Source organism: Nomascus leucogenys, chromosome 16 (genome assembly GCF_006542625.1).
Source record: "Nomascus leucogenys isolate Asia chromosome 16, Asia_NLE_v1, whole genome shotgun sequence".
NCBI classification, from domain to species: domain Eukaryota; kingdom Metazoa; phylum Chordata; class Mammalia; order Primates; family Hylobatidae; genus Nomascus; species Nomascus leucogenys.
Window position 1 is genome coordinate 34222320 of NC_044396.1, and position 144179 is coordinate 34366498.

At 40.9% G+C, this 144179-nt stretch overlaps 3 protein-coding genes and 2 pseudogenes across 3 annotated transcripts; 4 read left to right on the top strand and 1 right to left on the bottom strand.

The window, feature by feature from the left end:
• Positions 1 to 3060: 3060 nt before the first annotated feature.
• RDH10 (retinol dehydrogenase 10) lies at positions 3061 to 33023 on the bottom strand. Its single transcript, XM_003269424.4, has 6 exons — positions 32047 to 33023; positions 30177 to 30412; positions 9154 to 9252; positions 7278 to 7423; positions 5543 to 5674; positions 3061 to 5440 (listed from the first exon to the last, which is right to left on the bottom strand). Exons 1-6 carry the CDS (start codon positions 32333 to 32335, stop codon positions 5317 to 5319), a joined length of 1026 nt encoding a protein of 341 aa, XP_003269472.1. The 5' UTR covers positions 32336 to 33023; the 3' UTR covers positions 3061 to 5316.
• Positions 33024 to 34003: 980 nt separating this feature from the next.
• Positions 34004 to 37005, top strand: RPL7 (ribosomal protein L7). Its single transcript, XM_003269425.4, has 7 exons — positions 34004 to 34032; positions 34828 to 34936; positions 35220 to 35386; positions 35739 to 35876; positions 35988 to 36097; positions 36392 to 36601; positions 36939 to 37005. The coding sequence occupies exons 1-6, from the start codon at positions 34019 to 34021 to the stop codon at positions 36598 to 36600; spliced, it is 747 nt and encodes a 248-aa protein (XP_003269473.2). The 5' UTR covers positions 34004 to 34018; the 3' UTR covers position 36601; positions 36939 to 37005.
• An 18675-nt stretch (positions 37006 to 55680) lies between these two features.
• Positions 55681 to 56379, top strand: LOC100594382 (annotated as a pseudogene).
• Positions 56380 to 74029: 17650 nt separating this feature from the next.
• Positions 74030 to 89571, top strand: C16H8orf89 (chromosome 16 C8orf89 homolog). The gene is made up of 4 exons (XM_030795173.1): positions 74030 to 74194; positions 76375 to 76528; positions 80321 to 80376; positions 89390 to 89571. Exons 1-4 carry the CDS (start codon positions 74068 to 74070, stop codon positions 89536 to 89538), a joined length of 486 nt encoding a protein of 161 aa, XP_030651033.1. The 5' UTR covers positions 74030 to 74067; the 3' UTR covers positions 89539 to 89571.
• A 26268-nt stretch (positions 89572 to 115839) lies between these two features.
• On the top strand, positions 115840 to 116542 carry LOC100599594 (annotated as a pseudogene).
• Positions 116543 to 144179: the final 27637 nt, after the last annotated feature.

A 144179-nucleotide genomic window follows, 5' to 3' on the forward strand; every position in this document is an offset into this window, starting at 1 on the left:
GCTAGCAGAGGGCTGGGGTGGAGGAGCCGGGCTCGGGTTCCTCCCTAGGGGGAGGGGATGCCTGCTGAGTGGCATTCAGGTGGACCACCCATGAGGGATGGACAAGGAGAGGGGCATTCTTCATGGCTGCTATGCACACACATTTCTCCCTGCAGCATGGTTTCAATCACCTTGACAGGAAAACCTCAAACTTAGAATCTGGGCTGAAGATGCTTTGTTTTTCTTGCTAATCAATTCTCTTATGTTTTGCTAGTGGTAAAAATGTTTCAACAGTCACAGCTCAAAAGACTGTGAGGAGCTCCTGGAAGACATTAAGTTCTCTACACCAGCGGAGCAAGTTAAATGAGAAATAATTACTCAATGAGAAGGATTTTCTGGCCTGTGTGGCTGTGTGTTGTCAATGCTTTCCCCCAAATAATCGATGAGTTGTGAAATGTGTAAGTGCTTTGGTATAGCTATTGTAATGTAGGAACTGCAATCCCCAGAAAGCATCATAATAAACAGTAGCAAGACTGTGGTTCCACACTGCTCTGCTGTGACATTTCCTGGGAAAGCTCGGGGTCACTGCATGTCCACCTTGACCTAGGACCTGCCTGAGAGGTTCTTGGCCCACCGTGAGTTTAGTGCTTCAAGGACCAGATAGGAACCCGTCTTTCTGAGCACCCTGATAGAAGCTGGTCCTGTCTCATCTTTTTGGCACATAAAAATAGTTCATTTGCACTAACATGTATCCATTTGGTGATACTCGAAGTGCATTTTGTTTATCCCCAGGGTTCTGATGAAACATTGCCTGCGCATTTAAGCAAGTCATACTTCTGAGGCCAAGCAAAGAAAATCGCCAAAGAACAACAGTTTCCAGGGTTCACTCAGGAATTTTCCTTTGGTCCTTTTAACAATGGATTCAGTTACTAGAAACCCGAGTGCACGGTCGAAGCCTCCATGTGCTATCTGTTAACACTGCCCTTCACCTTTTGGGCCTCTGCCCCAGGGCTGCCCACACAGACTCTTTTTCTTGGGCCAGACTGAAGTTTCTCAAGTGTGACTCAGCCTGGGGTCTAGGTCCAAGCAGAGGAGATAATTGTTTCTAGTCTGGTTTCTCCTTGGGAGGAGGAAGTTCCCTTCTTAACTTTACTCCATCACCTTTTACACCTTCTGCTGCTGTTCCCCCACATTCCCCAAGCTGGGTCCTTGGATCTTCACTCATTCTGTGCTTTCCCCCTCCCAGGTTTGTTCACTTCACAGCCTCTATGTGGATGACTTCAGGATCCCAGCACCAACCTGTTTCCAGAGGACCAGAGTTAACATCCACCTGTCTGCCAGCTATTGTCACCCGGCATCTCAAATGCAACATTTCTAAATCCGATTCACTGTTGGTGAATTCTGTTCTTCCCACTTAAAACCACTTGGCTCATCTCGAGTGATAAGCTATCTTCAGTCACCTGGGCTTGCAAGTTCAGCCTCCTGTGGTATCAGTTGCTCAGCCTGGGCTCCTCCCTCCATTCCCTGTCCCCCTCTCCTGCCGGCGCATTCTTACCACCTCCCCGTGGACTACTGCAATAACTTCCTTCCTCACTGCTCCCTGCTTCTTGTGCCTTGAAATTCTTCACAGTGGCTTCATTGATCCTATTAACTCACAACTCTGCTCCTGTTACTTTCCTGCTAAAAAAAACTTTCTAGGGCTTCTCTCTTCTGTATCAAATGAAGGGCCCATTCCCCAGCCTGGAATGAAGGCCATTCTCAAGATGGGATCTCCTTAGGGAACGCATGTCATTCTCTTCCCATGTTCTATGCTTCAGTCATAATGAGTATAATCTACCTTTTTTGATCTCTGGGCCTTTCCTGAGAATCTGTTCCCTGGAATCTGCAAACTCCCATTCCCAAATCCATCCATTGCATCACCAACCTTCCAGGCCACCTTTCCCTCCCTTACTGAGATGTCATCATACTCTGAGGCTTCATTTGTGACATGTGCACATAGATACTTATATGTGTACTTGTGAGTTACCTGCAGGCTCCTTGAGTCCCTGGGATGGGCGCTTCGGCAGATACCTGGTGTGCAAATGCTGACTATGTGCGCCCAGGGCCCACATCTCACCACTTCGGAACTATTACATCCTTGCTTTCCCTACTCTTCTGATTCAGGCACAGGCAATACATTTGGCATAGAAAGAACGACCCTGTTCTCCCAACCCCTACTGAGTTCATATTTTGTTGGAGGCAAAAGCAAATTTCCAAGATTCAGGTCAACGTCCATTTAGAATTATTTCTGCCAGTTGGAAAAGAAAACATTTTCTTTTAACTTGAGAAAATTTGAAAGCTACAGCCTTCTAAGGAAACAGGATACCTAACACACACACACGCGCACACACACACACCACACACACACACACACACCCAGCCTGGCTTTACATAGCTCAATCCTGTCAGGCTAATCTAATCTTTTGTGACAGAGCAGCAGACCTGGTAGATCAAGGGGGAAAACAATAGTTGGAATTTATCTTTGCTGGCTTCAAAACTTTTGATTCCTGGGTCCCACTCAATATAATTATCATTAAATTGGTTGAAAGGTTAGAGAAAGGGAGAGTGCCAGTATGAGCTGGGGGTGGTGCTCACAGAGGTGGTGCTCCTTAGGGGATCAGCCTTGAGTCCAGTGGCCCTGAACGTTCACATGAATGGGCCAGATGACAAAAAAGAGAACATATTCAAAGTCAGCATTCATGTTAAGGGGTGGGGGCAGGTGTAGATAAATAACCAGCCAGAAAAGCAAACTTGGCAATTACATAAGTGATCAACACAAACAGGCAGACTTGTCTAGAAGAGATTTCATGTTTAGAAACAATAACACACACAATCAGCAATGTAGCATTAATAAGAACGTGATATTGGGATGAAGAAATGCAACTTGTAGGAATTCCATAGTTCTAAACCTGCATTAACTGTATCCCTTTCCAAACTCCACAGCTAAAGATGGGAGGGAGAATTTGGACAACATTCAAGGAAGAGCCACAGAAGTGATTGAACTGGGCTGGGACATGGGAATGAAAGACTTCTACAAAAAAGTTAAATGAATTAGGTTTATTGAACTTGGAGATGGACATCCTTATTAGGGCAATAACAAACAAAAATAGAAATAGGTTTAAGTTACAACACACAAGAATAAAATTAGATGTAAAGAAGACTTTCCTCAGTTTTAAGGTGGATAAATGGGCTGTTAAATTATAACAGATTTCTCTAGGAGGGTCTGGTGTTCTCCAGGTTCGCTGGGAGGCAGACCTGGGTAACCTCTGAGTATATCTGTTGGCACCTGGCATTGTTGAGACTCCTTCAGAGCACTTCTTTAGGTCCATGATTGAAAATTAAGAGGCAGCCAGTACCTCCATTGTTATAAGGGCCACAAGGTTTGGTTATCTTTTATAAAGAGAAATGGAAACATGTAACAGAGCTCTTCCTCAAGTCCTGCATTGGGAACATTACACACACCAGGAACTTTCCTATATGTAGACACAGTGCAGTTTTGATCTGTGGTGCAGCCAAACTAAAACACAGGTCATGGCATTGTTTCCCCGCTTTTGGTACAAACAAACCCTTAATCAAGTATCTAATCTAGGGACAGTAACATTGGCTATTTGAGTGCAGGCACCCTAGGTTGTTAATGTCTGTTTCCCAACACTATTCCATTCCAGCATTTTTCTTTACCTAAAGTGGGATAATGATCCTAAAAAAGAACACAATAATTTTCCTTACAACACTGCTGATAACTAATAATCACACAATTGCATGTAAGTTAATTCTTTAAATTTAATCAGTCATTTATAAAACTCCCCAATTAGTAAAAGTTGGCTTAACAGCCTTAAACATTGGCCACTATTTAAACAAGACATTCTAAAAAAAGAAGCAATCACATAATAGTTCATAGTAATTTACAAGTGGATGGTATACATTTAGATACAGAGGTAGAAGTTCACTTTTACAATGTTTCACTAATACACATATACCAAATTCAAGGCACAAAATAGTTTGCTTTACAAAAAAATACTGTAAAAATGTTATTTGCTGTTCTACAATGTGAATAAACCTTTCAAAAGAATCTTTACACCCTTCCATACATATGCCATAGAATAAGATTTCTCCCTCTCACTATTCATAGTTGACACAAAAATGGGGACTTTTCAATGTAGAAGCCCCCATTTTTAAAAACTGTTTCTTTGCAGAGCTGCTATGTATTCTAGATAAGAGTCCATCCAAAGAAATGAAACACAGCAACTTCCTGAGGAAAGGGCACTTTCTGTATGCAGCAAAATTCATAGGTAGAAAATGTATGATCTTTTAGGATAATTAGGTCTCCAGACACTTAATGAAGTATTTCAGAGATAAAATTAAAAATTCAAGGCTGGGCGCAGTGGCTCATGCCTGTAATCCCAGCACTCTTGGAGGCCGAGGCAGGTGGATCACGATGTCAAGAGATGGAGACCATCCTGACCAACATGGTGAAACCCCATCTCTACTAAAAATACAAAAATTAGCTGGGCGTGGTGGTGCATGCCTGTAGTCCCAGCTACTTGGGAGGCTGAGGCAGAAGAATCACTTGAACCTGGGAGGCAGAGATTGCAGTGAGCCGAGACTGTGCTGCTGCACTCCAGCCTGGTGACAGAGCGAGACTCCGTCAAAAAAAAAAAAAAAAAAAAAAAGATTCAGCTAATACTTTAGTCATTGTGACTTTAAGAAAGAGACTTGGTCACCTTTACTGTAACACTCAGACATCATTTACTTCAGTTGATGGAGATTTCAAAATTCCTTTTCAAAAGAGCTAAACATACAAACACCATGAAAAAGCCACCTAGGCCTTGCAAAACGGAAACTTAGAAAACATGAGAAAATACAGCACTATCAGTCCTTGAAATTGCGAAGATGTCAACCGGCTAGAGTTTAATAACAACAATGAGTAAACTCTATGGGAATTCTGAAAAATCACACGCATGAAACATACAGTCTAGTTATCATTTCTAGACTTCCTGCTCATTAAAAAAAATAATAATGGTAACCTGAAGATGTCACACAGTGCTTCTCTACAGATTTGACTGGTTTTTGGGTTCTGCCTAAAAGGACCCTGTTGGCAACAACCTAAGTTCACTTGTACTGATCACATTTTCCAAGTACTCTAGTCGGTTAATTTACACTTTATTTTTTTAAAAAGTTGATTAAAAAAAGAAACAACACAAGTTTAGAATCCATAAAATGTCAGCAATGCTGATGTGCATTGGACTGAAACATCTTGATCATCTTCTGATAGAAGTAATATTCCATACAAAAAGATTCTTAGATTCCATTTTTTGCTTCATTATTGTTTGTGGCTTGCTTTCTTTGAGCAATAAAGGGGTACATACACTTGTCTGCTCCTAGGAACCGATACATGCACACAACTGCTTCAAATGGTAGGATGCTGAAAAAGGGAAGTCACAGCTGTTAGCAAATTTGAAGTTTCAATTAAGACATCGGGCAGACATGGAGAGACCCAGTCAGTGAGGGAACCCCTCCCAGTTACCTCTTCATGAAGGTCACGATGTACATGAGGCGGGGGGTGCAGATCATGGGCTGGTCAGTGAGGATGGCCTTCATGGCCTGCTTCACACAGTAATCAGGCTTCAGAGGTGGCAGAAAAGGCTCAATTTCTTTCCTGAAAGTTATTTATTCAAAAACAAAATGAAGAATTAACACAATAGAAAAGACTAGAAAACATATCAAAACATTAACAGTGACGTTATCTGAGTGATGGGATTTTGGGTACATTTTGTTTTCTTCATAGTGCTTTTCTGTATTTTCCAAATTTTCCTACTATGAACACATTTTATTGGCACAGTCTGGAAAACAAGTTGGGAAAAAAAAGCAAAATTGGTCTGCTTCTCCATAAGATGAAAAAGTCATGTTTTAAAGATGCCTTAAAATGTATTTCAAATTATTTTCCTATGTTTTGCTTTCAACAGAAAGAGGAGAGGGTGTTTGGCATAGCAAACACTAATCTCAAGCAAGATGCCAAGCTTTTAGTATTAGTTGTAGTCAAAATGAGGGTGTAAGCTTTCAAAGTGAAAGGAAGGCCAGGTATCCACTTTCCAGGATGCTGGAAGAGGGAAAGCTAAGGTATATTCTCTAGGGGCCCCTGAAATGAAGGGCATATAGACATCCTACCTTCAGTCTGATTCACTGGGTTACATGTTGAAATGATGGTGTGCAATTTATTCCTTTCATTCTTCATTTTGCCACCATAGCTTTGGACCCCTGCACCTGCTGCTATGCTACACTGGAGGAAACAGAGCTCCGCAAGACCCTCAGCAACTGCTTCCCAAGTACATAAGAGGAAAACAAAACAAACCAAACCACCAACACACACACATGTTCACACAGACACACACACGTGTGGGATAAGAGGCAGAGCTAGAGTCCATTTTCCAGTTCAGACTTGGAGTCAGCCTGACTTTGGAGTGATTCAAATCACTTTCCACCTATTTTGCTGCTTGTTCAATTCAGTACACGTTAAGAATGGCCCCCAACCAACAGGGAACTGGTTTGGTTATCTTCCTTTGCCTTTCAAATTCACCCAAGCAAAAATTTCAAAGTAAACATGTCTTCACAAGCATCCTCTTAATGATTCACGGTTTTGTTTATTCTGCTGAGCTCAAGTCAGATGTAACTTGACATTTATATTCCCACATACCTCCTTTCTATGTGTGTGGGTATTTTATTTCATTTTTCAGTATATCTAAATGGTTCTTCTCATTCTGCCAGAGTGAATCTAGTTACATATGCTTGCTGCAAAAAGGAAGTTTCCAAATCTGGAGTGTAATATTCAATGGTCTTTTCAGAAGAAAGGCACATTACTCTCTGTGACAGTAACATTGCTTCATATCCAGACCCAAGTCACATGAAGGAATTTTCTTCTGGAATCCTTATTTACCAATACCAATTTTAAAGAAACAAAATAACTCCAAAAGATGAGCTTCTAAGGAAAGGACTGGATACTTATGTTTTCTCTTTACAGAGAAGCCATTTCCTATCTAATGATTCTGGATTTATTTCTGCAAATTAGTATCAGTGTGTAGCACCAGTCTCTCCTTTGCAAATCTTATACACCAATTTTACAAACTTTACAAATCTTGACCAATAAAAGCCATAGATTAGTTGTCAAATGATAGTTAAAATACAAGGTTATGTTTGAAAGTCCAATTCCACATATTCTCCCAATATTATTCTTTTTATCAGTAATAATATAGGTTCTCACTGACCTGATTCGGCAGCCTCTGAACATGCCAGTGTCTACAAGATAAGGGCAAACCAAGGTTGTTTTAATTCCATCCTTTTCAGCAGCCTTTAGTTCATGGCTCAGGGATTCATGAAAACCCACAACTCCAAATTTACTGGCACAGTAATCCTGAGTTAAAGAGGGGAGAAAGCAGAAATACTAAGCATATGCCCCTATCCCCCACCAAACTGAAGCTTCCCTGGTCCTATTACTATGGTTAGATGTCTAATATATAAGGTTACTACACATAAGGTGACTACACAAAGAAAAGGAAATCATTTTAAAAGACAGATACCTGGCTTGGCGCAGTGGCTCACACCTGTAATCCCAGCACTTTGGGAGGCCGAGGTGGCTGGATCACTTAAGGTCAGGAGTTTGAGACCAGCCTGGCCAAAATGGTGAAACCCCGCCTCTGCTAAAAATACAAAAATTAGCTGGGCACGGTGGGCCCGTGCCTGTAGTCCCAGCTACTCAGGAGGGTGAGGCAGGAGAATTGCTTGAACCTGGGAGGTAGAGGTTGCAGTGAGCCGAGATCACGCCACTGCACTGCAGCCTGGGTGATAGAGTGAGACTCCGTCTCAAAAAAAAAAAAAAAAAAAAAACCAAAAAAAAAAACAAAAGACAGATACCTGATGTGGTTCAGTGCAGAAATAGTATTTTCAAAGCAACAGCAGAAACAGATGAATACATTTTGTCACATCAACTAAGTATCATATTACTTTGGGAAAGTTACCATAAAGGATTCTATGAAAGCTAACAAGCTGAAGTTAAAATGGAGAGAGGTTCACTTTGAAGTGTCTGGAAAATTTACAAATGGTCTCTTGTTCAGTAAAGGAGAAAGAAAAACCAGCTTGTCTAAATTAATGCAAGAAGAATAAAGGCAAATCTAGCTTAGGCTATAAATTGTTATGATTTGACTTTCTTTGTACGGTGAAGTTAAAATGAAAATGATAACCACGCCTTGTAATCTTAAACTAGAACTTAACCTAAAGGCACAGAATATAGAAAAAAAGTTATTGTCCATGGCCCAACTTCAGAAATGGAATCCCTTGATATAGGAGCTATTTAAATAATGTGTCCTTTTGCATATTTGCATGGAGTGATGTTTTCAGTTTTACAGGCATGCAGAGGACAAACAGGATAGAACAATATACATACTCATACTTTATAATCTGAGTATCGTGAAGAAGAGGGTTTGATGAAATCCAGTTCTACAATTCTACAAACTTACAATGCAGGATACCTGACCACCTCATTGATGGGCTAATTAATACAAGATAGCTCAGTTTTGGCAAGGTGACCACAACTGAATGTGAACCTCTGGCCTCATTCTTCTGTTCCCTGCAGGCTTCCATGGTTCCATTCTTGGCCCTGTGCCTCCTGCCATCGTCAAGTGAAGCTGCTAATGAAAATGAGCATACTGAGGGCTGGCCCATCTACTTTTCTTGTCGCTGCTGCTTTGTCAAACTAGTGTGAGAGATTTTATGGCAGAAGAGGCAGAAGTCCATTCCCTTTTTTTGTTTTGTTTTAGAGACAGGGTCTTGCTCTGTCTCCCAGGCTGAAGTGCAGTGGTGCCATCATAGCTCACTGCGGTCTTGAACACCTGGGCTCAAGCGATTCTCCCACCTCAGCCTCCCAAGTAGCTAGGACTACAGGTGTGCGCCACCACACCTGACTTAGAATTCCATTCCAGTGGCTGGCCCTGGGTTCCTGTGGACATCCTACACGCAGCACACATGCTGAGTGCCTTCATGCAGCTTTCATGAATGGAGGGACAGCAGGTGCTCTCCTGGAGGTTCTGATGTACTTGTCACAGGATAAACAGATTGAACGAAAGAAATGCTACATATCTGACAAACCTCAACTCCGGCAGTACTGAACAATCCCAAGGAACTTGCAACTGTCACAATATGACCATGATTAATCTCCAGCATCGTAGGAAGAAAAGCCTTAGTGGTCTGAAACAAAGTAAAATTCAAGTTTTAGAACTGATGTCATGAATTTCATCTAAAACCCAATCCAGGATCACAAAACAAATTTTTATTCACATGATGTTACGTTTCCCAATTCCTTTAAAAATATTTTATATTTATCAAAAAGATCTTTTAAGTGTCTGGCTAACTTGGCACTGTATCATCGGCATGGCAGGCCTATTATAAGTTGTGACCAACAAGACTGTAACTTAAGAGCTTTTGGGGACAGTGTCTAGAGATAAAAAGAGAGCCATTGGCAGAAGATTCTTAATCACCTTTCAAGTGACAGTTATCTGCTAATTTAAAGTACTCCCAAGCCAGGGATTTGTTTCTGCTCATGACACTTCAATGCAGCTATCTCATGGTTTGGGAGGGACCACAGCCTACTACAAACATTGCCTTGTATTAATGTGTGCCTTATGGCCATGTCTACATAGTAATAGACCCATCAATGAAGAGACACTCCAGCAGCGTGCTCTGGGATCCCAAGGCTTATTACCAAAATGTACTAGCAGGAGACAAAGTATTTTAGGATGTAAAAAACAGGGTAGATTATAGAACTATTTTTGTGAAAAACATATCATAATGCCAACTGTGCACTGACAAGAATGTGTATCATTCTGAACAGTCACATTCCAACACAGGTTTCACTGCAGGGACTCTGCCACAGATGCAGGTGACTGGCTACACAGTGAGGCAGAGAGTGTGGCACAAGTTCCAGGGTGGGGGACCCAGAGGCCCTGGAACTTGTGCCAGAGGTGGCACAAAATCAGAGGTGGTGCTGATTTCTTACTCACTAAACTCTTTTCTCTCTAGCTCGCTTGCCTTCAAAATGCAAGGCTGTATCAAAAAAGAAAAAATTACTTCAAATTGCTTACGATGATCTATTAACTACTCTACCAGGCTCCCAACAGTTTTATAACCTGCTTCTTAAAAGAAAGCAGTGAAGAGCAATCTGTCTACTGCTGAGTTATCTCCTACTGCCAGCACAGCTTCTCATGATTTATGAAGTTAAAAAAACCCACACAACCAAACACTACAGAGCAGACTTAAGGAAGAGCTGCAGTCCCTTCTCAGATGATTTGCCGGCTAAGGTAGCACTGAGTTTTTGCATGAATACCTAATATGGGTTTGTGGTTTTTTTTTTTTTTTTTTTTGGGTGGGGAACAGGGTTTTGTGGTGTTGCCCAGGTTGGAGTGCAATGGCATAATCATAGCTTACTGCAGCCTCGAACTCCTGGGCTCAAGTGATCCTTCTGCCTCAGCCTCCCGAGTAGCTGGGACTAGAGGTGCACGTCACCATGCCCAGCTAGTTTTAAATTTTTTGTAGAGAACGGGTCTCACTATGTTGCCTAGGCCAGTCTTGAACTCCTGGGCTCAAGTGATCCTCCCATCTCGGCCTCCTAAAGTGCTGGGATTACAGGCGTGAGCCACTGCCCTTGGCCCTATCTAATTTGTTATAATTTTTGTGTGTAAAGATTGAAAACAGCAATTCCATTAATTCTGATGTTTTTCTGTGCTCCCATCAATTATTCATACAGGTGCCACATGAATTTTTGTGAAGTATCCCAAGGTCTTCCCCAGCCATCATGTAGTACCCCACCCCCAACTCACATCCTGTTTGAGTTTCCTCATCAGTACCCATGAAATGCTTATTCTCACCTGTGTCATTTGACCCATGAACTCTTCTGATAATCCCAGATCCTTCCTATGTAAATCAAAGTGTAATATTCATCACGTATTTATATAGTCTCTCATACTTTTCAAAGTGCTTTATGTCACTGGAGCCCCCTAATAATTCTTTATTGAAGGTAGTTAGGGTGTTAAACCTTTATCTATTATTCTAGGCCAGCCTGACTTTGTCTATATTTCTCTAAGATGTATAGTCAGTACCATTCACCTTAATGCGATTATGTGTTGTATAGTGTTTTGATTTTGATTATCTTATACTTATTTGTCTGACTGTCCCAGACCAAGCTGGAAGACCCAGATCAATCTTCCAAATATTAAGGGAGAATTACTTTGCTACACTGAGACAGGCACTGTGGAGGAGAGCTAGTGATACGGTTTGGATCTGTGCCCCCACCCAAATCTCATGTCAACTATAATCCTCAATGTCAGAGGTATGGCCTGGTGGGAGGTGACTGGATCATGGGAGTGATCTTTCATGTATGGTTCAGCACCATCTCCTGGTGCTGCTCTAGTGATGAGTGAGTTCCTGCGAGATCGGGTTGTTTAAATGTGTGCAGCCCCCATCCCCACCCACCCCCTCACTTCCTCCTGCTTCTGCTGTGTTTATTGCTGCACCCACTTTGCCTTCTACCGTGATTGAAAGCTCCCCGAGTCTTCCCCAGAAATGGAGCAGAAGCCTCTATGCTTCCTGTACAGCCTGCAGAACCGTGAGCCAATTAGACTTCTTTTCTTTGTAAATTACCCAGTCTCACGTATTTCTGTATGGCAGTATGAGAACAGACTAATACAGCAAGTGAACACACTTCTCATTACTGCACTGCCCAAGTACACTGCTGAGGAAGAGAGACACATGTTTCAGCTTGACTGTATTTCTTTGTAGTAGTAAAAACAGAAAGAGTAATTATGACAGTAATTATTATTTTGATCTGTTACCAGAAAAAGTCAAAAACTGGTACTTCAGGTTATTACGGGTTCAACTTTAGACTCTATAATTTATACATGGACATTATATCACAGAATTGAAATAAAGTAACATCACAATGGAGTTTATATATTCCAATCTAAACTAGAAAACAGCTGGGCACAGTGGCTCACACTTATAATCCCCAAGCTTTGGGGGAGGTTAAGGCGGGAGGATCACTTGAGCCCAGGAGTTCAAGACCACCCTAGGAAACATTGTGAAACCCTGCCTCTACAAAAAATACAAAAAATTAGCTGGGCATGGTGATGTGTGCCTGTAGTCTCAGCTACTTGGGAGGCTGGGGTAGACAGATCGCTTGAGCCCAGGAGGTCGAGGCTACAGTGAGCCGTGATTGTGTTACTGCCCCTCAGCCTAGGCGACAGAGCGAGACCCTGCCTCAAACAACTAGAAAACATATCCTTAAGTAATCAAGCCTATATGTCTTTTAAAAGTATCTAGTTATGATTAATTGTTCCCAGATTAGCCAAAAAGTATAAAACATATTATTGATATTAACCAGAGATCATTTTTAAGTTTTGAAAATTTGCCTAGTCTTGGAAGACAGCAATAAACTTAACATAAAGGGTCTTAGTTATCTTTCTGTTTAAAAGTTAAAGTATAAGGACTCAATATTAAATCCTAAGAAATTATATCCAATATCAAATTCCTATCAGAACCTGCTATTTGGTTACCTGACAAATCTGAATCACTCAACTCACATGTCCACTCTAACTCCAGCCAGCGGCTGGCTCTGACTAGAAACTCTGACACCATAGCAGATTGGCTCTAATGACTTCCCTGTATTCACATGCTCTGGTCTTGCCTGCAGGTGTTAAATGACTAATCCAGATCCCCAGCACCACATCAAGGTAGGTGACAGAAGATTAACAAGTTCCTAACTGTTCTTTAAGTGTAATTTGTTGCAAGGTTCTGAAATTGATTAATGTCCCCTCCCCTTCTTGCCCCGAAATGAATCTGGTGGTATTAAGTTATATAAAATAGTTCCAGTTTGTCCATAAAGAGGGTAGTATGGCTGCATATTCTAAAAAATGTGAGGTGGGGACACACTTCCCTCTGTGGGACCCTCCCCCCACCCCCAAATTATCTGAAGAGGAGTTAAGCTACTGGTTTAAAGGAAAAGGAAGCAAAAAAGGGCGGGGGGGGGGGGAAGAGAGAGAGAGAGAGAAGGCCGGTGGGGAGAGGAAGGCAGAGAGACAGAGAAACCAAACAATCCAGATATGGCTATGTGAAAAAAATCTTTTCCAACTACGGGCTATACACATTTGGAGAAATACATTCCAATTTTAAAGAGTAAAGTATGACACATGTTGGCTGGTTGTAATATGAAGCTTTCTTTTGAGAGGGAGATTGTTTTGTTCTGTAAAGCACAGGTGGGTCAATGTTCAGTTTAAAATATGTGATTTCTTTGCCTAATCAAGGACAAATCTGGCCTTCTGTATAAATTAAATCCAATGTATCTTTGCATTTTCTATATTTTTAAGACAAAGGTCCATATTTTTTATTTGAAAGGCTCATTCATTACAGACAACACTGCAATTACTATAACAACCACTCACAGTGTCAACAACCACCAAAGAGCTGCGCGGAGGGAACTGAGAGGTGAAGAAAGCTATCCAGGGCCGCTAATCAGCCTGAGATCCCAGACGGCTTGTTTCTAAAGCTGGTGTCAAACATTTACTGAGCTCTGCTCTGTGTCGGGCAAAGGCAGGCTTGGGGTAGGAGCACCCACATCAGGACCACTCGGGTTTCTTTTAAGCCTGTGCTCAGGTTCCCGCTGGAGCCCAGTACACGTGACTGAGCACGAAGGCTGTTAATCATTTCCTTTGCTGCCTGAATAGAGGCGAGCAATTACTCCAAACTCCTGCCTTATGTCTGGGGCGCATTATTAAATAAACTTTGATCAACATAAATTCTATTCCATACTTTGCAAGAACAATGCTATAGTTGGGTGACTAGAAAGCATCACATTTTCAGGAATTTTCCCAAGTAACCTGACTAGTTTTCTTTTCTAATTACTCTTGCCCTCAACAGTCTGGTAGATGACATTTGAGATAGCACAGCATATTCTGTCCTTGACACTGCTTGACAGCACAAAGAAATCTGGCACTTTGCAATGAATTATTAATGTGCACAAATATTGTAGCATGTATGAGGTAGAGACCAGCAAAAGGTGAAGTGCTAGTTGCCATGACACCAGTCAGTTCAAGCTAAGGTTCATAATCTTTAACTTTGTCTCAAAGAGTCGTCAGAAGAACATAAAGGGCAAATCTGAAACACACAGCCAAATGGCTTCGGTATAGATTAATGCCTGTGAGCCATGGGTGGATCTGAGAGGGCAGCACAGATAATTTGCTGACCAATAGGACTGCTGTGTTACATCAAGTATAATGACGGATAGATCAGGAGTTATCATCTAATAAAGGGGTCTCTAAATGCAGTACATGTGATCAGTCTCCAGAGTGAGCTCGTGGCCATGCTGGTTGGCAAGCTTTGCTTGATGCTAAATATAAGTCAGAGAATTGCACTCTATTGCAGTGTCCTCTTGACTGTCCAAAAAACAGAAGAGGACATCAAGTTCTTTGGCAGGAAAATATGGTTGATTCTTGACCTAGGGGATCTCAAAGTCAATAACCAATATATGAACCAGGAAGTTTACAGAATTTAGAGTTGGAAGGGGCCTAGGGATTTTCTTATTTGCAAAAGAGAAAACTTTAATAACTGACTTTGGCTATTAAATGTAGAGCTAGAACTTTGATTACCGTGATTAATTTGATCACAAGATTCCAATACCATAATCTGCTACAAGCTGACCAGGTTGCTGTGTGATTAAAAAAAAAAAAAAGGGAAGGACATTCAAATGGACACTACATTCCTATGAAACATGCTTAACAAGTCTAATATCTCCTTAGCTCCTCAGGGTTCCTCTTCAAAGCACTGGGCACTTTGAAAGATAACTGTAAAGGTCACATTTGTAATATAAGCAAGAACTTCTTAAACAGACGTGTAAGTAACTGCACATAGACATGACATGTCATAGCTCGAGAAATCTTTTAAAGTAAAGTTTACGCCAAATTAACTTCCAACAGCTCCGACTCTCCAGACCATTCTTGGTACTCTTAATGACAGACTGTGCAGCCCAAAGCCTGCAGCTGCAGTGTCAGGACAAATTAGCCTAAAGTGGAACAAAAGTCAATGTGAAGAAATGTGGTATCCGGCAAGGTCTGACTTTTGAAATTCTGAGATTGATGACATTTTAAAGGTGTAGGTACAACAGAATGTGTTTTCCATATTCGTAAGCAATTCTAGGTTCCTGAGCACTAAGAGAAAAGCAAAGTTAATTTCTCACCGTAGGAGAAGGCCTCATTATTTTTGTGGACATATACGACTGTCCTGTGATCAAGAAAAGGCATCTTTTAAAAGAATCATTTTGAAATGTTTATCCCTTATTTGAAATCCAAGAAAGAGAGTAGACATTCATTTCCAAAGAGGACCATAAATCATATAATGCTGGGAGAAAGGTCAACACCACCAGCACAATACAGTTTTCTCACGTATGCTTAAGGATTTTCAGAATCTCCAAATAATAGCATGATGTAAACTTTGAATAAGAAAGAACACCATCAAGACTCCAGTGAACAAAGAACATCTGACCGGAAATGCTTACGGCACCCTTCACATGGTTGGGCAACTTTCCTCTACTGTTCCACCCCTTCTGCCTGTGCAGCTGCCAGAGTTAACTTATCTTTATCAGAATCACAAAGGAACACTCTCCTGCTTATTTACAAGGCTAAAATGACATCTGGTGGCGCTCTTCTCTGAGAACTCAGTCACTGTTCCTGGAAAATGATTCAAAAGCACAAACTTTTGCAGGGCAACTGTAGGAGTATTCTTGTGCATGTGTGTTAAGTACTAACTGCTGAGGTTGCTCAAATGTTCCACTAGTCCCTGTGGCCTCATGATGTTTTATTCATTGTTCTGTGATCAATTCAAAAAAGCCATCTTTTAAAAGAATCATTTTGAAGTGTTTATCTTTTATTTGAACATCCAAGAAAGAGTAGACATTCACTTCCAAAGGGGACCATACATCCTATAACGCCTGAAGGTGCTTAAAATATAGTGAACTGTGTTAAAATTAATAGGATACATCATTAGTGTGTTCAAAAATGTAAAATGGTGACATACTATCAGCTCACCTGGGTAAGGAAAATATGGCTAAAGTACCTCTAAAGGTTATCTACTTATTAAGTATGCTGACCAAACTTCAGACATTTTACTTTGACCATATTATTTGAAAAAAACAATCTTCATTACAAAATTATATATTTAATTAGGAAGTAAAACCTAAATCTGTATTTACTAGCAATACCAACTTTAAATATTCTAGTTGCAGCTGACAACAGAAATTCTAACATGCAAATGTTGTTGCGTAATAGCCTCTTTTTCCTAGTTGGGTATGTTTGTAGAGACCGAAAGGTCCCCTGACCAATTGTGCAATAGAGCCCCAAGATGCTTAAGCCTGGAACTACTCTCTCAGACTTAACAAAATGTTGATCTTAATTTCTATCATACTGAGAAAAAACATTCACTCTTCAGATAATAGAGGAGAGACTAAAGAACATGTCATAATAGTCAAATTTGTGCCAATGTTAAATCTATCCCTTTAAAAACATGTATTATTGTGAGGCCACAGGGATTAGTGTAACATTTGAACAGCATCAGCAGTTAGTACTTAACACACATGCACAAGAATACTCCTACAGTTGCCCTGCAACCAAGAAGCTAATAAAAGAGCCAGGCTTTTCAAATGAACACCTCGATGATGACACCATTAGTTATTCAGCAAAAATAAATGCTTCATTAACTTGTCTTCCCACTGTTAAAGGATAGGATGAATTTACCTCAAGGCAGTAACTCAGATATTAACATTCCCTTACATTTTAGGGCTCACTATGCAGAAATACAAGAAATAAGGTGACTTAAAACTCAATTTGTCTGTAAAATACACTGGCCTTTGGAATCCAGAAACCCACTTGGTCCTGACTGCCAATTACTTGACCTTCCTTTTGTTACTTGACCTCTCTGGATCTTGACTGAACTCATTTGTGAGACAAAAGAGATCTCCAAAGTTTTTTCATCTCAAATATGTTACGATTTATATTCAACAATTATTTTTCCAATTCCTACCACACACCCCAAATACTGAGGTCGCACTGAGGTATTATTTGCCTAAGACTCTCGTAAATGACTCAATAAGGGATCAACTCCATTAGTGCAGTGGCCAGCATTGAGTGATCGGCAAAAATATCTCATTGAGTATTTCTATGATGTCACGGCTGTGCCTTTTAACATAATATAACTTGAATGTATGCCTATTTAAAAAATTACAAATTATTTGTTTGAAACAATCATCCTTTTTCTTTGTTTTACTTGAGTCCATGGAGGCTCAATGTGTTAAACAATGAATGCTGAACAGTGTTTCTGAAATGCTGTCTTCCCTGATCTTTCCCCTGCCGGGCCCTCGATGATCAAATGAGTGTTCAATGATCTCCTTCAGCCTCAGGCCCCTCCCCCTATTTAATAACTCTTTATGGAATAATGAAAATAACCCACAAAATTGCAGCCAAATAGCTTGCCAAACAACAGGCTGTCATTAATCTCTTTCCTTTGCCCCAAACTCAAATTGCATCTCAGAAATTGTAATAAAGACAGATCTTCCAAAGGGCAGAGGCTTCGGTTCTGCTCTAGTGACCAGTAACTACTTCCATGACGCATAAACACATGCATGTGAGCTTAGCCACTGCTCAGGCCATCTGCAGTGGCAAACTTCTTAGCCCCTGTTCCAACAGCACAGCTCTCAATGTCCCCATCATCAACAACCCCTGTAATTCCTAAGTGTAAATAGTTCAAATTCTTCCCTGCTTTCTAGTTTGCTTACTGTGAAATCTTTGAAAAGTTAAAATCTTTACCTAAATGAAGGGTAAATATATTCAAGAGATTACACCTGAAAACTTATTGTTTTTAAACATGCACTGTTAGAACTTAGAATTCACTCAACATATATGAGGGTATATGAGGTACCTACATTGGGATAGGCATTGTTAAAAAACAAAAATAAATATTTGTGAACCTCTTAAAGGATTTTAAAGATTGCAGATGGCAACTTTCCTATAAATCAGTGGTTTGCTACATTAGAATCACCTGGGGAGCTTTTCCTCCTTGTGTTCAGGACACATCTCAGACCAATTATACCAGAATCTCCAATGGGAGAATCAGGCATCGGGAGGCAACGTCCCTCAGGTGGTTCCCATTTGTAGCTGAGTTTGGGAACCAGTGCTCTAGAACAGCGTTTCTCAATCTCAGCACCATTACATTTGGGGCTGGGTAATTTTAAGCCATAGGATTGCCCTATGCTTAAAATTTAAGCAGCATCCCTGACCTCTCTCCACTAGATGCCAGCAGCAGCTCCACCAGTCTGACAAGAAAAATGTCTCCAGATGTTACCAACGTCCCCTGGGGGCAAAATCACCCACATGAGAACTACTCATTAGAAAGAACATGTACATTAGGAAAGGAAGTCCCATATACTCCAGTGATGATTTTCCCTTTTCATTCTCATATTGTAATGACATTTTCCAGGTTTGGAATATATTTGGGGCTGGAAATTGATTAAAAAAAAAAAAGCCAACAAACTTAAATATGGACTCAAAACTTCATCACTTTTAGTTTCTATACTTCAAACCACCACTCCACCATGAAATTAAGAAGTACCTTGAAGGACAATAATACTGATCCAATAAGTCTGATATATTCTAGCTACCTCACAGAGGAACAATATTGAAATGTAATAGAAGATCACACCAATCACTTACCAATCACAACTCTGGTTAAATCACCGAAAATATTATTACTAAATTATGAGAACTGAAAAAAGAAAACTTCCTTTTAAGGACAACAAATATAAGTGAGACACCATTCCTTCCATTATCCAGCAATGCCACACAGTTCTTCACTGGCTGGCCCTGACTTTCTGCTGTGGTGCTTAGGGCTGCGAAAACTCCACCCTGGGCAGAGCAACCATTCAGACACTGGACCTGAATCAAAATTTAAAAAATAAACCTAGATCAGAGTGGGCCCCAGAGTGTGCGGTCTGACATCTTCCTAGGTACAAGATTCCTAAAGGGCTGGTTAGCTCAGGAAAAAAAAGTGTGTGTATATGGGTAAGGGGGAGATGGAATATTGAAAAAGTGGGAAGAGTAGTTCCTCTTCAAACTTTGATGCACATGCACGTAGGAATCACCTGGGCTCTGAATCAAATGCAGACTCGGATTCAGTAGTTGGTGGTGCTGCTGTGGCTGCTCAGGACCACAAGCCGAGAAAAAGGTTCTAGAGTGAGCCTGAGCAATCTGTCTACTCCCAACCTCATGTGACTTCAGATCAACTCTCCTAAGAGTTCAGCGAAACAGGCAATATAATTGATCCTCTTTCTGTTCCCAGTTCCTCCTACCCCTAGCATTTATCAGGTAAAGCCTGCTTCAAATCAATGCCAAGAGCCCCTAGTGCAAGAGCCCCTAGTATGAATGACCATGGGACTTTGTGGACTGACTCTGTGTCTATTTGCCTTGGATCCATTTTTAGCACTAGGAAGCCACCCAATCCCATTAGAACAAAGTTCGTAAAGAAGAAACCTAAAAGACTTCAAATCCTTCCCCCCACATCCACCGAGGCTTTGAAGGCTTAGCTTTCAAGACAGGGACCGTAGACTCCAACAGTGTTGGCACTTACCTCATTGGCTTTCCAACTTTACCTTGGACAAGTGACCCACAGAGGCTTTTATACTCTGGTAAGCCTGTGAGAAAACCTCATTTAGGGAATAATTACCCCTTTATAGATCACATGCTTGGACTATAAGTTTGGACACTACCAGTGGCCCAAAGTGCACAATTTTGAAAATCCATGATTAACATTTCAAAGGCAAAGCTTATGAAGCTATCTGGAATTCTGATCCCATAAGAATATTATATAACAGAATAAAGGTTTTACATTTTGTTAGGAGATAAGCTAACAAAATGAACTAAACTAAAACCACACTTAACTGATATTTTGGTACCAATTATTCATAGAACTTTGTTCAGCCAGTCCTTGTAGAACAGCCCTTTCCATTCGTGACTTTTTTTGTGTCTAATTTGTCAATGCTGATATGCAAACTAGGAAGAGAAAGGAGGAAGCTGGGTGACCAAGGATGCACTACACTATTCTCAAGGAAATAATAACTGTCTCCAATACAAGCTATGGAAAAGTACAGAAAAGGCCCAGAAACACACAAGTTGGGCTTTGGTAATAAAATTCTAGTATAGTATTGGTTCTTCAGGCTTGAATGTTACATGCTTGTCTAATCTACAGGGCAAGCTTCCTGGGGATATTAAGCTAGGGTTAATCAGTTATTGCTAAACTAACCATGCTAATAAAAAATCAACATTTGAAGATTAATTCTTACATTATACCACAGGGCAAAACTCCTAAGTGACTCATAGGAAAATCTACCTACTGTACCAGGAGTTTGAACTTGTAGCCCACAGCTAAGTATTTGTACAGGCTCTAACCTGGAAGCCTAGGCTGAGGGTTTGGGTCCTAGTTTCTTCCTTCCCTGGCAGTGACCTTAGGGAAGTCCCTTCACCTCTCTGGGTTTGTTTCCTCATCCATAAACATGAGGATAGCGGCTCTACTTAATTCAGAGTTGCTGTGAGGCTCAAATGAGAGAAGTGTTTATGAAAAGGCTTTGTAAATTTAAGTGCTATATAAAAATTCAGTAAATGTACACAAGGCTCATTAACCATGTATTTATAGACTATTTTTGTTATAAGTACTATCTATTTTTAGTTAGGTTGTTTCCTCAAGTTCCTGCAAGTCCTGGTTCTTACTATGTATGGCTCCCAGTCCTCCCTGCCCTCCACGCAGACCATACTTCCGTTTAAAACACAGTATCTGACCTAAGAAAAGAAGTCGCAGAAACATTGCTAAGCAGTTGCTTCAGCTGCCTAGTCTCTTTCATCTCGAGTCCTAGATGACGCTGGAAAACAACGAAACTTTCCAACACCACCTCTTTTCTAATCCTTCTTATATCAGTCCCGTTTTACTATAGGTAAAAAACGACTGTTGTAAGTAAAAATTGCAACACTTGAAGAGTCCAGCAAACATAATAAAAATACAATACGAAATCATTTAAAAGTAATTCATTACACCTTATGCTTCTCTTTCCCAAGAGACTGTAGGACTAGCCCATGTAAAAAACCCTTAAGAAATCAGTAGGGGGCAGTATGTTAATTACAACTTACAGGTGGGAAAATTCAGGCTTTGAATTTTAAGTTTCACTTGTCCTCAAAATACCCATGTGTTTTCATAAGTAACACTTACGTTATTTTGAGCCCTATTGTTTAGGATAACACTAAGAAGCTGCACCATGTTAATATTCAAAAATTCCAGTACTAAACTATTTGAAGGAAAGGCAAGAAATTCACATTTTATGCAAGCAGCGTATAAGAAACAATTGTGGTTTTTTCCAAACCAAAAAATACAATGCTAACACCACTGCCACTTTCACACATCTTTGTGTGATCTTTGAAAGTTTCACAGACCAAGTAATGTTTTGTTTCCAAATGTGAATTCATCGTAAGTGGCTTGTCATTGTAAGGGGCTAATTTGACAGCACTCAAGGTTGCGGCAGTAATTGCCCTTACTTGTTAAATATTCTAGCAGCATTTGCTGCAGTGTTGAAAGTTTTATGAAGATTATAAGAGGATATTCCTTTTTTCCCCCTGTGGCTCACTTCATTTTAGTTTCAGAGCATTTAGGAAAATGGTCCCTGACAGGTGTGAACCTGAGTTTTAAGAGAATTGACAAATAAAGTAAAAAAGAAGAAAAAAAATTCAAGAATGAAATACACTTGGGAAGCTCTTCAAGTAAAAAATGTTAGCATTCCTTCAGACCACATGAAAAGGTGTGCGTCCACTCGCATCCACTCCAGTGTGGGGATGGCATAGGCCTGCATAAACCCAGGGATGCAGGTGACTGAAACTGGCCAGCCAGGTATGTCAAGGCAAATGTGACCGAATCCCAAGGCCATGCTCTGTCAGCCTAGGCTCTGAACAATGGTATCTTAACAGAATGATAATTCACAATACAGGGAACCTTCTGGAGGCTACCTATTATGGGGACCAGCTGTATGCTTTAGAAAGAATCAGAAACCCCCATCTTCTGAGTTATTTTCCAATTATGTCTATATGGGGTCTCAGCCTAAAGGAGCTTCTAGGTGAGTTGATAGAATCTAGAAGCGTTAGTTCTTTGAATAGCTAACTACTATACCAACTTCTGATAAGAAAGGTTAACATATTTTAATCTGATCTCTGGAGTTACAGGCTCAAAACATTGAACTTAACCCATTCAGCTGAGGCAGGAAATAGTTCTCTGTTTCTTAAGGACTATTAAATTTTGTCATACTCCAAACATTAGCTACAAAAGACCCTTTCTCTCAGGAAAATACTAGTTCTATGTGCAGGAAATAAGATACAAATCCACCCTGCCAGTACACCCCCTAGTGGAACTTCAGCATAGTACAGTTTGGGGGTCCAAAAACATCCTAGGTATTTAGGACTTTCCCAGGTCCAGTGGCTGTAACTGCGCCATAATCATGTCTTCTACTTATGACTGAGCATAGGAAAACAAGCAAGCAAACAAACATACCATGTCATCTGCACATTTATCCATATAGGCAGACATGTGGATTAGACACATGCAAATAGACTACTTATCATAATTGAAAGAGGCTTAATTTTAGTTTCTGAAAGAACTAAAGCAGAAATTTTAGATGAATTTGCTATTAATATTTCTCAACTCAAGACAAAACTTAAATGTAAAGGGGTTTCCTACTTAAAATTCTTCTAACTCTCAAGTGAGGCTATTAAATTTTCTCAGATTGTCATGGGTTAGATATATTCAAGTTACTAAAACCGATTCACTAGAATTTGCCAAAGATCTCGAAAATCTGAAGCATGATCAGAGTAAAAACAAATGTAGGAGAAGAGAATAAGCGGAGTGTGAGCAGTTAAGTATTAAACTATAGGGTTTGTGCAATGAATGGCTAAGGACTCTGCCGGGGCACTCTGCATTCAATCTTTTTGAGAAAGCTATTCAGTCAGTGTTAGCATTAGCACAGGCTACACAATGCTTCCACTTTGACATATCCTATAGATTAATTTCTATTTGGGCAGAAAATGGATAAAGCCTGGGATGTAGAAATAATGAGGCAGAAAAGAACAAATACCAAGTGTGCTTCCTTCCAGGAATTGAGATAAACAGCACAACTCACTCCATGATCAAACAAGAAAGGGCCATTCCTTGAGCCAAGAATTTCATGACTATTTTATAGGGACTGCCATCTTAATATATAAACATATTATTAAGTGAACATGAAAATATTTTGAATTTGTTTTTCTTTCTCGGGAATAGGGACAGATTTTTTTCTGAACTATTCAACTTCTGTTGTCTTCAAGTAAAACAGGACTCAAATGGCAGAACAGCTAAGCAGAGGCTCTTGTGTGAAGCATTAAGTGTGTGCAAGGCTCTCTCCAGGCACAGTGAGGAGTCCAGCTCGTCTGAAGTTTACAGTAGAGGAGGGGATAAAATAGGTGCTGACCTGGAAAAGCAGGTGGAAATCAGCTTTGGAAGGCCCAGGATGCCATGCTAATGAGCCTGGACTTCACGCTGTGAGCAATATGGTCATATAAGCGTTTTAAGCAGGCAGATAACAAACTCAGGGCTGCTTAGATGACCCTAGGTTGGAAAGCCAAAAGCAAATACAGGAAAAGAAGATCAGAGGCACTTTCAAGAGTCCAGGCAAGAGGTGATGGAGGCACACAGGATGAAGTAGGAAAGGAAAGGGGCAATCAATCAAAGCACAGGGGCACAAGAGAATAGTCAGGATTTGGGGACCCATGAATGTGTGCAGGCTGGAGAGGTGAAGATAATGCTGATGTTTCTAAGCCTGGTGACCAGGGAATGCAAGGAGCAAAGAGGAGTTTGTTCAGTTTTGTGACATGCTGCTTTAAGAGAATGTGTGGCGCAGTCAAGGTAGTTGAAGGCAGACAGAGAAGCATGACAAAGTGGGCTTATCATGGAAGCTAAAGCACTTGAGTTTCAAGGAGACGGTCAAGAGGGTCACATTCTGTAGAAAGATGAAGCTGCACACTGGATTTGGCAATGAGGGGAGCATTGCTGTTTTTTTCATTTAGGTTAGAAATTATGACATTGGTTATTTAGCAGTATTTTTAAAACAACTGAGAAAAACAGACACAGATTAGAACATATTGAAGATGTTGGAGAACTTTTTATCTGATGTAGTATCTGGTTCCCTATTCACACCGGCTACGTAAAGTGATATTTTATCATGTCATAGATTTTGATTTCTAGTAGCAACAGATTTGGGCCCAGCATGTAATGTATCAAATACAGAAACTCAAAGTTCAATGAGCATGTGATCCTATTTGGTGTATATAGGTATACAGTCCCAGGTACCAACCAGTTCCTATCAAAAGAGATGTTTTACTCAGTTTTCAACTGTGACTATGAGAATAAGATAAAATTGACCCCAGGTCAATTTACAACTCTAAGACATTGAAAGTACTTCTAAAGTTCAAATATTTTTATACATATGACATATATTTAATAACAGAAACCAGTTCTAGTGGAGACTTAAAAATAGGCCATGAATTCCAAGTGTTTAGTAGCTATCTTAAGATAGGAAATCAATACTCTCTATAAACTAATTAGTCTTACAGTTATTATGGTAAGGAGAAAGAAATACTGGCCAAATATTTTTATGAATACTTTAGAAATGATTTTTAAAATTCTAAATGTAAGAAGCCTTGAACAAAACTAGTTTCTGTAACCAGAGAACAGAGGAATGCAGTATGTGAGATTAAAAACCAGTAAATCACATAAGAACCTAAACATTAATGATTAGGGACCATTCATGAGATATTAGGTACAACCGCAGCACTAATGTCTTTAAGTGCTACATTACTCAGATCTAGCTGGTGGGCTTTTACTTTTCCTGGATAGATTTTAACTAAATAGACTTTAGACATTTGGATATAGATAAACGCTTAATTCAGTAATTAGTATTTTAAAACTGTGAAACCTTTTAAGTTAAGTGGTCTATTAATTAACTACCAATTATCTTGTCTGACTACCATATCAATAGAAGTAAATTACCTACTAGCTATTTGACAGATTTAGTCCTTTACCATGCAAAAATTCTTCAGAATATAAAAGGCCTGGAGTTAAATGCTTTTGCTTCCCCCTTTTGGTTAATCAGGGATCAATTTGCTGTTCACGTATAAAGGCCAAATGCAGCTCTTTGGTTAAAAAGAATCTACAGATAAACTTTGGCTTTTAGAAATAGCAAGCTAAGATTCTACTTCTCTTAAAAAATAACAAGTAAAGCAATGTTAGTATTTTGAGGGAAACATGGGTTTGCATGGAGACCAACTTTCCATATTTCAAAGTAGAATACAGAGAGGTATTTTTCTTTTCCTTTTTTTGAGACAGAGTCTGGCTCTCGTCACCCAAGCTGGAGTGCAGTGTTGTGATCTCAGCTCACTGCAGTCTACAACCCCTGGGCTCAAGCCATCCTCCTGCCTCAGCCTCCTGAGGAGCTGGGACTACAGGCACGTGCCACCACGCCCAGCTAATTTTTGTATTTTGGCAGAGACAGGGTTTTGCCATGTTGCCAACGCTGGTCTTGAACTCCTGGGTTCAAGCAATCCACCCTCCTTGGCCTCCCAAAGTGTTGGGATTACAGGCTTGAGTCACTGCACCCTGCCCAAGACAGGTATCTTTCAAGTTTTTACATCTCACCCAGATACAAACATCCCACATGAATAATTTCTATGCTAGTGTTAAAGTGCATGATAGTGCATTCATTTTCCATGGTCTTGTACTGGGTGTTTCACAGTAGATTATGCTGACTAGAATCTACCCCGAATCTATCACTAAGTCTTGACTGGTGACCAGGAGAAGGTTCCTAGGAGAACTACTGGTGATGGAACAACATTGGAAGATGAAGTGTCATAGCAGCCTGGAAGGCTGTACAGAATTATGCCAGGCTGAGGAAAGGCTTCCAAAGGGTACAGAAATGGTACATGGTTAAGAGGGAAGGAAAGAATTGCTACGGGGGTCCTCTTTTTGAGGACTGATCATTGGTAAATATGAATGGCTGTTACACATTCAATGTGAGCTTCATTCAAATTGGCACACCATCACCAGCATTATCAAGTCACTAGCCTCACACCAATGAGCAGAGTTCTAACACAAAATAGTAAAAATCAGAACACATGTGGGACAGGGAGAATGGAAAGTTATGTAGGAAAGCAAAAGAAAATATAAGTGATAACAAGGGTGAGACAGCCCTGGTTTGCAATAATGGTCTTACACAGCTTTAGTCCAACATAATGCTCACCTTTTTCTTTCTTGAGATGGAGTATTGTTCTGTCACCCAGGCTGGAGTGCAGCGGCGCCATGTCTGCTCACTGCAACCTCGGCCTCCCGAGTTCAAACAATTCTCCTGCCTCAGCCTCCTGAGTAGCTGGGATTACAGGCTAGCACCACCATGGCTGGCTAATTTTTTTGTATTTTTAGTAGAGACAGGGTTTCTCCATGTTGACCAGGCTGGTCTCGAACTCCTGACATCAACTGATCCGCCTGCCTTGGCCTTCCAAAGTGCTGGGATTACAGGTGTGAGCCACCGTGCCTGGCGCATAATGCTTACCTTTTAAAACTTCAGAACATAGACCCATGTGAGTATCCTCTGAATAGGTTATCTTCTAAATATTTAAGTCTTATTATTATCAAATATTTATTGAGTGACTTAAGAATAGAGTTTTGTTCCAGGCAAAGGAAAATGAAAGATGTATATAACAAACTGTCTTCAGACAGCTTACCATCTACTTTGGGAGAATGATAACAAATGCTGTGAGAGATTAATGGAAAGAAAAGAAAAACCTTAGATCAGTCATTTAACCCCTACTTCACTGGAAAACAAAGGGTTGTACAAGAAGGTCTCTGGATTCTTGCAACTCTAATATCCAAAAAGGCCAGAAGTGCTGCAGTGGGGAGGAAAGGTTATATTGAGACTTGAGCTATGCCTTAAAAGACACGTGGAATGGAGGAAGAGGGTGTTTCAGGTAGGGGGAATAGTATGCGGACTGGTTTGGGAGCGCCCACAGCTTTTCAGTGAAAAAGTCCACATGGTTTTCTATTTCACTCACTTTTGCTCTGAGTCAGGATCAACATACTATTTGTTAGTTATGAAAACAGATATTAACTGTTACTTAAATGTCTGGCTCAGGATGATCTGTTCAAATGACTGAACAGTTCTTTGCTCAGCTGATGGACTTTTAAAAATGTATGGGGTAACTTATTTTCCATACCCAGATACAGTAAAAAGACACACTCATTATTTTTTCTGGAAGGAAAACAGCACATGCCAACGTCAACATATCTTTGAAAAGTTGCCACCAACGCTTCGCCTAAGAGGACTACTGGAAGGGAAGCTGAATTCAGGTGGCTCTTGAGACACTCCTTGACCCCTGTTAAAAAATTCACTGTAAAAATTATACTGAATTTTCCTTTAAATTTTGGTTGCTGAATCAAAACTTCTCAAAAGATTTGTAAATTTCAGCAAGAAGTCAGAAATTCCAACTCTAAAATGAATTTTCTGACTCAATATTGAAAATAAATTCTTAAGTTTAGATGCTTAGGGGAAAAACAGCTGGAGAACTCAGGAGCCTCCCATATTTTAATACAAAGTGACGTCATTACCATCAAGGCTTCCAAGAACTCCTTAAATTGTGTGGTTAAGCAACATCTCAAAGCACAGTGATGACTCTAGGAAGGTGCTATGCTCCTCCTTGGTATACAGATTCAGGTCCAGAATAATTTTTCTATTTAGAGATTTGATTTGACTTCCTCCTTATGTTAAAAAGTAGCCTAATATTAGAAAGACGGTATATCAATTTATGTGCATTTTCAAAGCTAAGGCTATGAATTTTCTGTGCTTTACACACACTAAATTAGCACTCATTTTATCAGATGGCTTCCTGGAGCTGGTTTCTTGTTTTAAGTATTTAACTACAGATTGTATGGGGTTTCTTAAAAACCTGATTACACTTGAAATTTTACAATTAAGCAAAATAATCATGCAGAGAAAGTAGGCAAGATGGCTAAACTTTAGAATACCTGGTGTAGGTAAAAGTTTACAGTTATGTAATCTTGCATCATCTTAGTCAAAGGTTACTGGAGAAAACAATCCCAGTCAGTGTATGCGGTTCATAATGAACCTACTGATAGTGCTGTAACTGTTTAGGCCTGACTTAAATCAACTGCAGTTTTTACGGCAGCTTCATCTTTACCATTCTTCAGATATGAAAATGACACTCCGCCTCCCACTTATGTATGTCTTTTATTTCAAATGGTAGTTGTTTTACTCAGGATTAGTCATAAACACACAAGATTCTTGATAAATTCTATGTCAAGTTTATTTGGTTGGACTGCCTTTTATTCATCTAACCATCCCTTTGACACCTGCTGGCTGTTCCTGGGGACCCAGCCACAGCAAGGACTTTAATTCAGTTCCCCACCCCCACTGAACACAACACACACCTACAGGCAAGCTGAAGTTCCCCAAACTGTATTTGGTGATTTCCTTACTTGTTTAAAACATATATAAGCTCAGGTCATTTATATATTCATTTCTAGAGGTTTGTAAATGAATTAAATAAAGATCATGTTGGCTGGGTGCAGTGGCTTACACCTGTAATCCCAGCACTTTGGGAGGCTGAGGTGGATGGATTGCCCAAGCTCAGGAGTTCGCGACCAGCCTGGGCAACACCATGAAACCCCGTCTCTACTAATATACAAAAAATTAGCCAGGTGTGGCGGCATGTGCCAGCTACTCGAGAGGCTGAGGCAGGAGAATTGCTTGAACTTGGGAGGCAGAGGTTGCAGTAAGCCAAGATCACGCCACTGCATTCAGCCTGGGTGACAAAGTAAGACTCCATCTCAAAAAATAAATAAATAAATAAATAAATAAATAAAGTTCATGTTTAAAAATAAAACATTAAAATAAGCTTCCTCCAAGAGCAGAGAAAAGGTTTGATGCTTGAGGTGCAACATTTGAATAAGTACTTTTAAAGCCAGATTAAGTTTTTAAGCAGTTGCTAAAAAATTAATGAGGTTTAATGTGACCTATTTAGGAGAAACAGTTCTTTGTTGTGTTCTATTAGAAGGCTAATCTGCCTATGGAAAAAAAAAAGTAGAATCCTATTTCTTTACTCCTTCTTTATTGAATCTTACCTGTCTACAAAAGTAAAGGGAAAATACTGTGAGGAAAAACAGCATAAAGTGGGTCAGCAGTGTGCAGTTATAGGGGAGAGAGTCACACCTACTTTTACTGAAGACAAGTTGAGATGAAAAACTGGGGTTACTTTTGCCCCTAGAGCAGCAGAAGGCCCTGCTCCCCTCCGTAGATCGTGACATTGTTTAATGGTTAGAAGCGGACATTGTTTACATCCCCAGCTTACCAGGTTTCACCACCTCGCTTCCCTCTCTAGGGTCCTATTAGGGTGCTATTTGCGAGGCACTGTCTAACCCAAGAGAGTCCCGAGGCGTCCTGCAACAGGAAGATGCCCTGGACCCTGTGGATGGTCAGGGGATGTGAAGTGACTGCCAGGGTGGCCTGGCCACTCCCAACAGACCACAAATGTTGATTTCAGAATCTTTGGCACTTTCCAAAATGTGGCTGAGCAGTAATTTGGAAGCCTAAATCCTGACTTTAAGAATTCATAAGAACAACCAATGTTTTATAAACTCAACAGAAAGTAAAATAAACAAACCCAGGGTTTTACGCTCCTTCTTGTTATTTTTATGGCAATCTTTCAAACTAGTTCAAAATGTTCAATCCTCTGCCCTCTCAAAAATACTGAGTTAGGGGCAGCGGGGGGGTGGGCGAGGACAAAACGACTAATAGTAACCAGCATACACTGCAGTTTACCACAGGGAAGAGCTGAGGAGACCTCGTGTCGAAAGAGTACAGGTTGCTTTCAGGCTGGTACTGAAGTCTCTCTCCTTCCCAACCTTCTCATTGAGGAGGGCCCAGCAAAGAAAACAAGGATGTTTATATTTACCCAGAAGTGCGCATGGCAATTGACCATCATGGTTCTCTCAATGAGCTCATCAGGACATTCCAGAAGGTGATGCCCAGAGACCACACCAGCATTATTGACCAGGACTGAGACTTCGCCAACCTCCTTGCGGACTCTTTCAGCCGTCAGGTAGACATTCTCCCTCTTCCCTACATCACAGGTGTAGGTAAAAACCTGCAAGTTACAGTGGGGCAGAATTTCTTCCTCACCATTCCCAGCTGTCCTCAGAAGTCCAGATGAGGAGAAAACATGCAAAAGAGAAGGAAGTGCAGAAAGTGAGTCACATGGCGATCAGTAGGACAAAGATCACACAAAACAAAAATACTACAGTGAGCTTCAAATTTCTAACGCTGTAAGGCTTGCCAACGACTGAGCTTTACAGCTGCCTTCCTCCCATGAAGTCTTTGGGAATTACAACAATTTACTGGATAACTTTGCTTAGGGGAAAGTCATGTAATTGTGACAAGCCCAATACAAGTAGACCACATGGGATCAGCTTGCTGGAGCTAGACACCTGCAAAGAACTGATCTCAGCCCAGAGCTCAGAGAACAACACACACACACTACACACTCCTCTTTTTTTGGGGAAACAGTGGCCCAAGAGAAACAGCTCTTAGTCTTTAGTATGAGAACCCTCAAAATGGAAACTCACTTCAAGGCTCACAAATCAAAACTGCAATTAATAATCTGAATTCATCCAAAGCCAAGAAATGAATCCACAATTTTTAATGAAGAAGTAGGGATCACTGGCTTGTTCTAACTAGGCTAGCTGACTCCTCTAAGAAGTACTCTCACAAATCAAGTTACAGGTAAATATGCAATTTTACCACATAAGAACTTGACAATTTAAAAACCAAAATCGGTATCCTGGAAAATGAATACCCTTATCTTTTAGGTTTTGGCAGGGAGCACAACAATCTATATTTGCTACACCTCCATACCACCAATGGAAATGGTACATTTTCACCCTTAAATTAAAAACGCAATATCAATAAGTTTGATGATAAATTATCCATACAGGGGAGAAGTGCCCAAGTCAATTTTCTCCGTACAGGTAAATGTTTTCCCTAAAAATGAAAAATTTTGTTAAAAAGCAACAGCCATTATCAAATTTCCTGGACCAATATTTATGGTTGATTAAGGACTTTGCTTTGGCTTAAAAAAAAACCTCAGATTCAGGTTAGTTAATAAGTATTCAGAAAGGCAGATTTCCTGGGGTGACCAAAAACATGGAAGAAATTTACAACGAAGCCTAAATCCTCCAAGAGCTTTCTCTTAGGAAGCAAGGCGTCTTTCAATCACGCTTAGGGAATGTAACTAAAGCACTTATCGCTGGCGAAACAATGTAATTATGTTCCTCAGGCTAAACTTACAGTGAAACCGTCAATACTGCCCTCGTCTAAGGGGTTCAGACCACAGTAACACAGACACTTCTTCAGACTAGTCAGAACAACTTCCCAAAGACGCTTTAGTTTCCCATCGCGCCGCTTGTAAGTCGGAGCGAGACATTTCTTTGGGATCCAAACCTGTGGTAACAAGTTTCCTCCGCCTTCCCTACCCCAGAGGGCTTAGGAAACACTGCCCCCCCCCCGCCCCCACCGTGGTCCCCAGAGACCGAACCTCCCCGAGGACTGGGCACCTTCTCCCTGGTAATACAGAAGTGATCGGGTTCCTTTATCAGGGAGCGAATTCCACTCGTCTCCCAAAAGACCGGTGGGGTGTTCCTTTCCTCCACAGCGGGGCTGACCAGGCAGCGGGGCTGATCAGGCAGCGGGGTTTGGGGCCTGCTGTGGTAGGGCGCGGGGTGGAAAGAGGCTTGACCCAACAATGCTCCCGCGCGGGTCCAGGTTACCTTGCAGCGCGGCGGCGTCGGCCGCCTCCAGGTCGCGGTAGATGTGGCGCACCATGCCAGCCGTCTCCTCGTTGCTCTGCGTGTTGATGTCCCACAGCACCAGCAGCGCCCGGCGCCGGGCGAACTCCAGCGCGAAGAGGCGGCCCAGGCCGCTGCCGGCGCCGGTGATGAGGCACACCTGGCCCGCCACGCTCTTCTCCTTGGGCCGCACCAGCCAGCGCGCCGCGGCCAGCACGAACGCCCAGAGCACTTTGAAAGTGACCACGAAGAACTCCACCACGATGTTCATCGCGACGCCCGGGGTCCCGCACGAGCCCAGTGCTTGCGTCCGCGCCCACCCCGAACCCGGCAGTCGGGCTCCCGGCCCCGGGGCGCTTGTCACAGAGGCCGGGACGAGAAGGCTGCGCCCCGCGCCCGCCCCCGAGGTGCCCGCCGGGTTGGAGTGCGCGGCGCCACTCCCTGCCTGCGCGGGGCCACTCCCGCCCGGGATCGGCGCTGTGAACCCGGACTGTGCCCGCCGCGGCAGTCACCCGGCTCGGCGCCTCCTGCCGGCAGCCGCCCGCCCGTCCCGCAGCGCCCGGCCGGCCGGCTCCGCTGCAGTGGCGGTGACAGCCGCGAGTTAGACGACTCGCACTGCCCTCATGGCCAAGCTGTTGCCGCCCGAGCGTCCCCGGAACCGGCGCGCCGGCTCCCTCTCACCCCGGGGGAGGAGTGCGCAGCGGAGGCGGCACGGGCCAGCGGGCCGCCGCGGGAGTTGTCAACTCGACCCAAGTTGCCAGAAGGTGGGAGAGTGGGGTGCGGGGCGGCGGAGCGCCGGGAAGGGGAGACTCGCTCGGCGCAGGCAAGCGCTGCCCAACGCCTTGCAGCTGCCCCCGAGGGCTCACGTCCCCCGACCCTGCACTCCCCGCGGCTGTCACTCGGGCACCGGGCTCCGCAGCGCAGCCCGCTTGCAAGTCGGAGCGCTCCGGGCCGGCTCTGAGCCGGCTCCACGCTCCGCGCTATATAACCCCGCGACCGGGAAGAGCCCGCGCCAGCCTCGGCATCGGCCCTCCCTCCGCCCGGCCTCTCCGCCCCCGGGCGCACCCCGCCCCCGGCCCAGCCCCCAGCCCGCCAGCCGTCCGCGGAGACGAGCGGGGTAGCCCCTCTCACACGGCCGTGGCCGCAACCTCAGCCCTCCTCGCACCTCCCTTTGCAGCTCACGCCCCCTCCTGTGGGGTGTCCTGGCCTCCGCCTGCCGATCTCGGCAGTCAGCAGAGCCCTGGCCATCCTCCTCCGGCCGTCCGGTCCCGGCTGGTCCCTGGCTAGCCACTTTTCGTAAACCAGGGCACTCCGGACCGCCCCGCCTGCGATCAGGCGCTGCGGAAGACAGCCCTGTGGGCTGGAGCGACGACAAGGACCTCGCGGCGCGGCGAAAGGGGTGTATTCTGCGACTACCGCGGCAGGGAGCCGGGAGGGCGGCCAAAAGTGACTTCGAATTGCAGCTAGCCGTTTGGAACGTGGCCCAAAAGGCTCTCATTTTCCTGGCTGGAACCGTCGCCGCCGTGCTTGCCTGCGGTCCTGGTCAGCCGTTGCCCTCCCGCCGGGCGGGCGAGGGGTGGTGCATGCTGGGATTTGTAGTTCGTCCCCATGAGGCTCGTCCTGGGAACATTATGGGGAGGAACCAGAGCCTAATCCTGTCAGCGAAGCCTGGGGATTAGGACCCGGAGTTGCCAAGGTGTCAGCACTCTTTGCTCTTGAATTGATTAAGAAGTCTAATCAAAGGCATATATTTTCTTCAAACAAGTTTTACCCGAAAGTTTGTTGAAAGAGGCTAAATCAGGGAGTTCCTAATTTTGCGTCTGCAAGGCGGCTTTTTAGTTCTGGATTCTTTTCCGGCTTATTCTAAGACACCTATGAGTCGTGGGGCTTCTCTCGCGAAGTCTTTAAGTGGACAGTACGCATGCGCCAACTTCCTCTTTTTCCGGCTGGAACCATGGAGGGTGTGGAGTAAGTTGTTTCTCGTCCTCTTGAGAATCCTTCTCCATCTCCAGAGCCAGATCCATTTTGTGTCACGTTTTCTCTCTCTGGCCGTAGCTTGCACCTTTGCCCACCTCCCTGCTTGATTGTGACGCTTTGTGACACCAGTGGGGACCCGAGACTAGGGTTGGGATGCGGGCGGTCTTAGGACTGAGGTTTTGGAGTTCCCGGGAACGAGATGTCGGGTTGGAATGTGTGTGGAACCCGTCGGTTGGCTGACGGCCCAGTCCTCGGTAGAGGGTCTTTCGGGGCAGGCGCAGAACCTCTGAATTGGGTTCGTTCTTGGCTGGTGCTTGGCACGGGCTTCCCTGCCGCCAGGCCTTTGCTTTCAACATGTGGATCCTGATTGAACCAGAGTGATGGTGGCTTGTTTTTTTTATTTTTATTTTTTAATTTTTGCGCTTAAAGTCTGGGAGTCAGTGCCTTGCAGTAGTCTTTCAGCTAGAACATTTTGTTATTCGGCTGTTGGTGTGTTTTTTGCTTTTTCTTAATTAGTCGTCGGAGGCCGGGCCTCTTGGTTGAAATAGGGAAGAGCGTATTGCTATTGTCCTATTTGTGATTGCGTTTTAGGCAACATGGTGTTAAAGGTTATTGACATGGAGCTAAAATGTGCATCGTACACTGTAGCATGCCAGAGCAAGTAAAGTTACTAGTGACTAAAGTCAGTGACACCATTTCTGGTTAAACAACACTGCTCAGTACGGGAGTAACACAGCGCTGTGAGCTTTGTGAGGTATTGATAACATTTTTGTATATTAACGTTAGAGAGAAGAAGAAGGAGGTTCCTGCTGTGCCAGAAACCCTTAAGAAAAAGCGAAAGAATTTCGCAGAGCTGAAGATCAAGCGCCTGAGAAAGAAATTTGCCCAAAAGATGGTAAGTAAACTTTTTGAGGCACTAACACATAAGGAGACGCCTTGTTGGGATTGAGGATGAGGTGAATGTTCTTGGCAAGATTTACTTCCTAACTCTACCGAGTAATTGCTTAGCTCCCTAATGTTACAATCTGAAGGTAGTGGATTTTTTTGGTGGGGGATATAATTGCATACTGTGGCAAGAAAAGATTGAAAGGAAACGTGTTTTAGTTGTCTTTAATAATTGGCATTGCTAATTGTGATTGAGAGCTAAAAATCATGAATAACTGATGATTGGTTTTCAGCTTCGAAAGGCAAGGAGGAAGCTTATCTATGAAAAAGCAAAGCACTATCACAAGGAATATAGGCAAATGTACAGAACTGAAATTCGAATGGCGAGGATGGCAAGAAAAGCTGGCAACTTCTATGTACCTGCAGAACCCAAATTGGCGTTTGTCATCAGAATCAGAGGGTAAGTTCAGTTTTACTGCATTCGGGTTTGAAAGGGAGAGTTAGCACTGGTAAAAAAAAAAAAAAAAGCAACTTCACATTGCTTCTGGGAGCCCTGATTCTGAAACACTGGAGTAACAATATTTTAGGGGAAGCTAGAACAAGGAGGGTGCTGATCACTAATGGTTTAGTTGCAAGCTATGTTCGTTCCCCAAGCTCCTATCCCTTCTCTTAATAGAATACAGAAGTTCAGTGTGTAACATGAGAGGATTCCTATCTGTTTAGGTAGGATTCGATATTCAAAACTATAATGGTTAGTGTTAATAAAAATTTCGATGAAAGGCAAATGCATTTCTGGTCTCTTTTCACCACAGTATCAACGGCGTGAGCCCAAAGGTTCGAAAGGTGTTGCAGCTGCTTCGCCTTCGTCAAATCTTCAATGGAACCTTTGTGAAGCTCAACAAGGCTTCGATTAACATGCTGAGGATTGTAGAGCCATATATTGCATGGGGGTAAGTCTTTTCTCTCCTTTGACTTCTATTTGATAAATTGGTTATGTAGCAACATGAATTTTAGATGTTTTAACAGTGGTCACCATATTTATGTTTGCTTTTTCACTTCAGGTACCCCAATCTCAAGTCAGTAAATGAACTAATCTACAAGCGTGGTTATGGCAAAATCAATAAGAAGCGAATTGCTTTGACAGATAACGCTTTGATTGCTCGATCTCTTGGTAGGTTCTGTTTGGGGGAAAGTTTGGTATTAGGCCATGTGATAATTTTTTATCCTCTTTTGGCCGTACATTTCTCACTATTGTGAATCTTCATATATTCCTTATGATTCTTGATTTAGCTTAAAAGAAAACGTAAGACATGGTTTCATTAGCTTGAGCCTTATCTTTGTAAAGCCATGCATTTACCTTATTTATTCCTGGTTTTTATCTCACAGCCTATTCAAAAAAGTTTTGAATAATTATTTCAAAACTTTTCGCAACTTTAATAATCTTAAATAACCTTAAAATATTTAGGTAAATACGGCATCATCTGCATGGAGGATCTGATTCATGAGATATATACTGTTGGAAAACGCTTCAAAGAGGCAAATAACTTCCTGTGGCCCTTCAAATTGTCTTCTCCACGAGGTGGAATGAAGAAAAAGACAACCCATTTTGTAGAAGGTGGAGATGCTGGCAACAGGGAGGACCAGATCAACAGGCTTATTAGAAGAATGAACTAAGGTGAGAGACCTCATCCTGAGAAAGGTTGAGTTAATGTTAGAGTATAAGTGGTGGTAATCTTGAATGCTTTTCCCATTAAATATTGATGGGGGTTTGAATTTTAATCAGTGCTTTTGTGGGGAGTGGGGATCAACTATCTTAATGGTTACAGTTGGTTTGTTTACTGCTTTTGAGGACCTTTCTGGAGGAAAGGAAAAGCCTGTTTTGGGGAGTCTTCAGAGATGGAAATTGGGTGATCTTAAAAATGTAAACTCAATCGTTACTTTATAACTGCTTAGTTTATGTTAATTGTTAGCTGCCCAAAGTGTTTTCTAATGGTTTTCTTTTTTCCTTTCAGGTGTCTACCATGATTATTTTTCTAAGCTGGTTGGTTAATAAACAGTACCTGCTCTCAAATTGAAATATATTGTTGTATTTGTGATTTTTTGTTGTTGTTGTTGTTGTTAGCCTGCCTCTGTCTTCCCTTAACTACTGTGGCAAGTCTGGTGTGTGGTAAAATTAAGCCAAATCAACAGCCCATTTCGTGCAAAATCAGGGTCGAGTCTGTGTGAAAGACATCTCTTGGGTTCTTAAAAGGCTTTTCTCTACTACAGAAGATCTTAATTTTTTGTTTAACTGTGCTGAGTGATTCAAAATGGGTTTATTCTAAGAAAGCCTGTTTCACAAGCATTTGTACATGATTTGTAGGTAACATAATCCAACTTTGGTTTATGGAAAAAATTGAATTTAGTTGCTAAAATTTCTTTCTCGGGCCATCACTTGTTTATAAACTGCCATGTAAATGTGTTATTTTCCTTTTGCATTCCATTTTTGTGTTCTTGTTTTGCATCTTTTGCCATACTTAGGTGAGTTACTAATAATTGTTACATACTGTGGGTATTTTGAAGGAAGGCATGAAATTTGTGCCAAGGGATGCAAATTATTTCAGAGCATCTGGTAAAATTAATGGGCAAAAACTTGAAAGGTTTTTTAATAAAATTCTTTTATACTTTATGTATTGTTTCACCTAGACTAGTGAACAATGTAGAGTGTAACATGAAGTACATAGAATGAGAGTAAAAATTTTTGTGGTCCTCATTTAGTTGTGTCAAAGGTCTGACGCACTGTGAAACAGCTCCCTTAGTAATTGTTTTGGTACTACTGCTCCACAGTCATTTATTGCTTTTTAATATTTGAACGTTGCTAGACAAGTAGAATTTCTTTGAGTTCTTTGTTCCTGGTTTTGGGACCTATTTCTCTGGATTAGTAAGTTTGTTTTAGGGTCAGTGAATTTTGGAGAGAAATCAAGATGATAGTTTATAAAAATAGTTTTACATATTTGTGATTGTATCGGTGTTTTGCTAGATTTTTTTTGTCTTAGCAGTTGGGTCAATATTTTGAAATAGTACATGGATATCTAGGTAGAGCCAAAGAGTTTATTTTTTAACTTTGTAGAGATGAGGTCCACGCCAGCCTGTCCCAGCATGTTGTTGAACTCCTGGCCTCAAGCAATTCTACTGCCTCAGCTCCCTGAATAGTTGGGATTGCAGGCATGACCCACTGCCTCCAGAGGGTTTTTAAGGTTTAAAATTCAGTTTTGTTTTACTCCTTTGGTAGAGAGTACAGTTCCCAGTGTTTACACATCCAGTGTCATGAAGGGTAGTTGTGCCTCAGAAGATGTTGGAGCCTGTTTGGCTTCCAGGTTTTAGAGGAATAGTGAGGGCCATCAGTGGCCTCTGCAGGGTCAGAATTAAGACTAATTATGGAATGAAGTTGTACAGATGGCATATTGCTTAATCTAGGTGCAGGTGGGTGGGTGCATGAAATGTGGGAAGTCTTCATTGGGATAGGAATAAGCACTTTATATACAGAGTGATACTTAGCAAAGCTTTTTTTTTTCTTTTTTTAAATTAATGGTCTTTATTTTTTAGAGCAGTTTTCATTTCACAGTAAAACTGAGTGGAAAGTAGAGAGGGTTCCCATATACCCAGTATTCACAGGTACAACCGCCTCCTCTGTTGACTCCCCACCACCACAGTACATTTGTTACAGTCAATCAACCTGCGTTGACACATTTTCACCCAAAATGGTAAAACTGTCTCAGCTGGTCAGGGAGGGATAAGATTGTGTAGGAATACCTCAAATGAAGTGGGCAAAGTATTGACTATATAGCCTGTGCAGACACATATTGTAAGTGTGGCCTGGGGTCAGGGAGGATGGGGAAATGTGGGAGGGGTTGCAGAGAACCAGGATTCCCATAGAAAACTGAGTAAAGTGGGATAACCAATCTAGTTTTATAAGAGGATTGTGAGGAACAATAATAGATATGAAAATGTTTGTGAGCTGGTGGAACCTATTCAAATGCAGATTAACACCTGATTAGGAAACTCACCTCTTATAAATGTCATTGCTTTCAAGGGATCCTCCTCTGGAAGGCCTGACCAACCTTAGGGGTCTGGGCACCCAGTAGGTTCTCCTACAAGATTTCACCTCATATATGTTTATTTACTGTTTATGCTTCTAAGGTCTGGCTTTCTCTAGTGGATGGTCCCCTAGCTATCTCAGTTTTTATAAAGTTGTCTTGGACCCACTGGCCTTTAACCAGTGTTAACCTAGTTAGTAACTTCTTTGAAGGTTCATTTGTGGTTGACTGGATTAGGAGTGTTGGCTTCGGAGCCAGACTGCTTGGGTTCATATCTAATCTCCACTTATTTGTTAGCTTGGGCCAATAAATAATCTCTGTCTCGGTTTCCATGTCAGCAAAATGGAGATAATTGTGCCTAATTTCATAGGATTTTAATGATTAAATGTTACAGGTCATGTAAAATGTGTAGAGCAGTGCCTAGCTCGAAAGTGCTCAATGCTGCTGTGCAGTATAGCTTCAGCACTTAATGTGGGCACCCAACAGTGAATTACGGAAAATAGCCTCTGCTTTCAGCTGTCAGTCTGATGGGAAGACAGGCAACAGATACAATGAAATGAGTGCCCTGGGGATGTATAGGATGTGATAGAGCCTCTTGGGGGTGTCTGGTGTCTTTGTGGGCCCACCTCCTTGGGAAGGTTGACAGCTTTCTGCTCCCACTGTTTTTCCTTAGAGATTTGGTGTCAAAGAGCCAAAACATTCCTCTCATGTGCCTCCCTTCTGTTAGGTAGTAAACTTTAAGGCCAGGCCTTTTAATTTCTGCCCATTTGCTGACATGTAGGCACGCAGTGTTAAGTGAATGTATTAGTTTTCTTTTGCTGCTGTAACAAATGACCATAAACTTAAGTGAATTTATTATTTAACTTTTGGGAGGTCGGAAATCTAAAATAGGTTTCACAGCCAAATCAAGGGGTCAGCAGGCCTGTGTTCCTTCTGAAGACTCCTTTTCTTTGCCTTTTAATATGACAACTTTTGTGATTACATTGGGCTACTTGAATAATTGAGGATAATCTCCCCATCTCAAAATCCTTAATTCAAGCACACATCTACAAAATCCCTTTTGTTGCTACATAAGGTAATATATTTACAGGTCCCTGTAATTAGAGCATGGAAATTGGGAGGCCCATTATTTGATATTTTATTTCTGACTCCCCAGCTATATTCTTTGTTCCTCAAAAGTGACTTCAGCCTCCAGGTCTGGGTACTTGGCTTTTTCATTCTGGAAAAAGGTTTTTTCTGACACATCTTCATATATCACCTTTTTTCATAGCATTAATTACTATCTGAAACTGTTGACTTGCTTTTCCCAGCCATTCTCCAATGTAAGGTTTGAGTCTTAGCTTTCTCTGTTCTGACACTTAGAACAATGCCTGGTGCATTGTAGGCACTTCACTTTTTTAAGGGAATCTAACCTCATCAGGAAAATAGATATTTAAAATCTTGAGACTTCAATTACTGGCATATTGTAGTCCTTGAGTATTTGGTGATGGGGGATGGTGACAGGAGGAATGGGGTAGAGTGTGGATTTATGTATATATATATATATATATATATATCTGTATATGTAATTTACTTTGGAGGACTCAAATTGCATTTTGTAGGAATAATGATTTGTAATAGTAGAAAACCATGTTAGGAGAGTACAGGAGATGTTTCATGCTGTGAAGATTTGGCAAGTTTCACAGAAGAGGTAGAATTCGGTCACCTGATGATAGGAACAGTTTGAGAAATGGCATGGAGTTTGGGAAGTGTCAGGTAGGGGTGTGATAGCAAAACTAAACAGGAGAGCATTTAATAAACATTTGATCACTTGCTGAGTGCCAGTGTATCACTTGATCCACATAATCCTAGGTTGTTAGTGTTTCTCCACTTTGATCGCAACCCCAGAACTAAATTCTTAATTGGTTTTGGGATGAGCCCTAGACTTTTTTCTAATTAAGTACTCCACGTGATTTTTAATATGCAGCCTAGTCCTCTTGTTGGGTGGGTTAACTTTCCCTCACCCAGGATCACATAACTAAGTTGTGGGGCCAATGTTACGATTCCAGGCCTAATTTGAGTGTTAAAAAAAAAAACCAAATGACCTAGGAGAGGTTAGTGTAGAGCTTAATAAGAATGGAGAAAAGTGTGTTGAGAGCAGTTTCAGGAGTTTTTGTGGGATCTTATTACCAGGGGATAAGCTTGCAGCTCTAGTGGGGAGTCAAATCATGAAGGCAGAGGCTTTATATGATAATCTGGCAAGAGTACAGATACTAAGATCCCACTGTGCAAGACAGGGTGCTAGGTGTCCAAGCCAGAGAGGACAGACACACCTAACCTTTTATAAAGGAGTCAGAACATGGAATTTGGGCAGACTCGTGAGGGAACTCGTCCTTGTTGTCATTTACCTAAAATTGGGCTAGTCAGGTATTAAGTGGCTAATATTTAAAAGGTACAGCTCATCAGTACTCTGGAAAGCCTGGTTATTTTGAACCTGAAAAATAAGTCTTTGATACAAGCTGATGTGCAAACAACCCAGAAAACTGAATTACACCAAGCTTGCCTAACTGCCCTCTCCTTGCCCTAGACGTGCTTCCTGGTGATGTTTGCCATTGGGCCCCTCACCTTGTGTCATCACTGACCAGTGTTCACCCAGCTTTGATTCAGCTCGCTCCCCCACATTACCCCCCATACCCGGCAGCAGTGACCTGAAGGCAGAGGCACTAGTGCTGGTCGAGGAGTCACGGTGGCCTCCGCTGCCCAAGCTGTCCGAGCACCCGTTATGGCCCTGAACCCTAACACTGGGCCCCTTGCCCTATGGAACTGAGGCCCGAGGCCCCGGTCGCCTAGCAACTGGTGTGCCTAGGGCAGGCAGGGCTGCAGCCTCGGAAGACGCTGGCCGGGCTGGGCCGGGCCCAGCGTCACCGGGCTGCTGGCCGCGGGGCATGCTAGCTCCAGGAGCGGTGAATGTGGGAGCTCGCGGCCACCTGCATCACATGTCCCGCCCCGCCGCCGTGGTCAGCCCTGCGACAAGGCCGGACTGGGCGGGGAGCTCAAGTGGGCACCGGGCTTCCGCTGGCTCCCATACTGCCCGCTGTGCCCGCTGCCCCAGCCACCCCTGCTGCCGGAGCCTCCTACCTGGGCCGCAACGGCCAGGATCGCAAAGAAGCCCCGCCCCTCGGTGCAGCTGCGGGCACAGTGAGTGCGGGCGGCTGGCCGGTCTCAGGACGAGCCCTGGCCAAGGAGCGGGAGGCCCAGGGGACTTGCCAGGTCAGGGCTGGGTGGGAGGTCGGGTCCGGAGGTCACCTAGTCCCACTCCCTCCCACGAAGGGGACACTAAGTCTCAGAGAGGCTCGTGGGTCACTCCGAGGATGCTCTAGATGCACTTTATGATGGGAGCTGGCAGAAACACCTGGGCATGAGGACCTGAGGAAGGCTACCAGGTGGGGTCAGGGCATGAGATTGAGGGAAGCGGGTCTGCCTGCCGGATCTGTATATTCTTTCTGCACCCCTTACTTCTGGTAAGTAAGTGCTTGCATCTATCCCTTAAGTGGACACACCCTTATAGATTGACCCCCCCAGGCTTAAACTGGAGTTGGGGGGACGTGTTTACTTTTCTTCCCTTGCCTACCCCTGTGTCTCCCTTCTCCCACACTTGCACCCAGCCATGCAGTGGGACATGGGAGACCAACCCAGTTAGATTGTTGTAACCCTGTTTCTGTTGCCAATTTTACTTTGAACCATTTCTGATTTACCTGTAATTTGTGTGTATGTTACTTTTCTCACCAGGAGTTAAAAGTACTAGAAATTATTATTATTATTTTTTTATTATACTTTAGGGTTTTAGGGTACATGTGCACAATGTGCAGGTTTGTTACATATGTATCCATGTGCCATGTTGATTTCCTGCACCCATTAACTCGTCATTTAGCATTAGGTGTATCTCCTAATGCTGTCCCGCCCCCCTCCCCCCACCACACAACAGTCCCCGGAGTGTGATGTTCCCCTTCCTGTGTCCATGAGTTCTCATTGTTCAATTCCCACCTATGAGAGAGAACATGCGGTGTTTGGTTTTTTGTCCTTGCGATAGTTTACTGAGAATAATGTTTTCCAGTTTCATCCATGTCCCTACAAAGGACACGAACTCATCATTTTTTATGGCTGCATAGTATTCCATGGTGTATATGTGCCACATTTTCTTAATCCAGTCTATCGTTGTTGGACATTTGGGTTGGTTCCAACTCTTTGCTATTGTGAATAGTGCCGCAATAAACATACGTGTGCATGTGTCTTTATAGCAGCATGATTTATAGTCCTTTGGGTATATACCCAGTAATGGGATGGCTGGGTCAAATGGTATTTCTAGTTCGAGATCCCTGAGGAATCGCCACACTGACTTCCACAATGGTTGAACTAGTTTACAGTCCCACCAACAGTGTAAAAGTGTTCCTATTTCTCCACATCCTCTCCAGCACCTGTTGTTTCCTGATTTTTTAATGATGGCCATTCTAACTGGTGTGAGATGGTATCTCACTGTGGTTTTGATTTGCATTTCTCTGATGGCCAGTGATGATGAGCATTTCTTCATGTGTTTTCTGGCTGCATAAATGTCTTCTTTTGAGAAGTGTCTGTTCATGTCCTCTGCCCACTTTTTGATGGGGTTGTTTGTTTTTTTCTTGTAAATTTGTTTGAGTTCATTGTAGATTCTGGATATTAGCCCTTTGTCAGATGAGTAGGTTGCAAAAATTTTCTCCCATTCTGTAGGTTGCCTGTTCATTCTGATGATAGTTTCTTTTGCTGTGCAGAAGCTCTTTAGTTTAATGAGATCCCATTTGTCGATTTTGGCTTTTGTTGCCATTGCTTTTGGTGTTTTAGACATGAAGTCCTTGCCCACGCCTATGTCCTGAATGGTATTGCCTAGGTTTTCTTGTAGGATTTTAATGGTTTTAGGTCTAACATATAAGTCTTTAATCCATCTTGAATTAATTTTTGTATAAGGTGTAAGGAAGGGATCCAGCTGCAGCTTTCTACATATGGCTAGCCAGTTTTCCCAGCACCATTTATTAAATAGGGAATCCTTTCCCCATTTCTTGTTTTTGTCAGGTTTGTCAAAGATCAGATAGTTGTAGCTATGTGGCATCATTTCTGAGGGCTCTGTTCTGTTCCATTGATCTATGTCTCTGTTGTGGTACCAGTACCATGCTGTTTTGGTTACTGTAGCCTTGTAGTATAGTTTAAAGTCAGGTAGCGTGATGCCTCCAGCTTTGTTCTTTTGGCTTAGGATTGACTTGGCGATGCGGGCTCTTTTTTGGTTCCATATGAACTTTAAAGTAGTTTTTTCCAATTCTGTGAAGAAAGTCATTGGTAGCTTGATGGGGATGGCATTGAATCTATAAATTACCTTGGGCAGTATGGCCATTTTCACGATATTGATTCTTCCAACCCATGAGCATGGAATGTTCTTCCATTTGTTTGTATCCTCTTTTATTTCATTGAGCAGTGGTTTGTAGTTCTCCTTGAAGAGGTCCTTCACATCCCTTGTAAGTTGGATTCCTAGGTATTTTATTCTCTTTGAAGCAATTGTGAATGGGAGTTCACTCATGATTTGGCTCTCTGTTTGTCTGTTATTGGTGTACAAGAATGCTTGTGATTTTTGTACATTAATTTTGTATCCTGAGACTTCGCTGAAGTTGCTAATCAGCTTAAGGAGATTTTGGGCTGAGACAATGGGGTTTTCTAGATATACAATCATGTCATCTGCAAACAGGGACAATTTGACTTCCTCTTTTCCTAATTGAATACCCTTTATTTCCTTCTCCTGCCTGATTGCTCTGGCCAGAACTTCCAGCACTATGTTGAATAGGAGTGGTGAGAGAGGGCATCCCTGTCTTGTGCCAGTTTTCAGAGGGAATGCTTCCAGTTTTTGCCCATTCAGTATGATATTGGCTGTGGGTTTGTCATAGATAGCTCTTATTATTTTGAGATACGTCCCATCAATACCTAATTTATTGAGAGTTTTTAGCATGAAGGGTTGTTGAATTTTGTCAAAGGCCTTTTCTGCATCTATTGAGATAATCATGTGGTTTTTGTCTTTGGTTCTGTTTATATGCTGGATTACATTTATTGATTTGCATATGTTGAACCAGCCTTGCATCCCAGGGATGAAGCCCACTTGATCATGGTGGATAAGCTTTTTGATGTGCTGCTGGATTCGGTTTGCCAGTATTTTATTGAGGATTTTTGCATCAATGTTCATCAAGGATATTGGTCTGAAATTCTCTTTTTTGGTTATGTCTCTGCCAGGTTTTGGTATCAGGACGATGCTGGCTTCATAAAATGTGTTAGGGAGGATTCCCTCTTTTTCTATCGATTGGAATAGTTTCAGAAGGAATGGTACCAGTTCCTCCTTGTACCTCTGGTAGAATTCAGCTGTGAATCCATCAGGTCCTGGACTCTTTTTGGTTGGTAAGCTATTGATTATTGCCACAATTTCAGAACCTGTTATTGGTCTATTCAGAGATTCAACTTCTTCCTGGTTTAGTCTTGGGAGGGTGTATTTGTCAAGGAATTTATCCATTTCTTCTAGATTTTCTAGTTTATTTGCATAGAGGTGTTTGTAGTATTCTCTGATGGTAGATTGTATTTCTGTGGGATCAGTGGTGATATCCCCTTTTTCGTTTTTTATTGCATCTATTTGATTCTTCTCTCTTTTCTTCTTTATTAGTCTTGCTAGCGGTCCATCAATTTTGTTGATCCTTTCAAAAAACCAGCTCCTGGATTCATTAATTTTTTGAAGGGTTTTTTGTGTCTCTATTTCCTTCAGTTCTGCTCTGATTTTAGTTATTTCTAGCCTTCTGCTAGCTTTTGAATGTGTTTGCTCTTGCTTTTCTAGTTCTTTTAATTGTGATGTTAGGGAGTCAATTTTGGATCTTTCCTGCTTTCTCTTGTGGGCATTTAGTGCTATAAATTTCCCTCTACACACTGCTTTGAATGTGTCCCAGAGATTCTGGTATGTTGTGTCTTTGTTCTCGTTGGTTTCAAAGAACATCTTTATTTCTGCCTTCATTTCATTATGTACCCAATAGTCATTCAGGAGCAGGTTGTTCAGTTTCCATGTAGTAGAGCGGTTTTGAGTGAGTTTCTTAATCCTGAGTTCTAGTTTGATTGCACTGTGGTCTGAGAGACAGTTTGTTATAATTTCTGTTCTTTTACATTTGCTGAGGAGAGCTTTACTTCCAACTATGTGGTCAATTTTGGAATAGGTGTGGTGTGGTGCTGAAAAAAATGTATATTCTGTTGACTTGGGGTGGAGAGTTCTGTAGATGTCTATTAGGTCCACTTTATGTAGAGCTGAGTTCAGTTCCTGGATATCCTTGTTAACTTTCTGTCTCGTTGATCTGTCTAATGCTGACAGTGGGGTGTTAAAATCTCCCATTATTATTGTATGGGAGTTTAAGTCCCTTTGTAGGTCACTCAGGACTTGCTTTATGAATCTGGGTGCTCCTGTGTTGGGTGCATATATATTTAGGATAGTTAGCTCTTCTTGTTGAATTGATCCCTTTACCATTATGTAATGGCCTTCTTTGTCTCTTTTGATCTTTGTTGGTTTAAAGTCTATTTTATCAGAGACTAGGATTGCAACCCCTGCCTTTTTTTGTTTTCCAGTTGCTTGATAGATCTTCCTCCATCCCTTTATTTTGAGTCTATGTGTGTCTCTACACGTGAGGTGGGTTTCCTGAATACAGCACACTGATGGGTCCTGACTCCTTATCCAGTTTGCCAGTCTGTGTCTTTTGATTGGAGCATTTAGCCCATTTACATTTAACGTTAATATTGTTATGTGTGAATCTGATCCTGTCATTATGATGTTAGTTGGTTATTTTGCTCGTTAGTGGCTATAGTTTCTTCCTAGTCTTGATGGTCTTTACAATGTGGCATGTTTTTGCAGTGGCTGGTACCGGTTGTTCCTTTCCATGTTTAGTGCTTCCTTCAGGAGCTCTTTTAGGGCAGGCCTGGTGGTGACAAAATCACTCAGCATTTGCTTGTCTGTAAAGTGTTTTATTTCTCCTTCACTTATGAAGCTTAGTTTGGCGGGATAGGAATTCTGGGTTGAAAATTCTTTTCTTTAAGAATGTTGAATATCGGCCCCCACTCTCTTCTGGCTTGTAGAGTTTCTGCTGAGAGATCAGCTGTTAGTCTGATGGGCTTCCCTTTGTGGGTAACCCGACCTTTCTCTCTGGCTGCCCTTAACATTTTTTCTTTCATTTCAACTTTGGTGAATCTGACAATAATGTGTCTTGGAGTTGCCCTTCTCGAGGAGTATCTTTGTGGCGTTCTCTGTATTTCCTGAATCTGAATGCTGGCCTGCCTTGCTAGATTGGGGAAGTTCTCCTGGATAATATCTTGCAGAGTGTTTTCCAACTTGGTTCCATTCTCCCCATCATTTTCAGGTACACCAATCAGACGTAGGTTTGGTCTTTTCACATAGTCCCAAATTTCTTGGAGGCTTTGTTCATTTCTTTTTATTCTTTTTTCTCTAAACTTCCCTTCTCTCTTCATTTCATTCATTTCATCTTCCATCAGCGATACCCTTTCTTCCAGTTGATCGCATCTGCTACTGAGGCTTCTGCAATCTTCGCGTAGTTCTCGAAACTTGGCTTTCAGCTCCATCAGCTCCTTGAAGCCCTTCTCTCCATTGGTTATTCTAGTTATCCATTCTTCTAATTTTTTTTCAAAGTTTTTAACTTCTTTCCTGTTGTTTTGAATTTCCTCTCGTAGCTCAGAGTAGTTTGATCGTCTGAAGCCTTCTTCTCTCAGCTCATCAAAGTCATCCTCCATCCAGCTTTGTTCCGTTGCTGGTGAGGAACTGCGTTCCTTTGGAGGAGGAGAGGTGCTCTGTTTTTTAGAGTTTCCAGTTTTTTTGGTCTGTTTTTTCCCCATCTTTGTGGTTTTATCTACTTTTTGTCTTTGATGATGGTGATGTACAGATGGGTTTTTGGTGTGGATGTCCTTTCTGTTTGTTAGTTTTACTTCTACCAGACAGGACCCTCAGCTGCAGGTCTGTTGGAGTTTACTAGAGGTGCACTCCAGACCCTGTTTGGCTGGGTGTCAGCAGCGGTGGCTGCAGAACAGCGGATTTTCGTGAGACCACAAATTCAGCTGTCTGATAGTTCCTCTGAAAGTTTTGTCTCAGAGAAGTACCGGGTTGAATGAGGTGTCAGTCTGTCCCTACTGGGGGGGTGCCTCCCAGTTAGGCTGCTCAGGGGTGAGGGACCCACTTTAGGAGGCAGTCTGACCGTTCTCAGATCTCCAGCTGCATGCTGGGAGAACCACTACTCTCTTCAAAGCTGTCAGTCAGACAGGGACATTTAAGTCTGTGGAAGTTCTTGCAGAGTTTTTGTTTGTCTGTGCCCTGCCCCCAGAGGTGGAGCCTACAGAGGCAGGCAGGCCTCCTTGAGCTGTGGTGGGCTCCACCCAGTTCGAGCTTCCTGGCTGCTTTGTTTACCTAAGCAAGCCTGGGCAATGGCGGGCGCCCCTCCCCCAGCCTCGCTGCCGCCTCGCAGCTTGATCTCAGACTGCTGTGCTAGCAATTAGCGAGACTCCGTGGGCATAGGACCCTCCGAGCCAGGTGCGGGACACAATCTCCTAGTGTGCCGTTTTCCAGGCCCGTTGGAAAAGCGCAGTATTAGGATGGGACTGACCCGATATTCCAGGTGCCATCTGCTTCCCCTTTCTTTGACTAGGAAAGGGAACTCCCTGACCCCTTGCGCTTCCCGAGTGAGGCAATGCCTCGCCCTGCTTCGGCTCGCGCACAGTGCGCTTCACCGACTGTCCTGCACCCACTGTTAGGCACTCCCTAGTGAGATGAAACCGGTACCTCAAGCAGAAATGCAGAAATCACCCGTCTTCTGTGTCGCTGGGGCTGGGAGCTGGAGACCGGAGCTGATCCTATTCGGCCATCTTGGCTCCCACTAGAAATTATTTGTGTAACATAGGTAGTCTTTTCTATTGTACTGGTCATTTTCCCATACAACCTTTTTGGGGTCATAGACATCATAAAAACCGGAGTCTCCAGACAAATGCAAACAACTTTGTGAGCACTTTTAGGGTATTATAATCCCTAAAGCACAAGAATTCTTGCTCCTCTTTATTGACTTGTTATGTACATTGTTAACAAGTTAAAATCTCTTGTTACAATGGTGTTTCTTAAGAAATACTCTGACATTTCCTTTTTTAAGTTCCTCCTTACATTTTTCAAATTACATTATAATGTATTAGTACTTATTCAAACAGTACAGAAGTATATGGAGTTAGAAAGGAGAGGTCTATGCCTTTCTTTACTTTTTAATCCTTGTTAGAATTCATTTGGTGTTCATTCTTCCTTCTTTTTTCCTTTGTTTTTTGGTCATAATGGAATCATACCATGAATTATTTTGAGAAATATCTTTTTTCACTTATGATGGAGAGGGCCAGGTGTGGTGGCACACGCCTGTAATCCCAGCACTTTAAGAGGCCGAGGCGGGCAGATCACAAGATCAGGAGTTTTGAGACCAGCCTGACCAACATGGTGAAACCCCCATCTCCACTAAAAATACAAAAATTAACTGGGCATGGTGGTGCGTGCCTGTAATCCCAGCTACTCAGGAGGCTGAGGCAGGAGAATCGCTTGAAACCGGGAGGCGGAGGTTGCAGTGAGCCAAGATGGTGCCACTGCACTCCAGCCTGAGTGACAGAGTAAGACTCCGTCTCAAAAAAAAAAAAAAAAAAAGATGGAGAATACCATTCATATCAGTTTACTTAGGTCCACACTGAGTATTTCATAGTACAGTTGTATCAGTTTATGTGACCATCCCTCATTGAGATTGGTTTCAATTTTTCCCTGTTACAAACAATGCAACAATAGACATTCTTTTTTTTTTTTAAGACAGAGTTTCGTTCTTGTTGCCCAGGCTGGAGTGCCATGGCACGGTCCTGGCTCACTGCAACCTCCGCTTCCAGGTTCAAGCAGTTCTCCTGCCTCAGCCTCCCGAGTAGCTGGGATTACAGGTGTGTGCCACCACGCTCGAGTAATTTTTTTGTATTTTTAATAGAGATGGGGTTTCACCATGTTGGCCAGGGTGGTCTCGAACTCCTGACATCAGGTGATCTGCCTGCCTTGGGCTCCCAAACTGCTGGGATTACAGGTATGAGCCACCATGCCCAGCCACAATAGACATTCTTACACATGGGAACAGTTCTACAGAATAAATTCCTTGAAGCAGAAGTGCAAAGTCAGATGTAGGCACATTAAAAAATTGTGATAGAATCTTGCCTTCAAGAATCTTGAATGATCTTTTTATCAACAGACTGTATTGAGAAAAATCTGTATTTATTATTCTTTAAAAGAAGAGAATAGCTGCCACTTAGTGTTTATAACATGTCAGGTACTGTGCTGAACACTTCACATGCATTTTAAAATGTAATCCTCACCTTATGAGAGTCAGAGGCAGAATTATTTTCTTCATGACCCTGTGGTTCTGTAGCTCTTGAGGGGCACATTTAAGATTAGAATCCAAGTTCATTATGCTTCAGTGCCTGGGTTCTTTGCAGGGTCTGAATCCCTGCTCAGTCATTGACTGGAATCTGTGTTTCATTGGGTGACTTAAGGATTAAATTGGATTGTGTATTTGCTGTTACAGTAATGTCATTAATAATTCCCTTCTCCAGGAACTTGCACAATTGGACATGGTCCAGTGCTTCCTATGATGCTGGTTCCCCTGAACTGTCTGCCTCTCCATTCCTTCTCTGCCTTTTCTTCTTCCTGCCTTGCATATATTTTAAGGAAATCTCTGGCTTTTCTTCTTTATCTCAAATCTCCTTTGCCAACTTTATTACAGTCTCTGGCCTTATTTCTCACGCGTAAATAGATAACTCTTAACATTTGCATCTTCAAACCTGTGCACCTCAATTCGTACTGCATAGATCCAGATTATATATCTCCATTGGATGTCCTGTACTCACTTTTTTCTAAAACAGAACTCCTTGTTGCCCTCCACCTCCAGACTAGCATATCCTCTTTGAATTTAATTCATGGTTCCATAATTCTCTCAGTCACCTCAATTCCCAGCCTCAGTCAGCTTTGTCTCCTTTTTCTCTGCCGAATCTCCCAAATTCAATAATCAATCTTGCATTCTCACTGTGACCACTCTAAATACTCTGGACTATTATGATTGCCTTGTAATTTCTCTTTTGGGCTCCAGTCTCTGCCATATTAATTTTTCTAAAGCATAGCTGTGAATAGAAACCATACCTCTGTTCAGAATATATACCATATGTCTGTTCTGTGGTTCCACGTTACTCAAGAAAATATAGACCACTTTGTCCAGCATTCAGATTTGTCTGTAATCTCATCCAATTTATCATTTCATTATTTCTCACACTGCCTTTATCTGAACCCCTCCCTCCAGGCAATCCAGAGTACTTACATTACATTCTCTGTGACATCTTTCCCATCTATATCTTTTCCTGGAATGCCTCTACCTACATTTCTGCCGTCTAAATCTTATTTAAATGCCATTTTCTAATTTCTTTAAAGTCTTTTTTAAATCTCCCCCTGAAAGTAATATCTCCCTCCTTTTAACTCTTCTACTACTTTATATATCTCCTAAGGATTTAATTTATACACACCGCTTTGTATTATAGTTGTATAAGTGGCTACTGTTTTTTCTTCTGGACTGGAAATTCTGTGCAGGCAGAATCTCTCTTTAGTTATTTTTGTGTTTTTTGTGCATGTGACACATTTATGTGTATATCGTACATGCTTAATGAATATATTTAAGTTAGTTACTACATTATTTGAGAATAAAAAGTCACACGTATTAGCCTATTGCTAGCTGTAGTGACAAACAGATCTCAACATTTTCTTGATTTAACATAGAAAAGTTATTTCTTGCTCACATAACAATTTCAGGGTAGGCGTCCCTGGTCAGCAAGCGGCTTGCTTTCACTTGGTAGAAGGACCCAGACTCTGCCATTCGTCAGCTCTTCACTCTTGTCTAAAGCCAGTCAGCAGAAAGGCAAGGAGAAAGTATGAAGAAAGCATACTTGCTTAGCTTCTTAGAAGCTTTTTGCAGTGTTACACATTACGTTCGCTCACATTCCAGTCACAAGGGGGCAGCCACTTCCTCTGGAGGAGGAGCCAAGATTTTAGTGGACAAACAACCTTCTCTCCCACAGTTAATTTCTACTTGTGAAAACCTTTGGGACTTAGCTTGAACATCACTTGCTCAAAAAGCAAAAAAAAAAAAAAAAAAAAAACCCTCCTTCTCCAGTCTGGTTAAGGTCAGCAAAAGTTCTGTTGTGCCATAGAATTTGAAAGTAGCTTTATCATAATGAACTAATTACTCCTCCCCACTCCCTCCCATAGACTGTATGCTTTATCTTTAATCATTGTTGTATTACAACTCCTAGCACAATGCATGACATGAATAAATAAATATCTTTCTCAATGAATCTATAACTCATCTTTCTTTATGTTCACTTGGTAATTATTTTGGTTCAAACCTTAAAGATTATTTTGCCACCTGCTGTTTGACATTTGAGTTATTTTCATTCTCTTTTCTATTATAAGAATTACAGGAATTGATATTCATGTATCAATGATTGTTTCTTTTTCTTTTTGTGGAGACAGGGTCTCACTATATTGCCTAGGCTTGTCTCAAACCCCTGGGCTCAAGAGATCCTTCTGTCTCTGCCTTCTAAAATGCTGGGATGACAGGTGTGAGCCACCACACCTGGCCAGTGATTATTTCTTTAGGATAAATTCCCAGAAGTAGAATTGCTGGGTCAAAAATATATACAGTTATAAGGACATGTGTATTACTAGATTATTTGCTGGAAATATTACACCAATATATACTCCCACTGAAACCTTATTCCTTGCACTCCATCTTACTCTATTAATAGTAAAGAAAAAAATCCCTGCCATTTTGATTGGTGAAAGTAGCTCATTTTATTATCTGCCTTTTATGTGAGTACTACAGAGAATGAATTTTTTATTGACTGTGTTTAAATAACTGGCCAGGAGTGGTGGCGCATGCCTGTAACCCCAGAACTTTAGGAGGACGAGGTGGGTGGATTACCTGAGGTCAGGAGTTTGAGACCAGCCTGGCCAAGATGGTGAAACCCCATCTCTACTAAAAATGCAGAAAAATTTAGCTGGGCCTGGGGCCTTGTGCCTGTAATCCCAGCTACTCAGGAGGCTGAGGCAGGAGAACTGCTTGAACCTGGGAGGCGGAGGTTGCAGTGAGCCGGTATCGTGCCACTGCACTCCAGCCTGGGCAACAGAGTGGGACTCCATTTAAAAATAAATAAATAAACAAATTATTCAGTTATTTATGTCATTATTTAAAAAGCTATTCTGGGAACTTCTGGGCAATGTGGCAGACTGAGCTGGCATGGAAGGGTCCCAATTTTGCTTCAATATATTTCAAATGCTGAGTAAAAGATAATTTATGGAAATGTGGCTAAGCTAGGAACAAAGAAAAGGAAATCTTCAGGTGCCTGAAATGAAGGAATGTTCACAGAGAAAGCCACCGTTGAGCCATCTGCTGAAAGCTGGGAGTCACAAAGAAGTACTGTTCAGTTACTATGGCTTCATAACAAATTTGTCCAAAACTTAGTGGTATAAAACAACCATTTATTGTGCTCATGGATTCTGTGGGTCAGGAATTCGGACAGTGCACAGCATGGACAGCTTGGCTCTGCTTCAGGATGTCTGGAGCCTCAGCTGGAAGATTTGAAGGCTCAGGATGGGAGTCTCCTGAAGGTTTATTCACTCACATGTCTGGTGGTTGATGCTGGCTCTTGACTGAGACCTTAGCTGTAGATGTCAGCTGTAATCTTTATATGTGGCCTCTCCATGTCACCTGGCTTCCTCACAAAATGGTGGCTGGATTTCAAAGGTGAGTGTCCTGAGAGCCAAGTGGAAGTCATATCACTTTTATGACCTAGCTTTGGAAATCACATAGTGTGGTTTCTACTGTTTTTTTGTTTGGCTGAGGGAGTTGGTTTCAGGGAAAGAAACAGATCTCACCTCTTGGTGGAGGAGAGGAGGAACATCACAGTGAAGAAAGAGCATGTGGGACTGCATATGCATTAGTACACCTATCTTTGAAAAATAAAATCTACCACAAGGACCCTTTGACCCTAAGATGATAACTAGAAAAACATCCCCTTATTGACCTGAGGAGGCTAGAAGGAAGCTTGCCATCTACTTGAGCTATGGTAAGAAAAGAGTCAGCTGCTAGAGATTAGAGATTAATAGTCCAAACTAGCTCAAGTCTGGGGTCTGAATTCATACTACTACATGGTCAGGACTGTAGTCCAAGAAATTGACATTTTAGCTGGTCTGGTATCTCTGACACCCAGGGCCAGGCAAAGATCAATGGAAAACCTCTCTGTATAGCAAAGTTCCCGTAATTTAAGGAATCCTTAACTTCTGTAGATATCGATCTCTCTACAGATGAGTTTGTAATGATTACAGAATATGTAAGGAAATTAACTGCAAGGAAGCAGACTTCACAGATGCTGCAAACGGGAGATTTGTACCCTAAAACTAAATAGAATGGCATAGAAAAAAATTTAAAGTTTTCATATTCAAGAAGGTGAAGGAATGGAAACCATAAGACAAGAACAAGACCATAGGAAGAAGAGCAGAAGGACTGGGAAAATGTCCTGTAATACTTAGGACAGTTTGGTACAACAAAGAATTGTCCTTTTAATTAACAGGGTAGCTAAAATGAGAATTAAAAAGGGGGAAAAAAAGAATGAAAAAAAGAGTTGTCCTACCTAAGATGCTTGGGTTGAGACTCTCAGTATAGAAAGTAGGGGGAGTTATGGATCACTAAAATGACTATAGTTAAAGATAGTCACTGAACACACTCATTAACTCACTTCCTTCTAAAATTCTATTGAAATGATAGGAAAGGGTTTAAAAAACTTTTTAATAGCATGGATTTATAAGAACTTAGAGAATAATAGAGATAGTATCAACAAAATTTGGAAGTTGGAATCAGAACAGTGTTGGGCTTCTCAACAATAAGAATCAAAACATGTAGACTATGGAATAGTCCTTTCAACATTCTTGGAAAAATAATTTATAATCTGAGATCCTGTTCTCATCCCAAGTTATCAATAAGTATGGGGGCAAAACATAGAAAATTTTCAGACACACAGGATCTTAAAAAATTTTACTTCCAGGGGCCTACCCCTGGGACCCTTGGGGCCAGGTGGTTTGGCCCCTCAGCGCCTGAGCGTCAGGGTAGGAGAAGGCTAGCAGAAGGGAGGCACTTGTGGTGGTTTTTAAAAAGAAAATAATGAGGATTTATTTTGAAAAGCATTGTGAAGGAGTCAGCTTGAATAGTCTTGAATGCTCCTGCTTAGGTTCAGCCTTGGAGAGTGAGAATTGGGATTCTGACTGCAAGCCCTGACTCCTTACCATACTCATTCATCAGAAAACTCTCCATTTTGTGTACAAATAACGTTTTAGGGGGTAATCATTGTTTTAGAAATGAGAAAGAATTATACATCGTATTCTGGCACTTTTTGTAAGCATCTATTCAGAGGTTTCTGAATCTGGCATTTGAGAGTAGGGCTGGGCCAGAACCAGGCAGACACACACCCCAAGGAGCAGAGCTGAGAGTTGGAGACTGAGGCAGAAATGTCTTTCCTCCAGGACCCAAGTTTCCTCACCATGGGCATGTGGTCCATTGGTGCAGGAGCCCTGGGGGCTGCTGCCTTGGCATTGCTGCTGGCCAACACAGACATGTTTCTGTCTAAGCCCCAGAAAGCGGCACTGGAGTACCTGGAGGATATAGACCTGAAAATGCTGGAGAAGGAACCAAGGACTTTGAAAGCAAAGGAGCTATGGGAAAAAAAAAAAAAAAATGGAGCTGTGATTATGGCTGTGCGGAGGCCAGGCTGTTTCCTCTGTTGAGAGGAAGCTGTGGATCCCTGCTCCCTGAAACCCATGTTGGATGAGCTGGGTATCCCCTTCTGTGCAGTGGTAAAGGAGCACATCAGGACTGAAGTGAAGGATTTCCAGCCTTATTTTAAAAGAGAAATCTTCCTGGATGAAAAGAAAAAGTTCTATGGTCCACAAAGGCAGAAGATGATGTTTATGGGATTTATCTGTCTGGGAGTGTGGTACTTCTTCTGAGCCTAGAATGGAGGCTTCTCTGGAAACCTGGAAGGAGAAGGCTTCATCCTCAGGGAAGTTTTCGTGGTGGCATCAGGAAACCAGGGGATTCTTCTCAAGCACCAAGGAAAAGAATTTGGAAACAAAGTAAACCTACTTTGTCTGGTTCTGGAAGCTGCTAAGATGATCAAACCACAGACTTTGGCCTCAGAGAAAAAATGATCGTGTGAAACTGCCCAGCTCAGGGATAACCAGGGGCACTCATCTGCGTTCATTGGATGTCTTGCTTCCACTTGTGTCCCTAAGGAGTGAGAAACCCATTTATACTCTATTCTCAGTATGGATTATTAATGTATTTTAATATTCTGTTTAGGCCCAGTAAGGCAAAATAGCCCCAACTGACAAAAATCTAAAAAACTAATGAGGATTACTAAGCTAAAACCTGGAAGATTTGAGGCTTAAAATTGACTGCCGGGATGGGCGCGGTGGCTCATGCCTGTAATCCCAGCACTTTGGGAGGCCAAGGTGGGCAGGTCACTTGAGGTCAGGAGTTCTGGACAAGCCTGGGTTACATGGCAAAACTCTGCCTCTACTAAAAATACAAAAATCAGCCGGGGCATGGTGTGGCGTGCACCTGTAGTCCCAGCTATTCAGGAGGCTGAGGCAGGAGAATCACTTGAACCTGGGAGGTGGAGGTTGCAATGAGCCAAGATCACGCCACTGCACTCCAGCCTGGATGACTGAGACTCCCTCTCAAAAAAAAAAAAAAAAAAAAATTGACTGCTGTGCCTCATTACAAATGTATATGGTGTTTGGGTGCTGTTGTTTGAAATTATTTTTCTTTTCAGGTTTTCAAAAGTCTAAGAAAAGTTGATGGTGGACTTGAAGATTACAGAATTTAAGGTTTTTTGGCTTGTGTGTTTTCTACTAATAATTTGTTATATAATGTCAAAGTAATAATTTCATAATAGAATTGACATAGCTCTGGGATAGTTTGACAAAGGTAAATTATAAAGTGAAACATCTTGTTTCATTGTCTTCCATTCTAACCTCAGAGATTTGTTTCTCTAGAATAAATAACCATCTCTGGCTTTAATAAAAGTATCAGAAGGCTGGGTGTGGTGGCTCACTCCTGTAATCTCAGCACTCTGGGAGGCGGGTGGATCACCTGAGGTCAGGCGTTCAAGAATAGGCTGGCCAACATGGTGAAACCCCGTCTCTACTAAAAATACAAAAAATTAGCAGGGCGTGGTGGCATGCACCTGTGATCCCAGCTACTTGGGAGGCTGAGGCAGGAGAATCGCTTGAACCTGGGAGGTGGAGGTTGCAGTGAGCTGAGATTGCACCACTGCACCCCAGTCTGGGTGACAGAGCAAGACTCCGTCTCAAAAAAAAAAAAAAAAAAAAAAGCATCAGAAATCACCTGTATGTACAAGCTTTTCTGATACAACTAATAATAAAAATATATTTACCATAAAAAATTTTACTTCCTATGAACGCTTTCTCAGGAAGCTTCATAAAACAAGGGAGCAACAAAAACCAAACAAAAATAAGCTTATGTTCACACATAAATGCATACATAATTTTTAGAAATTAAGGCAATGTGATATTGTCTCAGGGGTAGTTAATAAGATCAGAGAAACAGTATCAAAATCAGACTCAAATATTAGGGGATCTTGGCTTTATCTTTTTGTCTTAGAGTAGGAAAGAGGATTTCTTCAATATGATATTATAGAAAAAGAAATAGACAAATTTGACTAGATCAAAATTGAAAGTTTCTGATAAACTAAAAGACATAAACAGGTTAAAAATAAACTAATAGTGGGAGAGATATTTGCAACATATTAACATATAAAGAATTAGTACTCACAAAATATAAAGCACTACAAATAAGAATAAAGCAAAACCCTGTACAAAAATGGGCAAAGCATAGAAATAGGCATTTCACAGAAGAGGAAACCTAAGTGGCAAATAAACACTTTCAGGGAAATAAAAATTAACAAGGTACCATTAAACATCCAAAGATTAGCAAAAATTAAAATAGCTTAATTGGCAGGGTACAGTGGCTCATGCCTGTAATTCCAACACTTGGGAGGCTGAGGTGGGTTGATCACTTGAGGTCAGGAGTTTGAGACCAGCCTGGCCAACATGGTGAAAACCTGTCGGTACTAAAAATACAAAATATTAGCCAGGTGTGGTGGGGCATGTCTGTAATTCCAGCTACTCGGGAGGCTGAGACAGGAGAATTGCTTGAACCTGGAAGCCAGAGGTTGCAGTGACCTGAGATCAAGCCACTGCATTCCAGGCTGGGTGACAGCAAGACTCTGTCTCAAAAAAAAGAAAAGAAAAAAAAAAAGAACTAGTACAAGTGTACATAAGAATGTGGGTAAACAAAAATTACAGGAATGCAGGTAGAGATAACCACTTATTCAGTATAAATTAAGATTAGTACATGGAGAATAATCTATTAGTAGTAAGTAAAGTTAAATATCTGCATATCTTACAAACCAGTGAATCCAATTTTAGGTATATTGCCCTGCAGAAACACATGTGTATTAGGAGTCATATACAAAGATATTAACTGTCATATTGTTTGTAATATTAGAAAATTCTAAACAATTCACCTGACCACCTGTAGGAAGATGGATAATTACATATTCATATAATTGATATGATGTAGACAGCAGCTAAAATGAATAAACTAAATCTATATGTACACTCAATCTCAGTCTCATGTGACTCAATCTCAATGACTCAATCTCAAGTGAAAAAGAGTTGCAGAAGATATATGTAACTTATTTATGTAAAACTAATAAAATATCAGACAACTCAGTATCTTTTCTCCTATACCTACCTGCAGTTAAAGTATAAAAGCAGACTTCAAGGATTCACACCAAATTTATGAGAGTGGTTGCCTCTGGAAAAGGAGCATGATAGGGGGATGGAAAAATATTTGCTGTCTTTCCCTTAAAAACATAGGAAGCAAACATGCAAATTCTTAAATTTTGCTAATATTTAAGCAAATATTAGCATATATTTAGCATAATGTTAGGGTGATAGGGAAAAAAGTGCTACATTTCTCTCTGTACCAATGCATTTTTTAAAACAAACAAAAGATAACCTAAAAAAGATGAAATGGCCAGGCGCGGTGGCTCACGCCTGTAATCCCAGCACTTTGGGAGGCCGAGGTGGGCGGATCACAAGTTCAGGAGATTGAGACCATCCTGGCTAACACGGTGAAACCCCATGTCTACTAAAAATACAAAAAATTAGCCGGACGTGGTGGCGGGTGCCTGTAGTCCCAGCTACTCGGGAGGCTGAGTCACGAGAAGGGCGTGAACCCTGGAGGCGGAGCTTACAGTGAGCCGAGATCGCACCACTGCACTCCAGCCTGGGCGACAGAGCAAGATTCCATCTCAAAAAAAAAAAAAAAAAGATGAAATATGGTCTGCTGTATACCAAATAATATTATAGTGTCAGGTAAGCACCTCTCTCCCCCCATCCAAAAAAAGTCCTTTTGACAAGCAATATAATATAAAAAAGAAAATAGTTAACGGTTATCTCAAGGTGGTAAAAAAAAATTAGATGAACGTTTCAGAAAAGCATAATTTGGATGATATATCATTACAAAATATAACATTTTGACCTTTTAATGGTATTTCTTAGTTCTATTTAGTAGTTTTAAGAGTCATAAAATATACTTAACTAAGAAATAAAATAATTAGAATACATTCCATATAGTTACTAAGGTTAAGCAAGATAAACAGTTGGATATTAAGAAGACCACCTTATGTATCAATCTCCCATTTAAATTTTGAAGTTTGAAGTATCTTTCAGAAAAAAAAAAAAACTGGCATCACCAACAAAAAAGCACCACAAGTTCTCACTCTGAGCGCAGACTTCACGTGGAACTGACAGCCTGGGCCCCAGGCTTCAGGCTGCACTGGGGACCGCCTCTTTTCACCTAGGAGCCTGACTCCTGCCGCCATCAACCTGCCATCCATGGTGCCCATGGCGCCCAGGCTATTCATGCAGAGGAGTTCCTGCAGGGCCAAACTGAGCTGCCCTCAGCCCCACCTCGGCCTCCCTCCTGTGCTCATCAGTGACCACAGTCTGGAGAGGGCCAAGGTGGCAGGCGGCTGGCATGTTAGTGCCACCCTGAGTGAGCACACGCCCAGCCAGGTTGTGACAGTGCCCGGGCTCGGCCATAACTTTGCTCTAAAAGCAGAGTGGGCACTGGGAGCTGGGGGAGGCCAGGCAGGGGAAGCAAGCACTTTCAAGCCTAAAGGGGCAAGTGGTTTCCGGGGCCCTGAGAGTGCAGGGATGCCCAGGTCTGCAGCCATGGCTGGGTGGCTGCAGCTGTGCCCAGGAACATGGGGCTTCTGCCCCGCCGACTCAGAAAGGGGCATGGCTTCTGCCTGTTCCTGGCTCCCACTGGCTCCATGGAGCATGCAGCCCTGGCTGCACCTCCCCCACTGCAACTGGCATCATGGCAGTGACCACTCCAGACCGGTTGCTGCTGCCATCAGAAGTTTTGAACAAAATTCTGAGAACTTTTGAGGCTCCTAATTTCTCTGATTTTACTTGCCTTTTTCCTTGGCATTATAGGAGAGAGATTAAGGGCATCGTCTTTGCAGTAGGGAAGATGGCCTGAGTTAGATTTCCATTTCAAACAATTAGTAGCTATGGGATTTTGTTATCTAAACCCCAGGTTTCTCAATGTAAAATAGAGATGATAATAATAATAGTGCCATCCTCCAAGGTAGGCTCAATATTAACACTTTACAAGAATTAAGCAGCCATAAAAAATGATGAGTTCATGTCCTTTTTAGGGACGTGGATGAAGCTGGAAACCATCATTCTCAGCAAACTATCACAAGGACAAAAAACCAAACACCGCATGTTCTCACTCATAGGTGGGAATTGAACAATGAGAACACTTGGACACAGGAAGGGGAACATCACATACCGGGGCCTATCGTGGGGTGGGGGGAGTGGGGAGGGATAGCATTAGGAGATATACCTAATGTAAATGACGAGTTAATGGGTGCAGCACACCAACATGGCACATTCATACATATGTAATGAACCTGCACGTTGTGCACATGTACCCTAGAACTTAAAGTATAATCAAAATATATATATATTAAAAAAAGAATTAAGTGGGCTGATATAATGTACATGTCATGGTGCTTGGTATGGTGAGTATTCAAGGAATGTTAGATGTTTTAATTTTATTATGATTACAATAATAAGTACATTAAGCCCTGATTAGGTCCTTTCACAAATGGGCATAGAAATGGACAATTTTCCTGAGTTAACTGGTCAAAGGTGGGAGAGAGGAGAAAGGAAAAAGGAACTTAGAAAATGTTTCTTAATCTGCAAGAAAGATATACTTCTCTCATTAGGAATTAATTGAATTGCCAGTGGTAAAGGGGGAAAAGGTAGAGATCTAAGTTTGTAGTTTCACCCTGAAAGGAAAGAGGAAGAGGCACTGAGTCAAGCTATACCTCCCCTACTCCAGCCATTAGTCGATTATTGGCCTATAATAATAATCATGATGATTATGATAATAATTGCAGCTGTCATTTGTTTCTGTGCATAAGAAGGATCCCTTACTGTGGTCTGAAATGAAGATTCTTACTTGAGAATTAAAGCAGTGTACTAGGTTATATGGTTTGGCTCTGTGTCCCCATCCAGAGCTCATCTTGAATTGTTCTCCCATAATTTCCACATGTTGTGGGAGGGACCTGGTGGGAGATACTTGAATCATGGGGGTGGTTTGCCCCATGCTGTTCTCGTGGTTGTAAATAAGTCTCACGAGGTCTCATGGTTTGATAAGGGGAAAGCTGTTTCACTTGATTCTCATTCTCTCTCTTGCTGCCACCATATGAGATGTGCCTTTCACCTTCCGCCATGATTGTTAGGCCTCTCCAGCCACATGGAATTGTAAGCCCAATAATCCTCTTTCTTTTGTAAATTGCACAGTCTCAGGTATGTCTTTATCAGCAGCATGAAAATGGACTAATACACTAGGCATTTAGTTAGGTGCTGTCTTAGTACGTGTTGCTATAAAAGAATACCTGAGGCTGGGTAATTTATAAAGGAAAGTGGTTTATTTCACTCATGTTTCTGCAAGCTGCACAAGAAGTGTGGCTCTGGCATCTGGTTGGCTTCTGGCAAGGGCTTTTGTGTTGCATCAAAAAATGGCAGAGAAAGTCTAAGGGGAAGTGGGCATGTGCAAAGAGGGACGTAACCCAAGGGGCATCCTGGCTTTATCACAACTCCCTCTCCTGAGATGTAATCCATTTCCCCAGAGCCAATCCAGTCTCATAAGAGTGAGAACTCACTCACTGCCAGGAGAAGAGGCACCCAGCCATTCATGAGAGATCCACTCCCATGACCCAAACGCCTCCCACTAGGCCTCACCTCCCGACACCACCACACTGGGGGTAAAAGTCAACATGAGATTTGGGGAGGAAACAAACCATATTCAAGCCACAGCAGGTGTTTTCCTTCAGTTACCTTTAAACTTCACAATTACTCTGTAAGGCAGAACTGGCGATGACTCTGTGCTGGTTCCCAAGATTGGGAGACTGAGGCATAGACAGGTTGACACGAAAATAAATGGCTGCCCTATCCAGGAAGGGGTGGCAGGAATTGGGGATTGCAAAGGGCTTTGAGGTGGCATGGATGGGGATGTATATATCACTCACCGTTGCATCTATATTCATTCATCAGTTCATTTCTTGATTCACAGGCTGTGAAGTTTTATTTCACAGAACTTTATTTAAGGAAAGCTTAAATGTAACTTTTCCTATAAGTTGAATATTTAGACACAAATAAGCAAATTAATTGCTGTCAGATTTTGGAAGTGGGAAATATTTTTGTTCAGATAAGCACTTTGCAAGTGTTTTTCCTAATTTTTCTGAATGCTGCTTATTTTGTTAATTTTTATTTATTTATTTATTTATTTATTTACTTACTTATAAGATTAGAGACCAGATCTCCCTGTGTTTCCCAGGCTGGGCTCAAACTCCTGGGCTCCAGTGATCTGCCTGCCCTGGCCTCCCAAAGTTCTGGGATTACAGGTATAAGCCACCACATCTGGACTATTTTTTAAGTTTTGTTAGAGCTTCATTTTAATATTTCTTCTTTAGTTGTGTTCCTTTGGCCATCTCCCCTCCTTCCTGAAAGATAATTTGATAAAAGTAATAGTTTTTGTTTTGTTTTGTTTTCTGTTGTATAACATTTGATGCAAACCATTTAACCTCCCCAAATCCCAGTTTGTTTAACTAAAAAATTAGGGGATTAGGTCTCTTAATCAGTGATTTCTGCTGAACTATTCTGTTAATTTTCAAGTAAGGATCTCAATTCAGACAGGATTTAGATATTCTTTTTATACAGATATGTAGACCTGACTTTGAAAAACTGGTTAGTACGCTATTAAATTTTCAATGACTTTCACTTATCTCCTTGCTTATTTTTAGACGTTTGGTATTGGGATGGGGGTGCATGGGCAATTCTAATTCCAGAAATCTTGCACAGAATACATTTTTATTATAATGACTGAGGTTTTAAAAATGAAGATTTGAAAAAAAAACTTTGTTGTTTTTCATTTCACTCAATGATTCTATTCTCTTTCACTAAGTAATTGAAGATTTTCTTGCTACTGTAAGTTTTTAATGAAGGTTCTTATATTAACAGGAACAACTTTCCATTAACATGCTAGTGTTGCTTCAGTGAGTTTAATCTCCATAAATAGGAACCCCTTACCTTCTTAATATCTTCAAAAATATAGATAAATATAATCAGATCTCTATGTTGAGGTCACCTTTTAATACATTTTAAAATTTTTGTTTAAGAATTCTGCTTTTACAACAATATGTGTCAAGTGCTGAGTAGTGCTGATTTTTAAAATAACAGTGAAAGCTACAGCTTTTTGAAGCTTACTCTGTTTACATACTATATTGAGTTATTATGTCATGGGAGCCCCTAAGGAGCTGGGTTTGTGTTGCATTATTGGAGGAGGCAGACAGTAGTATCTTAGTGCACAGCCTGCAGGAATGCTGAATACATGATTGCTTAAAGCTACCTGCATATATTAAGTGCTTTGAAGGTTTGCTGGGTGGATGAATTTATCCTGAGGCAGCCCGGCATCCCTGTAACGGTTGGTGGTTCTGCTAATGGAAAAGAACACTGTGCATCTGCCATTGCTTCTCACCCAGTGCAGATCAGACTGTAATGAATGTTCAAAGTTTTATATTGTATTAGGTTTGGAAAAATTCTGTATTAGAGCAGAGACTATTGTTTCAATGTGATTTATGACAGTAGTGGTTAACCGAGAGGTTTTCATCGTTTCATTTTAGGAGAGCAAAAACTTACTGTCAGTTTTTTAGGGAGATTGTGGCATAACAACAAAATATCTGTTATACTCGTAATCACTTTTCCTCAAATTCAACATGACCATTATTAAGTATTCCCTGTATTATATTATGAGACATAAAGGGAGGGAATGACATGTTTAGACTAATTTTTAAATAGAGATTTTGCCCTAGCCAGTGTAGCAGGGATTGCTAAAGTTTTCTCACACTACCTCTTCCTTCTTTTTTTTCAGTAAAAAGATTCCTGACATTTTTGCTGGATACTCGATCCCCACAATAAAGTCTACATTTTCCACCTTGTTTTGCAGCTTGGTGTGACCACATGGCTAAGTTCTAATCAATAGCATATAATCAAAACTCTGTATGACTTCTGGAAAGTGACCTTAAAGGGAAAGAGAATGTCTCTCCTGTTCCTTCTTCCTGTAGGCAGGAGCTCAAGCTGTTTTGTTTTGTTTTTCAATTGTGGAATATGCTCAGAACATCCCAAAGTAGAAAGAGTTATACAATAAGGCCCAATGTTCCGGTCATTCATTGCAACAATTAGCAACTCATGGCTGATGTGGTTTTACCCATACTGTCACCACTACCCTCTCCTTCCCACGCCCATTATATGGAAGCAAATCACAAACATTGCATCATTTTATCCATAATATTTCCATATATATCTGGAAAGATGAGAGTTCTTTTGAAAACACAAGCCATTATGGCATCTTAAAAAATTAATCATAATTCTTTAATGTTATCAGATATCCTGTCAGTGCTCAGATTACCCTGATTGTCTCACAGAGTATCTTTTAAAAAGCAATTCATGCAAAGTTCATACACTGCAATTGTTTGCTATGTTTCTTTCTTTTTTTTTTTTTTTGAGACAGAGTCTCACCCTGTCACCCAGGCTGGAGTGCAATAGCACAGCCTCAGTTCACTGCAACCTCTGCCTCCCAGGTTCAAGCAGTTCTCCTGCCCCAGCCTCCTAAGTAGCTGGGATTACAGGTGCATGCCACCATGCCTGGCTAATTTTTTTTATCTTTAGTAGAGATGGGGTCTCACCATGTTGGCCAGGCTGGTCTCAAACTCCTGACCTCGTGATCTGCCTGCCTCGGCCTCCCAAAGTGCTGGGATTACAGACATGAGGCACCATGCCCAGCCTGCTATGTTTCTTAAATCTCTTTTAATCTATAGATTATCCCTTCCTCCTCTACTGATGATTGACTGATTAATTGTAATTTATTTGTGGAAAGGAACAGTTTATTTGTCTCAAGTCAAAACTGCAGTCTGATTTTGCTGATTGTATCTCCGCGATGCCATATAATATGTTGTTTTGTCTCTCTAGTCCTCTAAAATCAGGAGTTAGATCTAAAGGCTTCATCAGAGTTGGGTTTCATTTTTTTCTGGCAAGAATACTATATGGATGGTGGTGTTCTGCCAGAGACACATCTTCGGCAGGAGTTAGTACTGCAGTGTTGAGGTAGAATTTCCTTCCTCAAGGAAACATCAGTTTTTCTCTAGGGACTTTCAACTAATTAGATAAAGCCCACTCAGATTATTGAGGAAAATCTCCTTTACTTAAAGTCAACTGATGGTAGATGGTAACTACATCTACAAAATACTGTCCCAGCAACACCTAGATTAGTGTTTAATTAGATAACTAGGTACTATATAGCCTAATCAAGCTGAAACAAAACATTAACCCTCATAATTGCCAAGCTCCACTTATTAAGGTTTGCAAAATGGTAATATTTTATAATAATACTCTAATTCCTTCATTTATTAGTTGAGATACTGTGAGAAACTTTCCTATCATCATTTATTTGAATAAATGCTTGGTTATTTCCTGATATGTATTGGGTTTCAAATTAAGTTGATTCTTTACTATCCTCCAAAGATGAGTAAAGTTTTCATTTGTTTTTGTTGTTGTTTTGTTTTTAAGTGCTGTACAGCAGTTCCCCCTCATCTTCAGTTTCTGGTTTTAGTTATCTATCATCAACTGAGGTCAGAAAATATTACATACAATAAAATATTTTGAGAGAAAGAGAAAGGGCACATTCACATAACTTTTATTATAGTACATTGTTATAATTGCTCTATTTTATTATTAGCTATTGTGATTAATCTCTTACTGTGCCTAATTTATAAATTATCATAGGTATGTATATATAGGAAAAAAATAGTATATATAGGGTTCAGTACTATCCACAGTTTCAGCCACACACTGGAAGTCTTGAGCTGTATTCCCCAGGGATAAAGGGGGATTACTGTATATTTACACATTTATGTATTCTACATGCTTAACATATTTTAATCCATTAAAGTTAATATTCTTGTTAATGTTTATAGTCATATCTTTGGTCAGTTGGCACCTCATTAAATTGGTGACTGCCATGATTGCAGTTGTCTTTGATAGATTCCTAGACTTCTGAAATGACAAGTTATTACAGGTTCATTTTGTATATTTCCTACCACAGACCTGGAATCAGCTACTTCTTCCAGGGGCCCTAGTTTTTTTTTTTTTCAGGAGTGAGATCACAGCCTGGTTATTAGGGGTTTTTAATGCTCTTGGTTTGGTGATTGTTTCTGGGCCCCTGCTGCCCAGTGGACAGTGCTAGGAAACATTTTTTCATGGTTATTTTAAATAAAAGCCAGTATAATGATACTTCCAATTCATGTTTAGGACTTTGGGAGTTTTCACTTAATCTTATTGATCTTAAATCTTTATGTTTTTCTCCAACACTGGAAACCTTGGTTGCCATCAGCACCATATAAACATTCACTTACTGAAAAGCCATCTCGAACCATAAGGTAGATCCTGTATGTTCAGGGAGGTAGAGCAGTAAGATAGAAGTAGTCTGGCTCCCTGACATCCTGGCACCAGCCCTGAGAGGTCTGGCCAGGCTTTTATATGGGGGAAAATATTCTTGTGTAAGCCATTCATATTCCAACCATCATTTCCCATGTCATGATGACACCTCAAATGAGTGGATAGAAACTTTGAGCAATCTATCCCAAGATAGAAGGGCTTCATAGATTGCTCCATCTCCGAGTTCTGTGAGGGACCATGAGCAGGTCCATTCACTCACTGTAAAGCCCAGAAGGCTGCCTGCCAGGTACACAGTCATCCTCAATGAGCCAGAGGTGGCCGAAGGTTTTCACTCTTCTGTCTCTTTCTTTATCAATTTCTTTTCTGTTCTCCAGATGAATGGAGATACAAGAAAAGGTAAGAATCATTTTTTAAGAGTTAAGATACCTTCATTAGTGTTTTGAAATTCAAATTTTAGACTGTGGGAATGTGACTGGATGTGAGGAGATCAGTTAAATCCTAATACAACAACCCAGGCATGAAATGACAGTAGCTTGGAGTAGGGTGGAGATGGAGAGAAGTAGACAGATTAAGAGATATGTAAGAGATAAAATGAACCTAGATTTAGGAGGAAAGAGAGGTGTCCGTGTTGGCATCCAGGTTTCTACCTTTTGTTACTGGAGCATGATGATGTCAGGTACTGTTAGGGAATCTGGAAGGAAACATATTTCAGTTGGAAAACGTGGCTAGTTTGGGGGCATTTTCAATTTGAGATGCCCTTGAGACATCCAGGTAAAGCTCTCTAATAAGCAGTTCTTTTTGTATGCCGATTGCTCAGAAGAGATGCCTGAAGATACAGATTTAGGATTCTTTGAAGAATGGCATGGGAGAGATCACCATGCTAGCCATATTTAACTGCTTACATTCCTTGAACAGAGAAGTTCTTTTGATACTTCTGTGTCATTGCCCAGCAACGACTCTATAAAGAGGTCTGACCAGTCCTCCAACCTGGACTTAGCTTAGGGGGGTCATCTCCTTAAAGCCTTTCCTGAGAATTAACAACTCCCTTCTTTGTGTTCCACAATATCCTTTATGTGCCTTTAAACCAGAGATTTGCTTTTAACCCAACTCTAAGATGTTTCTTCCTATTCAAAGCCTTCTGATGGATTTTTGATGCACTTAGAATAAAATCCAAACTCTGTTATGACTTATAAAGCCCTAAAATACCTGATATCTGCTATCTTTCAAACCTTGTCTTATTCTCCTCTCCCCTTTGCTAGCTTCATATGTAATTTAAAAATTTCTGAAAGCCACATTAAAAACGCAAAAAGAGACAGGTGAAATTAATGTAAATAACCTTATTTAATCCAACGTATCCAAACTAGTATCATTTCAACATAAAATCAATACAGCATATAAATTATTAATGAGATATTTTAGATTCTTTTTTTTTTCCACAAGAAGTGTTTGCAATCTGATGTATATTTTACACTTATAGCACATCACAATTCTGACTAGCATGTTTTAAGTGCTCAGTAGCCACCTATGAGTAGGGTCTACCATATTGGATACCATAGCTGTGATACACAGAGCTTGTCTACCTATAGAACATGCCAACCTCATTCTGGTTTTATAGGCTTTGCACTCACTGTTCTCTTTGTGAAGAGTGCTCTTCACTTTTAGATATTCCTCCAGATATCTGTGGCTACTCTGGTCCATTGAGATCTCAGCTCAGGATCACCTTATTGCCAGGTGTGGTGGCTCACGCCTGTAATCCCAGCACTTTGGGAGGTTGAGGCAGGTGGATCACTTGAGGTCTGGAGTTTGAGACCAGCCTGGTCAACATGGCAAAACACTGTCTCTACTAAAAATACAAAAATTAGCTGGGTGTGGTGGTGGACACCTGTAATCCCAGCTACTCGGGAGGCTGAGGCAGGAGAATCACCTGAACCCGGGAGGCGGAGGTTGCAGTGAGCCGAGTTTGCACCACTGCACTCCAGCCTGGGTGACAAGAGTGAAACTCCTTCTCAAAAAAAGATCACTTTGTCAATGAGACCTTCCTTAGCCACCCAGTCTGAAGAGCTTCCTGCCCCTCAGCACATTGCCAAGTCAACCCTCATTATTCACAGGTTCTGCCCTTACAGATTCATCTGCTCACTAAAATGTATTTGTAACCCCAAAGTCAATACTTGTGGTGCTTTCCTGGTCTCCTGCGGACATGTGCAGAGCAGTGAAAAATTCACCAGATGTATACTTTCCCAGCTGAAGTCGAACAAGGCAGTGCTCATTTTAGCTCCCATACTTCAAACAGGTGTCTTTTTCACTATTTAGTACCATGTTTTTTGCATTTCTGTCCTTTTTCTGCTGATTTTTCTATTTAAGAAGACCCCCAAGTATAGTTACACTGAAGTGCTGTGCGGTGTTCCTAAGCACAAGAAGGCTGTGATGTATCTTAGGGAAAAAATATGTGTGTGAGATTAACTTCTTTGGCCATGAGTTCCATGTTAATGAATCAATAATGTATACATTAAATAAGGTGTCTTTAAACAGAAACACAAATATAACAAAGTTATGTATGTACTGGTTGATGAAAATGTTGGGACCAGAGGCTCATAGGAACCTACCCTTATAATTCCCCCAGGAACAATGGTTCAGTATGTGCTAATTCAGTGTTCACACTGACTTTATAGAACTTAACCATCACCAATACAGAACTCTACTTGTATTGTACTTTATCTGAAATAAACTTGGTTCATTCATTTACTTACCTATTGTCTGACTCCCCCAATTAAGCTTCAGGAGAGCGGGGACCTCATCACCTTGGGTTCACTATTACATCTTCCATGCCTGACATGACAGATGTTCAATACATTTTGCTAAGTGAGTGAACGAATGGGTGGATGAATAATAAATATGTGAGCCAATATTTAACGTTTCCTTTGAGTTCTAAGCTAGGTGATAAAAGGAAATCTTAATTTTAAAATATTTGAAATATTTTTTTATTATTTTTTGAGATGAAGTCTCTCTCTGTCACCCAGGCTGGAGTGCAGTTGTGTGATCTCGGCTCACTGCAACCTCTACCTCTCAGGTTCAAGCAATTCTCATGCCTCAGCCTCTGAGTAGCTGGAATTACAGGTGTGCACCACCACACATGGCTCAATTTTTGTATTTTTGGTACAGATGAGGTTTCGCCATGTTGACCAGACTGGTCTTGAACTCCTGGCCTCAACTGATCCACTCACCTGAGCCTCCCAAATTGTTGAGATTACAGGTATGAGCCACCATGCCCAGCTGAAATATTTTTAAAATGTTCACACCCATATTTGGGGGTGCCTTAAAAATACAGTAATTTTTTCACAGCTGTTCGTGTTAAACAAGTTTATCTCAACACTAATTCTCTTTACTGGTAATTTGAGAAAGCATTTTTTCGGTGAGTTTTTAATTGCTTGCCCTAGAACATAAGTACTTTGTTCTTTTTATTATCTCTTCCTATGTGTGTGTATGTTTTAAATGGCCTTTTTATTAGTTCTGTAAAGTATCTTTAATTTTTCTCTTTCCACTAGAATTAGGTAGAGACCGTGTTTACGGGAAACATCACATCAAAAATATTTGGTTTTTCATGATTTCAGCATATTCCTTAAGTTATATATTCTTGCAGATGTGGTTCTTTTATTTTGATTTTTTCATTTTTTTTTTTTTGAGCCAGGATATTACTCTGTTGCCCAAGCTAGAATGCAGTGGCATGATCATGGCTCACTGCAGCCTAGAACTCCTGGGCTCAAGCAGTCCTACCACCTCATCCTCCTCAGTAGCTGGGACTACAGATGTATGCCACTATGCTTGGCTGTTTTAAAATTTTTTGTAGATTAGGGGGTCTCACTATGTTGCCTGGGTTGGTCTTAAACTTCTGGCCTCAAGCCATCCTCGTGCCTCAGCCTCTCAAAGTGCTGGGATTACATGTGTGAGCCATTATGCCCAGCCAGTTGTTACTTAAAATAATTTTTTTTATTTTGGAAAATTTCAAATACAAAAGCATAAAGATAACAACAGTATAATGAATGTGTATTTATCATGTGAACTTTTACTAAAAAGCCAGTTTTAGGAAAGCTTTATCTTGGCCTGATAGAATAAAATGCCACTAAGAGGGCTGTTCTTTGGTGTAACCTTGGTCTGGAATGTTCAGAAATGCAGATGTCCACTGGAGGGTGTGGGGCATTTATTGTTAGTCCCTGATGGCCTCTTCTGTCCTAGAAGAGGGGCTTTGAAGAGGGAGAAGAGGCTGACTTAAAGCTGAAAGAAAGTTGTCTGGTCATCTTCACCTTTACAAATAAAATGAGAAAGAAGCTGTTAGAATAGAGTCTGGATCATGATTCTGAGTTCTTTAAGACTGGAAATTATAGTTTACTCCATAGTTTAGTTAGTTTTGTTGTCATTTTCATTATTGTTGTTGCGCTCATAATTGTCTTAATTGTTTTCTCAAGTCTTTAGCAACAAATTCTGTGAAATCAAAAGAGCTTGTCTTCAAGTACATCAAAGAAAGAAGGAGCCACCCTCTTTCTTTGTTGCTTGGAAAGAGGATCAACCCCAAGAATAGAGAGGGTGGTGGCAGCATTAGAGAACAAGCCTGGAGCCTTGCTGCAGGGAAGGAAGCGTGGGCTGGGCCTAGAGGACCTGGCAGGACAGGTTGGAGCTGCCAAAACGGGCCTTTGGAACCAGGGCTGAGCTGGATTCTCCCCTTCCCTTTGCTGCCCCTTACTACATTTCCTAATGCTCTTCACCTGTGCTCTGTAGCGCCTTACTGTCTGATCTCCATCCTCACCTTTAACTCCCAACACTGCCATTTCAAGCAGTGTAAAAAGCATGTCCAAGATCTCATCACAAAATCTAAGGACTTTCCCTCCTTTATTTTTAGCTAATTTCTCACTTTGTAATAAATAACTTTCCAGAATCTGAGGCAGTGGCCCCTCAGGAGTAGCTTCTTGGAGAGGGCTTGCCTCTCCCTACTCCCCCATTACTGAGGCTACCTCTGTGTCTCCCCCTCCTCTCTTCCCTCCCCTTCTCCGTCTTTCTTTTCTCCCCTTTGCCCTCACCGTTTGCCCTCTCTCCCCACGTTCTGGGCCACATTCTTGTTTTTCCCCTTGCCTCCCTGCTGGTGTGCAGCACACACACTGCTGCTGTGTTAAACTACATTCTGGAACCCTGCAGTCTCTCACCTGAGAAAGGCTTGCTTTTTATGTGCTTGTATTAGTCAGGGTTCTCTAGAGGGACAGAACTAATAGGATAGATGTATATATGAAGGGGAGTTTATGAAGGAGTATTGACTCACGCGATCACAAGGGAAAGTCTCGCAAAAAGCTGCCTGCCAGCTGAGGAGCAAGGAAGCCAGTCTGATTCCCAAAACCTCAAAAGTAGGGAAACTGAGAGTACCGAGAGCCCCTGACAAATCACTGGGTGTAAGTCCACGAGTCCAAAATCTGAAGAACTTGGAGTCTAATGTTCGAGGGCAGGAAGCATCCAGCATGGGAGAAAGATGAAGTCCGGAAGACTCAACAGGTCAAGTCCTTTCGCGTTTGCCTGCTTTATTCCAGCTACGTTGGCAGCTGATTAGATCGTGCCCACCCAGATTCAGGGTGGATCTGCCTCTCTCAGTCCACTGACTTAAATGTTTATCTCCTTTGACGACACCCTCACAGACATACCCAGGAAAAATACTTTGCATCCTTCAATCCAATCAAGTTGACACTGAATATTAACCATCGCAATGCTCTTCCTCTGCTGGAGCCATATCCTCCTCCTTCTGCTCTCCCATGTCCTTGCTTTGTCAGCTTCCTCCAGAAAGGCTTCCCTAATGCCCAAGATTGGGGTGGGAATCCCTCCTGTGTGCTCCCATGGCACCCTTATTTTTTGCCCCCCATCATAGAATTTACTAAAACTGTATTATCCATTTTCTTATCTGTGTTTCTTTTACTAGATTCTAAGCTCCTCAAGGGCAGGGACTGTTTTGCTTAGCATGTTTCTCTAAGGCTTTGTGTAATTCTTGGCATAAAATCGACACTCAGTAAATAATTTATTTTGTATGAATGAATAAGCATAGCTGAATCTGGCTATCTCTAATTCTTTGTTGTGATCACTGAAAAAAATGGATGCAAAATGCCCAGCAAGGATCCTGGAAAAATAGGCATTTTACAAATGGTAGCTGTCATGGTGATGTCACTCCTCACCATTCCCATGGGACTCCTCAGAGTTGCTCATGGTTGTACTCTTTGGATGTAGTCATGCCTTGCATGTAATAGATAATGTATATGACTGAATTGAATATGTGTTTAATATATTAAGTAAGCAGAGTACATGATTGATTTTCCTTCTGTGTACATGTTTAGTATAAAAGTGATGATTATCTAGAGAACATGTTTATTTTCCATGGAGGACAAAATTTGTCTTTTTTCTGGGCACAAATGCATTTTATAATGATAATGTTTTTGAGAGAATCCAAGTATTCCATTGTCTTATAGGTGATAACTTGCTATTGGACTTTACTTTTTAAAATATTACCCAATGTCTGTAACCTAGAATTTGAAAGAATTCATTAAAATGTTCAAAGTTTGAAAGAGAAACATTATGACACATCTGTTTGCCTTGTCTCGGACGTGCCTTGTTTTTTTTTTTGTATTTTGTGTCTCCTGTCTCTGCAGCAGCATCTCCCTCTCATCAGCAGTGTTGAAAGAAGAAAAAATGTCAGTGCTCTCTCCTGAAATCAAATGTGAGACTTCTAAAGTCACCAGAAGTTCCTTTGGCAGTTGTTTTATTTTTGAGAGTAGTTGGAAGAAAGCAGTTTTAGAAACACAAAAAATTAAGAAAGGTAAGTTTATTGTTATCATTTTCCTTAAGAAAACAAAAATAGTGCCTTGAATTTACATGTATTTTTTCATCAGGCAAGAGACATTTTCTGTGACATTTATATAAGAATTATATCTTAAGTTGATGAAAAAGAAAAATGGAAGCAAACTAAAATTAATTTAGTTAATGTAATTCTGTGACTCATGATGGAAACAAATTTTAAAGAGCTACATTTCTTTTTTTTTAAACTCAAATTTGTCTGAAAGAACTGCATTTCTTAATATCCATTGCAGTACTGTCTCTGTTGAATCACACTCCATTTTATAAATGGCATTTTCTTTTAAATAACTCAAGGTGATTTGTATATTTTAAGACATCCAAATCTTTACCAGTGCTTTTATGTATTAATAATACTAACCAAAGCCAGGCACAGTGGCTTAGCCTGTAATTTGAGCACTCTGGGAGGCCAAGGCAGGTGGATCGCTTGAGCCCAGTAGTTAGAGATCAGCCTGGGCAACATGTTGATACCCCATCTCTACAAAAAACACAAAAATTAGCTGAGCGTGTTGGTGTGCACCTGTGATCCCAGCTACTTGGGAGGCTGAGGGTAGGAGGATCACCTGAGCCTGGAGAGGGTGAGGCTGCAGTGAGCCATGACCATGCCACTGTACGTCAGTCTGGGCAACAAAGTGATACCCTGTCTCAAAAAAAAAATTCTAACCAAAACTTTATTTTTGAGTGAGTTATGTGGATAGTATCTTAAATCCCATAGTTGCTCAATGAAGACTAGTTCGAGAACTTTTGACATGTAGATGAGTACATTAATAGTTATTCCCCCTTACTTTCAAGTTAATTATATTTCTTGTTTATTCTGAATTCTACTTCCATCTTTATTAATGGAGAAATAATTCTTTTTTTTTTGAGATGGAGTCTAGCTTTGTCACCAGGCTGGAGTGCAGTGGTGTGATGTTGGCTCACTGCAGCCTCCGCCTCCTGAGTTCAAGTGATTCTCCTGCCTCAGCCTCCTGAGTAGCTGGGATTACAGGCACGCGCTGCCATGCCCAGCACATTTTTGTATTTTTAGTAGAGATGGGGTTTCACCATGTTGGCCAGGATGGTCTCGATCTCCTGACCTTGTGATCTGCCCACCTCGGACTCCCAAAGTGCTGGGATTACAGGCGTAAGCCACCACGCCCAGCCAATAATTCTTGAAAATAGTAAAATGCAAACTACTCAGTGATTTATCCCTCTGGCTTTCAATGTGTTGCTATACTTTTTCTTCAACTTTCTTACCAGGTTCCCATTAAAGGTACTCAGACAACAGTTTATCCACCCTTCTACCCCCCCAAATCTAATTGATGAAAAGAGAGTCTATATGCTTTTTGACCAAGAGAAACTATTTTTTCCAAAAGAGGAAAAAATCAAGTTACAAAGTAACATTTTGAACATCCAATATAATAATTTTAGTCCCATTAAATACCATTTTTGTTGCTGTGCTACACTTGCTTTGTAGAGAATACTTTTAAAAAATTCTTTATGTTTAGTTCAAAGAATACTCAAAACTTTAACCTCTTAATCTCCTTTTTCTTTTCATTTAATGCCTTGAAAATTTTTAAAAATAATTTGACTGTCTCTCTGTGCATGGATATGTGAGGTTAGTTGAAGAAACAATCTTGATGCTTCAAGGTTATAGTTTACAGATTTGGTATGGAATTTTGTGGACAGAAAATTAAAATCAGTGCCTCAAGTAGAATTCTTTGACTTTCATTGCTAGCTAAGACAATCATGTGTTTACACCTCTTATTTACATAAAAGCAGGAAAATGGAAAGACTCTAAGTGCTAGATACTATCAGACTCTTGAAAGTGCCTTTTATTTCAGTGTGAAGGTATCTAATATTCTGGGAATTCTAACTATATAAAATAATGAAAGCAGAGGATAGTGACGACTGTGGAAGATCTGTGAAGCTGTTCTTTTTCCTTATTCCACTGTTAATCATCCCCTTAATCTACTCCTTCCTGCAGTCCCTATAGTCAGGATGTAGAAGGAAAGCCATTCTCTTGGGAAAGATGCTAGATAAATTACAGTTGCTTAATTTTCTTTACTTAATAACTGATTTTATGTATTTTATTATGTGTTTTAGTATGTAGTAAAACAAGTAGTATGCATTTAATCAAGATGATTCTTACATATTTTTAACCAGAATATACCACAGCATTTGGTCTAGGAGAGCTCAAAGAATGTATCAAAATGCCATATTTACCAGGACTGCAAAATTGCCAAAAAAGTGTAAGTTCAACTCCACTAGAGGTTCCTAAAAGACTGCCACATGCTGATGCCGAGGTGTCTGCAGTCAGGTAGATCATTGCTATTTGATTCTCATTTGTTGAATGTGTATTTGTAGTAATACTGCTGAATGTAGAGGTTTTTCTGGCCAGTGAATTGCATTCATTTTTGCCTGTTGTTTTTTTTTACATAAAGGATTTAATTTTTAAAATCCAAGCCATTTTATTCAGTTTGACAACTCGGCACTTTTCTCTGTTTTCGAATGATGTTACCAGAAAAGACTTAAGGGCTTTTTTTTTTCTTTTTAGACAGAGTCTCGCTGTTTCGCCAGGCTGGAGTGCAGTGGTGTGATCTCGGCTCACTGCAACCTCCACCTCCCAGATTCCAGCGATTCTCCTGTCTCAGCCTCCTGAGTAGCTGGGATTACAGGCGCCCGCCACCACGCCCAGCTAATTTTTGTATTTTTAGTAGAGACGGAGTTTCACCAAGTTGGCCAGAATCGTCTCGATCTCTTGACCGCGTGATCCGCCCGCGTCAGCCTCCCAAAGTGCTGGGATTACAGGTGTGAGTCATTGCACCCGGCCCCGATTTAAGGGCATTTTAAGAAAAACCTTGATTGCCCTAGCCTAGATCATGCCCATGAGAGCACTGGAATTTTTAGCATTAGAAAAAAAAAATAACTCTCTGCAATATTAAAAAGTTTCTGTACCCTGTATATAGAACCTTGTTCTTCATTTCTGGTCTGACTGAAGTAATGTGAAGGAAGATTCTGAATGAGATGTTGGCATAATTAACATCCTGCACTGACCATCAGAAATGAATTTTTCAGCCAGAATAGTCTCCCTGACTTTGAATACTGACATTTGAAAACATTATTACAAATACTTTTCCTGCTGGAAATCAGACTGACTGACATACCATTAAAAGAAAACTCTCCAAAGGGATCTCTAAGTTAGTAAGAGTCTCACATTCTACTCAGCTTCTGCTTTGGTTTATTTATTTGTTCTTCAGATATTTGTTGAATGTCTAGTTCTTTTTTCTTTTTTTTTGAGACGGAGTCTAGCTCTGTCGTCCAGGTTAGAGTGCAGTGGCGCGATCTTGGCTCACTGCAAGCTCTGCCTGCCGGGTTCAAGCAATTCTCCTGCCTCAGCCTCCCGAGTAGCTGGGACTACAGGCACCCACCACCACAGCCGGCTAACTTTTTGTATTTTTTTAGTAGAGACGGGGTTTCACTGTGTTAGCCAGGATGGTGTCGATCTCCTGACCTCATGATCCACCCGCCTGGGCCTCCCAAAGTGCTGGGATTACAGGCGTGAGCCACCGCGCCAGGCCGAATGTCTAGTTCTTATTCACTCTGGTAGTATTAAAAAAAGTGAAGCACTTATAGTAGTCTGAGTTGCACCTCTCTTTAGGGGAAGATTTATATTTTTATATTATCTTCCTATTATAATGAACTTTAAAGTCATCCAGTTATGCCTAGCACACAAGATTGAAGTTTCAAAATATGTTTCTTGAGTTTTCCAGCTAATACTATTGTTCTTTTTAAGTACTCTTGAAATAAATTCTGGTAATATAAATAGAGAGCTGGAACAGGTTAAAATGAAAAGTTGATAATTTTTATTTAAATTACGAAACTAAGAATAAGAACTTTGCAGAAAAAAAGAAAAATAATTATTTGATAATCTACCCATCATAACATATCCATTTTTATTGTTTGGATATTCCCTTCTTTCAAAAGAAAGAAAAAATTCTTTTTCATGGATTTCGTTTTTGTTGTGATTTTAGTGTACTTAAAATTTTTATCCTGCCTTTTTAAAAACTTTATATATATGCATTTTGTCATGCCCACTATTATGTTCTTTTAACAGTCTTACCAACCACGTTATATTTCACTGACGGATCCACAGTTTACTTCATCACTTCCTATTGTTGGATTTTTAAAATGCTTTGATTTTTTTGGTTTTGTAAGTAACATCACAATAAACAATATCATACATATAGCTTTTCTCATCATTTTTAATATTATCTGAAGAAAGATTTTCAAGCTATAAACATATAAAACACAAAATTGTTCTTTCTGAAGTAAGGTTAGAATAAAATAAGGCAGAATTAGAAATGGAAGAGAGAGAGAGTTGCTACCAGATGGTAACTGAAGTCAAAGTGGAAAATGGCGGGGTGCAGAAAAAAGAGGGACCATTTGAAACATGACTATAAAGCTACTAAGGACAGTCAGTTACATTGTAACCAAGACCCTTGTGTCCCTGACTGTCAACTTATGTCATTTTCATCAAGGGTCACAGTGCCCTTTGGGGAGGAGGTAGGAGTGTGTAGGGCTGCCTGTGCCAATGGACTTTGTATCAGTATGGAGCTGTCTTGTTACCCTTCCTTCCATACACGTGATGATCTCAAAGATACTGGAAGCCTGGAAAATACCCATGAATTAGCCCTTTCTGACTCTTAATTTGGAGTCTTTATTTTGCTTCTCATTGTTTCCACCCTATTCAGGTTTTTGTTTGTTTGTTTCTGTTTTTCATTTGTGATTTCACTGTGAAATTATTTCTAAACATTTTACATTGATTTGAGTGTGAATTCACTTAGGTCAATGAAGGATAATTGAATATATTTTATTCATGTTATGACAAGTGTTCTTCATATATAAAGTGGAATAGTAATGGCTAAGTGACATAATGTATATGAAGTGCTTGGCAAACATAAATGTTAGTTCTTTTCCCTGCCTTTAATTCAAGTGTCTTCATTTTAGCTGTTGTAGTGAGAACATGTCAAATTGCCTGCAAGTATTTTATTCTCCTGTGCACATGGCACAGCGGCCTGTGAAGGAGCGGTTTTGGAAAAGCAGAGAAGTACTCATTTTTGTTCATTTTATGTACAACCCCTTATTCTCTTTTTTCCCTCCTTGTGTGAATATTTGATTGAAAGTGTAATATTTTTTCAAATTTCCTTATTGGTAAGCAAAATATTTTAGTGAATCTCAAAGCACACTCTAGTAATATAAATAATAATAGTAATCCTAGAGGTGGAGTACTTAAAAGTTGCTGCTGACTTTTAAAGTGTAAAATAGTTTCAAGAGGCTGGGCGCAGTGGCTCATGCTTGGAAACCCACTTTGGGAGGCTGAGGCAGGAGGATTGCTTGAGGCCAGCATTTTGAGGCCAGCTTGGGTAACATAGTGAGACCCCGTCTTTACAAACTTTTTTTTTTTAATTAGCCTTGTGTGGTGACATGCACCTACCATCCCAGCTACTCAAGAAGCTGATGCAGGAAAATTGCTTGAGCCTAGGAGTTCAAAGTTACAGTGAGCTAAATGATTGTGCCACTCCAGCCTGGGAGAGAGTGAGACCTTGTCTCAAAAAAATATATTGTTACACGAAATTTGGGATTTTTATAATGGATTATCTCACCCATGGCAGATTCAATCATGATATATTTCCCCTAATAATCTACTTATTATCTAGATGTATTTCAGTGGGAACAAAATTATGACAAAATTCAGATTGAAGTGATTGATAGGTAAAAAGTGTACAAAAAAAGAGATAGTTGGTATTCAACATGTCCAAATGGCCTGTTTATCTTGATTCCCTCCCACTTAGCATTGCTTGAGTCATGACTAGTGAGAGGTATGATAAAGGTCTGTGGGAGAAGTTAGACCTGGCACTCAGCCACTGGTAAAATTTGCTAGCAAGATGTTGGGTTGGCTCATATCTGCTTCTGATGGAATTAGTTATAATGGAAAGACTTTCCTTTCCTTAACATTTATTTAATGTCCATGTGATGTTATTCAACAAGTGAGTTTCACTGTACCCTGAATTTCTGTGTAAGTAATTTTATGATAATATATAATATTCAGGCTAAAGAAGACTAAGGAGACATGCAGTGTGGCACCACTTTGGGAGAAATCAAAAGGTAAGCTGACTCGTCCTTTTTTCTACCACCTCTCTTGGGTGTCATATACCTTATCTTTTTTTAAAAAAAATTCCTTTCCTTTCATTGATTTAATTATCTTTGTTTTGTTACTACTTCTTTTAAGCTTTGTTTATTTTATAAACTAAGTGGATGTTGGGTTCATTATAAACATACTTTTATAATTTCAGGACTCAAGGGTAGGCCCTCATCATATCTCACTTGGGCCATTTAGTGCCTGCAAACTGGTCTTCTTGTTTTGAATGTCTGATTTTTCAAATCCTTCAATGCCACAAAAAAAGCCTAAAACTTTGACTTCTAATCACATTAGTCTCTTCTTCAAAAACAATGACTCCCTCGTTACCCACAGACTGAGTATGAACTCTTTAGCTTGACATTGAACCCCTTACCATCTTCCCTCAGCTTTCCTTTCTAGCTTTATCTTCTAATTGCTATTTTTGTGAATCCTGTGTACTTATGATATCTGATACAGAAACTTATCTATATACCAACAGTTTTTGTCCCAAAAAATTACTTTTAAGTCAAGTTACTCCTAAGTTCATGGTGACTAAAAGGGTTTATGGTACTAAGGTATATTTTATTTGCCATTTGTCCTTCAGTCTATCAAATGATTCATCCTTTCCTGTGTGCAACAATTATTTCATTAAAAGCTTAAGTTTTTTATTTAATCAGTACAAATAGCCTACCATCCAAGAAAAGACCAGGACCAGACAGATTCACAGCTGAATTCTACCAGATATACAAAGAAGAGCTGGTACCATTCACACTGAAACTATCTAAAAATTTGAAGATGAGGGGTTCCTCTGTAACTCATTCTATGAGACAAGCATCATCCTGATACTGAAATATGCAGAGATACAACAAAAAAAGAAAACTGCAGGTCAATATCCCTGATGAACATTAATGTAAAAATCCTCAACAAAATACTGGCAAGCTGAATCCAGCAGCACACCAAAAAGCTAATCCACCACAATTAAGTAGGCTTTATCCCTGCAGTGCAAGGTTGGTTCAACATACCCAAATCAATAAGGTGATGTACCACATAAACAGAGCTAAAGACAAAAACCACATGATTATCTCAACAGATGCAGAAAAGTCTTTTGATAAAATTCAACACCCTTCCTATTAAAAACTCTCCATAAACTAGGTATTGAAGGACATACCATAAAATAATAAGAGCCATCTATGACAAACCCACAGCCAACATCATACTGAATGGGCAAAAGCTTGAAAACCTGAAAACCAGCACAAGACACTCACCACTCTTATTCAACACACTATTGGAAGTTCTGACCAGAGCAATCAGGCAAGGGAGAGAAATAAAGTGCATTCCAATAGGAAGAGAGAAAGTCAAACTATCCCTGTTTGTAGATGACATGATCCTATATCCAGAAAACCCCATAGTCTTGGCCCAAAAGCTCCTTAAGCTGATAAACAACTTCAGCAAAATTTCAAGATACAAAATCAATGTGCGAAAATTGATAGCATTCCTATGCACCAACAACAGTCAAGCCAAGAGCCAAATCAGGAACACAATCCCATTTACAATTGGCACAAAAAGAATAATATACCTAGGAATAGAGCTAACCAGGGAGGTGAAAGATCTCTACAAGGAGAACTACAAAACACTCCTCAAATAAATCAGAGATGACACAAACAAGTGGAAAAACATTCCATGTTCATGGATAGGAAGACTCAATATAGTTAAAATAACTATACTACCCAAAGCAATTTATAGATTCAATGTGATTCCTATTAAACTACCAATGACATTCTTCATAGAACTAGAAAAAACTATTTTAAAATTCATATGGAACCAAAAATAGCCAAAATAGCCAAAGCAATCCTAAGCAAAAAGAACAAAGCTGGAGGTATCACACAACCCAACTTCAAACCATGGTACAGGGCTATGGTAACCAAAACAGCATGGTACTGTTACAAAAACAGACACATAGATAAATGGAACACAATAGAGGATCAGAAATAAGGCCACACACCTACAACTATCTGATTTTCAACAAAGCTGACAAAAACAAGCGATGGGGAAAGGTCTCCCTATTCAATAAATGATGGTGGGCTAACTGGCTAGCCATATGCAGAAGATTAAAACTGGACCCCTTTCTTACACCATATACAAAAATCAACTCAAGATAGATGAAAGACTTAAATGTAAAACCCAAAACTATAAAAACATTGGAAGACAACCTAAGCAATACCATTCTAGACATAGGAACAGGCAAAGATTTCATGATGAAGATGCCAAAAGCAATGCCACAAAAGCAAAAATTGACAAATGGGATCTAATTAAACTAAAGTGCTTCTGCACAGCAAAATAAACTATCAACAGAGTAAACAGACAACCTAGAGAACGGAAGAAAAATTTTGTAAACTATGTATCTGACAAAGGTCTAATATCCAGCATCTATAAGGAATTTAAACAATTTACAGGAAAAAAATAACCTCATTAAAAAGTGGACAAAGGACATGAACAGACACTTTTCAAAAGAAGACATACATGCAGCCAAACAAGCACATGAAAAAAAAAGCTCAACATCACTGATCATTAGAGAAATGCAAATCAAAACCTCAATGAGATACCATCTCACATGAGTCAGAATGGCTACTATCAAAAAGTAAAAAAAATAACATGCTGGAGAGGTTACAAAGAAAAAGGAACACTTATACACTATTGGTGGGAATGTAAATTCGTTCAACCATTGTAGGAAACAGTGTGGTGATTCCTCAAAGACCTAAAAACAGAAATGCCATTTGACCCAGAGATCCCATTACTGGGTATGTACCCAAAGGACTATAAATCCCTCTGTCATAAACACACATGCATGTGTATGTTCACTGCAGCACTATTCACAATAGCAAAGACAAGGAATCAACCTAAATGCCCATCAATGATAGACTGGATAAGGAAAATGTGGTACAAATACACCATGGAATACTATGCAGCCATAAAAAAGAACAAGATCATGTCCTTTGCAGGAACATGGATGGAGCTGGAGGCCATTATCCTTAGCAAACTAATGCAGGAATAGAAAACCAAATACCACATGTTCTCACTTATAAGTGGTAGCTAAGTGATGAGAACACATGGACACACAGACAGGAGCAACAGATACTGGGGCTTACCTGAGTGCGGAGGGTGGGAGGTGGGAGAGAATCAGGAAGAATAACTAATGGGTACTAGGCTCATTACTCAGGTGAAGAAATAATCTATACAACAAATCCCTGTGACACAAGTTTACCTATATAACAAACCTACACATGTACCCCTGAACTTAAAAGTTAAAAAGAAAGTTAAAGATTTTTAAAACCTTATTTTAAATTTTTATCATAATCATACTTGTCTTCCTCTAATACACTCATACTTCCATGACTTTGGCTTATGGAATAATGGAGTTAACTGAACACCTCCAAACAAACAACCAAAACTAACATTACTAAGTAATGCTTCTATTGACATTATAGGTAGCTGTCAGAATTGACTTGTTAGTAGCTCTGCAAGCTCAGTCTATGGAAGTTTATAAATTTAAATGTTCATGAACTTTTCCTTGGATGTTTTCTCTCTCTTAATTTCATATACTAAAACAACTTCTGTAATCAACAGACAGTGTAAAATAAAAATATAAATGTTAATTAGAACAAAAGACATTGCTGGCTGGGCGCGGTGGCTCATGCCTGTAATCCTAACGCTTTGGGAGGCCAAGGCGAGCAGATCATGAGGTCAGGAGTTTGAGACCAGCCTGGCCAACATGGTGAAACCCCGTCTCTACTAAAAATACAAAAATTAGCCGGGCGTGATGGCGTGTGCCTGTAATCTCAGCTACTCAGGGAGCTGAGGCAGGAGAATAGCTTGAACCTGGGAGGCGGAGATTGAAGTGAGCCGAGATCGTGCCACCGCACTCTAGCCTGGGCGACAGGGCAAGACTCTGTCTCAAACAAACAAACAAAAAACCCAAAAGACATTGCTTTGAATCTCTGCCCAAACGAACACTTGCCAGCCTCTTTTCTAACATTATGGCTTTTGTGTCTTATTCACTCACCTTCATATGCCTACAGTGCCTACACTAGTTTCTGCAACAAAGTAAGTCTTCAGTAAATACTTATTATTACTTATTTTAATGTGAAGAATAACATTTACAGATTTTGTAATGTCAAGTCACTCTTGCATTCCTGAAATACACCCAATTTAGAAATGATTTATTATTTGTTTATATTCTGCCACATTTAATTTGCTAATATCTCATTTGGAATTTTTTACCTATGCTGGTAAATGGAGTGAGATTGCCATGAATTTTCTTTTTTGTTCTGTCCTTGTCTGGATTCAGTGTCCACATTATAATGGCCTTGTGGAATGAATTGGGGACTATTTCTTCTCTTTCTATTCTCTGAAGGATACGACCTGAAATTGGAATGATTTTTCTCTCGAAAGTTTGAGGAAATTTGTTTGTAAAATTCATTTGGGTTACTTGTTTTCTTTGGGAGAATCTTTTAATATTGGCTCAATCATTTTAAATTTAGGGCTGTTAAGGTATTATAATTTTTCAATCAGTTTTGGTAAGTTATATTTTCTAGAAACTTGCATTTTATCTAAGTTTTAAAAATTTATTAGCATAAAGTTTAGTCTTTGCTTTATCTGTAATTCTGTTCCTCTTTTCTCAATACTATATATTTGTGCCTTCTTTTATTTTCTTGAGTAATGTCACCAGAGGCTTTCCTTTTTTATTAGTTTTTTCAATGAAGAGCTTTTGTCTTTTTAAAAAATCCCTTTTATTGTAACTTGGTTTTCTACTTCATTGATTTCTCCCCTTTCCTATATTATCTTTTTCATCCATGTTCTTTGGGTTTACTCTTTTCTTACTGTGTATCTAATACCTATGTTTTAAATTTTCAACCTTCTTTTCTAACATAGACATTTTAGGGTATAAACCTCTCTATATACAACTTTTGCTCCATTACACAACTTTTGTGATATTTATCATGTAGCAACAAATATTTGTATGTTTATTATGATTTGTTTTTTGACTGATAATTTAGAAAATGTGTTGTTACGGTTTGACTGTGTCCCCATCGAAATCTCATCTTGAATTTTAGTTCCCGTAGTTCCCATGTGTTGTGGGATGGACTCAGTGGGAGATAATTGAATCATGGGGGCGGTTCCCCCATACCATTCTCATGGTAGTGAGTAAGTCTCACGAGATCTGATGGTTTTATAAGAGGAAACCCCTTTTGCTTGGTTCTCATTCTGTCTTATCTGCCGCCATGTAAGACATGCCTTTTGCCTTCTGGTGTGATTGTGAGGCCTCCCCAGCCATGTGGAACTGTGAGTCCATTAAACCTCTTTTTCTTTACAAATTACCCAGTTTCAGTTATGTCCTTATCAGCAGCGTAAAAATGGACTAATACATGTGTACAAATTTCTAAATATTTCAGAATTTTAAATTTATCTTATTATTAACAACTTCCAACTTAATTGCATTTGTGCATATGATACTGATTCTTTGAAGTTTTTTCAGGTTTGCCTAATGCCTGGAATCTAGTTATTTTGCTGCCAGAGGGTCTTTTAAAGTGTCAAGTCCATTGTACTGCTAAGAACAGAAGTCCTGATCATATTCTTAACTCTCAGCTGTTTCTCTCTGAACTTCTCACTCATATTAACCCTGCAAACAAAACAAAACAAACAGAAAAATAACAACTACATTGGATAATTGAAGATAGTGCTTTTTTTGACACTTGAAACTGAAGTTAAATAATAATATTTTAAAGCAATATAGGTCAGTATATTATTTTCAAAGCTGCATATATGTTTTTAAATAGAAATATTTCTACATGTTTATGTATTTAGGGGTAATACGTAGTGATTGGAACTTTGATGAATCTGGGTTCAAATCCTAACTCTGATAATTACTAAGTATATGCACTTGGGCAAGTTATTTAGCATCCCTAAATTGTCTTTTTAAAATCTGTAACTCGAGATAGTACAGATGACTATTTCATAGTGTTGTTGTATGGATAAAATGGATGTGAAGTACTTGACAAAGATCATTCAACAAATGCTATCTGTTGTTATTACTACCACGCTATGATAGAAACTTGATTAACGCTATTTCAGTTAAGTGAACGATTTTATTTTACTTTACAATTTTACTTCACTTAGCATTTATGAGAAATGTTTTTATTTGAAGAAAACAACTTGATAGGCATGTAAAATATGAAATGAGTTAATTATTTATGGAGATTATGCCTTTTACTTTGAAATAAATCTCACAGTTGTCCCATATTTTAAAAAGTGTTGTACAAAATCAGATTAGGTTGGTGCAAAAGTAATTGCGGTTTTTAGAACTGCAATTACTTTTGCACCAACGTAATTTTATATAATTAAATACAAGCCTTAAAGGTTTTTTAGATAAATATTTTTTGAGGCACATAGTCATTTTACAAAGTAGCATTAAAACCAAGTGCGGGCCGGGTGCGGTGGCTCATGCTTGTAATCCCAGCACTTTGGGAGGCCGAGGCGGGCGGATCACGAGGTCAGGAGATGGAGACCATCCTGGCTAACACAGTGAAACCCCGTCTCTACTAAAAATACAAAAAATTAGCCGGGCGTGGTGGCGGGCGCCTGTAGTCCCAGCTACTCCGAGAGGCTGAGGCAGGAGAATGGCGTGAACCCGGGAGGCGGAGCTTGCAGTGAGCCGAGATTGCGCCACTGCACTCCAGCCTGGGTGACAGAGCAAGACTCCGTCTCAAAAAAAAAAAACAAAAACAAAAAAAACCAAGTGAGGTGGCTCATGCCTGTAATCCCAGCACTTTGGGAGGCTGAGGTGGGCAGGTCACTTGAGGCCAGGAGTTTGAGATCTGCCTGGATAACATGGTGAAACCCCATCTCTACTAAAAATACAAAAACTAGCTGGGCATGATGGCACACGCCTGTAGTCCCAGCTACTCAGGAGGCTGAGGCATGAGAATCACTTGAACCTGGGAAGTGTAGGTTGCAGTTAGCCGAGATTGCACCACTGCACTCCAGCCTGGGTGACAGAGCAAGATTCCATCCTCTATCTCAAAAAAAAGAAAAGAAAAAGAAAGTAAACATGACATTTTTAATTCAAAATATGTGTTATATCAAAAACTAGTCATTTTTTTTTTAATTTTCTGGGTACATAGTAGGTGTATATGTTTATGAGGTATATGAGATATTTTGATACAGGCGTACAACGTGTAATAATCACATTCACGTGAATGGAGTATCCATCCCCTCAGGCATTTATCCTTTGTGTTACAAAGAATCAAATTATACTCTTTTAGTTATTTTTAAATGTACAATTAGATCATTATTGACTATAATTGCCCTGTTGTGCTATCAAATACATGTTCTTATTCTTTGTATTTTTTGTACCTATAGACCATCCCCACTCCCCCTGCCATCTCTCCACCACTATCCTTCCCAGCCTCTGGTAACCATCCTTCTGGTCTCTCCCTCCATGAGTTCAATTGTTCTAGTTTTCAGCACCCACAAATAACTGAGAATATGTGAAATTTGTCTTTCTGTACCTGGCTTATTTAACCTAACATAATGATCTCCAGTTCCAACCATAATGTTGCAAATGACAGGATCTCAGTTTTTTTATGGCTGAATAGCACTCCATTGTGTATATGTACCACATTTTCTTCATCCATTCATCTGTTGATAGACACTTCAGTTGCTTCCAAATCTTGGCCATTGTGAACAGTGCTGCAGTAAACACAGGAGTGCAGAGACCTCTTTAATATACTGATTTCCTTTCTTTTGGGTGTATGTCTAGCAATGGGATTGCTGGACCATATGGTAGCTCCATTTTTGGTTTTCTGAGAAACCTCCAAACTGTTCTCCACAGTGGTTGTACTAATTTACATTCCCACTAACAGTGAATGAGGGTTCCCTTTTTTCTCTGCATCCTCGCCAGCATGTGTTATTTCCTGTCTTTTAGATAAAAGCCATTTTAATTGGGGTGAAATGATATCTCATTGTAGTTTTGATGTCTCTGATAATCAGTGATGTTGACCACATTTCATATGCCTGTTTGCTGTTTGCATGTCTTCTTTTTGGAAATGTCTATTCAGGTCTTTTGGCCCATTTAATTAATTAATTAATTAATTAATTTTTATTAACATGAGAGTTTAAATGAGACAGGGTCTTGCTATGTTGCCCAGGCTGGTCTTGAACTTCTGAGCTCAAGGGATCTGTTCACCTCAGGCTCCCAAAGTGCTGGGATTATAGACGTGAGCCACCTCTTTTGCCCATTTTAAAATGGGATTATTAGACTTTTCCCATAGAGTTGTTTAAGCTCCTTATATATTCTGGTTGTTAATTCCTTGTCAGATGGGTAGTTTGCAAATATTTTCTCCCATTCTGTAGGTTCTTTTCATTTTGTTGATTGTTTCCTTTGCTGTGCAGACGCTTTTTATTAATAACGTGATGTGATCCCATTTGTCCATTTTTGCTTTGATTGCCTGTGCTTCTGGGATATTACTCAGGAAATCTTTGACCACTCCCATGTCCTGGAGAGTTTCCCCAATGTTTTCTTTTAGTATTCATAGTTTGAGGTCTTAGATTTAAGTCTTTAATCCATTTTGATTTTATTTTTTTATATGGCAAAAGATGGGGTCTGGTTTCATTTTTCTGCATAATCTCCAGTTTTCCCAGCACCATTTATTGATGAGACTGTCTTTTCCCTAGTGTATATTCATGGCACTTTTGTTGAAAATGAATCCACTATAGATGTATAGATTTGTTTCTGGGTTGTTTATTCTGTTCCATTGGTCTGTGTGTCTGTTTTCATGCCAGTACCATGCTTTATTTTTGGTTTGTATAGTTCTGTAGTATAAGAATTAGCAGTGTGTAATAGTCATTTGTGGAAGAAATCTTTCAGTCACATTGTATTTAATAGAATATTATTCATGTGAGCTTAATTCATTTTTATAGCTGACTCCCCACCTCCTCCTCCAGGTTCTGGCTTCAGTGATCCTCTCACTGGAGCACCATCTCAATACTTAGAGAGACTTTCCAAAATAGCCATATTGGAATATGATACCATTCGTCAGGAAACAACCAAAAAATCAAAAACAAGCAAGAAACGAGACCTCCGAGACTGCTGAAAAATGTCGTACAATGTGATGCTGTCTTCAGTGACCTTTAAGCTTTATATTTTCTTTTTTTATGTGATATGATGCAAAATGATTTATATAAAAATGGAAATGGAAATAAGAAATAGATATTTTATGTTATAGATGAATCATTTGTATTTTGCTAACATTACAGAGACAAATTATATTTTTTCCTTATTTATGTTGAAGGGCAATAAATTATGGTTTATGGGAAAATAAGCATAAGATAAATTTTATTCTGTGAATTTTATGTACATTGATTGTGTGTTTTGATTCAATTTGATACTCTTGAGTGTCTATTTTGTGCAATGACCTTGGCTAGCTGCTGGGGAAGATTGAAGAAAAAGTGAGGTTTGAGGGCAGTGCAAGATGGCCGAATAGGAACAGCTCTGGTCTGCAGTTCCCAGCGTGATTGACATAGAAGACGGATGATTTCTGCATTTCCAACTGAGGTACCTGGTTCATCTCATTGGGACTGGTTGAACAGTGGGTGCAGCCCATGGAGGATGAACTGAAGCAGGGCAGGGCATCGCCTCACCCGGGAATTGCAAGGGGTCAGGGGATTTCCCTTTCCTAGCCAAGGGAAGCTATGACAGACTGTACCTGGAAAAATGGGACACTCCTGCCCAAATACTGTGCTTTTCCCATGGTCTTAGCAACTGGCAGACAAAGAGATTCTCTCCTGTGCCTGGCTTGGCAGGTCCCATGCCCACGGAACCTTGCTCACTGCTAGCGAAGCAGTCTGAGATCTAACTGCGAGGTGGCAGTCTGGCTGGGAGAGGGGCGTCTGCCATTGCTGAGGCTTGAGTAGGTAAACAAAGCAGCCAGGAAGCTCGAACTGGGCAGAGCCCACCACAGCTCAGCAAGGCCTCTGGAGACTCCACCTCTGTGGGCTGGGCATAGCTGAACAAAAGGCAGCAGACAGCTTCCGCAGACTTAAATGTCCCTGTTTGACAGCTCTGAAGACAGCAGTGGTTCTCCTAGCATGGTGTTTGAGCTCTGAGAAGGGACAGACTGCCTTCTCAAGTGAGTCCCTGACTCCCGTGTAGCCTAACTGGAAGACACCTCCCAACAGGGGCTGACAGACACCTCATATAGGTGGGGGCCCCTCTGGGACTAAGCTTCCAGAGGAAGGATCAGGCAGCAATATTTGCTGTTCTGCAACATTTGCTGTTCTGCAGCCTCTGCTGGTGAACAGGGTCTAGAGTGGACCTCCAGCAAACTCCAACAGACCTGCAGCTGTTGCAGCTGTTCTGCAGCCTCTGCTGGTGAACAGGGTCTGGAGTGGACCTCCCAGGCAAACAGGGTCTGGCATGGACCTCCAGCAAACTCCAACAGACCTGCAGCTGAGGGACCTAACTATTGGAAGGAAAACTAACAAACAGAAAGGAATAGCACCAACATCAACAAAAAGGACATCTACACCAAAACCCCACCTGTAGGTCACCAACATCAAAGACCAAAGGTAGACAAAACCACAAAGATGGGGAGAAACCAGAGCAGAAAAGCTGAAAATTCTAAAAACCAGAGCGCCTCTTCTCCTCCAAAGGATTGCAGCTCCTCGCCAGCAATGGAACAAAGCTGGATGGAGAATGATTTTGACTAGTTGACAGAAGTAGGCTTCAGAAGGTTGGTAATAACAAACTTCTCTGAGCTAAAGGAGCATGTTCAAATCCATCGCAAGGAAGCTAAAAACCTTGAAAAAAGGTTAGATGACTGGCTACCTAGAATAAACAGTGTAGAGAAGACCTTAAATGACCTGATGGAGCTGAAAACCATGGCACGAGAACTTCGTGGCACATGCACAAGCTTCAATAGCCGATTCGATCAAGTGGAAGAAAGGGTATCAGTGATTGAAGATCAAATTAATGAAATAAAGCAAGAAGAGAAGTTTAGAGAAAAAAGAATAAAAAGAAACAAACAAACCTCCAAGAAATATGGGACTATGTGAAAAGACCAAATCTGTGTTTCATTGGTGTATCTGAAACTGATGGGGAGAATGGAACCAAGCTGGAAAACACTCTGCAGGATATTATCCAGGAGAACTTCTCCAACCTAGCAAGGCAGGCCAACATTCAAATTCAGGAAATACAGAGAACACCACAAAGATATTCCTCAAGAAGGGCAACCCCAAGACATTGTCAGATTCACCAAGGTTGAAATGAAGGAAAAAATGTTAAGGGCAGCCAGAGAGAAAGGTTGGGTTACCCACAAAGGGAAACCCATCAGACTAACAGTGGATCTCTTGGCAGAAACCTTACAAGCTGGAAGAGAGTGGGGGCCAATATTCAGCATTCTTAAAGAAAATAATTTTCAACCCAGAATTTCATATCCAGCCAAACTAAGTTTCATAAGTGAAGGAGAAAAAAATCCTTTGAAGACAAGCAAATGCTGAGAGATTTCGTCACCACCAGGCCTGCCTTACAAGAGCTCCTGAAGGAAGCACTAAATATGGAAAGAAACAACCAGTACCAGCCACTGCAAAAACATGCCAAATAGTAAAGCCCATTGATGCTGTGAAGAAACTGCATCAATTAATGGGCAAAATAACCAGCTAACATCATAATGACAGGATCAAATTCACACATAACAATATTAACCTTAAATGTAAATGGGCTAAATGCCCTAATTAAAAGACATAGACTGGCAAATTGGATAAAGAGTCAAGATCCATCAGTGTGCTATATTCAGGAGACCCATCTCACATGCAGAGACACACATAAGCTCAAAATAAGGGGATGGAGGAAGATCTATCAAGCAAATGGAAAGCAAAAAAGGCAGGGGTTGCCATCCTAGTCTCTGATAAAACAGACTTTAAACCAACAAAGATCGAAAGAGACAAAGAAGGCCATTACATAATGGCGAAGGGATCAATTCAACAAGAAGAGCTAACTATCCTAAATATATATGCACCCAATACAGGAGCACCCAGATTCATAAAGCAAGTCCTTAGAGACCTACAAAGAGACTTAGATTCCCACACAATAATAATGGTAGACTTTAACACCCCACTGTCAATATTAGACAGATCAACGAGACAGAAGGTTAACAAGAATACCCAGGACTTGAACTCAGCTCCACACCAAGCAGACCTAATAGACATCTACAGAACTCCACACTCCAAATCAACAGAATATACATTCTTCTCAGCACCGCATCGGACTTATTCTAAAATTGACCACATATTTGGAAGTAAAGCACTGCTCAGCAAATGTAAAAGAACAGAAATCACAGCAAACTGTCTCTCAGACCACAGTGCAATCAAACTAGAACTCAGGATTAAGAAACTCATTCAAAACCACACAACTACGTGGAAACTGTACAACCTGCTTCTGAATGACTACTGGGTAAATAACGAAATGAAGGCAGAAATAAAGATGTTCTTTGAAACCAATGAGAAGAAAGACAAAATGTACCAGAATCTCTGGGACACATTTAAAGCGTGTGTAGAGGGAAATTTATAGCACTAAATGCTCACAAGAGAAAGCAGGAAAGATCTAAAATTGACACCCTAACATCACAATTAAAAGAATTAGAGAAGAAAGAGCAAACAAATCCAAAAGCTAGAAGAAGGCAAGAAATAACTAAGATCAGAGCAGAACTGAAGGAGATAGAGACACAAAAAACCCTTCAAAAAATCAATGAATCCAGGAGCTGGTTTTTTGAAAAGATCAACAAAATTGATAGACCACTAGCAAGACTAATAAGAAAAAGAGAAGAATCAAATAGATGCAATAAAAGATGATAGATCACTGATCCCACAGAAATGCAAACTACCATCAGAGAATACTATAAATACCTTTACGCAAATAAACTAGAAAATCTAGAAGAAATGGATAAATTTCTGGACCCATACACTCTCCCAAGACTAAACCAGGAAGAAGTTGAATCTCTGAATAGACCAGTAACAGGCTCTGAAATTGAGGCAATAATTAATAGCCTACCAACCAAAAAAAGTCCAGGACCAGACAGATTCACAGCTGAATTCTACCAGAGGTACAAAGAGAAGCTGGTACCATTCCTTCTGAAACTATTCCAATCAATAGAAAAAGAGGGTATCCTCCCTAACTCATTTTATTAGGCCAGCATCATCCTTATAGCAAAGCCTGGCAGACACACAACAAAAAAAGAGAATTTTAGACCAATATCCCTGATGAATGTCAATGCAAAAATCCTCAATAAAATACTGGCAAACCGAATCCAGCAGCACATCAAAAAGTTTATCCACCATGAACAAGTTGGCTTCATCCCTGGGATGCAAGGCTGATTCAACATATGCAAATCAACAAATGTAACCTATCACATAAACAGAACCAAAGACAAAAACCACATGATTATCTCAATAGATGCAGAAAAGGCCTTTGACAAAATTCAACACCCCTTCATGCTAAAAACTCTCAATAAACTAGGTATTGATGGAACACATCTGAAAATTATAAGAGCTGTTTAAGATAAACCCACAGCCAATATCATACTGAATGGGCAAAAACTGGAAACATTCCCTTTGACAACCGGCACAAGACAAGAATGCCCTCTTTCACCACTCCTATTCAACATAGTGTTGGAAGTTCTGGCCAGGGCAATCAGGCAAGAGAAAGAAATAAAGGGTATTCAATTAGGAAAAGAGGAAGTCAAATTGTCCCTGTTTGCAGATGACATGATTGTATATTTAGAAAACTCCATTGTCTCAGCCCAAAATCTCCTTAAGCTGATAAGCAACTTCAGCAAAATCTGAATACAAAATCAATGTGCAAAAATCACAAGCATTCCTATACACCAATAACAGACAAACAGCCGAATCATGAGTGAACTCCCATTCACAATTGCTACAAAGAGAATAAAATACCTAGGAATCCAACTTACAAGGGATGTGAAGGACCTCTTCAAGGAGAACTACAAACCACTGCTCAATGAAATTAAAGAGGACAGAGACAAATGGAAGAACATTCCATGCTCATGGATAGGAAGAATCAATATCATGAAAATGGCCATACCCCTCCCAAGGTAATTTATAGATTCAAAGCCATCTGCATTAAGCTACCAATGACTTTCTTCACACAACTGGAAAAAACTACTTTAAATTTCATATGGAACCAAAAAAGAGCCCATATTGCGAAGACAATCCTAAGCAAAAAGAACAAAGCTGGAAGCATCACGCTACCTGACTTCAAACTATACTACAAGGCTACAGTAACCAAAACAGCATGGTACTGGTATCAAAACAGAGATATAGACCAATGGAACAGAACAGAGGCCTCAGAAATAGCACCACACATCTACAACCATCTGATCTTTGACAAACCTGACAAAAACAAGAAACGGGGAAAGGATTCCCTATTTAATAAGTGGTGCTGGGAAAACTGGATAGCCATATGTAGAAAGCTGAAACTGGATCCCTTCCTTACACCTTATACAAAAATTAATTCAAGATGCATTAAACACTGAAATGTTAGTCCTAAAACCATAAAAACTCTAGAAGAAAACCTAGGCAATACTGTTCAGGACATAGGCATGGGCAAGGACTTCATGACTAAAACACCAAAAGCAATGGCAACAAAAGCCAAAATAGACAAATAGGATCTAATTAAACTAAAGAGCTTTTGCACAACAAAAGAAACTATCATCAGAGTGAACAGGCAACCTACAGAATGGGAGAAAGTTTTTGCAATCTACCCATCTGACAAAGGGCCAATATCCAGAATCTACAAAGGACTCAAACAAATTTACAAGAAAAAACAAACAACCCCATCAAAAAGTGAGCAAAGGATATGAATAGACACTTCTCAAAAGAAGACATTTATGCAGCCAACAGACACATGAAAAAAGGCTCATCATCACTGGTCATGAGAGAAATGCAAATCAAAACCACAATGAGATACCATCTCTTTTTGTTTGTTTGTTTGTTTGTTTTTTATTATAATTTAGGTTTTAGGGTACATGTGCACAATGTGCAGGTTTGTTACATAGGTATCCATGTGCCATGTTGATTTCCTGTACCCATTAACTTGTCATTTAGCATTAGGCATATCTCCTAATGCTGTCCCTCCCCCCTCCCCCCACCCCACAACAGTCCCCGGAGTGTGATGTTCCCCTTCCTGTGTCCATGAGTTCTCATTGTTCAATTCCCACCTATGAGTGAGAGCATGCGGTGTTTGGTTTTTTGTCCTTGCGATAGTTTACTGAGAATGATGGTTTCCAGTTTCATCCATGTCCCTACAAAGGACACGAACTCATCATTTTTTATGGCTGCATAGTATTCCATGGTGTATATGTGCCACATTTTCTTAATCCAGTCTATCGTTGTTGGACATTTGGGTTGGTTCCAACTCTTTGCTATTGTGAATAGTGCCGCAATAAACATACGTGTGCATGTGTCTTTATAGCAGCATGATTTATAGTCCTTTGGGTATATACCCAGTAATGGGATGGCTGGGTCAAATGGTATTTCTAGTTCGAGATCCCTGAGGAATCGCCACACTGTCTTCCACAATGGTTGAACTAGTTTACAGTCCCACCAACAGTGTAAAAGTGTTCCTATTTCTCCACATTCTCTCCAGCACCTGTTGTTTCCTGCTTTTTTAATGATGGCCATTCTAACTGGTGTGAGATGGTATCTCACTGTGGTTTTGATTTGCATTTCTCTGATGGCCAGTGATGATGAGCATTTCTTCATGTGTTTTTTGGCTGCATAAATGTCTTCTTTTGAGAAGTGTCTGTTCATGTCCTTTGCCCACTTTTTGATGGGGTTGTTTGTTTTTTTCTTGTAAATTTGTTTGATACCATCTCATGCCAGTTAGAATGGCAATCATTAAAAGGTCAGGAAACAACAGATGCTAGAGAGGATGTGGAGAAATAGGAATGCTTTTACACTGTTGGTGGGAGTGTAAATTAGTTCAACCATTGTGGAAGACAGTGTGGCAATTCCTCATGGATCTAGAACTAGAAATACCGTTTGACCCAGTAATCCCATTACTGGGTATATACCCAAAGGATTATAAATCATGCTACTATAAAGACACATGCACATGTATGTTTACTGTGGCACTATTCACAATAGCAAAGACTTGGAATCAATCCAAATGTCCATCAATGATAGACTGGATTAAGAAAATGTGGCACATATACACCATGGAATACTATGCAGCTGTAAAAAAGGATGAGTTCATGTCCTTTGCAGGGACATGGATGAAGCTGGAAACTATCATTCTCAGCAAACTATCACAAAGACAGAAAACCAAACACCGCATGTTCTCAGTCATAAGTGGAATTGAACAATGAGCACACTTGGACACAGGGCGGGGAACATCACACACCAGGGCCTGTCAGTGAGTGGGGATCTGGGGGAGGGATAGCATTAGGAGAAATACCTAATGTAAACGACGAGTTGATGGGTGCAACAAACCAACATGACACATGTGTACCTATGTATCAAACCTGCACCTTGTGCACATGTACCCTAGAACTTAAAGTATGATAATAATAATAATAAAAAGTGAGGTCTTATTGTTGAGGTCATAACAATTTCTTCTTTTTCCCTGCTTGAGTTTGGAAACAGTTGCTAGATAAGTATTCAAGCAGATGACAATGAAAATTTAGCTTGGTTTGCTGATCAACGCAGGATAGGAAGCCCTGTCTTAGATGTGTAGCAATAAGGGGCTTCCCACTGGCCTTCAGAATCAGGCAGATGGACACGCACAGGTAGAGTGAACACCCTCAGTCTCACCTGCACATCAGCGCCTTTACTGCCAAGCATAACAGGGCCTCTTCACTGTGTAGACAGGCAGGTCCCTGAGGAGAAAGGGAGGTGGGGACAGATGCTCTTCATCTCTATGGAGAGGAGAAAGAAAGTCTAGGTCAAGAGGAAAACCCCTTTTCGAAAAAGCCTGAGGAGTGGGGAAAAGTGTACATCTCTATCCCTTCCTGAGAAACAGAGAGAAAGCAAGGATATGACTGTGATGCCAAGGAGGGTGGGCTCTGGCCATAAGAGAGCCACAGAGTGTTACAGAGGTTTACAAACGGGCAGTCACATCCAGCGGGGTGCTCACAGAAAGCTTCAAGGAAGCTATGGTGTTGGAAATGGGCCGTAAAGACAGGAAAGAAGGAAGGAGAGAGCGTTTTCAGAAAGAGGGGGAAACAGAAGTAAAGATGCTATGCATTTGGGAATGTCGCACTTGGCTGGAGCACTAGGTATTCTAGAGCAAGTGTCGTAAATCCACATGCATGAAGGCACCAAGCCAGCACCAGATTGAGTGACACCAGTCAGGTGAAGGCTGTAGTGAACTGGGGTCTGTTTCTCCCTTTCAAATGGCTCTGGCTGCCTACCCTCAGCCCTTTGTGCCATGCAGGTTCAAAGTTGCCAGACATCCCAACTTTTCATGTTGGGATCCAGAAACCAGAATCTGGATTTCTACATGAAAAAACCTTCCAATGTGTAAATGTTAGCAACTAATTTGAAATAAGCAGCTAATTTAAAATTTATAAAGCCATTGTTTCCCAAAGAAAATTATATCTGCAAGCTAGATCTGGCTTTGTGGGGCCATTCATGCACAACCTCAGGGACAAAGGAATAGAGGGCAATAGGTCCCAGAAGATAACTTGATCATCTGTGGTAGAGAGCCTCAGATGCCAAGCATGAGTTTATATTTAATGTTTCCCAGTGGGAGATTTTGAGAATGCAAGTAAGTTATTGCTTCAGTGATTAAGGATGAAGGTTCATCTAAGTATAATTTGTAGGCTACATGGTAATGGGAACAGTGAAGGTTGGGAAACCATTGGGAAGCAGGAATGGGAAGGAGGGACTGGATAATTAGGATATCAAGGGAGAGGACTTAAGATCAATGTTTAGCTATAGAATATCAAGAAAGGAAGAATCAAAATTCAGGTTTCCAATCTTAGAGATAAGAATCTAGGAAGGATATGCTAATTTGCGGGGGAATAAGAGCATAAATGCAACTTCAGACATATTTGATTTAAGGTGCCGTCAGGATGTCCACACAGAGATGCCAAGCAGGTATTTGAAAAGCAGCTCTGTAGTTATGGAAAAAAGACACTGACTAGAGTTGGACCTCTGAGAAACATTTGCACAGCAAAGACTGAGTTTTCCTTTTTTTTTTTTTTTTTTTTTGAGACGGAGTCTTGCTCTGTCACCCAGGCTGGAGTGCAGTGGCGTGATCTCGGCTCACTGCAAGCTCCGCCTCCCGGGTTCACACCATTCTCCTGCATCAGCCTCCCTGAGTAGCTGGGACTACAGGCGCCCGCCACCACGCCCGGCTAATTTTTTTTTGTATTTTTGGTAGAGATGGGGTTTCACCATGGTCTCGATCTCCTGACCTCGTTACTCGCCCGCCTCGGCCTCCCAAAGTGCTGGGATTACAAGCGTGAGCCACCGTACCCGGCCAAGACTGAGTTTTCCATGATAAAAATGTAGAGAGAGAAGGAGTCCAAATTCATGAGGGATGAGAGCAAATAGGAAGAAGACAGAAGACACAGAAGACAGAAGAGGAAAAAAGGAGGAAAAGAAAGAGGGGGAGGGGGAAGAAGAAGGAGGAAGGAGAAGGAGAAGCAGCATCAGCTATCACGGATATAGGAGAATGAGCATATTATATGTCCTTGCATGCTTTATATTAATTTATACATAATGCTATTAATACATATGTGTTTGTATGTATTATGATACATTAGCTCCTATGAGAATAATTAACTACACTTAAATGGACATGTTTCTGCTTATGTCTGATTTTTGGTTAAGAATGATTTAGATTTACCTTTCTATCTTCTGATCACCTCTTCCAAGTGTGGTCAATTATTTAAGAAATGGGAAGCAGGAGAAAATTTTCAGAGAAAATTTTAACTATTTTTTGGATGAACACTCCTAAACACCTTTGATTATCAGATGGATTTAATATTGAACTCCTACTATGTACTCTGAACATTTAATATTATTTATAAATCTTATGAAAACTCTAAAAAATAAGTAGGTGATATTATTTCTGCTTCATAAATAAGATAAATTTGGAGTCTCTGTTTTACACTAGGTCTCTAGCCAGAAAGCAGGAGAACTAGGATTTCAATCTACTAGGATTCAAAGCAGATATAATAAACTCCATGGAATAATAATTCTTAAAACCTTAAACCTAGCTGATACATGTAATAATGGTTTAATCACTTAAACTTTAGGGCAAGATAGTACTTCTGTTACTGAAAATCCAGGGGTTTGGTCTAGATTCTGCTACTCGCCACACAGAAAGCCAATCACTGAGACAAGGATTATCACAAAGGAAGAAGGCTTTAATAGGGCGCTACAGCCAAAGAGATGGGAGTTTAGTCTCAAATCCATCTTCCTGAACTACTAAAACTAGAGGTGTATATAGCAGGGAAGAAATGTAACAATATGCAAGAAAACAGAAACTGGGAACTAGGGAGGAGCATGGAACCAATCATGATGAATTACTGGTCCAGACTCACTGTCTGGATGTGGTGATCTGATGAGTTTCAGTTCTTTGATACTTTCTGTTTTGAGATGATTGAAGGTCCTTCCCTGAGGAAGGAATTCAGATAAAACAAATATAAGTTTCAAGTTTTAAGACTAGAAGGATCAATTTCCATGTTTATCCAAAATAAAATTACCTATGGGACCAATGGGTCGGTTTCACTTCCACAGATAAAAATATCTCTCACGGGGACTTGTGGTGGTGGCTCATGCCTGTAATCCCAGCATTTTGAGGCCAGGAATTTGAGACCAGCCTGGCCAACATGGAGAAACCTGTCCCTATTAAAAATACATAAAAATTACTCGGGTGTGCCGGCACATGCCTGTAATCCCAGCTACTCAGGAGGCTGAGGCACAAGAATCACTTGAGCCTGGGAGGCGGAGGTTGCAGTGAGCCGAGATTGCGCCACTGCACTCCAGCCTGGGTGACAGAGAGAGATTGTCTTAAAAAAAAATCAAGATTGAGCTGAGTTCCTGACACGAACACATCATGGAGCATTTACACTGGTAGAATGGAAAGCAGGGATCATATACATGAAAAAGTAGGTCTGCTCCCTGCCCCAGTCTTCCCTAGGAAAGAGTTAACTGAAGCCAATTCAAGAAAGGAGTGGAATGTTTATGGAATGTTTATTTCTTTTTAATAAACAGGATGTGCTGACATTAATAATTAATCACCTTTTTAGCCTTGGGATTGAATTTATGTTTTTCATTAATTTTTTTTTAACCACAGGCTCTACTTCCTTACCTCACATTTACTCTTTTCGTTTCTCATGAAGTTTTAAGAAAAACCAGTGTATATTTTATTCACAGAAAGCTCAGATCACCCTCAAGTAAGATAAACTCAAGATTTAGAGATAAGCATGAGATGCCAACTTCTGATATTGCAGATTCCATGGATGTTCATCCTTGGGATGGAACACAATGACTCTTCTGCATTTGTGGTTTAGAAATTCCTCCAGTGTAAGCAATATCAATCATAACCTTGGGAAACTGTACCTTATGATAAATATTTAGGATGGGAAGATGGACTCCTGATCATAGACCGAGAAAACAATTCTTTACAAAGAATAATTACTTTGGTGAAGGACAAATCATTAGCAGTGATAGTTTCAAAGAAATTTCCTAAGACAGCTCACTTCCTTTTCTGTAATTTTCTGCTTACCAAGCAGCCTTCTAGTGTGTAATTTAGACTCTCGAGTACATATGTCCACTAAAAATCAGATGCCTTCTCTTCATGACATGTTTTAGATCTGGGAATGAGTATGTTAATTAATGAATTGCTATTCTGCTTCACAGTCTGTGTGAATTTGGTTGGTGTGAACTGATACACAGATCATGATCATCCTCATCAGATTAACATTATAGAGGGTTTTTTTAATGAGAAAAATCACTTTAGTAATTTTGAAAAATAATAGATATTTTTAGGAATTTCAGCAACTTGGAATAGTACAAAAAAGAAGTCTAAAAAGCTCCTCAAATCTCATCACTCATAAATAACATCAGATGTCATTTAAAATTGGATGATTCTATGTATGCTATACTTAAAGTTGTTCAACTTAATTTTTACTCTGCTATAAGAAAAACTTCAGTAAAAATGTGACATTGCTTAAATTCAAATATTATTACTTTTAAAATTATATATTATAAATTCATATTTAGGTCAATTTTTAGATTTATCTCCAAACCTAGATCTAGGTCTTCTTTCCTTAAAGATTCCTCTGTAAGGCTTTTGAAACTGAAGCATGCCTCCAGATCTCCTGGAGAGCTTGTTAATATCCAGACTCGTAGGTCTGGAGTGGGGTCTGAGAACTTGCATTTCTCACAGACTCCCAGGTGATGCTGACGCTGCCTGTCCACAGACCACACTTTCCGTAGACCTGCTTGAGAATCATCTGCGCTCAGAATCACCTGGCGAACATCTGCGAATTACCATTGTCCAGGTTCTACCCCCACAGATTCTGGTCTAATTGGTTTGGGGTGGCCTCTTGAACTGGGGTAATTTTTAAAAGCTCTTCTCACGACCAGCCTGGCCAACATGGCAAAACTCTGCCTCTACTAAAAATACAAAAATTAGCTTGGCACAGTGGAGGGCGCCTGTAATCCCAGCTACCCAGGAGGCTGAGACAGGAGAATTGCCTGAACCTGGGAAGTGGAAGTTGCAGTGAGCCGAGATCACGCCATTGCACTCTAGCCTGGGCAACAAGAGTGAAACTCCGTCTCATTTTTCTTCCCTTCAGAGCTATATGGATGTTTTCTGCTGTCTTCGGGTATTAATTGTTACCATGGAGAAATCTGATTCCTCACCATGTTTTATCCCTTGTAGATTATTGGCTGTTTCTGTGGGGATGCCTCAAGATTTTCTTGATTTTTGAAACTGAATTAAAGTATGATTCACTGTAGGTAGTATCAGTTCAAGATGTCCTGGAACACGGTGTATTCTTTCAAGGCTGTAGAGTCAATTCTTTCTACATTTTTGGAAATTTTTCTTTTATTAAATCTTTGAATACTCACTCTTTCTATTCCATATTTTTGAGTTCTCTACTTCAGGGACACCAAATATCCTTATTTGGGATCATCTTCATCTGTTCTAAATATCTAGAGAATTGGAGAATAAGAATTTGTCAATATTTTCTATTTTCTTTCTGATTCCTTGAATCTGTGGAATTTTTTTCTCCCATGGGTGCATTCACTGTTGATTATCTTGCATTTCTTCTAAGTCAGCAGTTCAGTTTCTAGTTGTGACTCTTCTTCCTTGCTGTTTCTAATTTATTAATTCTGTAATGATATTGTGAGTCCAATTTATTTTCTTAGATCTACAATCACTATTTAATTCTATGTCCAGAGATTGGCAAACTTTTTTTTTTGGTAAAAGGCTAGAGGGTAAATATTTTAGGCTTTGCTGACCATACAGTCTCTATTGCAACTACTTAACTCTGACATTGTAGGATGAAAACGGTTATAGACAATCTGTAAATTAATGGGCATGACTGTGTTCCAATAACATGTTATTTACAAAAACAAGCTGCTGGCTAGCTCATTCTCAGTGGCAGTAGTATGTTTAGCACATAGTGTTCTTTAAGTAATTGTAATCTTCCTCCTCCCTCTTTTCAAGACCAGCTCTTAATTCACTGCCTCTGGGGATAGTTTCCTAATTCTTCCTAAACTGGATGCTTCTTCTCTGTTCTCAGAACACTTTGTTTACAGGCAGCATGATCATCACCAGGTTGATTTAATAATAACTAATGTTGCAGGCGAATTATGTACAGGCCATTGCACTAAATGCTTTTCATCTACTATCTTGTTGAAACTTCCCAGCAACCCAATTTTACAATTCCTAGTCAACTCATCCTTACTCCATTCCCCTGGGTGACTATTAGGCACCTCTTTTCTTTTCAAATCACCAATGCCTTCCCTCAGCCTCCTATTCTGAGCTTATGACCCATCTCTTTATTTCACTGAAAAAATATTAAATAGACGGAGTCAGAAGAGAACTTCCAGCACCCCAAATGCTAATCTATAACCCTACCTGCTCCTGTTCTCGGACATGCACTACCCGTGTTCCCAAGAGCAACCTCTTCACTTGTGCAGCAAATACATCTCGATCTCCTCTTGCTGCAGCAATGTGTCCCCGAACCATCACAGTTTTTCCTCTGAATTTGATCGTTTCCACCAGCATAGAAACTTGCTACAAAATCTGTCTTAAATGAACAAGCATCCCTCTTGTCACCTGCTACTTCATTTCTTTGCTTCCCTTTATAGCAAAACTCCAGAGTGCACTGGACTCAGTCTTCCTTCCTCAACCTCCTGGCTCTCTTGAACCCACTCCAATTAGGCAGTTGGCATCACCACTGCACTAAAACAGCTCTTGTCAAGGTTTCTGGTAACTTCCATGTGGCCAAAGCCAGTGACAATTCTGTCTTTATTTGCCCTGTCAAGCACCTTTTGACACAGTGGATCTCTCTTCCTTGAGGAGGCTTCCAGAGCATTATTTTCTTTCTCCTTTTACTTTTCAAGCCACTTCTTCTCATTCTCCTTAACAAAGTCTACAGCTGGTAAATTGGCACATGTGGGATTCGAACTCCTCCAAGGCAGAAACTACTTCTTACTCATTTCTATGTCCCTAGTACCTAGCACTATCCCCAGCACCTCATGTGAACTGAGAAGAATCTTTATTATTTTGCAAGAAAGGATGTTAGTTGGCAATGAGATGGTTCAGATCAGAGATGCTGGACTCTGAGTAAGGTGAGGGAGATGGGATGGAATTTCCAAAGGGTGGAGAACAGGTAGGAGACCTGGAGAGCTAAGTGGCAAACGTAGGGTAGGACCAGATGGAAGAAGGAAATTGAGTCTAGTCCGGCAGGCCCTGTCATCAAAGACTAGCAGCATATAGTTGAGGGACCACTTCCTGGTCTTTAGGCAAGAACTCATTGCCTAAGGACATGTTCCCAGGGAAGAGAACTCCACATGTGCCAGAATTTTACTGGGTGTGCCTTCAATAACAGTTCCAAAGAGGGTGGGCAAGCAAAATGATTGGGCAGAGGACTTGAACAGCAGTGCAGCGTCAGTGAAGGCTTCCACCAATCCCACATGGATCTGTAGAACTGGAAAAGACCTTCAGGATTTTCCTGCTCTGAGGCAAGGAGATTTCACCTTTATAAACTCCTCCCCTCCCTGCACTGGTCAGCCACAAGATTGTGGGATCATGGATCATGGGGTGCGACCCTGGGCAAGGTGGTTCTCTTCTGCCGAGGAGGGCCTCTCCTGTGAACACTCGTGGCAACTGAGGAGCAAGTACTGCAGCTCTCAAGATGCAATCTGGATGGCACACTACAATATTCACTACACCTCTCCCCAGAGAAACCAAAGTACAGTATTAGGTAGGAATGAAGATAAGCACCCAGGAGTAGAAGAAGAAGATGGCTTGACCATGTGTTGGTAGGGCTCCACTTAGGAAATGGCTCAAATGAAGAGACTTTATGGACAGGGTTAAAGAAGCAGACATGATTGTGATGTACCTGGATACTAACACAGTGAAAAGCTGTTGCCACCCTTAGGGCTAACGGGCCAAAGGGAGAGCCAGTAGGAACAGGCACTGCAGAAGAAGCGCTGCCTGGTAGGAGCTGTGGTTATGAGGGACGCCAGAGATGGTGCCGCATGGGGAGCAGGGAAGTTCCTGACTCTTTCCACTCCCTCTTTCCACCTCCTGCCTGTGTGCCTCCTGTGGCCAACCCCTGTTCACAGTCTGTTGATAATGGAGCGCGGGTTCTTCATTCCACAGGAGTCAGCTTCTTGGAGTGCAGAGCAGGGTGAACAGAGAGTGGATGTGGGTAAGGAGATGGAGAATAATCAGCAGAGATCACAAGGTAAAAGCAGTACAGGTATTGGAACCGGGGCCCACGGGTGCATCTGAGACGCTACTCTGCTCTGCCTTCCAGGCTTTTCTACTGACTGAGACTGAGGCTGAAGTAGAGTCTGGGTGTGGCTGAGTCGGGGGTGGGTCCCTAATGTGAGGATTGAATGCAAAATTGAGGGCAATTTTGAGTGGTAGGCATGGCTAAGTGTTCCCAGGTGGGAAGGTGGGAGGGATAGAGGAGAAAAGAGACAAGGAGGAGAATATGACGCCCAAGAAAGCAAAAACTCAATGAAACCCACACAGAACCCTGAGGCCATTTGACGTTGCCTCCAGTCCCACCAAGTCTGTTGGTTTTGTTTGGTTCTAGCTGAGGTCTCTAACACAGAGATCAGATGGAGGACCAGATCTTTCTTCCAGGGGCACTTGAACTAGTGAACTTGGATGTGCCCTTCAGCCTGAACAACCTGTGAAATGCAGGGGGAGGGAGTGGGGAGAGAAGGGAACCTTTACAGTAAGGAGCTGGGCTGGATGGGAGCAACATCTTCCTATGGAAAGGCCGTGTGTCACTGCCCATCACCATAAAAAAGTCTTGTGAGCATCCGGTAATCAACACTTATGGAGGCCAAATGGTAGTGGAAAATGCTTTTGACTTTACTCATATAGTTGGAGTGAATTGGGCATCCAGGAATCCTGTCTTCCTGGTGTCCTCCCTCTTTGTTTTTAACCTCTGTAGCCTCCCTGCTCCCCCGCCTTGGCAGGGGAGATCAAGGTTCTGGAGATTATTTTTCCTGAGGAGATGGGATGGTAGCAGCTTGTAAATGGTCCTCCTCCTTAGAGGTAATCCTGGTCTTTTAGTCTTTTCACAGTGGAACACCTAGAAGACAAACACATTTCCCTCTTGGCAAATGAGGCCACTCCCACACACTTCTTTGATGTGTTACTCAAGTGAAGCTCCCTTCCAAACAAGGGTGAGGGCAGGAGCCAAAAAAAGGGTGGTGGTGGAGGGCTGGGGGGTGGTGGTGAGGGAGAGAAAAGCCTTGTCCTTCCACATGAAAAATAGTGATAATAATTATTACTCTAGTGGACTATTATTGAGCAGTGGTTCATCTATTCTGTGGCTACTCTATGTCAGGTACATATTAAATGCATGTTGAATATCCCTAATGGGAAAATTCAAAGTGCTGCAAAATCCAAAACTTTTCAAGCACTGACGTGACCCCACAAGTGGAAAATCCCAGACCTGACCTCATGTGATGGATCACAGTCAACACACAGGTGCGTGACACAGTGTATTCGGTGTCCTCAAGGAAAAAAAGACCCAGTCCATTTCAGCTGCAATATATCTGTGCAGACTCAAATTCCCCATGCAAGCACAACCACAAAAAGCAATAAAATGGTACGTGTGCCAGCTGGACACACCAACAGCAGCTTCCTCATGATGCCCCACGTGGGGCTAAGGCTTACGTGCGTTGTTCACTGTTTTTTGGTGCATGCTCTGTGGTATAAAGATATTGTTGAAAATGTCAAAAAAGGCTGCATGATATCCATAGGGTAATGCAAATATTCCAAAATCTGAAAAAATTCAAAATCCAAGACACTTCTGGTCCCAACTCACTTCCACAAGTTGAATATGAGGGATACTCAACCCGTACTATTGTGGCTTGAATGGTGGCCCTCCCAAAAGATATGTTTATATCCTAATGCCTGGAACCCATGAACGTAAACTTATTTGGAAAAACGGCCTTTACAAATGTTATTAAGTTAAGGATCTCAAAATGAGATCATCCTGGATTATCTGGGTGGACCCTAAATCCAAAGACAAGTATAGTGCCCTTATAAGAGACAGATAAAGGGATCCAGGAGAAGAGGAGAAGACCATGTGGAGACAGGAGAAAAGACTGAAGTGATGCAACTGCCAGCCAGGGATCTCCTGAACCACCAGAAGCTGGAATAGGGGAGTGATTCTCTCCTATGGCCTTCAGAGGGAGCATGTCCCCTTGATCTCACACTTCTAGCCTCTGGAACTTCAAGAGAATAAATTCCTGTTGTTTTAAGCCACCCAGTTTGTGTTTATTGGTTTCGGTGGCTCTAGGAATCTAAAACTAATGTTTACATGTGTTATTTCTAATCCTCACAGTGACTGGTAAGATGAAGGAATTTTTTCCCCCATTTTATAGGCAAATAAATTGCAAGTTAGTAACTTACCCAAGTTTCTGCAGCTGGTAAATCGCAGAGCCAGGATTTGAACCTGGACTTGCCTGAATCCCAAATCCAAGTTTCTCCTTCATGATGCAGTTCTCTTTGAGTATTTCATTTTTGATGTCCTTTCCATGCAAAAAGTGCTCTTCTGCAGTCCTGACTCATGGGCACATCTCTGCTTGCCCCAGTCATACTCATTCACTCAGTAACATTTACAGGCACACCTCACTTTATGGCACTTTGCTTTATTGCATCTCACAGATACTGCACTTTTTAAAAACTGAAGATTTGTGGTAACCCTACATTGGGCAAGTCTATCAGCATCATTTTTCCAATAGCATGTGCTCACTTCATGTCTATGTGTCACATTTTGGTGACTCTTGCAATATTTCAAAGTTTCTCTTTATTATTATTTCTGTTACGGTGATCTGTGATCAGTGATCTTTAATGTTACTATTGTAATTGTTTTGGGGCATCACAAACTGCACCCACATAAGAGGGTGAACTTAATTGATAGCTGTGTGTGTTCCGACTGCTCCATTGACCAGTCATTCCTTATCTCTCTCCCTCTCCTCAAACTCCCTATTCCCTGAGACACAGCAATATTGAAATTAGGCCAATTAATAACCCTACAATAGCTTCTAGGTGTTCAACTGAAAAGAAGCATCACATGTCAGAGTTACGTCAAAAGCTAGAAATGATTAAGCTTAGTGAGGAAGGCATGTCGGAACTCAAGATAAGTAGAAAGCTAGGTGTCTTGCACCAGTTAGCCCTTCTGTGAATGCAAAGGAAAAATTTTTGAAGGAAATTAAAAGTGCTAGTCTGGTGAACACACAATCAGTAAGAAAGTGAAACAGTCTTATTGCGAATATAGAGAAAGTTTTAGCAGTCTGGATAGAAGATCAAACCAGCTGCAGCGTTCCCTTAAGCCAAAGCCTGACCCAGAGCAAGGCCCAACTCTCTTCAATTCCATGAGGGCTGAGAGAGGTGAGGAAACTGCAGAAGAAAAGTGTGAAGCTAGCAGAGGTTGTTGGTTCATGAAATTTAAGGAAAGAAACCATCTCCATAACATAAAAGTGCAAGGTGAAGCAGCAAGTGATGATGGAGAGTTGCAGCAGGTTATCCAGAAGATCTAGCTAAGACATTGTTGAAGGTGGCTACACTAAACAATAAATTTTCAATGTAGATGAAACAACCATATGTTGTGAGAAGATGCCACCTAGGACTTTCATAGCTACAAATGAGAAGTTGATGTCTGGTGAAATAGTTTAGATATTTGCCCCCACCCAAATCTCATGTTGAAATGTAATCCCCATTGTTGGAGGTGGGGCCTGGTGGAAAGTGATTGGATCATAGGGGTGTATTTCTCATGAATGACTTAGTGCCATACCCTTGGTACTGTTGCTGTAATAGTGAGGGATTTCTCACGAGATCTGGTTTTTAGAATTGTGTGGCACCTCCCCTGCCTTCTCTTTCTCCTGCTTTGCCTTCTGCCACGATTGTAAGTTTCCTGAGGCCTCCCCAGAAGGCAAGCAGATGCCAGCACCATGCTGCCTGTAAAGCCTGCAGAACTGTGAGCCAATTAGGCCTCCTTTCTTTATAAATTACCCAGCCTCAGGTTTTTTTTCTTTTTTGAGATGGAGTCTCGCTCTGTCACCCAGGCTGGAGTGCAGTGGTGCAATCTCAGCTCACTGCAGCCTCCACCTCCCGGATTCAAGCGATTCTCCTGCCTCAGCCTCCCAAGTAGCTGGAATTACAGATGTGCACCACCATGCCCAACTAATTTTTGTATTTTTGGTAGAGATGGGGTTTTGCCATGTTGGCGAGGCTTGTCTCAAACTCCTGACCTCAAGTGATCCACCCGCCTTGGCCTCCCAAAATGCTGGGATTACAAGCGTGAGCCACCGTGCCCAGCCACCTCAGGTATTTTTTTTATAGCAACATAAGACCAGCCTAATATGCCTGGCTTTAAAGCTTCAACACATAGATTGGTTCTCTTGTTAGGCACTGATATAGTGGTGACTTTAACTTGAAGCCATTGTTCATTTCCCATTCTGAAAATCCTGTGGTCCTTAAGAATTATACTAAATCTGCTCTGCCTGTGCTCTAGAAATGGAACAACAAAGTCTGGATGACAGCACGTGTTTACAGCATGGTTTGGTGAATATTTTAAGTCCACTATTGAGACCTACTCCACAGGAAAAAATAGAGATTTCTTTCAAAATGTTACTGCTCATTGACCATGCACCTAGTTACCCAAGAGTTCTGGTGGAGATGTACAGAGAAATAAGCATTGTTTTCATGCCTGCTAACACAACATCCATTCTGCAGCCTATGGATTAAGGAGTAATTTTGAATTGTAAGTCTTATTATTTAAAAAATATATTTAGTAAGGCTTTGGTTGCCACAGATTAGATTCCTTTCTTGGATTTGGGCAGAATACATTGGAAAGCTCCTAGAAAGTCATCATTCTACATACTGTTAAGAACATTCATGATTCACAAGAGGAGGTCATACTATCATCATTAACAGGAGTTTGGAAGAAGTTGATTTGCACCCTCAAGGGTAACCTGGAGGGGTTCAAGACTTCAGTGGAGGAAGTAACTGCAGATGTGGTACTTGTCAGGGGATTGCAGCAATCTCATGACAAAACTTGAATGGATGAGGAGTTGCTTTTTATAGATAACCAAAGAAAGTAGTTTCTTGAGATGGAATCTACGCCTGTCAAAAATGCTGTGAACATTGTTGAAATGACAATTAAAAATTTAGAGGCTGGGTGCGGTGGCTCAAGCCTATAATCCCAGCACTTTGGGAGGCCGAGGCGGGCGGATCACGAGGTCAGGAGATCGAGACCATCCTGGCTAACACAGTGAAACCCCGTCTCTACTAAAAATACAAAAAATTAGCCGGGCATGTTGGCAGGTGCCTGTAGTCCCAGCTACTCGGGAGGCTGAGGCAGGAGAATGGCGTGAACCCAGGAGGCGGAGCTTGCAGTGAGCTGAGATCGTGCCACTGCACTCCAGCCTGGAAGACAGAAAGAGACTCCGTCTCAAAAAAAAAAAAAATTTAGAATGCAATATAAACTTAGTTGATAAAGCAGCAGTAAGATTTGAGAAAATTGACTGAAATTTTGAAAAAAGTTCTCCTAACAAAGAGACAACATACCAAAATCTCTGGGACATAGCTAAAGCGGTGCTAAGAGGGAAATTTGTAGCACTAAATGCCCACATCAAAAAGCTAAAAAGATCTCAAATTGACACCCTAACATCACAACTAAAAGAACTAGAGAACCAAGAGCAAGCAAACCCCAGAGCTAACCGAAGACAAGAAATAAGAAAGCTCAGAGCGAAACTGAAGGACATAGAGAAATGAAAAATCTTTCAAAAAAATCAACGAATCCAGGAGCTGGTTTTCTGAGACACACAATGAAATAGATAGACTGCTAATGAGACTAATAAAGAAGAAAAGAGAGAAGATTCAAATACTTACAATCAGAAATGACAAGGGGGATACCACCACTGACCCCACAGAAATACGGACAACCATCGAAAAATACTATAAACATCTCTATCCAAATAAACTGGAAAATATAGAAGAAATGGATAAATTCCTGGACACATACACCCATCTAAGACTGAACCAGGAAGAAGTTGAATCTCTGACAAGACTAATAACAATAACAAGTTCTGAAATTGAGACAGTAATAAATAGCCTACCAACCAATAGCTTAGCCCAGGTCCAGATGGATTTATAGCTCAATTTTACCAGAGGTACAAAGAGGGGCTGGTACCATTTCTTCTGAAACTATTCTAAACAATTGAAAAGGATGGACTCCACCCTAATTCATTTTATGAGGCCAGCATCATCCTGATACCAAAACCTGGCAGAGATGCAACAAAAAAAGAAAACTTCAGGCCAATATCCCTGATGAACATAGATGCAAAAATCCTCAATAAAATACTGGCAAACTGAATCCAGCAGCACATCAAAAAGCTTATCCACTATGATCAAGTTGGCTTCATCCCCGGGACGCAAGACTGGTTCAATACACCCAAATCAATTACCGTAATTCATCACATAAACAGATCTAAAGACAAAAACCACAAGATTATCTCAATAGATGCAGAAAAGGCCTTTTATAAAATTCAACATCCTTTATGCTAAAAACTCTCAATAAGCTAGGTATTGAAGGAACATGCCTCAAAATATTAAGAGCCATTTATGAGAAACCTTCTGCCGATGTCAGACTTAATGGGCAAAAGCTGGAAGCATTCCCTTTGAAACTGGCACAAGACAAGGATGCCCTCTGTCACCACTCTTACTCAACATAGTATTGGAAGTTCTGGCCAGGGCAATCAGGCAAGAGAAAGAAATAAAGGGTATTCAAATAGGAAGAGAGGAAGTCAAATTGTCTTTGTTTGAAAAGGACATGATCCTATATCTAGAAAACTCCATCGACTCAGCCCAAAAGCTTCTTAAGCTGATAAGCAACTTCAGCAAAGTCTCAGGATACAAAATCAATGTGCAGAAATCACAATCACAATGTGCAGAAATACACCAACAACAGACAAGCAGAGAGCCAAATCATGAATGAACTCCCATTCACAATTCCCACAAAGGAATAAAATACCGAGAAATACAGCTAACAAGGGAAATTAAGGACCTCTTCAAGGAGAACTACAAACCACTGCTCAATAAAATCAGAGAGGACACAAGGAGATGGACAAACATTCCATGCTTATGGATAGAAAGAATCAATATCATGAAAATGGCCATACTGCCCAAAGCAATTTATAGATTCAATGCTGCTATTCCCATTAAACTACCATTGACATTCTTCACAGAATTAGAAAAAGCTATTTAAAAATTCACGTGGAACCAAAAAATAGCTCATATAGCCAGGACAATGCTGAGCAAAAAGAACAAAGCTGGAGGCATCACGCTATACTACATTCAAACTATACTACAAGGCTACAGTAACCAAAACAACATGGTACTGGTACAAAAACAGACACATAGACCAATGGAAAAGAATAGAGAACCCAGAAATAAGGCTACACACCTACAATTATCTGATCTTTGATGAACTTGACAAAAACAAGCAATGGGGAATGAATTCCCTATTCAATAAATGGTGCTGGGAGAACTGGCTAGCCAGATCCAGCAGAAAATTGAAACTGGATCCCTTCCTTATACCTTATACAAAAATTAACTCAAGATGGATTAAACACTTAAATGTAAAACAAAAAAACCATAACAACCCTAGTAGAAAATCTAAGCAATACCATTCAGGACATAGACATGGTCAAATATTTTATGATGAAATTGCCAAAGGCAATTGCAACAAAAGCAAAATTTGACAAATGGAATCTAATTAAACTAAAGAGCTTCTACACAGCAAAAGAAACTGTCATCAGAGTAAACAGACAACCTACAGAATAGAAGAAAATTTTTGCAGTCTATCCATCTGACAAAGGTCTAATATCCAGAATCTACAAGGAACTTAAATTTATAAGAAAAAACAAACAACCCCATTAAAAAGTGGGCAAAGGATATGAACAGACATTCCTTAAAAAAAGACATATATGTGGCCAACAAACACGTGAATAAAAGGTCAACATAACTGATCATTAGAGACATGCAAATCAAAACCATAATGAGATACCATCTCATATTAGAATGGTGATTATTAAAAAGTCAAGAAACAACAGATGCTGGTGAAGTTGCGGAGAAACAGGAATGCTTTTACACTGTTAGTGGGAATGCAAATTAGTTCAACCATTGTGGAAGACAGTGTGATGATTCCTCAAAGATCTAGAACCAGAAATACCATTTGACCCAGCAATCCCATTACTGGGTATATATCCAAAGGAATATAAATCATTCTATTATAAAGACACATGCATGCATATGTTCATTGCAGCACTATGCACAATAGTAAAGACATGGAATCAACCCAAATGCCCATCAATGATACACTATGGAATACTATGCAGCCATAAAAAGGAATGAGATCATGTCCTTTGCAGGGACATGGATGAAGCTGGAAGCCACTATCCTCAGCAAACTAATGCAGAAATAGAAAACCAAACACTGCATGTTCTCACTTATAAGTGGGAACTGAACAATGAGAACACGTGGACACCAGGAGGGGAACAACACACACTGGAGCCTATTGGGGGAGGGTGGGGGAAGGGGAGAGCATTAAGGAAAAGAGCTAATGTATGTTGGGCTTAATACCTAGGTGATGGGTTGATAGGTGCAGCAAAACTGTGTTACATAGATGTTTACCTGTGTAACAAACCTGCATTCTGCACACGTACCCTGGAACATAAAAAAACTAAAACAGTGTTTTTTAAAAAAGAAAAAAGTTCTCCTGTGGGAAAATACTGTGAAATAGCATTCTCATGCTACAGAGAACTCAATCAAGGAATAGTCAATCAATGTGAAAACTTTATTGTGGTTTTATTTTAAGAAATTGCCATAGTCACTCTCACCTGATACACCACCCTGATCAGTCAGTAGCCATCAGAATCAAGGCAAGACCTTGCACCAGCAAAAAGCTGATGATACACGGAAGGCTCAGATGATTATTATCATTTTTTAGCAATAAAATGTTTTTAAATTAAGGTAGGGAAAAATTCAAACCATGTTTTTCCTCTTTTCTCATTCAAAACACAACAACAATCAACACAAAAAAGTTCTGTGACCAAATGTGGGGGATTATTCCCCACCAAAAAATAAGCAATCAATTCTGCTGCAGGTACGAACTGAGTATCCTCTGATTTAATTCTGACACTATCTACCTCGAGATAGTGTCAGAAACTTACAACCATGGTGGAAGGTGAAGGGGAAATGAGCACCTCTTCACATGGTGGCAGGAGAGAGAGAGAACAAGGGGGAAAGTACCACGCACTTTTAAACCACCAGCTGTCATGAGAACTCATTCACTATCACGAGAACAGCATGGGGGAAACCTGCCCCCATGATCCAATCACCTCCCACCAAGTCCCTCCCCCAACATTGGGAATTACAATTCAACACGAGATTTGGGCAGGGACACAGAGCCAAACCATATCAAATAATATCACAGGTATGTTCGCTTTTAAAGACATTATGCTATTGCACACTTAATAGACTACAGTATAGTGTAAACATAGCTTTTATATGACTGGGGAACCAAAAAAAATTGTGTGACTCACTTTGTCATGGTGTTCTGGAACTGACCCTGCAGTATCTCTGAGGTTTGCCTATAATTAATGGGCTATTTGTGTTGGGCATCAGATTAGTGCTGTGGATACAAAATTGATTGTCACTAATTCCTTTTCCTCACCGCATTGAGGGCCTCAAGTTTTAGAAGAGGAAAAGTCTAGCTTCCATATCTCAGAAAATAGGTTAAAATATTGTAGAACCCTAAGTAATCGTTTAAAATATTAGTGATTACTGGCATCTGTACAATGATTTATGGTTTAATAAAGGTTTTCCATCATGGTCTTAGTCTGTTTTATGCCGCTACATCAAAATACCTGAGACTGGCTAGTTCATAAAAAACAGGAATTTATTTCACACAGTTCTGGAGGCTGAGAAGTTCAAGATCAGGGTGCTGGCAGTTTCAGTGTCTGGTGACGGCCTGGTCTTTGCTTCCAAGATGGTGCCTCATTTTTGTCTCCTCCAGATGGGAGGAGTGCTGTTTGCCCACATGGCTGAAGGTGGAAGGGTAAAAGGTATGAACTCCCTCTGTAAATCTCTTTTATAAGGGCACCTAATCTCACTCACAAGGCAGGAGCCCCATGGCCTCATCACCTCTTAAAGGCTCCACCTCTTTTTTTTTTTTTTTTTTTTTGAGACGGAGTCTCCTCTGTGGCCCAGGCTGGAGTGCAGTGGTGCCATCTCAGCTCACTGCAAGCTCTGTCTCCCGGGTTCATGCCATTCTCCTGCCTCAGCCTCCCAAGTAGCTGAGACTACAAGCGCCCACCACCATGCCTGGCTAATTTTTTGTATTTTTAGTAGAGATGGGGTTTCACTGTGTTAGCCAGGATGGTCTCGTTCTCTTGACCTCGTGATCCACCCACCTTGGCCTCCCAAAGTGCTGGGATTACAGGCATGAGCCACCGCACCCAGCCAAGTCTCCACCTCTTAATACTATCCCATTGGCAGCATGTGAATTTTGAAGGGGAAACATTCAAATCACATGATTTCATTTCAGCCTTGGATAATGAAGTTACACATGGATGTAACATATGAGTAATTTTCTGGTGAGAGCAAAGAGCAGGTGGCCAACTCTGCTTTTGCGGACCGAGTGTGGAAGTGGGGCTTCAAGGTAGTCTCTATGACCGAGTCCATTGATGAGTACTGTGTGCAGCAGCTCAAGGAGTTTGATGGGAAAAGCCTGGTCTCAGTTACCAAGGAGAGTCTGGAGCTACCTGAGGATGGGGAGGAGAAGAAAATGGAAGAGAGCAAGGCAAAGTTTGAGAACCTCTGCAAGCTCATGAAAAAAATCTTAGATAAAAAGTTTGAGAAGATGACAATCTTCAATAGGCTTGTGTCTTCACCCTATTGCATTGTGACCAGCACCTATGGCTGGACAGCCAATATGGAGCAGATCATAAAAGCCCAGGCACTTTGGGACAACTCTATGATGGGCTACATGATGGCCAAAAGGCACCTGGAGATCAACCCCAACCACCCCATTGTGGAGATGCTGCAGCAGAAGGCTGAGGCTGACAGGAAGAGCAAGGCAGTCAAGGACCTGATGGTGCTGCTGTTTGAAACTGTGCTGCTCTCTTCTGGCTTCTTCCTTGAGGATCCCCCAAACTCACTCCAACTAGATTGACTGCAGGATCAAGCTATGTCTATCGAGGACGAAGTGGCAGCAGAGGAACCCAGTGCTGCAGTTCCTGATGAGATTCTCCAGCTTTGAGGGCAATGAAAATGCGTCTCGCATAGAAGATTAGGAGTTTATACCTTGGGTCTTCGTATAATGTCCCCATGGTTCTCACCGCAGCCTTGAGTGCCTTGTCCTACATGGCTCCCTCTGCTAATGTCTAGTGTTTTTTCCTCTCCTGTCCTTGTGTCTAAGGCAGGAAACAAGGGCCTCAAGCCCCATTCCCTCCCTTCTTTGACAGCAGGATTGGATGTTACGTATTGTGGGTTTATTGTTTGATCATTTTGTTCTGAATCTAAAGTATGCAAAATAAAGAATATGCTGTTTTTATTCAACAAAACCCAAAACATATGAGTGATTTTGTGAATAAAGACAAAAGTGTGTTCCTAAGTCCAGAGGCTCCCTTGGTGTCACATGGTTTCTAGGTGGCCGCTCTCCACAGCACACTGCCATCGGGAACACTTTCCAAACCTCCATTAGGTCCATCGTAGACTCATATAATCAGCCATAGAATTTCCAGTGCTTAACATTCCTCTGGTTTTTCTGTTTGAATTTTTCTGCATTTGAAAATGAGGGGGACTGCTACCTGGAATTATGAAGAGCTGGCTTCTAATTGAATGGGCTTAGAATGTTGAGTGCAGGGCAGATTTCAGCAGACAGTCCAAGTCAGAAGAAAGCTGAATTTAAGACCGGCTTTAGAATAAATATTTGTGATTCCTCAAGCAGTTCTTTTCTCTTAATGTATGGCATTTTCAAAATGCTTACAGTCTGTACCCTGATTGATGTTTATGTTTAAAGAAGTATAGAAATTGCCATCAGTACCTGCTGATCCCACCAGAATATTAAGCTAAACAGAGAAAATGTGTGTGTTCACAGTTACAGGCACAATTTAAGTTCTTGGAATACAGCTGATATCTACACAAAATAGATGTGTAAAGAGAGGAATGCTTTTTGATTATTGAGAGTGTTTTGCTGGTGCCATGTTTTTACCTGAAACTAAAGAGACATCAGTGTGTGATTTTCCTACAACTCTACAAGCCTAAGTATAATCTGAGGTAATGTGTGCACGAAGAGACCAAAAACCTACCTTCTAAAAACTGGGCCTGGTGAAATAATACTATCAGGGACATTATCCTAGAAGTTATGATTTTTGTGGTAGCTGACAGACTTGGAGTCTAGGCTTATAGAGTGTCGTTTTGGTGACAACAAAAATGATGGAAGGAAAGATGCCTTTGGCTCATAACAAGCCAATTTCATTTAATATAAAGGTATTTTAGGCTGAGCATGGTGGCTCACGCCTGTAATCCCAACACTTTGGGAGGCCGAGGTCAGGAGTTCCAGACCAGCCTGACCAACACGGAGAAACCCCGTCTCTACTAAAAATACAAAATAAGCCAGGTGTGTTGGCACGTGCCTGTAATCCCAGCTACTAGGGAGGCTGAGGCAGGAGAATTGCTTGAACCCGGGAGGCGGAGGTTGCGGTGACCCAAGATCAGGCCATTGCACTCCAGCTTGGGCAACAAGAGCGAAACTCCATCTCAAAAAAAAAAAAAAAGTATTTTAGCAGGTTAAATATATTCACAAATCGATTTACACTTTAGAAGACCTGGCATATATACTTGAAACAATTTCTGACAACTATCCCCTCTCCTTCCAACTAAGGTTGTGCTTCTGTAATCTTTTTTTTTTAGTTGTGATAAAATATACAAAACATAAAATTAACAGGCACGTTGGTTCACGCCTGTAATTCCAGCACTTTGGGAGGCTGAGGCAGGAGGATTGCTTGAGGTCAGAAGTTTGAGAACAGCCTGGGCAACATAGCAAGACCCTATCTCTTCAAAAAATAAAAAAGTTAGCCAGGTGTGGTGTTGCATGCCTGTATCCCAGCTACTCAGAAGGCTGAGGCAGGAGGATCTCTTCAGTTCAGGAGTTTGAGTCTGCAGTGAGCTATGTGCCACTGCCCTTTAGCCTGGGCAACAGAATGAGACCATGTCTCAAAAAACAAAAACCCCAAAATTACCATTCTAACCATTTTTAAGTGTACAGTTCAGTGGTATTAAACATGTTCAAGGCCGGGCGCGGTGGCTCACGCTTGTAATCCCAGCACTTTGGGAGGCCGAGGCGGGCAGATCACGAGGTCAGGAGATCGAGACCACGGTGAAACCCCGTCTCTACTAAAAATACAAAAAATTAGCTGGGCGTGGTGGCGGGCGCCTGTAGTCCCAGCTACTCGGAGAGGCTGAGGCAGGAGAATGGTGTGAACCCGGGAGGCAGAGCTTGCAGTGAGCCGAGATTGCGCCACTGCACTCCAGCCTGGGCGACAGAGCGAGACTCCGTCTCAAAAAAAAACAAAAAAAAACATGTTCACATCTATAATCTTGAGTTCTCTTGGTGTTTTGTTTAGGACTGACTTCCTTTCTTCTCTCTTAATTTTTTTTTTCTTGACTTCACTCTTACCATTCCAACAAATAGGCAAAAAATTCTGAAGCTTGGTACAAAAGGGGAAAGAGAACGATAGGACTTGTGGAAGGCTATCTCCTCAGAAACTGGAGGAGTGAGCTGCTGGGGCCTTTACTTGTGCCCTGCCTTCTGCTGTGGTAGCAGGAGGACCCTCTCCTGGGCTGCAGTGGGGCTGGAGGGCTGGGCAGTAGTGGGAGGAGGAAAGGCATCAACTTCCCAGAAAAAAGTGGAAGCCTTTTCTGTTTCTATGGCAGGGTTGTCCTCAACCTTATGGAAGCTAAATAGACCTTTTTATGCCTTGGGACTCTTCTACTGCCAAACTCTAACCTATGGGCCCTCAGGTTCTATGGAGGAGGAGAGGAATAAGATGTTTAGTGTTGAAGGACTCTGATCTGAAAATGACTAGAAGGAAGAGAAGGAGGGTTTGTATATCCTGAGGTGCAGGTGCTCGAACCCCAACATGACACAGGTCTGACAGTTGGCATAGGGCCTAAGATGCTTGGGACTGGAGAAATGTTGTGCTGCTGCCTCGGAGGAGTGGCTAGATCAGAGAGGATCCATCCATCTCAACCCCACAGCTTTAGGAAAGAGTAGAGTTATCATAATTTCAACATAGATGGAAATTGATCTTAGAGAGAAATTTGCCAGCTGCCGGAGTATGGAGGCTCTCTGGTATTGCTTACATAGACAGAATGGGACTGAAGGCAGAGAGTCCTAGTCATATACTCAGATGAAAGCTCAATGCACAGTGGAGAGATTTGGCAAGCCTCTGCCCTATGGAGAGCCCCTAAGCAGGAGAGCAAAAGGGAGTAGACAGCCTTGTTACACTGCATTGTGAACCTGTGGATTCCTGTGAAAGTCTCAGCAGCTCAAGAAATATTTCTTATAATTTGGCAAGATTAGAGAGAAATCCACTCCTGAATTCGTTAGCAGAAGTTGTAGATGGTCTTGGGTGAAGATTTCTGTTTCAACATACAGTTTTTGCTTGCAGAGAGATTATTCAAATCAGCTGAAAAACCATCGAGCCTACCACGTGAAGGCAACTGCAGTGGACATTCAAGGGTGGGTAAGACATGGTCTTTGCCTTCAGGGATTTTACAGGATAGTGTGGATAAGTGAGCATGGATACCTGTGTGATGGGATGGCATAAATGTTGTGAACTAATGTAAATGCACAGCACTGACTTTCTTTAACACTTCATTTCTGGTATGGAGGCCATATTAAGTCAATATATGAAATAGAGTTATCAGGAAATCCACTAAGAAAATCACCAATTAATCAATTTATTTCAACATATATTGATCTTCCATGTACCAGACAATGAGTCATTGAAAAGCTAAAGAAAAATAAGCATGGTCCCTGTTCTTGCAAGGCTGCCATACAGGATGGGGAGACTGACAGCCATCAGCAATGCAGTATCAGGAGAGGCATCAGCCCCCACTTGACTTTACACCTTTTTTGGGGTGGAATTTCCAGGACCACTTGGACACTGGAGCATCCTGATTAATAAAATCACTGAAGAAGAGGCACAACCCCATGGTGCTTGGGTAGACAGGATGAGGAAGGGCAGTGCAAAAAAGGGCAGAAAGGAAGATAATTCTCCAAGTGTCTGAACATGTCACCACCAATGCCCACTCTGCCATGTTGAAACCTCTCTAAGAAAGCATGGTTAAAACTGCAGCTCTTCTAAGTGGCCTGCGAATGTTTGCGAACCCTACAGTTGAATTCATCTTCCCCACCCTATTTATTTGCAGGATTATCACAGCTTGTCTATGCCCTGGGAAGGCCAACAGGATATGGCTACAGCCCGAGTTGATTTCCATTCCCTCTGAAGTCCAACCAAGGGGTCAGGGAGATAGCCTTAGGGACCAGACTAGAGCCTCACCTGGCTGGCTGGTTGCTGAGTGCCACATCTGTTGCTTTCAGAGCAGCCGGGTTGAGTGGAATATCACGGGCCTTCTAGCAACATGGTGGGCATCTTCACCAAGCATGTCTTGGCTCAGGCTATTGTAACAATCCTATAAACTGGAGGCTTTAGTTGCAAACAATTCTGTCTCACAGTTCTGGAGGGTGGGAAATCCAAGATCAAGGTGCCAGCAGACCTGGCATTTAGTGAGGGCTGGCTCCCTTGTTTGGAGACAGCCTTCTTCCTGTGTCTTCACATGACTGAGAGAAAGAGAATCTCGTGTCTCCTCCTCTTTTTAAAAGGGTACTGATCCAATTTATGAGGACACCACCCTCATGAAATAGAGTTATGAGGAAATCCACTAAGAAAATCACTAATTAATCAATTTAGCCCACCTCCTGATACCATAGTATTGAAGAGAAGGCTTCAACATATGAATTTTGGAGGTTCACAAACATTTAGTCCCTAGCACAGCAGGCTGGAGTTTTGAAGTTCATGTTAGAATAGAGGCTAACCACATGGGCTGTGATTCATGCCCTGGGGGCAGATTCCCACTCTGGAAGTTGCCAGCTGTTTAACTGTTGTCAGGTTTCTTTGCCTTGCCAAGTGTCAACATGGAGATGTAAAAAACCCAAAATAATAATAATGCTGGGGGTGTTGGGAGACGTAAGTAAAATAATGCATGTAAAGCCATTAGCACAGTGTCTGTCACATGGTGCTTAATTATGTTAGGTTTATAAACCCTTCAGGGGGGTTCCCACCACCCAGGGATTGAGTAAAACCCTTGGAGTCCCCGGGCTGGTGTGGGAAATAGAAATACCACATGAATCGTATTGTAACTTGAGATGGTCTGATGGGCCACTTTCCCCTCTTTCAGATGAGGTTGAGTGGGATACAATTACATTTCTTAGTTTTTTTCAACCTTAGCAGAAAGGGTATAATTTTAATAAGATGAAAGGAAGCTTGCAGGCTCCTGATAACAAAGACTATCACAGGCCACACTAGTGTGTCTGCAGCTTCTCAGACCATCTTGAGGAATCCAGATTAATGAATGTGCAGTAAAGGGATGACATTGGTGCATGCCAACAAGACCTCGCTTTCCCCATAGGGGGATGAAGGAAGGGGAAAAGGAACTCAAATTTGAGTCCTTTTTCAATAATTGCTGCTGTTTAAATGGGGGTGGGTGGTATACGTGTGTTTTAGAAAGACTCCTGTGAGCATTCCTGAGCTGTATTTCAGCAGGGTGGCAGCTCTGGTTTGTTAAACTGCCTGATAACAGTTTAGAGTTGACTTAGGAAAAAACCATATATTGCTAGCTCTGTTTTTGAAAGAGACTGAGTAAATGTTCATATTAGAGTTTAATTAAAATGTGCATACATATTATTCTCTTAAATAAGTGTTTACACTGGCCCCTTCCTTTCCTTTTATGTTCCAAGTAAATAATACCAATATGTAACTTCTGTACCATTTTGGTTCAAGAAAACCACACAGAATCTAATATTACCTCCCATACCCCGCTTTCTGCCAGCTTCAGAATGACTTTCTCCTTCCTTCCAGTGTTTTTTTCCTTCATTCACAGCCTTATTGCCCAGTAGTTAACACTGATGCAGGAAAGACACGTATAAATGTAATGCACTCAAAACTGTCAAGCCGTGAGTGACTTATTATATTCTGCCTCCATCTTGAAGATGACAACTTTCACTGACATCCCCCTTGGCCCTCCCAGTTGTCAAGGGAGTAGTGCTAAGAGTCCGAGAACAGTAGACCATAGAGCTGCTAGATAGCTAAGAAGGAGTGTGACATCTCCATTGAGGCCTGTGAGAGAAGCATAGGTCCAATGCAGTTAAAACCTAGAGGATGTACGGATTAGTAACTGCTATTGTCACTTGTCTGATCTGTCAGGTACTGTACTAAGTATTTAACAAACATTTCTTTTTATTTATTTATTTGTTTTTAAATTTTACTTTAAGTTCTGGGATACATGGGCAGAACGTGTAGGTTTATTACATAGGTATACATAGGCCAGGGTGGTTTGCTGTGCCTATCAACCTGTCATCTAGGTTTTAAGCCCAGCATGCATTAGATATTTGTCCTAATGCTCTCCCTCACTTTGCCCCCAACTCCCCAGCAGGCCCTGGTGTGTGATGTTCCCCTCCCTGTGTCCATGTGTTCTCATTGTTCAACTCCCACTTATGAGTGAGAACATGCGGTGTTCAGTTTTCTGTTCCTGTGTTAGTTTTCTGAGAATGATGGCTTCCAGCTTCATCCATGTCCCTGCAAAAGACATGAACTCATTCCTTTTTATGTCGGCATAATATTCCATCGTGTATATATGCCACATTTATTTTCTTTCCTTCTTTCCTTTTTTTTTTTTTTTTGGATGGAGTCTTTGCACTGTTGCCCAGGCTGGAGTGCAGTGGTGCGATCTTGGCTCACTGCAAGCTCTGCCTCCCGGGTTCACGCCATTCTCCTGCCTCAGCCTCCAGAGTAGCTGGGACTACAGGCACCCGCCACCACGCCCAGCTAGTTTTTTTGTTTTGTATTTTTAGTAGAGACGGGGTTTCACCATGTTAGCCAGGATGGTCTCGATCTCCTGACCTCGTGATCCACCCGCCTCGGCCTCCCAAAGTGTTGGGATTATAGGCGTGAGCCACCGCACCTGGCCTGCCACATTTTCTTTATCCAGTCTATCATTGATGGCCATTTGGGTTGGTTCCAAGTCTTAGCTAGTGAAAATAGTGCTTCAATAAACATACATGTGCATGTGTCTTCATAGTAGAATGATTTATAATCCTTTGGGTATATACCCAGTAATGAGATTGCTGGGTCAAATGGTATTTTTGGTTCCAGATCCTTGAGGAATCACCACACTGTCTTCCACAATGGTTGAACTAGTTTACATTCCCATCAACAACGTAAAAGCATTCCTATTTCTCCACATTTAACAAACATTTCTTTTATTCCTTGCAACAAGCCCAGGTACTGTTTTGATACGGAGTCTCGCTCTATTGCCAGGCTGGAGTGCAGTGACGCGATCTCGGCTTACTGCAACCTCTGTATCCCGTGTTCAAGCAATTCTCCTGCCTCAACCTCCCAAGTAGCTGGGACTACAGGCATGCGCTACCACGCCCAGCTAATTTTTGTATTATTAATAGAGATGGGGTTTCACCATGTTGGCTAGGATGGTCTCGATCCCTTGACCTCGTGATCCGCCCACCTCAGCCTCCCAAAGTGCTGGGATTACAGGCATAAGCCACCGCCCCTGGCCCAAAGCCTGTGTTCTTAACTACTCTGCAGCCCTCTGGGACATGGGACTCTCTGTGGGATTATAGAAAATATACTTTTTTCTCTCAAGCTGTTTATAGTCCAGAATGAACTAGACTGTATGTATGCAATAGTATCTTGCTGTTCTACCTTAAATTATTTTCACTATCTGTTCACCAATAATCTCTTCCAACAGAAAATGCATGGAGTATGATTTTGTCATGCAGGGGAAGATCCACACGGATAGAATTACTTCCCAAAGTGTATTTTAGATTCACTTCCCCCAAAGGCAATGGTGTGGAAGCTTGAATGTTTATTCTGTAAGCACAAGTGATATACTTAGTGTAGTACCTCCAGGTAAGGTGGCCTGGGGACTGGGGTAGGCTGGGCATGAGGGAATTATTTGGCTTGTGAGATGTCGCAGACAGATTTCAATACAGTCATGCATCGCTTAACATTGGGCATACCTTCTGGGAAATGTGTCCTTAGGCAATTTCATCGTTATGCAAACACTATAGTGTGCATTTACACAAACCTAGATGGCAGAGCCTGCTACACACCAAGGCTAGATGGTATAGCCTGTTGCTCCTAGGCCACAAGCCTGCACAGCATGTTACTGTACTGAATACTGTAGGCAACTGTAACACAACAATAAGTATTTGTGTGTCTAAACATAGAAAAGATACAGTAAAAATACAGTATAAAAGGCTTAAAAAATGGTACACCTGTAGGGCACTTACCATGAATGGAGCTTGCAGGTCTGGAAGTTGCTCTGGGTGTCAATGAGAAAGTGGCAAGTGACTGTGAAGGCCTATGACATTACCGTGAACTACTGGAGACTTTATAGACACTGTACACTTAGGCTACAGAAAATTTATTTAAAATTTTTTTCTTCAATAATAAATTAACCTTAGCTTACTGTAACTTTTTTACTTTATACATGTTTTTCTTTTTTTTTTCTTTTGAGACTGAGTCTCTGTCACCCAGGCTGGAGTGCAGTGGTACAGTTTCGGCTCACTGCAACCTCTGCCTCCCAGGTTGAAGCTATTCTCCTGCCCCAGCCTCCCGAGTAGCTGAGATTACAGGCTCCCGCCACCATGCCCGGCTAACTTTTTTTGTATTTTTAGTAGAGACAGACTTTCACCATGTTGGCCAGGTTCGCTCAAACTCCTGACCTCAAGTGATCCACCTGCCTCGGCCTCCCCAAGTGCTGGGATTACAGGCATGCGCCTGTACTTTCAAAAAACTTTTTGGCTGTTTTGTCGTAACAATTAGCTTAAAACACATTGCATGGCTATACAAAAATACTTTCTTTCTTTATATCTTATTCTATAAGCTTTTTTCTATTTTTATGCTAATTTTTTTGTTAAAAATGAAAACATAAGCACACACATTAGCCTAGGCCTACACAGGGCCAGGATCATCAGTGTCATTGTCTTCCATCCCCACCTCTTTGTCCCACTGGAAGGTCTTCAGGGACACTAACAGGCATAGAGCTGTCATTTCCTATGATAACAGTGCCTTCTTCTGGATACCTCCTGAAGGACCTGCCTGAGACTGTCTTACAGTTCATTTTTTTGTTTTTAATAAGTAGAAGGAGTACAGTCATAAAGATAAAAAGAATAGTATAGTAAATGCTAGGCAATAAAAATTTTTCAGCTCCATTATAATTTTGTGGGACCACTCTCATATATGTGGTCCATTGTTGACTGAAATGTTATGCGGTGCATATGTTTTTATAAAATGAATAGTACAGTTTCCCTCAGGAGCAGCAAAGCTGTGGACCCCGTAGTGTGATAGAGTGATGGGTTTCCCTAATTATTGCTGATTTACTTCCATCAGAGAACGATTTACCACTAGCTGTGTTATGGAAGGTAACAGGGTAGGCACTATGGTAGAAATTAAGAATGCTGATTATCTCATTTGCATGTGAAATCTAGAAGTAGAAACCATAGAATGAGTGTGGAATGATGGTTACCTGGGCTGGCGGTGGGGTTGATTGGGGAGAGGAGTGAGAGAATGGGGAATTACTGGTCCAGAGGTACAAAGTTTCAGTTAGACAGGACAAATAAGTTTTGAGATCTACTGCACAGCAAATGACTATTGTCAGTAATAATGTATATTTCAAAATAAGAAAGTAAAGTTCAAATGTATAACCACAAAACAGTCAAGTGAGATCGTAGATATGATAATTAGCTTTATTAAATCACTCCACATTGTGTGTGTGTGTGTATATATATATATATATATATATATCACAACATCACATTGCATTTGTGAAAGTTGTCAGAATCAAAGTGGAGTCAATTGTGTTAAAACCTCTGACAAACAGAGCTGGGGAAGGCCATGAAGGAAGGGATCTCATGCACAAATGCCTGATAACAAGAACTATCAAGGCTGGGCACGGTGGCTCATGCCTGCAATCCCAGCACGAGGAGGAAGATCACTTGAGCTCAGGAGTTCAAGATCACTCTGGGCAACACAATGAAATCTTGTCTCTACAAAACAATTTACAAATTACCAGGTGTGATGTCTCACACCTCTAGTCCCAGCTCCTCGGGAGGCTGAGGTGGGAGGATTGCTTGATTGCTTGAGCCCGGGGGATCGAGGCTGCAATGAGCTGTGATTGCACCACTGCACTCCAGTCTGGGCAACATAGTGAGACCTTTTCTCAAAAGCAAAAACAGCAAAAAAGTAATACAAGACTCTACCAAAACCACAACCTTTCATTGCACAAAGGCCATTGCAACCTTACATTTCAAAAAAAAACTTCTGCTGAGGACACTTGCCCAAAAACTTCCTATCCAGCCTCAGACTGGTACCACCTTGTTACTGATCTGTGTGGCCAAGGATAATTACCGCAAAATAATTATATAATCCTCCTCATTTTTTCTTTAAAAATCTTCCTTTATCTCCCTGAATACACACAGTTTACTATGGCACATGCAATGTGCCATTCCCAAATAAATGTTATTTTGCTTTAGAGAGTTTCCCTCTGTTTGTTATTTAGGTTGGCATACTCTATCAAAATGACACAAATTAAAAAAATAAGAATGCTGAGATGAATAGGTGTTTTGGCTCTTCACTGAGGGAAAGAAAGACCCGTAAGGAGCCAAGTCAAATCGAGAGGTTAAGTGCAGACATGGAAGTGTGTGTGAAATTCTGTGTGAGAAAACAGGTCAGAGCACCTAATTCTGTTTGTGAGTTACAGGAGAGTATGAACATTTGGAGGAGGCTTTGCTAGGTCAAGAAGGTCATTTCAAGTCGAGGAAACACAGCCCATTGGTTGGCTTGAAGGTATGAATATGTGTGTCATTACTGCAGGATTGTGAAAAATTAGTGACTGGGACATCAGCTCTGTATGGGGAGGTGAGAAAGATGGGGAAGGGAGGCCAACAGGTTTTCTTTTTTCTTTTTTTCTCTTCTTGAGATGGAGTCTCTCTCTGTCACCCAGACTGGAGTGCAGTGATGCCATCTCGGCTCACTGCACCCTCCACCTCCTGGGTCCCAGCGATTTTCCTGCCTCAGCCTCCTGAGAAGCTGAGACTACAGGTACCCACCACCACGTCCGGCTAGTTTTTGTATTTTTAGTAGAGACAGGATTTCACCATGTTGGCCAGGCTGGTCTCGAACTTCTGACGTCATGATCTGCCCGCCTCGGCCTCCCATAGTGTTGGGATTACAGGCATGAGTCACCGCGCCTGGCCGCAAACATATTTTATGACAAAGATATGCAGCAAATCTCTTCCTGTTATATTTTAACAGTAACAAAATGCAATTATTTTAACAATAAAAGGGGGAAAGAAAATAATGTAGCATAGTTTTCATGACCACTCTGTTTAGACAAAAGTTCACCTTTTCAAATATTCCAAAGCATAACAATTCCATTGGGTCATGGTCCATTCTTGGCCACTGAGCTTCTCATGAAAGTAAAAGTCTAGAAAGTGGAGATACTTCTGTAAATTACAAATGGCAAGACTGATGATAACTTACTGTGGCTTAAGAAATGTCTCTGACAGGTTGGGGTGAGACCTTTGAATTTTAAAAAAAATTTATACAAATTAATGGGGTACATGTGAAATTGTGTTACATGTATATAATGCATAGTGATCAACTCAGGGTATTTAGGGTATCCATCATCCGAGTATGAAACATTTTTCTTAACTATAGTCACCCTACTCTGCTCTCAGACATTGAATGTATCCCTTCTATCTAACTGTATGTTTGTACCCTTCAACCCACTTGTCTTCAGCCTCTCCCCTCCCCCAGACTTGAATATTTTGTTGATCTTGCAAGGGAAGAAACTCAAAAACACTTCAAGAGAAAACAGAGAGGACAGAGGTTAAAGCTGTAGAAGTTTTTGTTTCTTTACTCTTATCGACCAAATGAATTCTAGGAATAAGTGTGCGCTTGTGCTCACACATGGTGAATTATTTGTAGTTATTTAAAAGATCACTCTATTTCATAATTGTAAGCTTTCAAATGGACATTAATGATGAAATTCAAATGCCAAAGGAACAATGCATGCCATAATTCACAGGGCTTGCAGGCCATTCCAGCCTTTATAACTGCTACCCAATTAATGGTGACGCTTAAGCATACTAGAAACAATAGCAGAAAATAGATTTACTTTTTTTGTGGGAGTGGGGGTGGGTCAGAGTTTGGGTTTCACTCTGTCACCCAGGCTGGAATGTACTGGTGCAATCATACCTCACTGTGGCCTTGATAACTTACTGCTTGGCTCAAGCAGTCCAAACTGGGTCTATAGGCATGTGCCCCTGCACCCAGCTCCAGGAGATTTACTTTGAAAATACTCTTTGAAATAATGCTAAGGCAACTGAAAGCTCCCTGGGTGGAAAAAACAGAGTAGGTCCTAGAACTACCAGGACACTTCCTCAGAGAGTTTGAGAGATTGGGTGCTTTGATCTCAGGTTTGGCTCTCTGAGCCTCTCCCAGAGGGTGTGTTCTATCCTGCCCTGATCCAGGCCCTGATCCATTCAGAAAGGTCCCCAGAGAAAGCAGTTTCAGAAATAAGAGAGAGACAGTAACAATTCAACCTTTCTTTTTTGGTGGTTACAAAGAGGAGTAGAACACAATAACCAGCACAGGATGGCTTAATTTTAAACGTTAAAAAGGAGAGAGTGAAAAGCAAATATAAAAACGCATTTCAAATTCCAAGGAGAGAAAAAAAGAGCAGCAACTCCCCACTTCGACTCCTGTGTGTGTTCATGGTGTCTACCCTGCCCAAGGAATCACAGGGCTGTTCATTATTTTGGAAAAAGGAATTTGTTGTTGGCATATCGATGTGTGCCCTTAACCATTTGGTGGGTTTTATTTTTCAATGCCCCTCTTTCATGTTCTGGAGTTTTTCCAGGACAAGGCCTCTCCATCCTACGAGATTACACATGGTCAGATTCATTTTACATTGGATGACAAATTGTATTTGAATTCATTGGGTTGAAAGGTCAGGGCTGTTCTCTGTTACCCAGTCAGGCTCCCTCAAAGTGTCTCAGTCATGAGGATATGTTGGAATCCCTGGGTACTCCATGCCGCTGCCCGCCCAAACCCTCATGAATGCTGAACTCTGCGCCGACTTGGATTCCTAATTACTGACTCCATCAAAAGGAGGAGCCACAGCCAAGGACACACAAAGTAAACAGCGTGGGGTCGTGTCATTCCTCTCCCACAGTCTGTACTCAGTGGTAACCCAGAATTTTAAAAAAGATCTATTTCCTGAACCCTAAATAGGAGATATTTTCTCCAGGATACTAATTCGTGAGAATAAGTGCCTTACCCAAAGATACGCCCAGAATTATTGGGAGGGGAATAAAAACATAGTTCTATACTACGGTTGTAAAAAGGTTGAAGAATGTTTCTAACCCAAGTAGCCCACAGGCCCAACAGCTTTTATCTAGTAGAGAAGGTTTTGTTCTGCTAAGTTTACATTAATTTGATTAAAAGTGACTGACCCCAAGATGCTTGGTTCTCCTATGAGCACTTTGTTTTGGTCTCTGGGTGGGCTGGGTATAAATGTCATGCTACACACACAGGAACGCACATAAGGAGAAAAACCACATCCACTTGGATTCTGCTGGTTTTAAATCTTGTGCCATTCACACTAGTACTGGCTAGAATTTAGTTTTGTACTACTTCTAATCAAATGAGTTGTCATAAAATTTTAATAGTGAAAGGAAATTGTAAATAAAACACTCAGCAAATTCTTTTTTCAAGTACTTTTAAGCTCTAGCTAACACAGAAACAACATGCAAATTTAAATCATTTTTTACCTAAATCATTTAAGACGATTATTTCAAGTCTTTTAGTAGGCTATATTAATACCACTTTATTCAGCTAAATAATTACCTCCTCCTTTCTCCAGGTTTCAAGAAACATCTATTGATAATTATGTTAAAAGTTATGATATTGGTCATCATGTGTACTTGTTATTAAATGTATATAAAAGTAACTAATCCATAATACAAATTTCACAATTCAGACTTTTCCCTTCATTAAGTATTTAATAACAGCTATCTTCTATTAAACCTTTTTTTAGTAGGATGCGAAATGCTTTATATCCATCTTATTTAATCTTTCACCAGCCCTGGGAGGAAAATGTAAATATGATATTGATATTGCAGATGGGATTCAGAGAGGTTAAGTAACTTGCCCCAGCTCACATAGCATGAGTGGCAGAGCTGCGATTCAAATTCAAATCTTCCTGATTCCAAAGCCAGGGCTTTTAACCACTGTGATGTGCTGCTTTCATAGTGTGGTAACTGGCCCCACATGTGTCTGAATGAGTGAGATTCTTCCTGTCCATTTCTCTGCCCATAGCACCTGGCCTCCTGCAGTCATCAGCAAACACTTGTCCCGCCCTCGTAAATACTTTTGGATGAATGAAGAATATGGTTAAAGACCAAACAAAGGTAATATCCACAATAGGAAAGACTTGCTAACAAATTCATGAGTAGATTTTAGTTTAGCTGATATAGTGAAAGGTATTTTTGCATGAAACAAACCCCCAGATCCTGCTTGCTTTTGTTGCAATGTGAAAATATTGATGGAAAAATTTAGCAGCTGTTATTCATACTTCTGAAGAAGGCAGAAGACTTTCATTATAATGATGATTCATGTCAAAAATAGAAGTGCAAATAACATTTATTTTTTTAAATTTACATTTTAGTTCTTTCTAAAAAGGTTTCAGATGACAGATCTAATAAATGATTTTTAATTGATTTTAGTTCGTTCTTTAGTCTTTAGATACATTCCATCTGTGTACAATGATGTAGAAATTCAGTTCAACTCTACACATAGGCACTGATAGCCTTCATGTGCCGTTCTCTGAGCTGGCTGTTCCAGACACTTTTCTTCAGGGACACACAGGGTAGCAAGGTAGGCAAGCGGACATGCGCTGAGTCTGGAATTGAAGTTTTGGCCAGGCATGGTGGCTCATGCCTGTAATGCCAGCATTTTGGGAGGCCAAGGCCAGAGGATCGCTTGAGCCCAGGAGTTTTAGACCAGCCTGGGCAACATGGCAAAACTCTGTCTCTTAAAAAAAAAAAAATTAGCCAGGTGTGGTGGCGCACGCCTGTAGTCCCTGCAGGGGCTGAGGTGGGAGGATTACTTGAGCCCAGGAAGTCAAGGCTGCAGTGAGCTGTGTTTGCACCACTGCACTCTAGCCTGGGTGACAGAGAGAGACCTTGTCTCAAAAAAATAAAAACAAAACAAAAAAATAAGAAGTTTTAAAATGATGGTTATGACCCATATAAGCAATATCACACCAGTATTTGGCACTAACAATAAGAGTAACAATAAAATTCTGAAGCACTTCCACAAAGAGGCAGTGGCACAGTTCAAACACCAAGAGTGGACTTGAAGTTTAATCAGAGTATCTTCAGCTTACACCTTTGGATTTAACTAAACTGGAAATTACATTTTCTCCATATCTTAATCGACTAATTTTATCTTTCTTGCAAAGGGGCAGGTTAATTTTACTTTACCTGGGTAAAAATTTGTCAAATAAACCAGCATTTTTTCTAAGCTGTGTAGTCTATTGTATTTTGTTATAGCAGCCGAACATGCTAAGACATCAGATCCACAATTGTGTAAGTCACTTCCTTGGTTCTGCTTCTTTGAGCAACTCTCACTGATACAGCCCATTTTGAACGTGTTCATAAGCTTGGCTATTACAAAGATTCTGATTAATGAATGGCTTTCTACTTTCCTTTCTATTACTTCTTTCAAGTACAGGGAGGATTAACTCTATTCTCTAGGATTCAGGGATTTTAGGGGCAAAGCCTTTAGTCAATGGAGCTTCTAGGAAAATTGCTCTACTCTTGAGTCTCAAATTCTTTTTTTTACCATGAGCGTGCATCAAGTTACAACTGAGGGAAATAAAACATATTTTTTAAAATTTTTAACTGATATTTGATAAATAAATAATTGTGTATATTTATTTACACAATTATTTATTTATAAAAATAATGTATATTTTATATACAAATATATATTTTTATTATATTATTTATTCATATATAAAAGATTATTTTAATGTATTTTAATAATGTATATTAAATAATATATAAATATATATTGTTTTTATTTATATGTAAAATATATTTTTTATTATATTCAAAATATAATAAAGACAGAAAGAGAGAGAGAGAGAGGCTGGTGATTACCTTTAAGATTGTTTCTAGCATTACGTGTGTGCACAGGTTTGGCCATGACTTTATCAGAAGAAAACTCTGTGTTTTCTATTTGATTTCCTCATGTTCACCTCAGTTTGGTTCAATGCCATCTGTGAAGCATCTGTTATAAGTCATGTACTGATGGGGGTCCAAAATTTTATACAGATCCCAAAAATATAAATCTATAAAATTGGAAGGAATTTCACCCAACCTCTTGCTTGATCCTTTTGTTTTGTATATCAGGAAACTAGTCCAGTGGGTGATTTTCTCAAGGTTGTGCAGCCTGTTAATTATAGAACTGAATCTAATATCCAAGTTGTCTGACTACTAATGCTGTTTTCTTTTTACTGTGCCAGACTATCTCTGATTTGTTGTTAATTGTAAAAAGTAGTCTCTTAGGCGTTACCAACTTCACCAGATACAAGAAGGCCTTCTTTTTTGGACCACCTCACCTTATATACTAATTAAGAGCTCACAAATGCTTATTAGAAAGGAATTTATTTGACCTGCTGTTTTTCTCATTATTTTGATTGGTACGTATGTCAAGAAGTGAAACTCAAGTTCAGATGAGTCATATTCGTATTTCATAACAGGGCAGCAGCAAATTGGTAGCCAATATTATTGGAGAATTGGGATTAAATTTAACCGTGATGAATCAAAGACCAAAGGAAAAGTAATGGTTTCTCAGTATCACTGGACACATCCGTTGATTTATCTTTGGATTCACAAGAGACACAGGAACAAAGTTTCCTAGACATCACCCTGGTAAGGACTTTGGTGGTCTGGCAACCAGCCTGTGAGCTGGGTTCTCAGAAGCACATCTTGAATTTCCTCTGCAGTATCCCCTGCTCTCCAGCCTCTTGTCTCTATGCTGCTTGCAAACTTCCAGCCTGGAATCAATGCCACCCTAACCCATCTACCTTCAGGTGGTAGTGAACTCTTGGAAAAGCCCACACAGCTATGTCAAATGGGGTGGCCACAAATTCACACTTCTAGGCTTAGCTGGGCCTTCAGTGCTGCCATTCAGTTTTTTGTTTTTTGTTTTTGAGACGGAGTTTCACTGTTGTTGCCCAGGCTGGGGTGCAGTGGTGTGATCTCGGCTCTCTGCAACCTTCGCCTCCCGGGTTCAAGTGATTCTCCTGCCTCGGCCTCCCAAGTAGCTGGGATTACAGGTGCCCACCACTACGCTTGGCTAATTTTTTGTATTTTTAGTAGAGGTAGGGTCTCACCAAAGTTGGCCAGGCTGGTCTTGAACTCCTCAGGTGATCCACCCTCCTTGGCCTCCCAAAATGCAGGGATTACAGGCATGAGCCACCGCGCCTGGCCCCATTCGGTTTTTTGGCTTCTCTTTGTTAAGCTCTTTCTTTGGTCTTATCAGTTCTTTGTTCATTACTGACTCAGTCCTCTTAGCAGATGCCCTCACCTTCTACTTCACCTAAACAATTTGTCAAATCCCCTCTGCCATCCCCTCCTGGCTCCTGTGAGTCTGCACTGATCTCCGGTCTGAAGAGGCTGGGGAGCCTCTCCTGCTACCAACACTCTTACCAAGCTTTCCACCTCTTCCTGCCATCCCCTGGGACCCTACTTCATCAGTAATCGCCTCTGTCATAATCTCTGATCTTTCTCTGCTGGCTCATTCTCCTCAGATTATGAACGTGATGAAGACCCGCCTATCCTAAACAAATCAACCAAAACCAAGCCAAAACTTCTCTTGGTTCTCTGTCCTTCTTTAGCTACTAGCCAATCTCTCTTCTCCTTTGGAAAGTTTTTTTGAGCAGTGATCCCCATTTCCTCTGTCAACTTCCTCAACTCCTGTTCATGCCTCAACCTCCCTGGGTCTAGTTTCTGTTTACTGCCTCCACTGTCATTCATTTATTTATTTGTTTATCCATCCATTGCATTCAACAAGTATTTATTGATCAGAAGCTAGGTGCAGGCATTCTTCTAGGTGTTGGAAAATAGCAAAAAAAAAAAAACTCCATTGCAACTTCTCTTGCAAAGTCACATATTCTAAAAAATATTATTCTTTTAAGACATTGATTATAAAACAAATACAAGATACACAAAGTAACTTCATGGTATTGGTCAAGGCTCCACTTTGACCTCATTATTCCCCAATCTGTTACCTACAAAGATCCCCAGTGTGGCAGTTTGCAACTCCCTCTGCCAGGCCAGAACCCACATCCACACCCCTGCTCCCTGCCTGCCCCCTGTGGAGTTCCTAGAAATGTCAACCTTAAAAGCACATCAATTTAAACACCAAGATGTCTTCAGTGTTTGCCCTGGAGCTCCAGAAGCTTTTGGTGAAGGGAGGTGAGGGTGGGGGCTAGTGGGAAAGAATCAGAGAAAAGGGGAGGGAAGAGAAGCCCCAGGAGAGAAAGAGCTAAAGATTATGGACCATTCCACTAAAAGCCAAGGCCATGATCAAAAGATAATAATAACAGTAGAAGTAGTAATAATAATAAATAAATGAAATTAATATTTTATTATTAAATTCATTGCAAAATTTGGAAAACACACAAAAGCAAAAGCACAAGAGGATAATAAAAATCACGAAGTGTACTTCCCAAAGGAAGCTATTCTTTTGGTATGTTTCCTACCAATAGGTATTTCTCTGTGCATGTGGTGTACATCCCATACAAAATTGATATCCCACTGTAAAAGCTGATTTGCATATATCATTTTTCAATTAATATTCTATTATGAGATTTTTTTCCTCATCTTATTAAATGTTCTTGAAAAGCATGAAGCTGGAGAAACATGCAAAGAATAGATTCTAATAGACTGCAGTAAGGGGTTTAGATTTTTCCTGAAAACAGTGGGAATTCCCTGGAGAGATTTTCTTCACCCCCTACTTTTTTTGATTTTTTTTTTTTTGAGAGGTTTTCTAAGTCAGGCTAATCGAGGAATAATTCACGTGCAGTACAGTAAAAGTCACCCTTTTGAGGTGTGTGGTCTGATGAGTTTAACAAATGTATGCATGTAATATCATCACAACCAAGACATACAGTATTTCAATCACCACAAAAAGTCCTTTTGTGATCTTTATGTAGTCCATCCCCTTTTCTCAATCTAACCCCAGCAACCTAATCTGATGTCTTCGTTTTGCCTTTTCCAGAAAGTCTTATAAATGAAATCATACAGAATGTTACCTTTTATGTCTGACTTCTTGCACTTGGCATAATGCTTTCTACCCACATTGTCGCATGTTTGTTCCTTTTGGCTGCTGAGTGGTATTCCATTTGATAGTACGGCACAATTTGTTTATTCATTCACCAGTTAATGACATTTGAATTGTTTTCAGTTGTTGATTTGTAGTTTTTTCTTTAATGCCTTTGTCTAGGTTGGAATAAGGGAATGCTGACTCCATCAAACAGTTTAGGAAATATTCCTTCCGCTTCCATTTTCTGCAAGAGTTTGTGCACAGTTGCAATGATTTCTTTCTTCAATATTTGCCAGAATTTACCAATGGCACATCTGGATCTGGACTTTCCTTTGTAAGCAAAATTTTAATGGCAAATTCCAATTCTTTTATACATATAGGACTATTCCAGTCATCTACTCTTCTTGAGTGAGCTTTGTAGTTTGTATCTTTCAAGAACTGAATCTATTTTATCTTTTATCAGACTTTTTGTTATTAATTTTATAATCTTTTAATCTTTTAATATCTATAAGATCTATAGTGATTCCCCTCCTTTCATTCCTGAAATTGGTAGTTTGTGTCTTCTCTCTGTTTTTTTCTCGATTACATCGGTTCAAGGTTTATACATTTTGTCCATCATCTCAAAAAGCCAGTTGCTATTTCATTGATTATCTCTACTTGTTTTCAGTTTACCTGATTTATACTCTTATCCCTATTATTTTCTTCCCTCTGCTTGCTTGGGTTTGATTTGCTTTTCTTTCTCTCATTTCCTAAGGTTGAAGCTTAGATTGTTGATTTGAGACCATTCTTACGTTTTAACATAAGCATTAATGTTATATATTTCCCTCTAGGAACTGCTGTAGCTATATCCCTCCAATTTTGATATGTTATTTGTTTTCATCTTCTTAAAAATATTTTATAATATATCTTGTGAGTTCCTTTTTAACCAAGAATTATTTAGAAGGGTGCTGTTTAATATAAAATATTTAGATACTTTTCTAGATACTCTCCTATTATTGATTTCTAATTTTAATCAGCTGTGGTCAGAGAACAGAGTTTTATATGATTTTAATTTTTAATTTTTTCTTTTATTTTGAGATGGAGTCTCACTCTGCCACCCAGGCTGGAGTGCGGTGGCACAATCCCAGCTAGCTGCAACCTCCATCTCCTGGGTTTAAGCGATTCTCCTGTCTCAGCCTCCTCAGTAGCTGGGATTACAGGCATGAGCCACTAGGCCCGGCAATTTTTGTATTTTTAGTAGACATGGGGTTTCACCTCTTAGCCAGGCTGGTCTCGAACTCCTAAGTTCAGGTGATCTGCCTGCCTTGGCCTCCCAAAGTGCTGGGATTACAGGGGTGAGCCACCACTCCCGACCAATTGTAACTTTTAAAAAAATTATTGAGCCATGTTTTATGACCTAGAATGTGGTCTATTTTGATGAGATTTCATAAGCATGTCAAGTGAGTGTGTGTTCAGCTACTGTTGGTTAGAGTGTTCTGTAAATGTCAATTAGGCCAATTTGTTTAATAGCACTGGTTGCTATCGTCATACTGATTTTCCATCTACCTTACTGAGAGAGGCCAACATATATGAAGAGATGCTCAATATCAACATCACTAATCATCAGGAAAATAGAAATCAAAACCACAGTGAGAGCATCTGCACCTGTTAAGATGGCTATTATCAGAAAGACAAGAGATAACAAGTGTTGGAAAGAATGTGGAGGAAGAGGAACCTTGTAGACCGTTGGTGGAAGTTCAGATTGGTACAGCCATCATGAAAACATTACAAATAGAACTACAAGTGGAACTACCGTATGATCCAGCAATCCCACTACCAGGTATACATGTAAAGGAAATCAGTACCTGGCTGAGATATCCACACTTCCATGTTCATTGCAGCATTATTCACAATAGCCAAGATATGGAAACAACCTAAATATCCATCAGCAAATGACTGGCTAAAGAAATTGTGACACAGACACACACACACACACAACAATGGAATAGCATTCAGCCTTAAAAAGGAAGGAGATCAGCTGGGCACAGTGGCTCATGCCTATAATCCCAGCACTTTGGGAGGCTGAGGCAGGTGGATCACCTGAGGTCAGGGGTTCGAGACCAGCCTGGCCAACATGGTGAAACCACGTCTCTACTAAAAATACAAAAATTAGCTGGGTGTTGTGGTGTGCTCCTGTAAGTCCAGCTACTGAGGAGGCTGAGGCAGGAGAATCGCTTGAACCCAGGGAGCAGAGGTTGCAGTGAATCAAGATCATGCCATTGCACTCTAGCCTGCATGAAAGAGTGAAACTCCGTTTTCAAAAAAAAAAAAAAAAAAGGAGATCTTGCCATTTGTGACAACATGGATGAACCTGAAGGAAATTGCACAAAGTGAAATAAGCCAGACACAGAAAAGAAAATACTGCATGATCTTACTTATAGGCAGAATCTAAGAAAAACAAGTCAAATCAAATACACAGAAATAGAATAGAATAATAGTTACCAGGGCCAGGGAAGGGAGGAAATGGGGAGATGTAGGTCAAAGGGTACAAAATTGCAGTCCAGTAGGGTGAATAAGTCTAGTGATCTAAAGCAGTGGTCCCCAACATGTTTGGCACCAGGGGCCAGTTTTGTGGAAGACAATTTTTCCACGGACTGGAGAGGGGGTGGTGGTGGTGGTGGGCAGGGGGAGAGATGGTTTCAGGATGAAACAGTTCCACCTCAGATCATCAGGCATTAGATTCTCATAAGGAGTGTGCAACCTAGGTCCCTTGCATGCACAATAGGGTTTGCTTCCCTATGGGAATCTAATGCCACCGCTGATCTGACAGGAGGTGATGCTCAGGTGGTAATCTGAGTGATGGGGAGCAGCTGTAAATATAGATGAAGCTTCACTTGCTCACCCACTGCTCACCTTCTCCTGTGTGGTCTGATTCCTAACAGGCCATGGACCGGTGCTTGTCCATAGCCTGAGGATTGAGGACTCCTAATCTAATGGACAGCATGAGGATTACAGTTAATAAGATTGTATCGTATGCTGGAGGTTTGCTGAGAATAGATTTTAGGTGTTCTTACCACACACACAAGTAAATGTGTGAAATGATGGATGTATTAATATGCTGGACTGTAGACCATTTCAGTATGTATGAATATATCAAAATATCATGTGTGTACCTTGAATACATAGTACAATAAAGATATATAAAAATTATTGAGAGAAGAGTGTTAAAATCTCCAATTATAATTGTATATTTGTCTATTTCTTTTTTGTTCAGTTATGCTTCATGTATTCTGAAGCTCTGTTAAGTACATGTACATGTAGGATTATTATGTCATTCTGATGAAGTGACCACTTTGTCACTATGTAATGTCTCTGTTTATCCATGGCAATATTCCTTTTTTCTGACATCTAGTTTGGCATTAATACAACCATTTCAGTTTTATTTTATTAGTAATTTCATAATTACTGATTATTTCATAGTGTATCATTTATTTATTTATTTATTTATTTATTTATTTATTTTGAGACAAAGTCTCCCTCTTGTCTCCAGGCTGCAGTGCAATGGTGCAACCTTGGCTCACTGCAACCTCTGCCTCCTGGGTTCAAGCGATTCTCTTGCCTCAGCCTTCTGAGTAGCTGGGATTACAGGCGTCTGCCCCCACGCCTGGCTAATTTTTGTATTTTTAGTAGAGACAGGGTTTCACCATGTTGGCCAGGCTGGTCTCGAACTCCTGACCTCAGGTGATCTGCCTTCATCAGCCTCCCAAAGTGCTGAGATTACAAGTGTGAGTCACTGCACCTAGCCTATCATTCTTTTACTTTTGACCCATCTGTGTTTCTATTTTTAAAGTGGGTTTCTTACAAACAGCGTATACGTGGGTCTTGTATTTTTAATCCAATCTGACAGTCCTGGGCTTTTAATTTGGCTTCAGCCACACCTGTAGCACTCAGATAATCTTTCTTTCTGGCCCCTTGCCCCTTCCCTAGTCTTTCTCATGAGCACCTGGTAGAAGCCAGTGGAAAGAGCTTGCAAGTGGGTACAAACTCCCCATGTGTCTGGTGATCCCACCTATTCCAAACTGATGTTCTAACCCACACTAGCTTTTAAGAATACGTTAAAATTTTAGATAATTTCTGTCTTCCCATGTGTATGGTAGCCACCTCTTCCTTTCTTGCTCTGTCAAAGGTGAAACAATATTTGAGTCTCATCTGTCCTCACAGGGTTTGTCACTCTTTGGTATTCAGTTTAGCTTCCAGAGGGAGTGGAATTCAGTATCTCTTATGACCTCAGCTATTTGATGGGTTCGAAGAAAAGTGATGGTTTTGTAGAGATCAGCCATTTTCTCATTTTTCAGGGAGCTATGCTCTCTTACGCATTCTAAGTGGAAGCAGGATGATGCACTGAAAGAGGGGAAGGAGATAAAGGCAGGAATTCAGGATGGCTGCTAGGCTTAGTTTGAGCAGTGGAATAAATGTTGACGCCACTAACTAATAGTAAAATGGATCTGGGGGGAAAGTTGAGAGGTCCATGTTGCACATGTGAAGCCGTAGATCACGTGGATGTGTCCAGTTGGCTGTTGGATACTCAGAGGACAGCTCTGGTGTGACAATTTCCCTGTGAGAGTTGACAATATAGAGATGATATTTACAGCCTTGGGACTGGATGGGACTACCTAGGGACAGAATGTAGACAGAAGAGACTGCCTATAACTGAGCCCAGGGACAGTCCAGCACTTGACACAGGATGGAGGAAGAGGAAGGAGCATAAAGGAGAAAGAGAAGCGGTGCCCAAGGACACAGAGGAAAGACATTAGTAATCCCTTGAGGGAAGATTTTCATCTAGATTTGGTAGGAATCCATAAGTCACAAAACATTGTGTTTCATTCAAGACAAACTTGAGATCATAAAAATCTATTGACTCTTTTGAGACTTCCTGTTGCTTATGGAATCTTGGGCCCAGGACCTTTCATTGATGTCAAGCAGAGGTCTGCTTCTGCTGAGGCAGGGGCTAGAACCTCTCTCTTTCCAAGATCAACTGCAGCACAAGTTAAATAGGCTCTTGTAAAACATCCTGCTCCAAATCCCTGAGGATCAGAATGAGCCCTTCATTTGGAGCTCAGTAAGATTTCTGGTAGTTGCATGCAGACATGTCTTTTTTGCCACTTTACTAGGCTTTACAGATATGTGCATTTGTCAGAAGATTGATGCTACCCTTCAAATATTTGTCTCTTCTTTTCCCTCTGGGGCAAGTGCCCCATGGTCTGATGGGTGCTGGCCACATCACACAGATTCCTTCTTTGGTCTTTGCATGTGTTATTGTGAAATCTCCTAGTTCTTCAGAGGAGACACGCTCTGTTGAATAAGAGAAATGTGGTCAAAGGAACATACTAATGAGGCTGATTAGATGGTTTTATTGGTTGTGACCTTTCTATTTCATGCTGGGAATGTGTTGATTTTTGTTTTAAAAATAAATCATGCATCTCACATTTCTTTCATTTGGCATCTGCATCACATATAGACATATACTATGTAACAGGGCTTAGAAAGAAAATAATGTTAGGTGTTTAGATTTTTTTCAGGCAGTTAAAAACAATATTATGCTTCCCTTAAACATTCTGATTGACAGAATGACAAGACAAGCTGTATGAAGGAGGGCAAGTGTTTGAATGACAGCACCAAACACTGTCAATGCTACTTGTGTTTCCTAGTGACTCTAAGAGGCCACCAGTTTGAACATATACCTAAGACACTGATCCAAGGATCTAATGCCATTGGCTTAAAGGGCAGTGCCCAGTTCCCAAATTAGCCTTTTTTTCCTCACCTAAGACACATAAATTTGAAACCCCTCTTGATCTTTATCCATCTCCTTGGCACCAAGAATTTAGATTCAGATCATTATTTTTAGTTAGTTCAGGCATTTCTGTGATTGTGTGTCATCTTAAGGATCTTAGTTCTTTCTACTAACCACAGGGAATGGACTACCATGACAGTGCTGTCATGGGTGGCCCCCACGCCAGCAGTGCCTTATTATGGCCCTTCCTCTCCTTCCCCCATCCTTCCTTCACTGCCCAGGAGGGAGAGCACTCTTGGCCCAGCGGTGATGCAGCGTTAGTCTTGGGGCACCCGAGGCCACACTGGGAGGCATTTTCCACATTTGCCTTTCTACAGAAACCAGTTGCATCAACTCATTCTCTTCGCACCTTGCCTCTCTTAGGGTTTTATTTTGTTTGTTTTGGTTTATTTGTTGGTGTGAAGGTTTCCTTAATCTCAGAGGAGAGTATGAATAATTAGAAGCAAGCTGTGATCACTAGCGAAGTTTACCACCTGGGTCTGCTTCTGAGTAAGTTAACTGAAAATGCTTAATGTATAGTCTGTGAATTTAAAAGAAAAAAATGTTTTGGTTTTTATGGAACTCAGATGTCCAGATCAGTCCCTCTGCCTCTTAAGAGCTCCTTGAGTTTGGCCTGAATGTTGTGGAAACCTGTTGGTTGCCCGAAAGCTGTGCAGATTCCTTGCAGGGGCAGAGGAAGGGCTCTTTCTCATGGTGGTGTCTAGCTCCACATTCCTGGTTCTCCTAAACTCACTCAGGTTGTGGACTGTATTGCCATCTGCTAGGTGCTATTTTGGTTCTATTCTATGACAACCCAGACATGAAACTTAGCCCATTCCTTTGGTTTACACACACACACACACACGTGCATGTGAACACATGTACATGCACGAATACACAACCACTTGCATGAGGTATACGGCTGGGATGCAGAGGGAATGTGTTTGAGAAAAAGGAGTGGAAACGCACTTCACAGCAACAAAGCTTCATATTTCATATTAGACATCCTGGTTGTATTAGGATTTTCCAGAGAAACAGAACTAATATGATGTGTGCTTATATAGAGGAAGACCTATTTTAAGGAATTGGCTCACACGCTTATGGGGGCTGGCAAGTCCAAAATATACAGTTCAACTCTGAAGGCTGCCAGGCTGGAGAGCGAGGGAAGAGCTGATGCTGTGGTGCCAGGCCGAAGGCTCTCTGCGGTGGAATTCCCTCTTGCTCAAGGGAGGTCAACCTTTCCTTCAATTCAGGCCTCCAACTGATTGGATAAGACCCACCCACATTATGGAAGGCAGTGTGCTTTACTCAAAGTTCGCATATTAAAATGTTCATTTTATCCAAAAACACCCTCACAGAAACAGCTAGAGTAATTTAGACCACATAACTGGGCACCGTGTCCCAGCCAAGCTGACATATAAAAGTAACCACCATCCAGTTTTCAAAAGTCCTTTCCTACTGCACTGAGTTGCTCAACAATTCTAGTCTTCCCACTCTGCCCCAAATACCTGCTTATTTCTAGTGCTGTGAAATTTGGCTATTTATTTTATTCAGTTGAATTTTCAGGGTCTTATTTCCATTTGAAGTGGTTTATGAAGGTATTTTCCTGAACAAAGATAGTTTCCTCCCTAAGAGTACTGGGGCTAGCTGGTAAGATGATGATTTTTCTCACTCTGTTTCATCTATAAAAATGCTGTCAATGGAGTGGCAATTTAAAAATCTTTCAGGATGTCCTGTTTTAAAGAAACTGATTAAACAATCAGCTGCATTTAACAAAATGACAAGAATTTATAATATAAAAGAGCCGAGAGTGCGCCACTGCACTCCAGCCTGGGCAACAGAGCGAGACTCCGTCTCAAAAAAAAAAAAAAAAAATATATATATATATATATATAGGCAAATGGCAAAGGGTCTATCAAAAAGAAACCTTCCCTTATTCATTTATATGAAAATAAGATGACGTATAAAGTTTGACTTCTCTGCAATTTCTCAGGAGCACACTGATATGGAAAAGGCAGGCACAATTGCAGGTTGCTTTTTATCAAGCAAGAGTGAATAATTCCAGCCTAGAAAGCTGGAATGCCCTGTTGTACTTTGCTTCTGCCCTGGGTGAGTTCTGCCTCATGCCTACAGCTAAAAATACCTTGCTTCTGGCCAACCCGGTTGTGGCCAAGAACAGTAACTACTTAGAGGCTGATTCAGGGCGGAGAAGCTTTTCTCTATGATTTTGTTTTTATCTTTTATCTTTATTATTAGCATTCTTTTATTCAAATGATAACAGCTAATATTTTTGAGTTCCTGATGTGTACCAGAGTATTAAGTAGAGTATATGCTGCATCTTACTTGCTCCTTACAATTCATTTATTAAGCATTCCTGTAAGCTTCATTTTATGGATGAGGAAATTTAGCTACTGC

Coding starts and splice junctions, on each gene's coding strand:
- RDH10 (XM_003269424.4), bottom strand. CDS start 32,335: ATGAACATCGTGGTGGAGTTCTTCGTGGTCACTTTCAAAGTGCTCTGG. Junction 9,253..30,176: donor ATTGCCATGCGCACTTCTGG/GTAAATATAAAC, acceptor ACTTTGTTTCAG/ACCACTAAGGCTTTTCTTCC. Junction 5,675..7,277: donor TTCAGAGGCTGCCGAATCAG/GTCAGTGAGAAC, acceptor AATAACTTTCAG/GAAAGAAATTGAGCCTTTTC.
- RPL7 (XM_003269425.4), top strand. Junction 34,937..35,219: donor AGAAATTTGCCCAAAAGATG/GTAAGTAAACTT, acceptor ATTGGTTTTCAG/CTTCGAAAGGCAAGGAGGAA. Junction 35,877..35,987: donor GAGCCATATATTGCATGGGG/GTAAGTCTTTTC, acceptor TTTTCACTTCAG/GTACCCCAATCTCAAGTCAG.
- C16H8orf89 (XM_030795173.1), top strand. CDS start 74,068: ATGTCAGTGCTCTCTCCTGAAATCAAATGTGAGACTTCTAAAGTCACC. Junction 76,529..80,320: donor GCCGAGGTGTCTGCAGTCAG/GTAGATCATTGC, acceptor TATAATATTCAG/GCTAAAGAAGACTAAGGAGA. Junction 80,377..89,389: donor ACTTTGGGAGAAATCAAAAG/GTAAGCTGACTC, acceptor CTCCTCCTCCAG/GTTCTGGCTTCAGTGATCCT.